We start from the raw sequence: 111,347 nt of genomic DNA on the forward strand, positions 1-111,347 counted from the left end.
GCTACAAATGCAGACTAGTACAGTATATAATATTAGAGTCTGAAATACCATGCACATCTTAAAACAATGCAGTAAATACTTTGTGTTATATACAAAATATTATTAGTTTTTAGGCTGACATAATTTTTTAAAAAACAGGATTTGCACTTATACAAATGTCTGATGGGACATTTCAGAGCAATGAAGGACACAGGACAACACTTGATTGTATAAGGCTTTCTTAAAGTGTTGTAGCATGGACAGTATCCCTGGCCCCTATGCACTAAATGGCAGTAATGTTCCTCAATCACTGTAACATCAGAAAACACCCTGGCAATTTAAAAATGGCCTCTATGGGGGCATTGGTGACCCAAAGAGAACATGTGACCCAGGGCGCCTGAGTGGCTCAGTTGGTTAAGCCTTTGACTTCAGCTCAGGTCATGATCTCATGGTTTGTGGGTTCGAGCCTTGCATCAGGCTCCATGCTGGTGGCTCAGAGCCTGGAGCCTGCTTCGGATTCTGTCTCCCTCTCTCTTTCTTCCTCCCCTGCTCACACACTATCCTTCCCTCTGTTCTCTCTCTCTCTCTCAAAAATAAATAAAGATTTAAAAAAATGCATGGGCCCTGGAATCTGCCCTTTGCAGCCCTGCCCAGGACCCTCCCCCTCCCCCCTCCTCCCCCCTCCGCCCCCCCCCCCCCCCCCGCACTAAGTCCTGGCTTGTTCTGTTGTGCAAGCAGGTATGGTATTGATACCCACAGTTCTTTTCTCCAAGATTTGTTCCCAGGGACTCTTCTGATAGTGGAAAGTTAGGTAAAACTTGGACACAATGTCCCTTCAGAAAACAAAATTTACACTTTGCTCTTCGGCATCCCAAAGGCTGAGCCACCAAGACTGAGGTTACAGAGACTTGTCTGCCACTTGCTCTCTGTCAGGTGATGAGAGGCGTCAGACCCTTTGGGAACTTCTTTTTCACTTGGACCAATTCTTTTTCACTTTCTTGATTTAAGGTACCAGAGCTATGTCCTAATATTTGAGTTGAACAATCCTTTTGAGAATTTTCATAAAAACATCCTGCTGAGTTATCATACAGGTATGGATCTGGCAGATATATATTTGTGAAATATGAAGAGAAAAATGATTACCAGTGAACTATTGCCTCATTCAGAAGCCTTCCTATCTACATTAAGAAGCCTTTGAAGTGAGAGCTGAAATTAGTTGATATTTAATAGCTGTATGTGTGGGAAAATTTTTATATTTCAAAGTAAGTGTTCAGTAACTCATCAGAAAAGGACGTCTGATAATTTAAGCTTTTCTATCAAGCTACTGGAGTTGAGGGTGATGAAGGAGGTGGGCAAAATTGTGTGAAATAAAAATGAGGACATTCACTTAAAAATAAACAATACATAATTTTCTCAATAATAATAAGGAAGGGTATGTTAGAATTCTCTGGAAAGAGCAAAAATGCCATGGAATGCCCTCAGGTGAACCTACTTCCACCTAATTTAAAATGATTAATGATTTTGCAGACTAGCCTGCAAAAGTGATACGCCCATGCTAAAGCAACAGCAATTTAAGTTAAGAACAAATGTTATAAGTACAGCATCTAAAGGTACTAGTGACACTCTAACAGGCACTATTAGTTAGGAAGTTAAAATAAAACATGATATAAAATAACAAAAGAAAAGAAATTATATATTTTCTAAATGTAAATGGCTATACTAAAAATTGATTCAAAAGTTTTTGAGATGTAAAGTCTCTTGGAATCTTTTTTATTTTATTGATTTTTATTTTTCACAGCACTTTTAGGTTCACAGCAAAACTCAGCAGAACGTACAGAGGCTTCCCTTATCCCTTCCACCCCACGCAAGTGCACAGTATCCCCCACTATCAATATTCCTCATCAGAGTGGTACATTTGTTACAATCAAACCTACATTGATGCATTATTGTCACTTAAATTCCTTCATTTACTTTGGAATTCACTCTTGGTGCTGTATAATCTATAGATCTTGACGAATGTATGATTGTGCCCGAAATCCAAGTTTGGCTTCCTGTCACTCGAAAAGCCAACACTCAAGAGACAAGATTCCAACACTCAAGATTCCTTTGATCGGAAACGAATATGAGATTTATTCAGGAGGCTGGCCACCTGGGGAGAAGGCAGACTCTTGTCCAAAGGCCAACTCTGAGGTTTCTGCCTGACTCAGGAGTTTTTAAAGGAGTTTAGGGCAGTTAACATTTCTTGATTACATACAGACTAGATGGTACAGGCTACAGACATTATGTCAGTGTTCGGAGATTGTATTGATGAAGTTTTGGGGTGATGGGGGGGTGGTTCAGAGCCGACAGCCAAGAAAGAATTCTTGAAGATGTCTTTGGTGCAAAAAAGTGATTTTATTAAAACATGGGGACAGGACCCACGGTTAGGAACAGCTGCACTGGGGTTGTGATGGGTAACTCATTATATACCCTCAGGTTGGGAGGGTGTCAGGGATACAGTAAATCTCTAAGGAATTTTGGAAGCAAGGTTTCCAGGACCTTGAGGGGCTAGCTGTTGCTAGGAAACACCATTTATTACCATTTAATAACACGTCAGTCATGAGATCCTTTAGATGTATATTGAGGGGCCATAAGCTTGGAGTATGATTGCCAGCATATGTCTTAGGGCAGTTGAGATAAAGGAAGTTGACTTACCTGATCCTCGAGTTTGGGATAATGTTAAGCTAAGGTTCTCTTTTGCCCCCAGCAAAGTGTTACCCTTGAGGCAGCTGAGCTCCTAGAGGGAGGTCAGTCTGCTGGTCTCAAGGACTCGTCATTGCGCTATAGGCAGTTAAGAGAATTTAATTTTTCATTTGTCTTAGTTTCCCACATTACCATGGCAAGCACTTAAACTCCTTTTCTTTGTTCTTGGGTAGCCATGAGTGTCTGAGGAATAGCGCACAAAGTCCAACTGCTGGGGGGGTAGGGAGTGGGGAGGGGGGGGTGTGCCAGCCTGTATTTTGCCATCAGCTTGCCCCAAGATCCCTCCTCAGTATAAGAAAGTCTGTTCCTTAGTGCCTGGAGGTCTGGTTTCTGTTTCCTGATGTGCAGAGGTGTTCTGTTTTTTCTAGGAACATATGAATGATCATAGATACACAAAGAAAAGTTAATCAGTCACGCAGGTTAAGGTTGTTTGCTAAGGCTTGAAGACTACTAGGTTGGCTGGAGGGCCGAGTTGGCTTCATAATGACATGTATCCATCATTATGGAATCACATAGAGCAGTTTCACTGCCTTAAAAATCCTCTGTGCTCTACCGGTTCATCCTTCCCTCCAACCCCAACCTCTGGCAACCACTGATCCTTTTATTGTCTTCACAGTTTTGTCTTTTCCAGAATTCATACGGTTGGAATCATATAGTATGTAGCCTTTTACGGTTGGTTTCTTTTACTTAGTAACATGCATTTAAAGTTTCTGCATGTCTCTTCATGGCTTGATAGCTCATTTCCTTTTTGGCACTGTCCTGATGGGCCACAGTTTATTTACCTATTACCTATTGAAGGACATATTGGTTGCTTCCCAGTTTGGGCAATTATGAATAAAGCTGCTATAAACATCCATCTGTAGGTTTTCATGTGGACATAAGTTTTCAGTTCATTTGATAAATACCAAGCAACATGACTACTGACACGTATAGTAAGACTATGTTCAGTTTTGTAAGAAACCGCCAAATTGTCTTCCAACGTAGCTGTAGCATTTTCTGTTCTTAATAGCAATTAATGAGATTTCCTGTTGCTCCACATCCTGGAAGCAGTTGGTGTTGTCAGTGTTTCCAATGTCAGCTATTCTGAGATCGTGGTATCTCATTGTGGATTTAATTTGTATTTCCCCAATGACTAACGATGTAGAGTATCTTTTCATATGCAAATTTCCATTGCATATCTTCTACAGTGATGTGTCTCTTTGGGGCTTTTCCCTATTTTTCATTTGGTTATTTGTTTTCTCATTTTGAGTTTTGAGTTTTTCGGGTATATTTTGGATACGATTCTTATTAGATACGTGTTTTGTAAAAATTTTCTGCCAATCTGCTTAAGATTTCAACTAAAATTCTTTTTTAAAAAAAATGATGAATTAAGCAGAAATTTTTATTTCCAAGCTCATCAAAGATCATGACAAACACAAATAAAGTATCCTTTTAAAAGTGTCCCAGATTAAATCAAAGGCACATCATCAAAGTAAAACCTACCTGTGACATTAAAAATTCATTTAGGCTGTAGTATTTTCACATTATTTTGTTTTTAATCATTTGCAAAATGTTGCGAAGATCACATTTAAACATCTTTTTAAAGACATAATGTAGGGTTTTTTTTTTCCTTTTTAAAAAAATTTTTTAAGTACAACCACAACAGAGGAACTTAAGAAGACAAAGACCAACTCTGCTTCACACACAGGATGGGGCAATCTAATACACAACCCAACATGAATCTTTCCATAACAAGTTTGCTAAGAAATAGCTCCTATGTTTAGTGTTACAAATAAAATAGTCCTCTCATTTAGAAAAATCAGACCATGGGGCGCCTGAGTGGCTCAGTCAGTTAAGCGTCTGACTTTGGCTCAGGTCATGATCTCACAGCTTGTGAGTTCTAGCCCTGAGTTGAGCTCTGTGCTGACAGCTCAGAGCCTGGAGCCTGCTTGGGATTCTGTGTCTCCCTCGCTCTCTGCCCCTCCCCCACTCACACTCTGTCTCTCCTTCAAAAATAAACATTTAAAAAAAATAGAAAAATCAGACGTCATTTGATTGATAAAGCCTATTCTTCCCCCTCTTCTATACTTGTTTGTCTTCATGTAGAAACTGTAAATTCACAAGAAATGAACCAGTTTTGATATGCTATAAAAATCTTAAGAACAACAAATTATAAATATTCAATTTTTTAACAAACAAAAGTGTTTTCCTTCCCAAAATGTAAACATCTAGTAAATAAAATGAACATAATATTCCAGGCATATAGAAACACCAGTAATTCGCTTATGAAAGAGGTGTGTTTGGTGGTAACATTTTTGTTTGTCTTACATATAAAAGAACTTTATTTTATAGAATAAAATGGCCTGAGAAGAACTCAGGCCATTATTACTTAAAGTCTACTCCTTCACCCAGTCTCCTTACCTGAGTGGAAAAATTCATCAATTTTTATAGAATTTTGGCTATAGCACCAGGCCACAGGAAAAGGTCTGAAATATCTAAAGTCATTTGGCTGGAGAAAAGTGTTTTCTTGTGACTTGGAGGCAGCTATTCATCACTTTGTGCTTAAAAGCATTCCCTAGTGAACTTCTTCCCTACAGCCTTTAGGATAAAGCACAGGATCTGGGCTCCTGGAAGGCGTTGCTTCCAGCTGGAACACGTACACTTACACCTTAAACTTCCAGGGCATCCTCGCAGGCATTCGGCGCACAGTTAACTGTTGAAGCTCTGCAGCTGCCTGTGAGCCCTTGACCCTCTCCACCAGCTTGAGCTGCTCCACCCAGTGTGGAAGTCTGTTCACGCAGGCCTCTGAAGACATGACGGCCGCGCCGGGCTCCGAGGGCCTAAAGTTCTCTTGTAATATCATTTCATTTGGCTTTTAGAGTTGAAGTCATTACATATTTTTTTTCCCTTAGTAATACAAGTAACTTAGTTTAAATACTTGATAAGTAACAGTTCATGGAATATTTTCACAATATTTTGAATGAAATTAGATAGGTAGTAAAGTGGGGGTCGGTCTTCAATTAGTCTGAATTTCTCCTAACAAATTTTGTTTTGCAAAAAGAGGAAAATTAAGATGAGAATTAAATTCAGCTAGGAGAACCAGAAAACAGAAACAAAAAAAGAATATTGGTGGTTTAAGGAAGATATTTGTCTCTCATGTAGAAGTCCAGGGATATGTATTCTAGAGCTAATATGGTAGCTCTGCTCCACAAAGTCCTGTGGGGTACAAACAAGCTCCTTTCAGTTCACAGCTCCATTCCTCAAAGGTGTGACCCTTATCTTCATGGACAAGGGAGCATCCAAGTTCTAAGTAACAGAATGCAAGAAATGATGAAGAGGAAAAGGTAAAGGATGATCTACCTGCCTCCTTATTTTCCCCACCCTAGCTTTATTGAGCTATAATTGACATATAACATCGTGTAAGTTTAAGCTGTCTAGTGTGATGATTTGATACGTGTATATTGCATATATATATATATATATATATATATATATACACACATGTGTATATTGCAAAATGATTACCAAAATAAGCTTAGTTAATAGCTTCATCTCCTGACATAATTACCTTTTTTTGTAAGTGTGTGTGGTACAAACATTTAAGATCTCTTGCTATTCTCTTAGCAGTTTTCAAGTATATAATGATTATTAAGTATAGTCATCATACTGTACGTTACATCCCTAGAACTTATGATTTGTACCTTTTGACTACCATCTCCCTATTTCCTCCACCTGCTAGTCTCTGGCAGCTACATTCTACTCTTCCTGAGTTTGCTCTACCTCCTTTTTAAAAATATTGCTCATATAAATGAGATCATGAAGTATTTGTCTCTGCCTGGCTTATTTCACTTAGCATAATGCCTTCAAGGTCCATCCATGTTGCCACAAATTTCAGGATTCCCTTCTTTCTCATGACTGAATAATATTGTTATGTATATATGTACACCACATTTTACTGAAGAATGTTCCTAGATATCCCACTGGTGGACTTTAGTTACATGCTCATACCTATTGTAAGGGAAGCTGGAAAGTACAGTTCTTATTTGGAAAAGTAAAAAATTATTTTGTTATAAAAGAAGGGGAGTACTGATGTTGGAGGACTATTAGCCTCTATCACCCACAAACTTATTCAATCACTTTGCAGTATTTCTATTTTGTTCTTTTACCCATTTTTATTTTTATTTATTTGTTTTGTTTTTGAGAGGGAGTGCAAGGGGGGAGGGGTAGAGGGAGAAAGAATATTAAGCAGGCTCCTTGCTCAGCATAGAGCCCAACATGGGACTCCGTCTCATGACCATGAGATCATAACCTGAGCGGAAATCAAGAGTCTGTTGCTTAACTGACTGAGCCACCCAAGCGCCCCTCTTTTACTCACTGTTAAAATTGTTTATTTTCTTATTTTTAAGAGTTCTTTGTGTGTGTGTGTGTGTATGTATTAAACCACTTTTTACAAAATTTATTTATTTATTTATTTATTTATTTATTTATTTATTTAGAGAGCATGTGTAGGGGAGGGACAGAGAGAGAGAGAGAGAGAGAGCATGTGTAGGGGAGGGACAGAGAGAGAGAGAGAGAGAGAGCATGTGTAGGGGAGGGACAGAGAGAGAGAGAGAGAGAGAGCATGTGTAGGGGAGGGACAGAGAGAGAGAGAGAGAGAGAGAGAGCATGTGTAGGGGAGGGACAGAGAGAGAGAGAGAGAGACAGAGAGAGAGAGAGACAGAGAGAGAGAGAGAGACAGAGAGAGAGAGAGAGAGAATCCCAAGCAGGCTCCACACTGTCAGCGCAGAGCCCAATGCAGGGCTTGAACTCACCAACCATGAGATAATGACCTGAGCTGAAACCAAGAGTCGGATGCTTAACATACTGAGCCACCCAGGGGCCCCTGTCATATTTTGATTGGCTCGCAAGCACGAGCAATGGCAACTGGTACATTTTTAAACCTGTTTATTTACCTGTTATAGGTAAGGATAATAATGAATTTGAGAGACATATGCTGCTTTTACAAAACATCACACATAAATGACTACTCCACAATTCCAAAATTCTTTTATTTCCCATTAGGATAATTCAGCATTTCAGAAAATGACAACTCTATCCAAGTTAGATTTTGTATTACACTTACCAATGCTAAAAGCAAAAACAGAACTGGGATCACTATCTCATTTTTCTCTAGCTCCAACTCCTATCTCTAGCACAGTTTCACAGCTGTGGAAAATACTGTTTTTGTACCATCTTTAACGAAAGTCTTTCACTTTAGTTGTCAGCCTTCTTAGGGATGGCCTTAGCTGCTTCGCCCATGCCATACCCTTTCCAGGGAAGCCCATATCCAATTACTGGAGTATAAAGGCCCAGTGATTTTGGTTCTATTCTGACAACTCTAACTGGAGCCACTTAAGCTCCAGAATATTCTGTGGGGTTTATAATCTTATTCTGAGAATCTATAGACCATTAGAAAATAGCTCACAATTTTGTCTCAGTGGGGTTTGTCTTGTTGAAACATCTGAACTTCAAAAGTTAATAGAACAATGAAGCTTTTTTTTCTACATGAGGAAACAATAAAATTATACAGCCACTGTGATGTATGCACAAGAAAAGAAACTCCCCGCCCCGACCTTTTACGGGAGAATCCGCCCTACAGATTGGCTTAAGGAAGCTGACACATTACAAAGCCACCACTGTTGACAAAAACATTTTATGATCTACAATCTAAGTAGAGAATCTAAATGGTTATTAACAATATCTTCTAGAGATCCTTTCTGGAAATTGGGTAGACCAGTCTTGTAATTTTAACTGTCCTGAAATAATTTGTGATATTGAAAGAACTCAGGTGCTCAGAAGCAAAGAATGTGAACTCAGTTCACAGTTGCAGTAGAAATATGTAGAATTCCCACAGACCTTTCCAAGGAAGTTGGACTGTTTGGAAAGAAATTGACATTTGTGGCAGACTGAAGTTTGTCCTCCATTATTCATTTTTCCCTTCGTCTGTAGTAGTATGGCTCCTACTTTGTATCCAGGCCTCTGATGACCCAGAAAAAAGGCTCCTAGTTTATAGTTAGTTGTGGCCCGTAGACTAAGTGCTGCTCAATGCAAAGCAAGTAAAAGTAGTTATATAGTTTCTGGGATGTGTTCTTAGGGGAAGGGGCACACCCTTCTTTTTGTTTTTGTTTTTTTTCCTCCTTTCTTACTAGGTGAAATGAAGATGTGATGGCTGGAGCTGTAGTAGTCATTTTAAACTATTAGGGTGACCTTAGCAATGGAAATCAAACACAGAAGAGCAACGAAATAGAAGTAATTTGGCTCTCTAATATGGGAGAGCTCTGTTTCACCTACCTCCAGACATTTATGTTGATCAAAATCCTGACCACCATCTAGATACAAGTATTATTCTCTCTCTATAAAGTTACATGATAGCTATAGAGCCATCTTGGTAACATTTCTGCCTACAGAATTTTGTAAGTAAAGGTTTGTTTCAGCCAATTTTTAAAAAAATCTTGTCTATCTTGTTAACATTGAGAACCAGGGATGTACTTGTAGCTATAGAACAGAGGAAAAAAAAAAAACTAGTTTAGACTGGAATCAGATCCATAATCATGACTTAATCAATGTAACTTAATTAACAATCTGTGCAAAGATGTTTGTCTTGTAAGAGGTATGATTTTAAGTTAGAATTATATTTTTCATGAATTTATGTATTCATTGAACACAGGAACAGTTCACTTAGAAGCCAATTTTTATTACAGTGCTTTAAGAGATGATTTTAAAAATGCCTTCTCTTTTCATTAAAACCATTTCACTTAGTTTTCGCAAAGATCTTAAATGCATTTTTTTGCCTCTTTCTGTAAAATTGCTACTCTTTTTGCTTTCACTTTTAACTGAATAACAGATATTTAACATTGTTTTAATTTCTAATGAAAAACCTTTTTTACTGCTTTCTTCTGGATTCTCTCTTTGATATGTGAGAATTGAACTTTATATTGACAAGGAGGACATTGATGATCTTAAGAAGGTGGAGGAAGCTCATCTGAATTGAGATGGGGAAAGAATGTGGAGATACTACTTAGCAACAACTGTTTTCACAAGTTTTTCTGGAAAGTGAATAACTAGAATTTCATATGCTAATAGAAAAATTTGGTAAAAAAGGACTTCCAGGAGCAATTTACCCCCACGACAAAGGAGCCATTATTTTATGCAGGGCATGCTGCCACAACCAGCAAGGATACTAAATCTTAATTCCTAAGTGTTTAGCACATTAACAATCCAGTGGGTTGGTCAGGGTGAGATATGTTTACAAAGACCTGGGTACAGTACCAAGTGCCACTGTAGAAGTGAAAATATGAGAAAAAGAAAGGCTAAATCACCTTTAGTTTGGTTAAATAGGAAAGGCTTCATGGAGGAGATAGCATTGATGATACAAACATCTTTGCACAGAAGTTAATGTTTTTTTTTTTTGCTCTAGAAGTCAGTGTCAAGGTCAAATCTTCACAAGGAGGTCTGATCATTCTTACGATGTTTTTGTGTGTGTGATGCTTGTCTCCTACATTGGACAGGATCTAGAGCAGCGCCTGGCACATAATTATCACTCAATATATCATTATAATAAAGATAATATTATGACAGTAAATATTGACTGGATTGGTGAAGGCACGAACGAATATACACATTAATAAGTGACCATGAGCTCCTCAGGGGTGGTGGATGTTGTCTTGTTTACCTTTGAACCCTGACCTCACTGCTCATACAACAGTGTCCCTTACTGCAATTTGCTGGGCACTCCCATTTCTCCCGTTTCTCCAACCAGAGATTGGCTGGGGTGGGGGATCCAGATCCAGACCCGGGGCCAGAGTGTTGACTCCGGCCAGTAGGGGACGCCGGCGCGAGGCTCTGCCAGGACCCCAGCACCGCCCAGCGCAGAGCCGGACCGCCGTCTACGCCATGCGCGTGCTGCTGCCGCTCCTGCGCACGGGTTGGGGCTGGCGCGCGTGGGCCCCAGCTGCTGCCCGCTTGCCCCCGGGAACGAGTACGGGGCCCGGGCCGCACCGCGCCATGGCCCTCTACCGAACGGAGGAGCGCGGCCAGCCCTACACCCCCGATTACCGCCTTTTCTTCAGTAAGTAGCTCGCGGGGACTCCCGCGGACGGCGCGCCTAGAGGCGGCTCGGGCTGGAGCCTGTATGGTCCGCGCGGCCTCCTCCCTCCTTCCTTTGGGTGGCCGAGCGGCCCAGGCCGCCTGCCCGCACGCGGGGGCCCGCGCAGAGCCACGGAGCAGCCAGCGAAGGGGACGACGAACCCAACCCCCAAATGCGGAGCGCAGAGACGCAAGGCAGCCGGCGGCGCCGCGCCGAGTCGCCCTGGGCGCTGCCAACCGCCCTCTCCGAGCCGGGCGCGGAGCGCGCAGGGGCGCCCGCGGTACCCCGCTGCGGCCGCGCAGCCTTAGGCGAGTCCCTGCCGCCATTCCGGGCTCAACGTAATTTAGTCGTGGGAGGGAAGCGCAGAATCCGCCCTCTGGACGGCTTTCTCGGGCGCGTAATCAAGCTCCTCCTCCCGGGGAGGGCCGCCTGCAGTTGGAGAGGCAGGCAGAACTTTGGAGGTGCCTCGTCCCGTGGGTCTTTTTCTGGGGCGACTCTGGCCAAGGATCTTGTCTCAGAAGCATGAATTTATACTCACAGGTTGGCACTTTGAATGCTGTGCTGCGTCAAGAGCCTAGTGGGTCTCAGGGTAGCCAGTGTCCTCCTCACATTGAACAAGCCCCAGAGGGCGACACGAATTGCAGGGCGCCGATCTGGCCGGCCAAGTCGGAAAATGACCCGGGTTCCCGTTATTCTCATTTTTCTTTGCAGCCCCATGTTGCACCGTGTAGGTTAGCAATAACGCGAAAATAGCGAGGTTGGTCGAGTTGCTTTCATGCCTCATTGATTTCAGAGCCCTAAGGGGAGGAGTACTCTTTCTGTGAAGTCGGCCTTGCCTGATCGCCCATCTCGTAGGAGCACCAGCTTTGGAGGCTTTCAGATTTAAGCCCGAATCCTGGATTTTTCAGCTCTTGGCTCTGTGACCTCTGATGAGTTTCTGACTTTGCTACGCCTTGTTTTTTGTCTTATCTGTGAAACAGGGCTGTAAAGATTACATAGTGAAGTGGTGAATATTATATAGTAATTAAGGAAAATATAAAGACACTGAAAAATATTTTACTTGCATGTTGGCTGAGAAAAAATATCTTGAGGAGCCTGGAGTATATGACATAGTTGACTGAGCACTGGCTTTGGAATGGAGAGTCAGTCCTTAATCCTGACTTTGCGGTATGAGCTCTCACTTCCTGTTATTTGGGCAGGTGATTGCTTCATTTCATACAGGGCCAGTGTCTTTAGTTGTAAAATAATGCAGTTGACCCAGCATTTGATCTTCAAGGTCCTTGTTGGTGCTGCCATTCATTGATTGAAGGTGTTGGATCAATATTAGATATTCTGACATTCTCTTTTGGACAGGGCCTCTATTAGGCCATCTCCAGGGGGGAATTGGCCACTCACCATGGTTGGTTTCTCTAGCTACAAGTGTATTTCAGACTCATGAGTTGTCCCTAACTAGAACGCCAGAGATATCTTTTTTACCCAGTTAGGATAAATGACAGAAAACAAGAAAAAAAGGTTTCCTGAGGTAAATGTGCAAGAATTGGAAGGAAGGGTGGTTTGGGGGAGGGGCCAGGTGGTGAGGTTGTAATTGGAAGGCTATGTGGGGTTAAACAGTTCCTGAACCAAAACACCAGATGGCATCCTTGGCCCAGGACTGTGTACTGCTTGCAGGCAGGGGTAGGACAAAGTGAAAGGAAGCCCCTTCAGTGTGAGGGAGTACGAGGAAAACAGTGAACACATTGCTCCTTTTAAGGATGGTCTCAGATTGGGTATTTTGAACTCTGGCAGTGTCTACATGCAGCAGTAGAGTGTAGTTGTACGTGACTTCAAAGAAAAATATGAGGGGCGCCTGGGTGGCTCATTCTGTTAAGCCTCTGACTTCGGCTCAGGTCATGATCTCGTGGTTCGTGGGTTCAAGCCCCGTGTCAGACTATGTGCTGACAGCTCAGAACCTGGAGCCTGCTTGGGATTCTGTGTCTTCTGCTCTCTCTCTGCGCCTCCCCAACTCATGCTCTGTCTCTCTCTCTCAAAAAAAAATAAACAAGCATTAAAAAAAATATACGAGTGTAGCACCACTTGGCTGAAAAGTGTTATTCAGCATTATTAGAGTGGAATCATTTCCCACATTTCCAAATATATCCCAGTTCCCTGAAATACTACTGCATTGGGAGGTAGACCATTTTTGAGCTTCATATCTGCAAACGCGTTCTCTTTACTGCTATTCAGAAGAATCAGAATAAATGATAACTTTAATACTTTCTTTGTTTTTTCCTTTTTAATTAGTGTGGACTTTTTAGAAACAGTAGTGAAGTGAGACAGAATGATGCAGAGGAAAAGGGATCTTGCAGGGAATCACCAGGCCCCTTTGGTGCCAGCCCTGTCCCTGTATTAACTTTCTGTGTGGCCTTGAGTGAGTCATTTAACTTATCTGTAACTCATTTTTTTAAACCATAGAAAGAGGAAATTGGACTAGATGATCATTTCCCAAACTGTGCCGGGTTGAGCACAGATGTACCATAGTTTATTATTAGGTTTCTTTAAACAGAGGGCTTCATGGTTTAATAAATGAGCAGAACACTTCCCATTTTATCACCATCTTGGAGAGTCACAGTGTGCGTATTAAACTTCTGGGAAATTCTGATGTGAAGTAACTTGTCCTAAAATTTTGACTCCTAGAGCCCTTATTTCTCATCACATTTGTTAATATCATAGTGACTCCAGAGTTTTGTGGAATTAAGTTGGGGAAGCACACATGGCATACGATAAATATTTAACTTAGGTTATTTCCTTTTTTTTTGAGTTCAAGATATAAGACCAAAATTCTTGTCATAATCTATGAAGGGTGAAAACAACAAGTTGCGGATAAAATTAAATCTTTTGAATATGTCTCGATGTATTAATTCCTAGGCCTCAGTTTTAATGGATACTGCCCTGCAGTCTTTTGAATTAATTGTGAAATCATGATGAAGTTAGACTTGTTTATATGGGACCAAAGATAAGCACTGCATGTCAATGTTCCTTTGATAGTCTGTATGTTTTTGTTTTGCTAATAACTTGAAAATTCATTATTTCAGGTTTTTTACATTTTCTCAAAAGATGAATAGAAGCTATGCTTTTCATAGTTTGCACTTTTGTTACTATGGGATAGTAGGGAGCAAGTGACTGGTTTATTTAGAGAAACAATGCTGTAGGTAATTCACATTGCTTTTATTTAGCATGAGAATGAATCATGCAGTTCTTTAACAATGAATTTGTTTTATCATTTATAGTAACTATGTGCTTAAGTTAAAATTACTATTGGTTTTCTTTTAAGTACATCATTTGAGTGGTAGGTGATAGAATCTGCAGTTGAATGTACCATACATTTGAAATTTTCTGTGAATAATCCACACAATGTGTGTTTGAGTCTCAAATATATGAGTTTTGTAACCTTTTTTTTTAAGTTGGCTCATACCATGGAATTTGAATTCTGTGTAGAACGTATAGAACATTATGGTTATTGTGTGAATATTGAAGAATTATTTGTACTTGGTATTCTTCATTGTTAAAGCTTCCAGTAAGTCTCTAGAAATGCTTTTAGTAATAATATGTAATAGTTTGTTGGTACTTGGCATTCATGTAGCTATTTTGTATATATACATATAACCAAATACCAGTTTTGCATTCCATTCCATTTTCTCACTTACTAATACCATTAATAAACTTACTAATGCCATTAATAAACTTTGATCCTGATACAACTTGGTGTTATGAGAGAAAAACGTAGGTAATTTACAAAATAATAGAATAAAATCTCAATTCAGTCTAGTTGAAGGGAAAGTTTTGACATTGGCCATGTCAAGTGTATGTATATTGATGGGCCTGAAAGAATTCATTAGTTTATGCTCAGGGATGCAGTCTGATTTCTGACAAAGTGAAATATCAAGACAGGATGGTAGGGTGACTACAGTTGTTTGTTGGATTTTCCCTCTAATAAATTTCCTATTGAATTGATAGTAAGTGAATAAAAAAGGATAACCCTAAAACAACAAATAAGAAGGACTCATCAGAGCGGGAGATTTCAAAATATTTATGGAACATGAAAAATAGATGTAACTGTGGTTACTGATGAAACAGCATGTATGAAATCCCAGCTTAAGTATATGTGTCAAGGGTCTGTAGTTTAAGAAGAAGCCAGACTCCTTGCAGAACCGCAGAGTTGTTATGGGTGGGATGTGGCACTTATCGAGGGGTTGATATAAGTTTTATTATGGAATAGCACACAGATGCTTACCATGCAGGTTTAGGACTTGTGGGATTGGCTGACTTCCTCTACAGAAATTGAAGAAAGTGTTTGGAGGGAAGTAGAACAACCTGATGGTATTGCCCCAGCAGAGACTTCTACATTCTAGCACTTAGGCTCCTACCGACCTCAACCCCCACCCAGTGCAATAGCCAGCTTCTTAGGCATTAGGTGCCTCTCCTGGTTACACATCCGTTTTTCTAATCTCTTATTTTTATTATTTTTTTAAAAAAAAATTTTTAACGTTTATTCATTTTTGACAGAGACAGAGCATGAGTGGGGGAGGGGCAGGGAGAGAGGGAGACACAGAATCTAAAGCAGGCTTCAGGCTCTGAGCTGTCAGCACAGAGCCCCAGATAGGGCCCGAACCCATCAACTGTGAGTCATGACCTGAGCCAAAGTTGGACACTTAGCCAACTGAGCCACCTAGGCACCCCTCTAGTCTCTTCCTCTTAAATGTCAACGAAATTGTTAAGGATCACCCTCAGGCAGGCTTTCATCACTACTATTCTACCAAACTGCTTTTGTCAAAATGTGACTTCCATGTGGCAAATATAATGACCAGGTTTTGTTTTTTTTTTTTTTTAATGTTTATTTATTTTTGAGAGAGTAAGTGAGTACAAGTTAGGGAGGGGCCGAGAGAGAGGGAGAGAGAATCCCAAGCAGGTTCCGTATTGTCAGTGCAGAGCCCAGCTCAGGACTCGATCTCACAAACCACGAGATCATGACCTGAGCTAAAACTGAGTTGGATGCTGAACTGACTGAGCCACCCAGGTGCTCTTATAATGTTGTTTTAAGTTCTCATCTCACATGAATTATCAATAGAACTTTTCAGTTGATTACTTTGTCTTCCGTGAAACATTTTTTTTCTTTTATCTCTAGGATAACATTCTCTTTTATTTTGATGTCTTCTCCAGCAGTCTTCTTTTCTGGATCCTCATATTTCTGAACTCTAACTTTTGAAATGCTCCAGGATTCAGTACTTAGCTCACATCTCTCTCTCTAGCACAAGGGTTGGCAAATATTCTGTAAAGGGCTGTGATAGTAAATAGTAGCCTATGCAGGCCATAAGGTCTCTGCCACAACTACTTAACCCTGCCTGTAGCACAGGAGCAGCCAGAGACAGTAAAAGTCTGAACATGGTTTTGTGTTCCAACGAACCTTTATTTATACAGACTGAAACAGGCCATGGGCCAAAGGTTGCTGACTATAACCATTGCTCTCTGTGATCCCTTTTGGTCCCTTAGCTTTAGATACCATCTGTGTTTCCCAGATGTGTAACAGCCTGAATTTCTCTTGAACTTGTTTTTACACATCCAGTAAGTGCAGTCTGTATTTCCATTTCATTGTCTCAGAGACATCTCAAGGTTCATGTGTACAGGACTCCTGATCCCAGTCTCCACTCAGTTGGTTGTTTCTGTCCTCATATGTGTAACCAGCAATTTAGGAACCATTCTTGTTGCCTTTCTTACTCTTACCTCTCTTCTAGGTCAGTAGTTTCTCCCTTCATCTGTGCTTTTGAGATGTATCCAGGTGATGTTTACTTCTCTCCACTTGCACCCTTGCCACTCTATCCATCTTTCCCTTGACCGACTGCAGTCACCTTATTCTTTCCCTGCTGTCTCCTGTGTCCTCCTGTAGCTGCTTTCCATATAGAAGCCCCCTTGATCCTTTTGAAGTGGAAGTCACCTCATGTCCAGGCTCTGCTCAAAACCCCAGTGACTTTTCATTTCACTCTAAATAAATTTTAAATATTCACCACTGTCTACAAGGTCCTGTATGACCTACTGCTGGGGCTCCTTCCTGAATTCGTCATTTACCACTCTTCCTTTGGATCATTCTGCTCTGGCCATTTTGGCCTCCTTGCTGTTCCCGTAGCATTCCTCCATGGATGTCTGTTTGACCTGCTTCCTTACTTTATTTCTGTCTGTGCTGAAATGTTACCTACCGGTGAGATCTCCATTCTTTCAGTTTAGATTTTATCACTTCCCTTACTCCTTTCTTGCCCTTGTTTGTTTTCCTTTGTGGTACTTATTGTACCCTGTATAGTTAGAACATACCTTTTCATTGCTTCCGTACCTACGCCCCTACTTGAATATAAATTTCATAAGAACAAGGAATTTGTACACCTATGACCTAATAAAACTGCTTGGTATAGTATATGTGTTTGGTAAATATCCAATGAATGCATTTAAGGAAATCTTATGAATTAAATAGGAAAAAGAGAAAGTAGAAAGAAGAGAATTCGAATTTTAAGTAGTCCAAGGGGTATCCTCTGAGATTTTAGAAACCTACATCCTTTAAAAAGGAAGAGGAAGCTATGAAGAAAAGATAATCACGGATGTATTAAAATGCTGTGATTGTAGAAACAAAGGACTCTGTAGAAGGTGTAGTGGGACAAATGGTGTTGTTTTAAGCCACCAACTTTGTGATCATTTGTTATGGCAGTCCTGGAAAACTAATACAGAAAAGTTAGAATATAAGGTAAAGAAATCTATGAGAAAGTAGAACAAAATGTCAGACAGAAAAATGAGGTAGAAAGAGGAGACATAGAGATTTAATCTAGGTAGCCCCAACATTTGACTAATACAAGTGTCAGAAGGAATGGAGAGGTAATTACAAAGGGATAGATAACAGAAGAGATCTAAGAATTTAAGGACCTAAGCATTCCTAGTCCCAGATGCATTATAAAATCTCAGAAAACTGAGGCTTTTATAAAGAAGATTCTGCAAGTCCTGGGGCTGGGGACAGAGGAGGGAGGGAGAACAGGTCACCTGCAAAGGAATGATAATCAAACTGGTATGTGACTTACCAGCATAAATGAATGCTTAAAGACTGGAGTAGTGCCTTAAAAATTCTGAGAGAAAAGAATTTTCCCCCTACAATTTATCCAGACAACATTAATCTAGACTGAAGACCAAATAAAGATATTTCAGACATTTAAGGACTTGGGAAATTTACCTTGTATGCATCCTTTCTTACAGAACACAAATTAGGGATATGCTCCAGCAAAACAAGTAAGTAAACCAAAAAAGATGGATGAGTGCATGGGGTCCAGAAAACAGAGCTGAGCTGGAGACCAAAGAAGCAAAATCTTAGGGTGCCAAAAAAGCATTCAGTCCGTGTTGCACCAAGAGGATAGCGATTTCAAAGGGAACTGTATAAAGAGAGAATTCCATAGTCTCTGTGGAATCTGTGAGGCATTTGAATAATTTATAGATATGATTGTGACTGACAATGGAAGAAACATAATTAGAAGCACAAGTCAAAATAGAAGCCAAACAGGAAAGGAAATTTAACTGTAACACTAGGCCAAAAATCAGCACATAGACAATGCTTCTCAAACTTATTTCAGTGTAAGAATTATTTGCGGGTGCTTGCTAAAAATCTAGATATCCAGATCTCTTCTTAAGATTCTGATTCCCGGGGTCTTGGAGGAAGATGGCGGCGTAGGAGGACGCTGGGCTCACCGCGCGTCCTGCTGATCACTTAGATTCCACCTACACCTGCCTAAATAACCCAGAAAACCACCAGAGGATTACCAGAACGGAGTCGCCGGAGCCAAGCGCAGACGAGAGGCCCACGGAAGAGGGTAGGAAGGGCGGCGAGGCGGTGCGCGCTCCACGGACTGGCGGGAGGGAGCCGGGGCGGAGGGGCGGCTCGCCGGCCAAGCAGAGCCCCCGAGTCTGGCTTGCAAAAAGCGGAGGGGCCTGACGGACTGTGTTCCGACAGCAAGCGCGACTTAGCGTCTGGGAGGTCATAAGTTAACAGCTCTGCTCAGAAAGCAGGAAGGCTGGAAGACAAAGGGAAGGAGAGCTGCTGAGCCCCCGGACGACAGAGCTCAGTTTGGTGGGGAACAAAGGCGCTCGCCAGCGCCATCTTCCCCGCCCATCCCCCAGCCAAAATCCCAAAGAGAACCAGTTCCTGCCAGGGAACTTGCTCGCTCCGCGCAAACACCCAACTCTGCGCTTCTGCGGAGCCAAACCTCCGGCAGCGGATCTGACTCCCTCCTGCTGCCACAGGGCCCCTCCTGAAGTGGATCACCTAAGGAGAAGCAAGCTAAGCCTGCCCCTCCTGCCCCTGTGCACCTTGCCTACCCACCCCAGCTAAGACGCCAGATCCCCAGCATCACAAGCCTGGCAGTGTGCAAGTAGCCCAGACAGACCACCCCACCCCACAGTGAATCCCGCCCCTAGGAGAGGGGAAGAGAAGGCACGCACCAGTCTGACTGTGGCCCCAGCGGTGGGCTGGGAGCAGACATCAGGTCTGACTGCGGCTCCGCCCACCAACTCCAGTTATACACCACAGCACAGGGGAAGTGCCCTGCAGGTCCTCACCACGCCAGGGACTATCCAAAATGACCAAGCGGAAGAATTCCCCTCAGAAGAATCTCCAGGAAATAACAACAGCTAATGAGCTGATCAAAAAGGACTTAAATAATATAACAGAAAGTGAATTTAGAATAATAGTCATAAAATTAATCGCTGGGCTTGAAAACAGTATAGCGGACAGCAGAGAATCTCTTGCTACAGAGATCAAGGGACTAAGGAACAGTCACGAGGAGCTGAAAAACGCTTTAAACGAAATGCATAACAAAATGGAAACCACCACGGCTCGGATTGAAGAGGCAGAGGAGAGAATAGGTGAACTAGAAGATAAAGTTATGGAAAAAGAGGAAGCTGAGAAAAAGAGGGATAAAAAAATCCAGGAATATGAGGGGAAAATTAGAGAACTAAGTGATACACTAAAAAGAAATAATATACGCATCATTGGTATCCCAGAGGAGGAAGAGAGAGGGAAAGGTGCTGAAGGGGTACTTGAAGAAATAATAGCTGAGAACTTCCCTGAACTAGGGAAGGAAAAAGGCATTGAAATCCAAGAGGCACAGAGAACTCCCTTCAGACGTAACTTGAATCGATCTTCTGCACGACATATCATAGTGAAACTGGCAAAATACAAGGATAAAGAGAAAATTCTGAAAGCAGCAAGGGGTAAACGTGCCCTCACATATAAAGGGAGACCTATAAGACTGGTGACTGATCTGTCTTTTGAAACTTGGCAGGCCAGAAAGAATTGGCACGAGATTTTCAGTGTGCTAGACAGAAAAAATATGCAGCCGAGAATCCTTTATCCAGCAAGTCTGTCATTTAGAATCGAAGGAGAGATAAAGGTCTTCCCAAACAAACAAAAACTGAAGGAATTTGTCACCACTAAACCAGCCCTCCAAGAGATCCTAAGGGGGACCCTGTGAGACAAAGTACCAGAGACATCACTACAAGCATAAAACATACAGACATCACAATGACTCTAAACCCATATCTTTCTATAATAACACTGAATGTAAATGGACTAAATGCGCCAACCAAAAGACATAGGGTATCAGAATGGATAAAAAAACAAGACCCATCTATTTGCTGTCTACAAGAGACTCATTTTAGACCTGAGGACACCTTTAGATTGAGAGTGAGGGGATGGAGAACTATTTATCATGCTACTGGAAGCCAAAAGAAAGCTGGAGTAGCCATACTTATATCAGACAAACTAGACTTTAAATTAAAGGCTGTAACAAGAGATGAAGAAGGACATTATATAATAGTGACAGGGTCTATCCATCAGGAAGAGCTAACAATTATAAATGTCTATGCGCCGAATACCGGAGCGCCCAAATATATAAAACAATTACTCATAAACACAAGCAACCTTATTGATAAGAATGTGGTAATTGCAGGGGACTTTAACACCCCACTTACAGAAATGGATAGATCATCTAGACACACGATCAATAAAGAAACAAGGGTCCTGAATGAGACATTGGATCAGATGGACTTGACAGATATATTTAGAACTCTGCATCCCAAAGCAACAGAATATACTTTCTTCTCGAGTGCACATGGAACATTCTCCAAGATAGATCATATACTGGGTCACAAAACAGCCCTTCATAAGTTTACAAGAATTGAAATCATACCATGCATACTTTCAGACCACAACGCTATGAAGCTTGAAATCAACCACAGAAAAAAGTCTGGAAAACCTCCAAAAGCATGGAGGTTAAAGAACACCCTACTCACGAATGAGTGGGTCAACCAGGCAATTAGAGAAGAAATTAAAAAATATATGGAAACAAACGAAAATGAAAATACAACAATCCAAACGCTTTGGGACGCAGCAAAGGCAGTCCTGAGAGGAAAATACATTGCAATCCAGGCCTATCTCCAGAAACAAGAAAAATCCCAAATACAAAATCTAACAGCACACCTAAAGGAAATAGAAGCAGAACAGCAAAGGCAGCCTAAACCCAGCAGAAGAAGAGAAATAATAAAGATCAGAGCAGAAATAAACAATATAGAATCTAAAAAAACTGTAGAGCAGATCAATGAAACCAAGAGTTGGTTTTTTGAAAAAATAAACAAAATTGACAAACCTCTAGCCAGGCTTCTCAAAAAGAAAAGGGAGATGACCCAAATAGATAAAATCATGAATGAAAATGGAATGATTACAACCAATCCCTCAGAGATACAAACAATTATCAGGGAATACTATGAAAAATTATATGCCAACAAATTGGACAACCTGGAAGAAATGGACAAATTCCTGAATACCCACACTCTTCCAAAACTCAATCAGGAGGAAATAGAAAGCTTGAACAGACCCATAACCAGCGAAGAAATTGAATCGGTTATCAAAAATCTCCCAACAAATAAGAGTCCAGGACCAGATGGCTTCCCAGGGGAGTTCTACCAGACATTTAAAGCAGAGATAATACCTATCCTTCTCAAGCTATTCCAAGAAATAGAAAGGGAAGGAAAACTTCCAGACTCATTCTATGAAGCCAGTATTACTTTGATTCCTAAACCAGACAGAGACCCAGTAAAAAAAGAGAACTACAGGCCAATATCCCTGATGAATATGGATGCCAAAATTCTCAATAAGATACTAGCAAATCGAATTCAACGGCATATAAAAAGAATTATTCACCATGATCAAGTGGGATTCATTCCTGGGATGCAGGGCTGGTTCAACATTCGCAAATCAATCAACGTGATACATCACATTAACAACAAAAAAGATAAGAACCATATGATCCTGTCAATCGATGCAGAAAAGGCCTTTGACAAAATCCAGCACCCTTTCTTAATAAAAACTCTTGAGAAAGTCGGGATAGAAGGAACATACTTAAAGATCATAAAAGCCATTTATGAAAAGCCCACAGCTAACATCATCCTCAACGGGGAAAAACTGAGAGCTTTTTCCCTGAGATCAGGAACACGACAGGGATGCCCACTCTCACCGCTGTTGTTTAACATAGTGCTGGAAGTTCTAGCATCAGCAATCAGACAACAGAAGGAAATCAAAGGCGTCAAAATTGGCAAAGATGAAGTCAAGCTTTCGCTCTTTGCAGATGACATGATATTATACATGGAAAATCCGATAGACTCCACCAAAAGTCTGCTAGAACTGATCCATGAATTCAGCAAAGTTGCAGGATACAAAATCAATGTACAGAAATCAGTTGCATTCTTATACACTAACAATGAAGCAACAGAAAGACAAATAAAGAAACTGATCCCATTCACAATTGCACCAAGAAGCATAAAATACCTAGGAATCAATCTAACCAAAGATGTAAAGGATCTGTATGCTGAAAACTATAGAAAGCTTATGAAGGTAATTGAAGAAGATTTAAAGAAATGGAAAGACATTCCCTGCTCATGGATTGGAAGAATAAATATTGTCAAAATGTCAATACTACCCAAAGCTATCTACACATTCAATGCAATCCCAATCAAAATTGCACCAGCATTCTTCTCGAAACTAGAACAAGCAATCCTAAAATTCATATGGAACCACAAAAGGCCCCGAATAGCCAAAGTAATTTTGAAGAAGAAGACCAAAGCAGGAGGCATCACAATCCCAGACTTTAGCCTCTACTACAAAGCTGTCATCATCAAGACAGCATGGTATTGGCACCAAAACAGACACATAGACCAATGGAATAGAATAGAAACCCCGGAACTAGACCCACAAACGTACGGCCAACTCATCTTTGACAAAGCAGGAAAGAACATCCAATGGAAAAAAGACAGTCTCTTCAACAAATGGTGCTGGGAGAACTGGACAGCAACATGCAGAAGGTTGAAACTAGACCACTTTCTCACACCATTCACAAAAATAAACTCAAAATGGATAAAGGACCTCAATGTGAGACAGGAAACCATCAAAACCTTAGAGGAGAAAGCAGGAAAAGACCTCTCTGACCTCAGCCGTAGCAATCTCTTCCTCGACACATCCCCAAAGGCAAGGGAATTAAAAGCAAAAGTGAATTCCTGGGACCTTATGAAGATAAAAAGCTTCTGCACAGCAAAGGAAACAACCAACAAAACTAAAAGGCAACCAACGGAATGGGAAAAGATATTTGCAAATGACATATCGGACAAAGGGCTAGTATCCAAAATCTATGAAGAGCTCACCAAACTCCACACCCGAAAAGCAAATAACCCAGTGAAGAAATGGGCAGAAAACATGAATAGACACTTCTCTAAAGAAGACATCCGGATGGCCAACAGGCACATGAAAAGATGTTCAGCATCGCTCCTTATCAGGGAAATACAAATCAAAACCACACTCAGATATCACCTCACGCCAGTCAGAGTGGCCAAAATGAACAAATCAGGAGACTATAGATGCTGGAGAGGATGTGGAGAAACGGGAACCCTCTTGCACTGTTGGTGGGAATGCAAATTGGTGCAGCCGCTCTGGAAAGCAGTGTGGAGGTTCCTCAGAAAATTAAAAATAGACCTACCCTATGACCCAGCAATAGCACTGCTAGGAATTTATCCAAGGGACACAGGAGTACTGATGCATAGGGGCACTTGTACCCCAATGTTCATAGCAGCACTCTCAACAATAGCCAAATTATGGAAAGAGCCTAAATGTCCATCAACTGATGAATGGATAAAGAAATTGTGGTTTATATACACAATGGAGTACTACGTGGCAATGAGAAAAAATGAAATATGGCCTTTTGTAGCAACGTGGATGGAACTGGAGAGTGTGATGCTAAGTGAAATAAGCCATACAGAGAAAGACAGATACCATATGGTTTCACTCTTATGTGGATCCTGAGAAACTTAAGAGAAACCCATGGGGGAGGGGAACAAAAAAAAAAAAAAAAAAAAAAAAAAAAAAAAAAGAGGTTAGAGTGGGAGAGAGCCAAAGCATAAGAGACTGTTGAGAACTGAGAACAAAGTAAGGGTTGATGGGGGGTGGGAGGGAGGAGAGGGTGGGTGATGGGTACTGAGGAGGGCACGTTTTGGGATGAGCACTGGGTGTTGTATGGAAACCAATTTGACAATAAATTTCATATATAAATAAAAAAAAAAAAAAAAAAAAAAAAAAAAAAAAAAAAAAAAAAAGATTCTGATTCCCCGGGGCCACCTGGTTGGCTCAGTCGGTTAAGCGTTCGACTTCAGCTCAGGTCATGATCTAACGGTCTATGAGTTCCATCCCCGCGTCAGGCTCTGTGCTGTCAGTTCAGAGCCTGGAGCCTTCTTTAGATTTTGTCTCCCTCTCTCTCTCTGCCCCTCCCCCACTCACGCGCTGTCTCTCAAAATATGAATAAACGTTAAAAAAAAAAAAAAAAAAAAAAGATTCTGATTCCCGGGTCTCCTGGGTGGCTCAGTCAGTTAAGCCTCTGACTTCAGCTCAGGTCATGATCTCACAGTATGTGGATTCAAGCTGCTCCGCATCTGGCACTGTGTTGACGTCTCAGAGCCTGGAGCCTGCTTTGGATTCTGTGTCTCCCTCTCTCTCTGCCCCCCCTTACTTGCTCTCTGTCTTTCTCTCTCTCAAAAGAAATAAATAAAACATTAAAAATTTTTTTTGAAAAAAGATTCTGGTTCCCTACGTATGGGGGTCTAAAGACTTTTCTTTTTTTTTGACAAGCACTCCCAAGTTTTTCCTATGATTAGAAAAATTTTGGAAATACACTAATAGGAAAAGCACAGAAAAATTCAGTGTGATTGTAGAACATTTATCAACCTTGAAATGAAAAAAAAAATGAAAATGCAGAAGATAGAAATTAGGAGAGAGAAAGAAGAATGAGGAGAATGAGGTAAAAAGCCAGTTAGTAGGGTCAAGAAATACTGTGTTTGGTGGAACATTGGAATCAAGCTATAGTGTGTTAAGATTGGTCAGTAGAGAATTTAAGAGGAATACGTTGGGGTCAAATGAAACAAAATTATATCTTAGCATTGGAAACAGTAGATAATCTCTAAAATTGGTAAAGTAAAAAATTATCATACAAATATATTATTTAGGGAGATGTAGATAATCACTAGACCTAAGGTAAGTTAAAGAGGTGAAAGTAGGTTGTTCTAAAAGTGGATCTGAATTAGAGAGAGGTGGGTACTGATGTCATTTTTTTAAAATTTTAATTTGTTTATGTTTATTCATTTTTTGAAAGACAGAGACAGAGCACAAGCAGGGGTGGGGTGGAGAGAGAGGGGGGACACAGAATCGGAAGCAGGCTCCAGGTTCTGAGCTGTCAGCACAGAGCCTGACGCGGGGCTCGAACTCACGAACTGCGAGATCATGACCCGAGCTGAAGTCCGGTGCTCAACCGACTGAGCCATCCGGCGCCCCCTGATGTCATTTTTTTAACCGTGTACATGCATTGCTTTGTTTAAACAACAAAATAGGTATTTAAAAAGCAAACTGATAGCAACAACTTGGTTTTAAATCTAAAGAAACAACCAGTCTGAACTTCATATAGTGAAGTTCTCACTCAAGATTTATTACTAGTTTATTATTCTGAGGCTCTGAGAAAGGGCTGTCTGTACTGTGCCTTAGTTCTGTTACCTTTACAAAGTGCCATACATTGCCACAGTGCTTGCTGCATATACCACATCTGTCTGTCTATGGCTCGTATGTATAATATAGATTACCCTTTTTGTTGTATAGAGAGGATCAGGATAGATTCTACCTATCTTTAAGTCTACTTTTAGGGGCTCCTGGGTGGCTCAGTCAGTTGAGCTTCTGACTTCGGCTCAGGTCATTGTCTCATGGTTCATGGCTTTGAGCCTTGCATCAGGCTCTGTGCTGACAGCTCAGAACCTGGAACCTGCTTTAGGTGTCTCCCTCTCTCTCTCTGCCTCTTCTCCACTTTGCTCTCTTGCCCTCTCAAAATAAATAAATAAACTTAAAAAAATAAATCTACCTTTAGAGATTCTTCATACTCTTTATATGGAGCATACTAACACCTCATAGCACTGACCTTAGAAAACTTTTAATGGGTTCTTGTTCCTTCCTTTGTGCATTAGGTCAGTGATTAGCTTTCTGATAATGATGCCAAGAGGACCTTTGTCTTTGCACTTACTGGATAATGCTTATGTAGATGATTTAATGCATTCCCTTTCTTGGCTGTGGATATAGCTCACTTTTAGCACGTTTGTATTCCAGCATCTAGTACGTTACCTTTTACGTACAAATTGTACATTGGTCAATTGAAAAAATTGAGAAAATTAAGTTTCAGAGAAATTGAGTGGCTTTATCAAGCTCAGTAACTAGAAGTCAGGCTCTTGATCTCTGTATTCATTGCTCTGTGTGAATTTACTGGTGTATTGCTCATCAAAGCATTATCATTAGCTGACATTTAAAGCCATATTTTATTTTTATTTTAGTATGTGTAATTCTTTTATTCTTTTTTCTTCATTAGTACATTTTTATTTTATTTATTTATTTATTTATTTATTTATTTTTTAATTTTTTTTTTTTTCAATGTTTATTTATTTTTGGGACAGAGAGAGACAGAGCATGAACAGGGGAGGGGCAGAGAGAGAGAGGGAGACACAGAATCGGAAACAGGCTCCAGGCTCTGAGCCATCAGCCCAGAGCCCGACGCGGGGCTCGAACTCACAGACCACGAGATCGTGACCTGGCTGAAGTCGGACGCTTAACCGACTGTGCCACCCAGGCGCCCCTAGTACATTTTTATTTATACTGTTTCGTGATCCAGATGGCTTCCAGTAGGTATGGTTATCTGAGACCACTCATTCACTAATAACTCTTTTTACCTTCCAAGATGCCAATTAGATACCACTTAAACATATGTATTGGCATTACCATAGTGTTTGAATATGATGTTTGTTTTTAAAAGTTTATTTTTTTTTTTATTTTTAATGCTTATTTTTGAGAGAGAGAGAGGGAGAGAGAGAGAGACAGAGAGAGACAGAGACAGAGAATGAGTGGGAGAGGGGTAAAGAGAGAGGGAGATAGAATCCAAAGCAGGCTCTAGGCTCTGAGCTGTCAGCACAGAGCCTGATGCGAGGCTTGAACTCACAAGCTGTGAGATCATGACCTGAGCTGAAGTCGGATGCTTAACCAACTGACCCATCCAGGCATCCGTATTTTTTTATTTTTTGACAGCACACACGTGTGCTTGTGCAGGAGAGGGACAGAGAGAGAAGGAGAGAGAAAATCCCAACCAGGCTCTGTGCTCATAGTGCAGGACTTGATCTCTCGAACTGTGAGATCATGCATGACCTGAGCGGAATCCAGAGTTGGATGCTTAACCGACTGAGCCACTCAGGCACCCCCGAATATAACATTTAGATTGCAATTTAAAGAGATAGGTACCTAAGCACACTTCACAAATCTTTAGCTTTTAGCAATCACAGCTTAGGCTAGTCCCATTTTTCACTCAGACTTGAGTAACATGCATTCATCTTAAATCTTAGTTTGTTGGGGCTTGTCCCCAGTTAACAAGAGCATTGGAGCTCTAGAGAAATTTAACACCAAATCAGTGTACTAGAGGTATTTTTCACTCTTAATTACAAAGGCAGCCCAGCTATTTTGTCAAATTTCCTATACTTCCTTAATTTTAATAATGAAGTTCCCTGGTCTGTGCAACATCCTGAATTCTTAGAGCTGGGATTATTGTTAATTCCCTTCACAGTGATAGGTCTCAAATGTAATTATTGATATAATCTGCTAAAGGATTGCATTTTTCTCAAAACTGCCTTACCTTTGTGACTTAAAGTGAAGAATTACAGACTGATTGCTCATTGGAACAAGAGCTTCCATTTATACTTTTTTTAAATTAAAAAAAATAATTTTTTTAATATTTGTTTATTTTTGAGAGAGAGAGACCGCGCGCACGTGAGCAGGAGAGGGGCAGAGAGAGAGGGAGACACAGAATCTGAAGCAGGCTCCAGGCTCTGAGCTGTCAGCACAGATGCGGGGCTCAAACTCACGAATGGTGGGATCAGACCTGAGCTGAAATTGGATGCTTAACTGACTGAGCCACCCAGGCGTGCCTTTTATTTATACTTTAATACATACTTTCCTTAACTGATTTTTTTTTGCTCCGTATTTATTTTTTAAATTGCATACATTAGTTCACTTTTTTTGTGTGAACAGTTCTGAGTTTTGATAAAATACAGATTCATTTAAATACTGTCATAGTCAAGGCATAGAACAGTTCGTTACCCTGAAATAGTTTCCTTGTGGTCTCTCTTTAGCCCCCTTACCCTGCACCCTCAAGCCCTGGCAGCCACTGATCTGCTCTTTATCCCTATAGTTTTGCCTTTTCCAGAATGTCATGTAAATGGAATGGTTTGAGTCTAGCTTCTTTCACTTGGCAATAGTTCATTCTTTTTTATTTGGGACTAATATATCATTGAGTAAAACACCCATTAGATGGGTATAGCAGAATTTATCTGTTTACTATTTGTACATTTAGTTTGCTTCCAGTTTTGATTTTGAATAAAGCCACCTATAAACATTCACTTATAGGTTTTCATGTGAACATAAGTTTTCATTTCTCTCGGTCAAGTGCTTAACAGTAGGATTTCTGGGTCAAATATTTAACTTTATAAGAAATTGCCACACTGTTTTCCAAAGTGTCTGTATCATTTTCAGTTTTCACTGCCATAATTTATTTTAATAGAAAATAAAGGTGACCCATTTAAGTATCTGTGTTACTTATAGAAAAGTAAATAATCATGCAACAAACTGATAATTTCGTTTCTTGTGTTACTCATAGAGGATTTTAAATTCAGGCAGAGAATTTGACGTTTGATCTGGTATGGAAAAGCATTTTTTTAAGATGCATCTTTTTTAACTAATGAAAAGAGCTTTATAGGTCATGGCAAGATTTTTATATACTTTGTCACTTATGTACTCTTAGTCATCTTTATCCTACCTTGTACATGATCTTTCATGCACAACTCCCTTGTTCCTAGAGTGGAAAAAGAAAAATTACATGAACTTTTTGGACGGAAAAATGAAATTGTAATAGAGATGTATTTATTGAATGCCTACTAAGTGCTGGGTACTTTCTGGATGCCTGGGACTGAGGAGAGAGCATAACAGAACAAATGAAAACAAACAACAGAAACTCCTTCCTGCAAGAACTTTAGTAATAAGTGCTAAGGAAAGCCTGTGAAGCATGAGAAGAAGAAATGCAGTTTTGGTGGAGTGAGGGCCATTGTTAAATTCTATGCTTCTCACTTTAGTGGGCTGACGCCACAGCTTATTTTTGTTTATTTGAATTTTATTGTGAAATAATTTCAGATTTGGCAGAGTTGCAAAGATGGTACAGAATTCCAGTATATCTCTTACCAACTTTCCTCAAATGTTAATATCTTTCATTAACAGTGTACATTTTTTAAAACTAAGAAACCAACATTGGTACCAACTGTGAACTCCAGATTTTATTTGGATATGACTAGTTTTCCCACTAATGTCATTTTTTTCCCTACAGAATCCAGTTCAGGGTACCACATTATACTTAGTTATTGTATTTCCTTACATTCCCCCCAATCTAACAATTTCTCAGTATTTCCTTATTTGTTTTATGAGTTTGAGACTCTTAAACAGTATTGGTTAATATTGTGTAAAACGTCCCTCAGTTTGGATGTATCTGCTGTCATTCTTGTGATGAGACTGGGGTTATGGGTTTGGGGGAAAAATACAAGTGAAGTACATACCCTTCTCATCACAGCATATCAGGAGGTACATGTTATTAACATGACTTTTCGCTGGTGATGTCAACTTTGATCACTTGGTTAAGGGTACTTCTTGCCAGAGTTCTCTACTGTAATGTTATTGTTTTTCCCTTTCTATGTTGAAGTGAGTCAGTCATTAAGTTTAGTCTGCACTCTGGGAGAGCAGGGTAAGCTTTCCTTCTTGGAGGGGCGACATCTATATGTATATATTTCTTGGAATTTTTTGTAAGAAATGTTTGTCTCTTCTCCCTCATTTATTTATGTAAACAATCATTTATTTGCATTAGTGGGTCTCTTGTATTATTTATTTAATAATTTGGTTTGTGATCGAATACTCTGTTATTTGTTCCTCAGTTTGTTCCACCTTTGACCTTTGGGAGCTCTTGTAGATTGGCTCCATTTCCTTTCGACATACCGCCAACCTTTTGTTTCTTTGAGCACTTGGTTGATTTCTGGTCCTACAGGATCCATTGGGTTCATCTTGTATACTTTTTGTCCCAGCCTTAGAATCTGCCTCTTCTTTAAGAAGTCCTAGTTCTTTTTACTGGAGAATAGTATTTGGAAACCCAAGATTTGGGAGCTGAGTATACTCATTGCTATTAGGGTGTCAGCCAGTTCATGTTTTATTTTGTTAATTTTTTTTTTTAAAGTCTAAATTTGAAAATTATGCCAAAGAGGTAGCAGGCCAGAAATAAAACATACCCTGACTTAGGTAATTATAAACTGAAAAATTTTTATGGCTGTATTAAGCCCAGCTTTTAAAATATGCATTTTTATATGCAGTGAAGATAAGACAGTTTTTATTATTAAAGTTTGTTTTTGTTTTAAGCTTACCTTAATATAAACATTCTTATCACTGAGTGGAAACAAATGATTTGTTCTTTTCTTTTAATTGGGTAGGATCTTTACATCCTGTTCATAGGATTGTAGACAGAAATTGGGAATTCTGTTGTTAGATTACTCCTCGGAAAAGTGACATTAGTTTTAATCCAGTCACTTATTAATGAGTATCTGTTCACAAGTGAGATATTTCATATTTGGGGCTTTAGTCAATTTTAGACATTTTCTGCTTTGGATGTGTTAAGCTAGAGAGAGAAGTACAGTTGATCCTTGAACAATGCAGGGTTAGGGGCATCTGCCCACTTCACAGTTGAAAATCCATGTATAACTTTTGACTCTTCAAAAACTTAACTTCTTTTTTTTTTTTTTTTTAACGTTGATTTATTTTTGAGACAGAGACCAGAGCATGAACGGGGGAGGGGCAGAGAGAGAGGGAGACACAGAATTGGAAGCAGGCTCCAGACTCTGAGCCATCAGCCCAGAGCCCGACGCGGGGCTCGGGCCCACGGACCGCGAGATCATGACCTGAGCCAAAGTCGTACGCTCAACCGACTGAACTACCCAGGCACCCCTCCAAAACTTAACTTCTAATAGCTTATATTGACTGGCAGCCTTACTCATTACATAAGTAGTAGATTAACACACATTTTGTATGTTACATGTATCATATACTGTATTCTTACAATAAAGTAAGCTAGAGAAAAGAAAATGTTACTAAGAAAATCATAAAGGAGAGAAAATATATTTACAGTATTATATAAAAAAAAATCTGTACCTAAGCAGTTCAAACTTATGTTGTTCAAGGGTCAACTGTAAATTATTTCAGTAAACCAAATGTGGATTATTTGGTATGTATTCTCTGTGGTCATCATATTGGGGCAAGTTTTAAAAGGTGAATTAAACTTTAAATTGGGAGTTAAAGTTAATTTCAAAAAAACTTTAAAAACTCCTTTTAGGTTTAAAAGTGGATAAGGATATAATTGCTCTGAAGAACAGGATAGTCCATTGCTTTAATTCTGTATTTTTATTTTTGTTTTTTGTTTTTCCTTTGCAGAGAATGTAGCTGGTGACTACATTTCCCCCTTTCATGATATTCCTCTGAGGGTGGACTCTACAGAGGTATAGTTTTTAACTTGTTTTGGGGGTGACAACATGTACTTCTAGTATCACCACAAAATACTTTTTAGAAGCATTTTGAAAGGAAAGAATGTGGGTTGGAAGTCAAGAAGGATAACAGAGTTATCACAACAAGATTGTAAGCCTCCTTCATGAATTGGAATTAGTGTGAGAATAGGATCATTCCCGGAGGAAGGTTATGGAACACTGATGTGGGATTGGTGCTGCCTTCCAGCCCTTCAGAGGCCTGGACTGTCAATAAGATGGCTGCAGGGAGAATAATAGTGAAGATTTATTGAATGCTCATAGTGCTTATCCAAGCACTGTGCTCAGAGCTTGAGGTGCATTATCTGAGTACAGCTAGGGCTACTGTTATTACCCTTATTTTGCTAATGAGGTTCAGTACCTTGCCCCTGGTCACAAATCTATCGTCTGTTGTGGGAAGTGGGATATGAATTTAGGTGCTCTAACTCCAAAGGTTGTATTCTTAATTGCTCTTGTGCAATCATTCCAGCTCATTACTTCTAAGTAGTATTCAGCTGCAGGACAGGAGGTCATATAATCTGGAGAGAGAAAGAAGGCAAAGAGAGGGCAGAAAGAACTCCATTTTACTGTATGTGTGTCCATGTGTTTTGTTTTGGCCAGTGAACAGTCCAACCCAAATATCTCCTGTCTCCCAACACCACTGCTTGCTTTTGGCCAAAAGTGCATGCATTTATTTATTCACTTACTAATTTCTTCTTTCAGTAAACAGTTCTTGCAGGCTTATTATGAGCTAGACGGCATTCTAGGCACTAGGGTTGCAGCAGTGAGTAAGATAGATAGGACATACAGTTCCCACTCGATGGAAGGAGGTGGACAACCAGGAAACAAGTCAATCAGAGAATGTTAAATGCTGTAAAACTAGAACAGGATAATGAAAGGAGTGATTGGTGGGTGTTGCTTCATGTGTGGGTGTACCATGACAAAATCTGTTCACCTAACAAAATGATAATATTTTGTGGAATCAGGTAGTAGGTAGGGGTGGAGGTGGAACAAAGAGTGGACTAGAAACATTCCAGTGGGCATGATATTGTGCCTAAGGAGAATGGGTTTTGGGGAATATGAGAAAGTTGAGAATAGGGCAGGACTAACATAGGACAGGATATGCCTGTGAATTCTGGGCACGTGGGGATTGGTACACACAGTGGTTGTGTGCATAAGTTTCTCCCATCCTCAACTATAATGATTAGAACTGTTGCACCTTGTACTTTGGGAGGTGGTTATTTTAGGAACAGAAATAATGTTTCAGGGCCTACTTGGGATAGTCATTTTTCTGTTTTGTTTCCTTCTTTGGTGTTTTTTGTTTGTTTTTGTTGTTTTGGTGTGTAAAGGTTACATGTAAGTGTGAGCATTTGTGAATGGAGTAATTTTTCTTCCCAACCCATCATATAGTCTTTCTTAATTTAAAAGTGCTTGATGGAGGCGTAGTAATCACACCTTTGTGGAATTTACAGGCAGGAGGTGTAGCTGAGTACTTTCATGGCTTGTTAGTCATGCTCCCTAGAGTTTCATTTCAATAATGAAATGACTGTTTTAAGTGTAATCACGGGAGACTGACAGTCTTTCCTTTAAGACCGAACAGAGCCTTTGCTTATTTTTATAAAAACTAGGAAAATATACTTGAAAGAGATTTAGCTTTTCTAATAATTTATTTTATGAAACACCTTGATGCTCATGCACTGGGGATGCAAATGCTGAGAGAAAAGAAACTGGGCATTCGGTAGTTCTCTGTTGAACCCGGTGTCTGGACAGCTTCTGTAGTGGAATATTTCTGCAGTAGGCTTACTTGGATTGCTTTGCAGTGCAGTTGTATTCTTTGATGAGATATTACAATCACAAATACCATCTTTTCTTTTATAGGAAAATGGCATTCCTACAAAGAGAGCACGAAATGATGAATATGAGGTATATCTAAAGGTTTTTATTTTTGTGAATCACTTCTGTTGTCCATTAAAGACCTCGATGATTGTTTGCATTTGTAAAGTGCTTCTAAAGTTTTCCCCTCTATGAAGATTTTTGTGTGCGTTCTGATGTTTTTATTCTTCCAATATGTGTGTATGGCAGCTAGGGATGATCTTACCATTTCATTTCTTTTTCTTGTTTATAAAATCAAATTTACCGTTTTCTTCATTGCACACTTTTTAAAGTGTACAGTTCAGTGTAATTAGGTACTTCCGCATGTGCAGCCATCACCACCGTTCATCTCCGGAATTTCTTCTCAAACTGAAACTCTGCCCACTGAACAGTGACTCTCCGTTCCCTCCTTCACCCAGCCCCTGGTAACTACTATTCCATTTTCTATTTATGAATCTGACTATTCTAGGAATCCCCTTAACATTTCATCTTATAATGAAAAACCAGAGAGAGTCAGGAACAGAACCCAGGTTTTAGTAGCAAGTTACTTATCATGGTAGATAGTCTAAAGTAAAGGTACTTTATGAAAATTGGTCACTTTGTCATTTTTTTATTATAAGGAAAAAGGTGGTTTGAGAGGCTGTTTTAGAATGCAGGGACAAATCTTTGTGGGGATAGAGGAGGAAAAAAGACCACCTATATGCTAGAATAAACATGTTCTAAATATATCTTTTAAATATGTGACTGTCAAACCTTCAATAGTTGTTGACTTAGGCCCAGAACGTCTGACTGATGTCTGTCATCTCATCTCATGTTATTGATGCCTTTTTATCTTACTGATGCCAGACAGCATTCCCTATCACCTTCCTCAGCCTTCTTTTCCCTTCAACTTTATTTCCATCTTTTTTTTTTCTCTATTTCAACTGAAACTCATGACCCCAGCCTTTGAATCTACTTCCACAAATAGCTCTGGGTGTTGTTTAGTCCCCACCACCATTGCCTGCCGTCCATCTTGTATTCTCTTAAACTGGTGTTTGTTAAAATGGTCCTTAAACCACATACATTGGAATAATGTAGAACACTTGTTAAAATTTCAGATCCAGGCCTTAATTACATATCTACTACCCCAGAATCTCTGCTTGATGGAGACTAGTTAGTCCACATATTTAACGAGTGTTTCAGGGCATTTTACACGTACTGAAGTTTGAGAACTACTGCCCTAGATGTTGGGTGAATGGACATTGAGCAGTTCGAGGCTTTATAGTTTCCTAGAGACTTTATAGTTTCCTAGAGACTTTATGTATCAACCTGGAAATAGTTTTCTCATTGGGGAAAATGTATTCTGAGAGCATATAGCCAACTTAAAATTAATTCTTAGAACATGGTTCATTTGTCAGAGACTGCCTGATTTGAGTCTGTTTGTGGTTTGTGTGTTTATTTATTTATAATTCTGAACGATTTTTCCCAACCCCAAGCCCTTGGCAGCCACTTTTCTACTCTCTGTTTCTATGAATTAGGCTGCCCCCCCCCTTTTTTTTTTTAAAGAATTCCATATATAAGGTTCCATATATAAGAATTCCATATAAGTGGTAAAATGCAGTATTTGTCTTTCTCTGTCTGGCTTATGTCAATGAGCATAATGCCCTAACAGTCTACCCATTGTTGTCGCAAATGGCAGGTTTCCTTCTTTCCCATGGCTGAATAATATTCCACTGTATATATTAAGCACATCTTCTTTGTTCATTCATTGATGGACACTTAGGTTGTTTCCTTATCTTGGCTGTTGTAAGTAATGCTGCAATGAATATGGGGGTGCAGGTATCTTTCTAATATCCTGTTTTCTTTTTTTTTTCTCAGATAAATACCCAGAAGTGGGATTGCTGGATCATACAATAGCTCTGTTTTAATTTTTTGGAAAACTGCCATACTGTTTTCTGTAGTGGCTGCAGCAATTTACATCCCACCAACAGTGCAGAGTGTTCCCCTTTTTCCACATTCTCGCCCACACTTGTTATTTCTTACCTTTTTGGTGACAGCCATTCCAGCAGGTGTGAGGTGATATCTCATTCTCTGATAATTGTGATGTTGAGCACCTTTTCATGTCCCTGTTGACTGTGTGTCTCTTGGAAAACTGTCCAATTCCTCTGCGCATCTTTTAATCAGATTGGTCTTTTCCTGTTGTGTTGCAGGAGTTCTTTATGTTTCAGATATTAATCCTTATCAGATACATGGTTTACAAATATGTATTTTCCCATTTCTAGATTGTCTTTTTATGTTGTTAATGGCTTTCTTTGCTATGAAGAAGTTTATTAGTCTGATGGTATCACTTGTTTATTTTTGCTTTTGTTGCCTTTGCTTTTAGTATCAAGACGAAAATTTATTTGATCTTTTAAGAGTTGGAAAGAGAAAAGAAGGGTGATTTCCTCCCATTTTTCCCAAAGGCATATAAAATTTACTGACTTTTTTTCGTATCTTATTAGTTATCTTTTTGGTTTTTGCAACAAAAATAGCAGGGAAAAATGGAGGAGATAACTGAAGGAGGTAAATGGTCCTAGCTCATACCCAACTTTCTCAGAAATGTGTCCCCTTGTGTCTTTGTGATTTTGTACTAGATGTCAGTAGACTGTTACTGGTTTATAATTAACAGTAGTCTTAGGATAACCCAACTAACACTGGCTTTGAAAAATTATAGATTATATGCATTTTATCTGGAAAGAAGAAAAGCAGACTGGAAATTTGTTCTTTAGAGATCAGAACAAATGATGAGGGGAGATGGTTTGCAGGCTTAAGATTCAAACCTTATCTTTTGTTCTTTTGGCCTAATTCAAGTCTCTGAGTGGTTTTGGTAGGTGTCATTGTGTAAAACAATTGCCACTAGCCTGGTCTTCTCTATCACCTCTGAGTATTCATCTGTATGCCTTTGTCCTCTTATAGCCAGGCTTTCAAGGATGAATAAATTATGTGAACATCTGCCATTTACTTAGGTTTTTCTTTTTAACAGCTACTTGAGACGTATTTAAACAGGTGCTGGGATACCTCATGAAAGAGCATAGAAAATGAAACATAACAGCAAGACTGTGTATGAGGTTGCTAAGATAGGTATGAGACATACTTCTAAGGAGCAATTGTTGAGAATTCATTCTTGGCTTTGTTCTTCATCTCATTATGGATATGCAGTTCTGTCATTGGTAAACTTTAGTCTTACCTAGAAAAATTGAACAACCATCATTATTTTTTGCGGCTCAATTTAAATTTATACTTAGTTGTGTAAATGGCATCCTTTGAATTAATAATAGCATTTGTGTTTCACTTGGAAAGCCCTCAGATATTGTTTAGCAATGCTGCAAACCAGAAGTTCTCCACTCTGACTACATATTAAAATTGCTTGGAGAGCTTTGAAAAATAAGCAGTGCCCTGCCTCAAAACCATTGAATTCAAATAAGTGGGTATGTGGGGGGTGGGGCTCTAGGAAGCTTTTTTTTTTTTAATTGATAAAATCTCTCCTGGTGATTTTGACGTGTGGCACAATTGAGAGTAAGTATATTTAATCACTGCTTTCTCAAATGATCTATACTAAAGGGTTAGTTTTTTGGTTTATTTCTAATCTGTTGTGAACTGATACTTCTAAAAAATACAATTATTATTAGAAAAGTGTAATTAAAGAAAAGTGTAATTCAGGGTTCAACAGACCTAAAAATTACTGCATCAGATTGCTGTAAATGTTTCTAAGTGAACCTATAACAGTCAGCTTGCAGTTAGCTCTGGTTCTCGGCCACAGTTGGTGTAACACTGTTTTAAACCATTACTGTGCTATGGTAAGCTGTTAGTTACTGATATCAAAATGGCATGCAAGGCAGCCTTACCCTTGAGACTTTCTCTTTATAAGGCCCAAACTGCAGGAAATTATAGCCTTGTATTCCTAAGTATTGTGGGAAATTATTTTTGCTAACCATTGACCTATAATCTGCTTTGCTTTAAACAGTGCAAAATTCAAACATGATAAAAAGAAGTAGTAGTCCTTTTGTAACTTTAGGGAACCAGAGATCACTAGATAAGCAAACTAAGTGTAGAAAGGCGTTAGTCTGTCTCTTTGTAAACTTGATACCTACCTATACAGATATCCTTAATTTCACATTATGATCATAGTAACTTGAATTTAAATAGTGCTTTGTGATTTTCAAAATATTTTATAATTTTTTTTGTATTTTCATTTAAATTACATAATTGATCTTTATAACAACTTTACGTAGGTGGTGAGTAGGACAGAGTATTTACACTTACTTTGCAGATTGGAAAAGTGAGACATTCAACTCACATGATGGACCCTGTCTATCACTCCTGTTTTAGTGGGAAAATAAAACTTGAAACTGGTTTCCTGACCCCATTCTAGTTGTGTCACTATACTGTGAAGGTATTTCCAGAAATATAGCAACTTCTGACACTGCAGCAGTGTTCAAGTGACATGATGGCTTAAATTCTGCTGTGTTTTAGACAGCTTCTCTAATTTTTCAGAAGAAATTTAAGGCATATGCAGATGTATGATACAGTCTGCACACATTTTTGTAGGGAAAGAAACTAAAGCATTGTCACACAAGAGGTGAGTGATAAAGGATAGGTAAAATTTAAAAAACGATCTCTCTTTGTTTTTTGTTGTTTTTTTTTTTAACTGCAGACTTTGTTTAATATGGTTGTAGAAGTACCTCGGTGGACAAATGCTAAAATGGAGGTATGAATATTTTCTATTAATATCAAATGGAAATTTTAAGTAATAATGATATAAAAACTTTGTTCCAAGTCGTTTGGCATAATATTTTTGAATTTCGCATGGTTGACAAACTGTGATACAAACAATTGAAAACACTTTTGTGAACTTTGAATCTCATTTCTAAAAGCAAAATAGAGCTGAATTTTTACTTTGAAGCACGTGTTTTCTATTTTTGCCGTTCTAGTTTGTTATACACATATTTATTTAATTTTCTTTGACTCTTCTGTCTTTGAAAATAACAAATCTTTTCAAGGTTTATTTAAACAGATTCTGAGATATATTTTTGTTCATAGATACAGTTGAAATATACTTATTTGGGAATCATGGCAAGTTTAGTTTTTAAGGACTTAATTGTCCTTTAGATTTTACTCTACCAGGAACGAAAACATTTTATTGGCCAACTCTTGATCAATGAGCACTAAGAGTGTCTGCTAATTCCCCTGGTTACCTTTTTTTTTTTTTTTTCTTTTCTATCTTTTCATGAGGCATGAACCTATCAAGAACTTCCCTTTTGCTTTTCAGAATTTTATTGTTCCATCTTCAGTTAGGTAAGATCCCTTAAAGTTCTGAGTGAAATTTAATTTGTGGCACTTAGTTTCTTTCATTATTTAAGTCTTTTCCTATAGCTTTGGATGCAATGGCAAATACTATTTAAAGTATTTTAATTAAAGATTATTATGTAGGTATGTATTTTTCAGAATTTAATTGTCACTAATTACTAGCATTGCTTTGGTTAATATTTTGATAGGGAAAAGTAAAAATAATAGGTTCTTTTTTTGGTCTTCCTTCAGAATGTTTCAGAATTCTGGCTACTGTCTACCTCAGGTATAGGATCAAGAATCTGAGAATCTACCTAATTTAAGCAGTGTTTATTCACTAAAAAATGGCTTCAGTTATTCTTTATAGGATAGATTTTTTTTTTTTTTTACAAGGCAGTTTGAGTATGTTTGATAGAAAGAAAACAAATGAAATTACTTGGTGAAAATTAAGTTAACCTTTTTATCATAAGATTGATGATAAGATGCCCAAAATTAGTATTTTCACTAATTAAAAAAACAAAAACGAAACAGCAAGTAGGTTAATCTTTATCCTCTTGCCATTTCAGTCATTCTGTTATTTGTATTAGAAATGAATGCATAAATAATAGAATACCTAAATCTATAATGGGATGTTTCCTTTCCAGATGTTTTTTCTTACACAACACTGTAAATTAGAAATAAGAGCTGGCTTAGCTTATTTTACAGTGTCTTTGACCAGTAAGTTAGAATATAAATATTTAACCTGATAATACCAGATTTAAAACATACAATTTGAATATAGGATTAATCATTTCTCATTCTCCTTCCCCCTTTTTTCCATGATCTGTGTAGATTGCCACGAAGGAGCCATTGAATCCCATTAAACAAGATACAAAGGATGGCAAGCTACGCTATGTGGCGAATGTCTTCCCTCACAAGGGTTATATATGGAATTATGGTGCCCTCCCTCAGGTAACGTTCTTGTAATAATGGTAAAACTTCTCTGTCTTCTGAAAAAATTTTCTTGTAAATCCTGCGGACTACTTGAAGTTAAATTGGTTCTGAGGACGTGTCAGGTTGACAGATTTGTAAATTTAAAATTTTTTAATGGGGAGTTTCATTGTATCTATAAATTTTTTTCAAACTATATATATGTCTATACTCAAGTTCTTGGAGTTAGGGATATAGAACACTCATATTTGGCATTTTGAACATATTTCCTTTTCTGGGCTTGGCTATTAACAGTCAGTGAAAAATGTTTTATCTGCTTTATCTTCAGTCATTTCTTTGAATGTGACAAATTATGCTTTTATATACCTTCATATATGATAGGATCCTTTCTTATCCCATTTTGTTTTCTTTTCATGTTTCCTCACTCCTGGAAAATGATATCTCCTTCCAAATTATTTAGTGAGTGAAACTCAGAGTATATAGAATGAAAATTTTGTCTAGGCTTAGTGGATATAGAGAAGTATTTGTCTGTATGATTATAAGAGCCATCTATATTAGACCATCTATCTGGATATTTAAGCTTTCTATTTTTATTTTATCTATTAATTTTAATATTTGACATGAAATTCCAAAATTATTTTGGAGAAATATCTGAAAAAAGGGAGACTTGCTTTATCCAACTCAAAAAACCAGCTGCCCTTGTAGAATAAATATTTACAGGGGAAGAAAAAAGAAAATTGTTTTCTAAAGAGTCAGCCTGCCTTTGATGCATTTAGACCACCCACATGGATATGTTCTTGGTTAAAACAAGCCTTTCTAAAATGATGTACTAAGAAAAAGAACGTCTGGCCTGTTGAAACCATGAAGGCAGGTGTTCTGACTCCCCAGGTGCCTAAGTAGACATTCGGTTTGACCTAGCAGTAAAAGGGTAAAAAAAAAAAAAAAATTGTTAAGCTTAGGGGATACTGTCTGTAGGAGAGGATGTATGGATGAGGGGAAGGCCAAAGAAGCATTTGAATTAGAGAAAGACAAAAACAGAGACAAAGTAGGCAGGGGATAAACTAAAGTTGATGTATTTGTTTATTTCATTAAACATTTATTAAGTATTTATGTGCTAAGCAGTGTATGGGTGTTGGGTATACAAAGAAAAATGATATATTAATATAAGGCAGCAAATATATATTAATGAAGGCAGCAAAATACGTGACTGAGAATGTGGGTTTTGGAGCCATACTGCCATGTAATAGTAATGTGATTTTGGGTAACTTACTGTGTCGTTCTGTGGCTCACTTTCTTTACCTGTTAAATAGAGATGATAAAATACCTATTGCATATGGTAATGTTGAGGTTAAGTGAGTTATCGCACATTCATCTTAGAAGAGTGCCAGATGGATAGGGATCACATTATTACATCTACTGGTACTTTTATTATATGATCTTTCTTCTAAAGGAATTCAATCTCATGGGGGTAATCAGCAACTGAACCACTGGTTCCCATAGAGCATAATAACTGCTACTAATCATCTACTAATTATGAGCTTTTGTAGTTTATCTAAAGTCCTGACAAATTTTTTTACTCCTCCAGATATGTTTGAATTTTCAAGATGCTCCTACCTTCGATTATGTTAGTCTGTTAGGTACAGTAGCTCTACTTTAATTATAACAGAATTAGACTGTGGCAGTCTCTTAATGCATCCTGAACTATTGCCTACTGAAATTTAATACTCCATCCAGCATCCAAGATAACATTTTAAAACTTAAATCTGCTAATGTTTTCCTCCTCTAAGAACCTTTTTGGTGGTTTCATATTGCCAAAAGGATAAAACGTGATATTCTTAACATGGCTCTTCCACCCTGCCTAATCAGTCTGGCCTCTGCTTTGTGCTCCAGCCTCGTTTTGCAACAGTTGTCTTTTCTTGCTTCCATTTTACCACAGCGACTCCTTCAGTGTTTCCAATTTCTCTTGTTTCTACGCCAAGCCTTCACAGAGCTGTTCATTCATTCAGTACATGTTTTTTGAGCGCCTGATGTTGTGAGGCAGGGTTGTCAGTACTGGAGTTAAAGTAGTAATCAGAATGACAGAGATCCTTCTGGGTCTTTTATTCTGGACAGAGTGACAAGGCAAAAAAAAGTAATAAAATGTACAGTGTGTCAGATGGTGATAAGTGTGTTGGAGAATGATAAAGCAGGGAATGGGGCTATAATATATTGGGATTGTTGCAGTGTTAGATAGGGGGAAGGCCTCAGTGAGTAGGTGTTGAGTGAAGACCTCAAGGAAGTAAGGGGACAAGTAGCATAGACCCCTAGGGGAATCCAGCAAGAAGCAGCAAGTTGTAAAGGTCCCAAGGTAGGAGTAGGCCTACTGTGTTGAATAACAGGAAAAAAGGCCAGTGTGGCTAGAATGGAAGTGAGGAAGAATAGACCTGTGTTACACTCTCTGCCATTTTTAACCAGAAATTTTTACTATGTTTTTAAACCCAAATCCAAAAGAGTGTGTTAGTCTTTAGCAAAAGAATATACTGTCTATCGCATTGAAGTTACTTACCAAACAAAAATAACTAAGTTGATTAATGTTTTTTTTTTTTTAAGTTTATTTTTCAGAGAGAGTGTGAGCGGGAGAGGGGCAGACGGGTGGGGGGGGGGGGGGAGAGAGAATCCCAAGCAGGCTCCACATTGTCAGTACAGAGACCATTGGAGGGCTCGAACTCACTAACTGTGGGATCTTGACCTGAGCTGAAATGAAGAGCGAGACACTTAATTGACTGAGCCACGCAGGCACCCCTAAATTGATTATTGTTTATAGAAAATTGAAATTAGACCAAGTGTTGATGGGACGGGATAATTGTATCTAATATCTTTTTGCTTCATTGTCAGTGTCAAGACAGAATTAATCTTTTAAAATGATAGCCAGCCCCTGATCCCATTTACGTTTTTTATTTCATCTCCAGCTTCCCATCCTTCTCCTCCAGCTCCCTCACTCTTACACTGGCCTTTGCACAATTCCTCTTGTTCCCCAGGCACACTTGTGCCTCAGTCCTTCACATTTATTGTGTCCTCCGGCTTGGAACACTCTTTCTCAGGTACACACATGGCTTACCTCCTTTTTTTTTTTTTTTTTTTTTATGTTTATTTTTTTGAGAGAGAGATTGACAGACAGTGTGAGCAGGGGAGAGGCAGAGACAGAGAGAGAGGAAGACACAGAATCTGAAGCAGGCTCCAGGCTCCAAGCTGTCGGCACAGAGCCCGACGTGGGGCTCGAACCCATGAACTGTGAGATCATGACCTGAGCTGAAGTCAGACGCTCAACTGACTGAGCCACCCAGGCACCCCACATGGCTTACCTCCTTAAACGTTTGCTCATAAATGACCTTCATGATGTCTGCTCTGATGATCCTCTAGAATTTTAACCCTGCCTCCTGAATTTTTGTTCTGCTTCATACTTTATTTTTTCCCTTTTCTATAGAATCTACCAACTTCTTACACGTTCCATACTTCAGTTATTTATTATATTTGTTGTTAATTTCTTCCAGCTAGAATGCAGACTCCAGGAGGATAGGGATTCTTTCTGTGTTGTACATTGACATTTTCCAACTAACTGCTTAGCTTAGTGCCTGGCACAGAGTAGGTGATTAATAAATATTTGAGAAAGGGTAATGAATTCATTGTGTGTGTTGCATTTGTTTCATAAGCTTGTATGGTATTGGATTTTGCTGTTTTCTTATGCTTTGTCTTGTAACAGCAGGATATGTGTTAAGAGCAGTTACCAAGCCAACCGTGCTTGGAAGAACATTAAGCTGTAGAGTATTGTTTAAGTAGGAGTCTCTCTCACTTACTGGTGATTCATCAGTGTGCTGTGTTTAGTTCAGATCTGTTGAACCTTGATAACTTCTCCCTCGCTGGCAGTAGTGCCGTCCCCAAAGGTTGAGTTTGGCCTGAGCAGAAGCTTGCTTTGTTTTCTCCCAGTTATATTTCCATGTATAATGGATTATTCCAATGTTATATCTTCTGAGTGAATATTTAGAAGACCTGTTAATGTTAGTGGACTGGGTAATGTTAAAGGACTAGAATCATGAAATTTTAGCTTTCTGTAATTTTTTTTAATAAACAACAATATTTTTTAGTTGAAGTATAGTTGATACACACTATTACGTTACTTTCCGCTGTACAGCACAGTGATTGGACAACTCTGTAAGTTATGCTGTGCTCACCACAAGTGCAGCTACCGTCTGTCACCATATAATGCAGTTACAATACCACTGATCTATCCCTATGCTCTACCTTTCATCTCTGTGACTTACTCATTGCATAACTGGAAGCCTGTACCTCCCATTCCCCTTCACCCGTTTTGCCCACCCCTTCCCTCATCCCCAAGATTTCTTCAGTATTAATGTAATGCTGTTGTGTTTATTATTCATATTTCATTATGAGTGTGGTTTATTGACCCCAAGTATCGATTAGTACCACCTATTAGTTTTATAACCTGGAACCAGTGACTCAATCTCTTTAGGCCTATTTGTACATCTCTGTCATCATACCACCCACCCCAGAAGGTTATTGTCAATATCGAATGGGATAATCAAAGCAAATGTTTTAGTTCCATAGTTAGTTTTCAAGAATATTATTTCAATGTTGACACTGTTGCTGCTGATAGTAGCTGCTAATAGTAAAACATCTCATAGAGGCTTTTGCTATTAAAATAGATAGTGGCTAGGTAGATCCTACTTCCTTTGATCTGGTTATAGGAATCCTGATTAATCAGGAAGTAGCTCTCAAGAAGCACCTGTATATACAGCTCTGTACAAGTCAGTTATGTTTCGACCTAAGGCCCAGAGCATGGTGACTACAGATGTATTGATTAATATTTATAGATTGTAAGTAATGATACCAAACACCTGCACAAGGTTGAGAAAGATTTGTTTTAGGCTAGATCAATAATCTTTGTATTTTGATTTATTTATTTTCATAGCTTATAGTCATCTTTTTTATGAGATTAACATTATTTATATTTCTGCTGATAGTTCCTCATTTTTTTAATGTTTTTCTTGGGTCCATGCTAAAATTTTTCTATATAGGTGGTATACATACGTATGTACTGGTAGGTATATACCTATAAGTCAGATTGCCTACTATGCGTTGCACACTTATTTTACTACGTATTGTCAACTGTTTACAAAAGACATTGTTACAGTGTACGCACCCGTTAGCAATATATGGGGTTCCAGGTGCCTTACATTCTTACCAGTACAATTGACCCTTAAACAACATGAGTTTGAACTGCATGGGTTTGAATCCACTTATATACAGAGTTTTTATAGTACAGTATTATAAATGTATTTTCTCTTTATTATGATTTTCTTGATAACACTTTCTTTTCTCTAGCTTACTTTAAGAATATGGTATATAATTCATATAAAATATAAAATGTATTAATTGTTTATGTAATTGGTACGGTTTCTGATCAACAGTAGATTGTTAGTAGTTAAGTTTTGGGGAAGACAAAGGTTACAGTCAGATTTCCAGCTGTGCAGGGGTTTAGCATCCCTAACCCCTACGTTGTTCAAGGGTCAACTATATTTTGCATTATTAGATTTTTAGGTTTTTGACACAGTGTCATGTTAATGGTTTTAATTTTTATTTTTCTGATCAGACTAGGTATCTTTTCATATATTTATAAGTCATTCATGTTTTCTCTTTAAATTACCTATTCTTGTCTTTAGCCCATTTTGTATTGAGTTGCCCTTTTTCTTATTTAGTTGTGGAAGTTATTTCTATGTTCTGAATGCTAATCTTAACTTTTGGGAAGCAAATACTAAGATTTGGAATTTCCTCTTGTGGATATTGAGGGTTTTTTTAGTTGTTTCTCTGCCTAGTTATACAGTTAGGACTCCACAAGAGGGCGTCATCAAAGTTTTAAATTTGTCAAGATTTCTTCTCCTGGTGATTACTTAAAATTATACTATATATTAAAGTTAAGTTAGAAACCATTTAGTGTGAATCTCTTTTTGTAATAAAAACTGAGGCCTGTGCATATAAAGCATTAAAGACAGGACTGGAAATAGAATGAACCAGTCTAGTGTTTTGCTGTAAAGGAAATCACGAAGAACTTGCCTTAGAAGTGACAAGATTGTAGAGCTTGCACTTACGTACTTATTTCCTCAACAGGAGGAATAAATTGGTAGATAATATGGAAAGTTGAGTTCTGAGAGGAATATAGACCAACCAAGTAACAAATGGAAAGACTTACTAAACCATATAGAGTACAGACTTATGTGACGACTATTTTTGTCTCAGTTCACGGAGAGAATTTCTTAAAATTAAAGCTGATCAAAATGAGCTAAGTTATCTCATGAATTTGTGAACTTCCTATTCACTGGTAGTATTCATGTAGATTATGAATGACCACTAAACTAAGAATCATAGAACTCAGGACTGAGATGTATCTAGCAGTTGTCTCTACCCATTTTTTTAATAGGTGAGGAAACAGGTCTGGATGTTCTGGCCAAGGTAGTTTGTGACTGAAGTAGGACTAGAATCTAGGTCAGAGTGACTTTAGCTTATCACATTTGTTGCCTGAGAGTGGAAGTGAAGTTAAAGGAGGTTCAAGAGAGGATTCCTGCATTAGGAAGGAAGAACCTTTCAGATATTTTTCTGCTTCTGCTTCTGGCTTTTCTGATTTCAGTTGTAGTTCAGTCCCATCTTGGTTTCTCCAGCACATTAAGATTAATTTTATAGCATTTATGACAAATGCTGTACCATTTATTAACATGACATTCTTCAGGGTATTGACTGTGTCCTATTCATCTCTGTTCCTAACTCCTGGCCCAGAGTAGGTACTCAGTAAATATTGACTGTGTGAATGGATGCCTACTTGGGAGATTCTGAGAGTAAGAACAGGTATTTAAAAGAAGAGAACCATGAAATAGAATAAGGTTTTATCTGAAAGTAATTGCCGATCAGTTGCCATTGAAACTTGGGCATCATAGCCTAATAATTAATACCTTGAGTCTCATCCCATTGCCACCATTTAGAAAATGTGAGCTTGGGAAACTTAAATTCTTTATGCTTCAGTTTACTTATCTGTAAAATGAAGTTAACGTGTGTGTGTGGGGGGGGGGTGGTTGTGTGTATCATGCAGAAAGTGCCTCTCACCTAGAACCAGTGTGTTTATGTCAGTTCTTCTTATTTTTTGCTAGTAATATTAGTATTTGGGGTAGTGACATCTTGGTTTACTGATTTTTTTTTTTTTTTTTGGTAAGGGTGGGTTCATTTTATTCCTAAATATAATTAGCACCAGAAGGAAAATATTGGAGTTTATCTAGGGTTTAGCTATAAATAAGGGTATATTTTTAAAATTATCTTTATAAAATTAGAAGAACCAAGCTTGGATAATCTGAAATTACCTCTAGATAACAGTCCTGAGGTAACACAGTCTCTGCATATCTTGTAATGTAAATCTGAGGAAAATAATTTTGGGGAGCTTCCACATTTCCATTTAGAATTAGGTAATTATGAGGCTTTTGGGGAAGGATTGTGCCTAGGAGATACTTAAATTTGGTAACATTTCTGTTAGTGGTGTGCATTTATAAAAATGCCCACGTGTATATTTTGTAACCAACAAGGTGTATCTTTTAAGTAAACTATAGAGTTGACAATTTTTTGTGTTTTTGTCAAGGTCTTGAGATTTGATGGCAAAATAGAGGATTTTTTTTAACTGAAATGAAATGAGACAAAAATAGATTTTTCTTTTATTTGGTGTAGATACTATCTTGTTCTTTATGAAGGCAAAGCTGTTTTTTGTTTTTTGTTTTTTTCCTAGTAGAAGTCATTTAAAGAATAGGAAGTGTATTTTCAAACACGGAAAGCTAGACTCAGTGCTGTTACCATGTCAAAGGAAGCAGTGAATGATGGAAGCAACAGTTTAGGCAGCCAGTGGAAATGGCATAGACAGTGGAAATCTCTGAACTGAAACTTGAAAAGTGAGCATGAATTTACATGCTGACTCAACTTGGAAGAAGAGTATGTTTGTATTTTCAGATGTGATTACACAGAAAAATGAGAGGCAGGAGGGAGGAAATACTGTAAATTTGTCTTAATATGATGGTTAAGGTTTTACTGGCATGTTGGCATGGAGCTTGTGTAGTTTCTGAAAATGTTTCCTTTGGATTACGACTGCAAAACTTTGATCATGTGGAAAAATTGAGATACATTTTAATGAGTATTAACCTATATTTTTGCCTCACTTCTCCCTTTTTTTTTAGACTTGGGAAGATCCCTGTCGAAAGGATAATAGTACAGACTGCTGTGGAGATAATGACCCTATTGATGTTTGTGAAATAGGCTCAAAGGTTTGTTTTCTAGACAATGCTGTTCTAATATATGTTCTAGTTTATTCATGCTATAGAATTTCAGTTCTCTTTAGTTCGTCAGCTCTTCTAAGTTCTAGCCTATTGATCCCTCTGATACGAGTCCCTTTTTGTATCTTTATTTCTTTCTCTTACACTAGGGGTTGGTCAACTGCAGCCATGGCAAGTCAAATATAGGGCACCACCTGTTTTTATTAGTAACACATTATGCCCATTCACTTACGTATTGTGTGTGGCTGCTTTTGCACCAAAGTTGGGGAGTGGTAGCAGAGATCGTGCCATCCACAGAGTCTAAAAATAACGACTATCTGAGTTTTTACAGAAAATGTTTGCTGAGTCTTGTCTTTAGTTTCCTTACCATTATCCAGACAGGAAATGTATTACTGAGTAAAGCCAGCTGGTACTCTTGTTTTTGTGTCTGCTTCCAGGTTGCCAAGACCTACTGAAGGAGAATAAAACCTACAGTTTCATAGGTTGCTGCTACTTCTAGAATTCTGTGCGTTTTGGGTCTATTCTTCTATCACATTTCTTGCTAATATTTGTTGTTCTCTGCAGACATTCAACGGCTTGCACTTCGTTCTCACTTAAAGGCAGAACATTTTGTCTTTAAATTTTGTAGAGCCCCTAGAAACCAGCAGATAAGAGCTCCCTTACCCTTCTTAGACAGCCAAACTACCTGGGTCCACACACATTATTTCTTCCCTTTCTTCTCTTACTGTGAGAACTGTCTTTCTTATGTGAGACCTGGGCTTCTACCTGTGCTCTAGATCCTGCCCCTTCCTGCCTCTTGAGTGACAGTTTTCTTATCGCTTCTCTGTTCTGTATTCACAACTTCTCTTTCTTTGTTGGCTTCTTCCCCCTCACATGAAGACTCACAAAAAGAGTTTTCAACACTCATCTTCATCTGCTACTTTCCACTTAATCTTTAGCCTGCTTCAGAATTGTTTCCATCCCCCATTATTTCTGTGAAACTACTCTCACAAAGGTCCCTGCTAACTTTCTTTTAGCCAAATCTAGCAGGCCTGTTTCATAGGTTTTGTCTATCTTGAATTTCCCTTAGCATTTTATACTGTTAACTTTGTCTTTCTTCTTGAAACAGCCTCCTCACTGGACTTTGTGTCATAACATCTTGGTTGTGCTCTAATTCTGTTTTCTTCTTGATTTCTTTTTCAAGCTCCTTAATTCTTAGGTATTGGTTGGCCTGAGGGTCATGCCTTTGTCCAGCTCTTTTCCTTTAATTGGATCTACCTTTATTTTCCTTCCAAGGGAACAGAATCTTTGTTTTTGCCTGGTTTTGTTTTTATCTTTGACCCAAATTCCTTCAACATTTAGGACTTTGTTTTTCCTTTGGTAATATTTATTGTTCAAGAAAATTGTAGTTATGTTAATGGAAATGAAATCAAGCATAAACCTTCCCTCACAATCCTGCTGTCCCAATAATTCATTTTGTTTTTTATCTTTTCCATGTTTTCTTCCTCTTGGGATAAACATATAAACATTTTGATTTTGTTAGACATTTTTTCCAGTTTATTTTCTGTTATACAGTTAATAAAGTTAAAGGCTTTCCTGAATATAGCTTTTCCTTTTTTCATTTCTTTTGGGACAACTGGATATGGGGGGCAGGGTTTTTAGACTGGCCTCTCAAAGCTGTCTGCCCTAATCCCTAGAATCTGTGAATATGGTAATATAGCACTCCCCTGATAATATTATTTTATATAGCACAGTTTACTTTCAAGTAGGATTATCCTGGATTTCCCGTGCAGACCCAGTGTAATTAAATGAGCCCTTAAAAATAAGGAGCTTTCTCTTACTGGTGGGAGAAGAACTCAGAGGTTCAAAGTGTGAGAAGTACTGATGTGCCATTGCTGGTTTGAACATGGAGAAGGGGGCACATGAAAAAGAATGCAGTTGGCTTCTAGTTGCAGTGAGTGGTCCCTAGTTGACATCCAACAAGTTAATGGGGTCCTCATTTGTACAACTACAAGGAACCAACTTTATGTGGATTCAGTTTTAGAACCTTCAGATCAGAGCTCAGCCTGTGCAGCACCTTGATTTCGTCTTTGTCAGTCAGTAAGCAGAGAATCTAGCCATGTTGTGCTTGGACTTCTAACTCATGAATACTGTGAGATAATACATTTAAACTGTTTTAAACCTTTAGGTTTGTCGTAATTCATTATACTACAGTAGAAACACAGGATAACAGGCTTTAAGCCGTTTTACTTGCCATGGTTTTCTTGTATTGATTGGGTCCAGCTGAAGTTTTACCTCCTTCAAATTTGGAATCAGCACAGAACTTTTGTGGTAGACCACTGTTATATCCTGCTCATACCAGGCCCTTGAGAAGTTAGCAGTTGACAAGTGTGAGCTGATAAATACAGGTAGAGCCCAGAGAGAAAAAATATTATCTGTAGAAGACTCTTACATTCTAGTTCATGAATGTGTTATATCTTTTGCTCTTTACTTCAAGGAATAAGTGATAGGATCTCCATTTCACTGTTGAGAAACCAAGTCCTAAAACATTATGGGAAGTAATTTGCCAAACACTTTTACGAATGATGGAGAAGGAATTCAGCTTCATAGTATTTATGACTTAAAAATCCTATGTTTTGAAATCTTTCCATAAGAGCTAGAAAGGTTGATAATAATTCCCATCTGATTCTTCCTAAAAGCTTTGTGGCACACCTACATTGTTTGAGAATCTCAACTCATTTTTCAAGAATGAACTACAAGAACTGCAAGAATTAGTAACAGGCTCTTCTGGAGCCATTGATTTCCTTGGAAGGGTAGACTGATAGTTTTATAATGGAACTGGGAAAATAGGTTTTATCTTACAGCCGGTGCAGTGTATTCCTTTAGTTAATGAGACCTGAAACAATAGTAAATATGAAGTAAGTGTTAATCACCATCTAAAGAATAGGTCTTGGGGCATCTGGGTGGCTCAGTCAGTTACACATCTGACTCTTGATTTTGGCTCAGGTCCTGATCTCATGGTTTGTGAGTTCAAACCCTGCATCAGGCTCTGCACTGACAGCATGCAGCCTGCTTAGAATTCTCTCTATCCCTCTCTTTCTGCCCCTCCCCACTCATGCTGTTTCTCCCTCTCTCAAAATAAATAAATAAACACTTACAAAAAATGAAGACTAAGTCTATGTTGGTATGGTGCTCCTTTCTTTTGTGTCTGGGTATGCAAAGAGTCCTTAAATCATCTGTAAGGAACATCATAGTGGAAAGCATATTTGAACACCACACTGTAAATGGACAAAAGGGAAGGGAGCAGAGTCCTGGAAGTTGATAATAGAGTTAGAGCCACAGGATACAGAAAATTTTAAGGCTGTTGCAGTTCCTTGAGAGATCATGTATTATTCATTTGGTGTCTAACACTACTGCATAAATTTGTTGAATTGATTTAGAATGAATTGAGTTATGGAGGATTCATAAGAGTTTTACCATTTGTTCTTAAATATCTTATTCTCAGTTTTTGGTTTGATTGACAGTTTCCTTTCTAGTCTTTAAAGGTATTATAGCAAGGCAGTGGTTTGTCCAATCCCTTTCTGTTGCTTATGAGATTAGAGAGCATGTATCATTCTGATGAAACTTGATAATCCCAAGACATGTTTCCTGTTTGCTGGTGTAATCAGAAACATCTCAGATCTGCTCTTACATTATATGAAATTTCAAAGTAGATTAATTTTTGTGAATAAAAATAAAACCGTTTACAATGTGCTATCTTTAAATTTTTTTCCTAATCAATCAAGCTTATTTTCTTTCTTTCTTTCTTTCTTTCTTTCTTTCTTTCTTTCTTTCTTTCTTTCTTTCTTTCTTCTTCTTCTTCTTCTTCTTCTTCTTCTTCTTCTTCTTCTTCTTTTTCTTTCCTTCCTTCCTTCCTTCCTTCCTTCCTTCCTTCCTTCCTTCCTTCCTTCCTCTCTTTCTTTCTCTCTTTCTTTCTCTCTTTCTTTCTCTCTTTCTTTCTTAGAATTTATTGCCAAGTTAGCTAACATACAGTGTATACACTGTGCTCTTGGTTTTGGGGGTAGATTCCTGTGATTCATCATTTATATACAACACCCAGTGCTCATCCCAACAAGTGCCCTTCTCAATGTCCATCACCCATTTTCCCCTTCCCCCTTACACATCCCCCATCAACCCTCAGTTTGTTCTCTGTATTTAAGAGTCATTTATGGTTTGCCTTCCTCTCTGTTTGAAATTATTTTTTCCCCTTCCCTTCCCCCATGGTTTTCTGTTAAGTTTCTCAAATCCCACATAAGAGTGAAAACATACGCTATCTGTCTTTTCTCTGATTGACTTATTTCACTTAACATAATACCCTCCAGTTCCATCCACATTGTTGTGAATGGCAAGATTTCATTCTTTCTCATTGCCGAGTAGTATTCCATTGTATATATAAAACCACATCTTCATTATCCATTCATCAGTCAATGGACATTTGGGCTCTTTCCATAATTTGGCTATTGTTGATGGCGCTGCTATAAACATTTGGGGTACATGTGCCCCTATGAATCAGCATTCCTGTATCCTTTGGGTAAATTCGAAGTAGTGCTGTTACTGCGTCGTAGGGTAATTCTATTTTTTATTTTTTGAGGAACATCCACACTTTTCCAAAGTGGCTGTACCAGTTTCCATTCCCACCAACAATGCAAGAGGGTTCCCATTTCTCCACATCCTCGCCAACATCTGTTGTTTCCTGAGTTGTTACTTTTAACCATTCTGACCTGTGTGGGGTGGTATCTCAGTGTGGTTTTGATTTGTATTTCCCTGATGATGAGTGATGTTGAGCATTTTTTCATGTGTCTGTTGGCCATCTGGATGTCTTCTTTGGAAAAGCGTCTATTCAGGTCTTCTGCCCATTTCTTTACTAGATTATTGGTTTTTCCGGTGTTGAGTTTGGTAAATTCTTTATAGATTTTGGATACTAACCCTTTATCTGATATGTCATTTGTAAATATCTTTTCCTATTCCATTGGTTACCTTTTAGTTTTGTTGATTGTTTCCTTTGCAGTGCAGAAGTTTTTTATCTTGCTGAAGTCCTAATAGTTTGTGTTGCTTTTATTTCCTTTGCCTTCGGAGACATGTCAAGTAAGAAGTTGCTGCAGGTGAGGTCAAAGAGGTTGTTGCCTTTTTTCTCTTCCAGGATTTTGATGGTTTCCTGTCTCACATTTAGGTCTTTCATCCATTTTGAGTTTGTTTTTGTGTATGGCATAAGAAAGTGGTTTAGGTTCATTCTTCTGCATGTTGCTGTCCAGCTATCTCAGCACCATTTACTAAAGAGACTGTCTTTTTTCCATTGGATACTCTTTCCTACTTTGTCGAAGATTAGTTATCCATACATTTATGGGTCCAATTCTGGGTTCTCTATTCTATTACATTGCTCTATGTGTCTGTCTTGATACCACACTGTCTTGATGATTACGCTTTGTAGTAGAGGCTAAAGTCTCGGATTGTGATGCCTCCATCTTTGGTTTTGTTTTTCAACATTACTTTAGCTATTCATGTGGTCTTTTTGGTTCCATACAAATTTTAGGATTGTTTGTTTTAGCTCTGAGAAGAATGCTGGTGCTATTCTGATTGGGATTGCATTGAATGTATAGATTGCTTTGGGTGGTATCGACATTTTAACAGTATTTGTTATTCTAGTCCATGAGCATGGAATGCTTTTCCATTTCTTTGTGTCATCTTCAATTTCTTCACTAAGCTGTCTATAGTTTTCAGCGTGCAGATCTTTTATCTCTTTGGTTAGGTTTATTCCTAAGTATTTTATGGTTCTTTGTGCAATTGTATATGTGACTTTGCTGAATTCAGGTATCAGTTCTAGCAGTTTTTGGTGGAGCCTTTTGGGTTTTCCATATAGGGTATTATGTCATCTATGAAAAGTGAAAGTTTGACTTCTTTGCCAGTTTGGATGCCTTTTATTTCATTTTGTTGTCTGATTGCTGATGCTAGAACTTCCAACACTATGTTAAACAACAGTGGTGAGAGTGGATATCCCTGTTGTGTTCCTGATCTCAGAGGGAAAGCTCTCAGTTTTTCCCCATTGAGGATGATATTCGCTGTGGGCCTTTTCATATATGGCTTTTATGGTAGTGAGGTATGTTCCTTCTATCTCAAATTTCTTGAGCGTTTTATTAAGAAAGGATGCTGTATTTTGTCAAATGCTTTTCTGCATCTGTTGACAGGATCATATGGTTCTTATCCTTTCTTCTGTTAATGTGATGTATCACATTGATTGATTTGTGAATATTGAACCAGCCATGCAGCCCAGGAATGAATACCACTTGATCATAGTGAATAATTCTTTTAATATAGTGTTGAATTTGATTTTCTAGTATCTTGTTGAGGATTTTCATATTCATGTTCATCAGAGATATTGGCCTGTAATTCTCCTTTTTAGTGGGGTCTTTGTGCAGTTTGGGAATCAGGGTAATGCTGGCTTCGTAGAATGAGTCTGGAAGTGTTCCTTCTGTTTCTATTTTTGGAACAGCTTGCGAGAACTTAACTCTGCTTTAAATGTCTGGTAGAATTCCCCTGGAAAGCCATCTGGTGCAGGACCCTTATTTTGTTGGGAAATTTTTGATAATGGATTCGATTTCTTTACCGGTTATGGGTCTGTTCAAGTTTTCTGTTTCTTCCCATTTAAGTTGTGGTAGTGTGTGGGTATCTAGGAGTTTGTCCATTTCTTCCAGATTGTCCAGTTTGTTGGCATATAATTTTTCATAGTATTCTCTAATAATTGTTTGTTTTTCTGTGGTATTGGTTGTGATCTCTCCTCTTTCATTTGTGAGTTTATCTATTTGGGTCCTCTCTCTTTTCTTTTTGAGAAGTCTGCCCAGGGGTTTATCAGTTTTGTTTATTCTTTCAGAAAACCAGCTTTTAGATTCATTGATGTGTTGTACTGTTTTTTTGGATTCTGTGTTGTTTATTTCTGCTCTAATCATTATTTCTCTTCTTCTGCTGGCTTTGGGGTTTCTTTGCTGCTCTGTTTCTAGTTCCTTTAGGTGTGAGGTTAGATTCTGTATTGGGGATTTTTCTTGCTTCTTGAGATGGGCCTGGATTGCGATGTATTTTCCTCTTAGGACCTCTTTTGCTGCATCCCAAAGGGTTTGGACTGTTGTGTTTTCATTTTCATTTGCTTCCATATATTTTTTAAGTTCTTCTTAAATTCCTGGTTGACCCATTCATTATTTAGTAGGATGCTCTTTAACCTCTGTGTATTTGGAGGCTTTCCAAATTTTGTGTTTTGTTGATTTCAAGTTTCATAGCATTGTGATTGGAAAATATGCATAGTATGATCTCAGTCCTTTTATATTTGTTGAGGGCTGTTCTGTGACCCAGTATGTGATCTGTTTTGGAGAATGTTCCATGTGCACTTGAGAAGAATGTGTATTCTGCTGCTTTTGGATGAATAGATCTGAATATATCTGCTAAGTCTATCTGTTCCAGTGTGTCATTCAGAGCCATTGTTTTTTAACATTTTCTGCCTGGATGATCTATCCATTGACGTAAATAGAGCAAATATAGTAAATAGTCCCCAATAATCACAGTATTGTTATCTGTAAATTTATTTATGTTTGTGAGTAGTGGATTCATATATTTGGGTGCTTTCACATTGGGGGCATAAACATTTATAATTGATCCTCTTCTTTATGGATAGACACCTTAATTATGATATAATTATATATTTAATATATAATTAAATATAATTAATATAATTCTTCATCTCTTGTTACAGTCTTTGTTTTGAAATCTAGTTTGTCTAATATAAGTATGGCTACTCTGGCTTTCTTTTGACATCCCGTAACATGATAGATGGTTTTCCATCCCTTCACTTTCAATCTGCAGGTGTCCTCAGGTCTAAAATGAGTCTTTTAGGTCTAAAATGAGTCTTTTATAGGCAGCATATAGATGGATCTTGGTTTTTTATCCATTCTGATACCCTGTGTCTTTTGATTTAGTATTTAGTCCATTTACATTCAGAGTGATTATTGAAAGATACGGATTTAGTGTCACTATTCTATTTGTAGGTTTCATGCTTGTGATTATGTTTCTGCTGCTTTGTAGTCTTTGTTGCTTTGCTGCTTTCCACTTGCAGAGCACCCCTTCGGATCACTTTCAGGGCTGGCTTAGTGGTCATGAACTCCTTTAGTTTTTGTTTGTATGGGAAAGCCTTTATCTCTCCTTCTATTCTGAATGACAACCTTGCTTGATAAAGGATTCTTTTTTTAAACATTTTAAAAAATGTTTTTATTTATTTTTGAGGGAGAATGAGACAGTGTGTGAGTGGGGAAGAGCAGAAAGAGAGAGAGGGAGACACAGAGTCCGAAGCAAGCTCCAGGCTCTGAGCTGTCAGCACAGAGCCCGATGCGGGGCTTGAACCATGAGCTGTGAGATCATGACCTAAGCTGAGGTCAGATGCTTAACCGAGTGAGCCACCGAGGCGCCCCTGGATGAAGGATTCTTGGCTGCATATTTTTCCTGTTTAGCTCATTGAACATTCCCTGCCTTTCCTTTCTGGCCTGTCAAGTTTCATTGGACAGATCTGCTACTACCCTTATGTGTCTACGCTTGTAGGTTAAGGCCCATTTGTCCTTAACTGCTTTCAGAATTCTCTCTTTATCCTTGTTTTGCCAGTTTCACTATGATATGTCATGGTGTTGACCTGTTTTTATTGTTTTTAAAGGGAGCTCTCTGTGCCTCCTGGACTTGGATGCCTGTTTCCTTCCCCAGATTAGGGAAGTTCTCAGCTACAGTTTGTTCATTTTTGTTTTTTTTATTTTTTAACGTTTATTTATTTTTGAGACAGAGACAGAGCATGAACGGGGGAGGGGCAGAGAGAGAGGGAGGCACAGAATCTGAAGCAGGCTCCGGGCTCTGAGCCATCAGCCCAGAGCCCAATGCAGGGCTCGAACTCACGGACCGTGAGATCGTGACCTGAGTTAAAGTCAGACGCTTAACCGACCGAGCCACCCAGGCGCCCCATCAGCTATAATTTGTTCAAATAAACCTTCTGTCCCTTTCTCTTTCTTCTTCTTCTTCTTCTGGAACTCCTGTAATACGGATATTATTTCATTGCATTGAATCTCTTAGGTCTCTAATTCTCTTCTCGTGGTCTAGTAATTTCCTTCCTTTCCTTTTGTCAGCTTCCCCATTTTCCATAATTTTATCTTCTGTTTCACCTATTCTTTCCTCTGCTTGTCCCATCCTTGCTGTCCCTGTGTCTAGTTTATCTCGCACCTCATTACAGCATTTCTTAATTAATCGTGACTATTTCTTAGGTCCTTGATCCCCGCAGCAATAGATTCTCTGCTGTCTCTTGTGCTTTTTTCATGCCCGGCTATTAGTTTTACGACTATTATTCTAAATTCTTGATCAGATATATTGTATCTGTTTTGAGCAATTCTCTGGCTGTCAGTTCTTCCTGGAATTTCTTTTGATAATTCTTTCATTTTGTCATTTTAGCTAGTTTTCTGTCCTTTACATGTTTTAATAGCTTGTTATGTGTCCTGTACCTGTGAGTACTACTGTATTAAAAAGGGGTCATACACTGTTCAGGGCCTGGCAGTTCAGAAGGGGTTTTTGGAGTGTGTTACGTGCACTCTGTTCCTGTGTCTTGGCTGCTTTGTCTCACTCCTTGTAGTGGTGGATTGGATCATCCACCAGGTGTGCTTTGATTGGTTTGTTGAAGTAAACTTCAAAATGAGAAGGATGGGGGGAAGAGAAACCATATCCCAAACAGAGAGAGATGATAGGAGTGGAGAAAAAAACCAGGCAGAGAATCAAAGAAACTATAGGGTTTAATCCACAAAGAGAAAGAGGAAAATAAAGAAGAAGGAGATACAGAAAAGGTGTAAAAAGAACAGAGTAAAAATGCCTGATTAAACAAACAACCAGAACAGAGAAAAAAAGAAAAAGAATATATATATATAATTAAGAATTGACCAAAAATCAAATCAGAAACTATAAGGCTCTGTCCCGCCAAGCTGTCTCCGTATACCCCTGGACATGCCTCTGTCAGTTTGTAGCCTGGATTCCTGGAATTCCAAGTATTCTGACCTCAATACTACTGCCTTTGAGGGATGAGAGAAATTCTGGTATCCCTACTCCTCCACCATCTTGACTTCTCCCCTACAAGGTGCTTTTTAAAACTATATGATTCCTCGGAATTCCCCCTGCCACCAACGGCTTCTGCAGGGTCCTCTATTGGCACCATTGACATTTTGGATGGATAATTCTGTTACAGTGGACTGTCCTGTTCAGTATCCCTGGCTTCTTCCCATTAGATGCTAGTAATACCTCCCTGTTTTTGACAACGAAAATTGTCTCCAGACAATGTCAGATAGTCTCGAGAGGGCAGTTGGTTGAGATTCTCTGGTTGAGAATCAATAATCTAATTTATAACTGAGCTAACCAGTGTGGCCAGCCTTACACTAGTAATTATGTGATAACTTCAAATTTGAACATTTTTGTTTTATAAAGATCTCCTGGCATGAGGTGTGTAAGTCCCCCCAGCAAGATCGGAAACCTTTGAGAACAGGGATTTTGTTAGATACATAGTGTTTAACATAGTGATGGGTACTTAATAGAGCTTAGACATATGAGAGTCTGGTTAATATAATTGTGCATATTGCCCTACAAGTGAGATTTCAGTTTACTTTATAAAATCGTGCTAATCTGTTGTGTGTAATTAGATTGTAACTAATTATAAATTCCTGTAGATTTATATTAAGATTTTAGATTCATTTTGCAAATGTTCTGAAAGGACTTATTTGACTTTATGGTTTCAGATCTGGGTTTTTTCCTTCTCAAATTTCAAAACACAAAAGTGACTTTCTTTTGCGTACCTTGCTTTCCAAATGTAAAGCTGCATTTTGAATCATGAAGGAATTTGTTCTGAAGCATGTGTTCAAATTTTAGCTTGCAGTGAAATTCTGTAGGGCCAACAGGATATAGGAAGGATGCATGCGTATAAACTTGGCATTGGCAACTTTGAAGGAACCACTGAAATAACTTTCTTTAATGCATGGAACATCTGCTTCAACATCATGCAATTTCTTGGTTTCCTTTAAAATCTTGTTAAGGCATTTTATGAAACCTGTTTTATCGTATTTTTAACATGTTAATTCTTCCAGTGTCATTCATTGTCTTAAGGCTGTATTCTAATATGTTAAAAATTTACTTTTCACTTGTAACTGATAAATGTGGTTTGCAAAACAGCATTTTAAGAGGATTCTCAGCTCTCTATTTTATCCCCAAGCAGCAAAATCCAGGTTTATACTATGTAATGATATGCATGGGTTTATTTTCTATTTAGTAGGAGTTTCTAGGCCTAGTACATTAAATTTCAAGATCTATAAGTAACTTTAGTTTCTAAAAAGGAATCAAGATACTTAATTTTAAAAGGGATATCATAATAGGCTTTATAGACTATTTTTACATTATCTTTAATTATTAAAGCTTTATTAAATTTCATTCTGTAATGCTTTTAACCTTTCATATGTATTTTCTGATAGATGAGTAAATTTCTCCAGAGCCTTGAAAATGCTGAATTTCTTTTCTCTTTAAAGGTTCTTTCTTGTGGAGAGGTTATTCGTGTGAAGATCCTTGGAATTTTGGCTCTTATTGACCAGGGTGAAACAGACTGGAAAATAATTGCTATCAATGTGAATGACCCTGAAGCCTCAAAGTTTCATGGTAAGTCTGTAACTTTCCAGAAACAGAAGTAAATCAGTATGTCATTCGAATTCTTAGCATCTAAAGGGGGGGCTCATGTAAAACAGAATATGTATATTTGATTTTTTTATTCTCTTCATCCACAGATTACAAAGGAGAATCTATTATGATTGTCTCTGAGTTGTGTCATATTGCTAGGAAGAACAAGAAAGAGAAAAGGCTAGATAGACAGGTGGTACCTCAGACTAAGAAAATACAGTCTGTAGGTTCCCTCCCTCCTTCCTTCCTTTTTTTTGCTTAAATTTCTCTTGTTCATCTGAGTAAGTTGAAAACTAAGGAAGGCATGTTCATCAAGGACATACGCTGTTTCTGTATCTAGTTTTTGTCCTGTGTTGCAAAAATGGAGGGAAAGATAACTGTCCTTTGACAAAATTTTGATGTCCTAGAAATTTAAGTTCTAGAAATAGCTTGGTATGATAAAGAGTGGACTTTCTTCGGAGTCACACACACCTCAGTTTGAGTTCTGGCTGTGCTACTTTCTGAGTGATTTTGGGTAGATCATCTAACATTTGTGAATTTCAGTTTGGTCACCCATTAAGGGAGATAATTATATCTACTTGTGAGCTTGTCCACAGTAAGAGATGATTCACTTAAAGCATCTGGCTGTCATATCAAGTGTTGAATATATGGCCACTGTTATTATTCTCTATTTTTCCCCCCTATTTTTCTAGCGTTTTTTCTTTCAGTTTCATTCTTTTCGCGTTCCTGGTTTCTTCTAGGCCTCAGTTAGAAAATATGCCATTTCTGAATGGATGGGAACTCATTAACACTTAAGTGTTAACCTCTCTTATTTTATGTGCATTTAAAACCTTTTCTTGCACATGGAACAGCAAGAGATTTTATGCCATTCTTGAGTGTAATTGAGAAAGGAAAGGATCTGATAAGGTGAAGTACAAATAACCTCAGGGACAAAACTAAAACATAAAACTACAATTAAAATATGAGGCTTTAGTTCATAACCATATATATTTCTTGTCTGTCTTTTATTTTATCCTGGGTTTCTTTAGTATATTTCTCATATATATGTATGTAAGAGAAGCAAAATACACTGTTAAACATTCTTTAATGCATTAACTGCTCCTCAAATGAGAACTGATAAAATAATGGTGCAACAGCCAGTCAAAACAAATCACGTAACTAACTGATTGGTGATATGACACACTGAAGTTATGAAACTCTGCTAAGGGATGCCCCCTCTACACTGGAGAGGCTGAGTGCCTGAATGAAACTATGTGTTAGGTGGAATAAACTATTCTTTAGCCCAGTTCTGTTCCAGATGTGATTTAACTTTGTGAACTCTCATTATATGCCAAGCACTTGTACCTGTTCTAGTACATATTATTATTCTTAATTTAAAAGGTGCTCTAAGGATTTAAATAATTGGCTCAAGTTTGCACATCCATTACATAGTAGAACTATGATTTGAACTCATTTCTGTCTGATTATAAAGTCCACTGTCTATCTATAATATTGTACTAAGCAGTTAATACTTGATTGTAGTAATTCGTGGTTTTTGTAACTAGCAGTATTATTGAAACAAGATTACATAAGGCTAATAACTACCTCATGTTTCTCTTGAGTTTGCTAAGGGTTAGAATGAAAAGTTCTCTTTCTTTACTTTAATTCTATTTGTTTCCTGAATGGAGATGACTTTGCACTTTGGCATCTTCTAAATTCTTTTTGTGTATGTTTGTACAAAAAGACACACCGGAAGGAATACTGAAGCTTATTTAGGTTGAGGTGACATCAGACCAGAATAATTACAAGAACTTGTTGAGTACTATTGACATATTTTGCTCTGAAATGATGTGCTGACATTGTGTTTTGTATTTATTTCCTGAATGAGTAAGGAATATGGGGGGAAATGGATATTATTTACTTTAAGGATATTTGCCTATTGTTCACTCTGGGTAGTACCTTAAGTAATCATATATGTAGATTTTGTAGAGTAAGTTATTCTATAGTTTTAAGAGTTTGAAATGTTTTATTCTTAATTCCTTTTGCCTTCACCTTATTGTGATATATTCTACGTATCTGTATTGAATTTTTTCTCTCTTTTTATAGTGACCCAAGAAAAAAATAGATACAGGCACAAAGGCTGAAGAAATCATAGTAGAAATTTTTTAAATTATAAATCATGGAATACTAGATGACTCTATGTGGCAGAGTCATAATAATTATTAATTATTTTTAATTTAAGCTCAAGTTTTTATTTATACTTGTTGTATCTCTCAAACATGATCCAGCTGTTCTCTCAACTATTTCAGACAAAAGACAGATTTTGTTGTCCTGCTGCTTGAGCAAATGTTAATTGACAGAAATCATTCTTTTTTTTTTTTTAAAGTTTTATTTATTTATTAGAGAGAAAGAGAAGTGGGGGGAAGGGACATAGAGAATCCCAAGTAGGCTCCACATGGTCAGCATGGAGCCCAATGTGGTGCTTGAACCCACGAACTAGAAATCATGACCTGATCCAAAACCAAGAGTTGGATGCTGAACCAACTGAGCCACTCAGGTGCCCCTGACAGAAGTCATTCTTAATTTTACTTTTTTTTCTTCATTATTTAGCCTGGTGTGTTGTTTGTGTTTTCATTACCACCTACTAAAGTGGGGCATTAGAGGGGATGAGAACTGAGAGATGCTCCGTAATTGCAGGGGTGGAAACCTTCCTAAATTTGTGAAGAAATTAAAAAAAAAAAAAAACAAAAAACAGTTCATATGATTTGATTATGATATTTAATAGTCTTCTATTATAATAATTTATCTTCTCAAGGTACCTACCGTGTAGTTCAGTAAGAGCCTAAGTATTGTAAGCATGTGGCTTATTTTATATGTTCCAGATTAAAAATTGACCTTTGGCAGGAGAGAGGAGACCTTACAAACAAATAAAGGAATCAATTTCTTGATTTCTAGATTAGATGAAATACCTATTATAACAACTTGTGATTTTATTGCAGTAAGATAAAAATGTATATTTGGACCCATATGATTAAATAAATATTAGCTAACAGATAATCAAGTTTGTTGCTGTTCTCTCTCTACATCTTTGAAAATTAACAATATTTAATCATAAATTAAGCAACATTTAAACATTTTATTATGTGTCCATTCCACATCTAACCTTCCAGAATCACAAACACAGTGTTTTGGATGGCATTTTTAATTATAAAAATAATCATATGCTTGGAAATAAAAACTCAGAAGTGTAAAAATACAAAATAAAAAGTACAATTCTCCTTCCCACTTCTCACGCCAGTCTGACTTCTCCAGTCTGTATCTTCTTCCTTGTATGTTTTTAGTTCCCCTGCACAGTTGTTTCTCTACTCAAGCATTGTATTTCTTAATTTATGTCTTTCCTTTTGACTCAAGTTGCTGCTCCAAAAACTTAGGAATTTAATTTTCTTATACATTTTTAAATTATGTTACTGTATTTCTTCTTCGATTATGTTAATAGCTCTAATTATTATACTTTGGGCATTATTTATCACTTGATTACTTTTGAACAATAAATTGTGGTTGCCCAGTACAAAACCAGGGCATGGAGGTTTCTGCACTACTTCTCTGTCCTTTTCAGACCAGTTTCTCTGACCTGTACAGTAGCTCCACAGTGGCTAATTTTATCATATTTAAATTCTGTTCTTTAACTGTTTTTCATATTTTGTCTCTTGAGTCTGAAAATTGAAAAATAACAAATAACATTTATAGTGTTTATGTGAATAATACTATTATTCACCTCCTTTATCATATTAATTATGGACACAAGAGAATAGCTTGCTGCACAGCGATCATCACAGGGTTTCTTTTCATTGCCCTGGGTTAATAGTTCTGTTTTTCTTAGATTCTTTCATGTCCTCTTTTTCATTTTCATTGTTGGCTGGTGTAAATTTTCCAAAAATTTTTACATGACATGGTTGGGAGATTGATTCTGAGTCCATACATGTCAGAAATGTCTTTTTTGGGGTCACTTTCTACTTAAATAGCTTTAAAATACCTAATGCAATAACTTAAAAAAATTACTGTGTATAATTTGGGATTTTATCACAAAGGAGTGATTTTATAACAGTGTAAATATTTGTTGTCTTTACTTCTTGGAATTTTTATTAGATCAATAGGAAGAAAGGTTAAAATCATGTAGGGGAAGGGATAGCTATCTATAATTTTTTTTTAATTCGGTAGTTTTCTGAGGATGTGTGTAATACAGAAATTTATAAAGAAATTTTTGTTCATTTTCATTGTTGTTTAGACATTTAAAAAATAAATCCCTCATTAATTTCCACTATCTTAAGAAAAAACAAGCTGTTTTTTGACATGATCAGTACCTATGTTTTCTTTTTTGAAAAAAAGAAGTCTGTTTTAATTTACTGACAGTATGTCCTTCTTTATTTCCATAATATTTTTAAAATTTTTTGGAGAATTATTACAATTCTACAAGGAAGTTTTAGGGTTGTTGTATTATGAAATCACTTCTTTGATCCAGATCATATATGTGCAGACTGTGGTAGGCTGTAATGACCTGTTCTAATATTTGTAGTTTTTAACTTTGACATGGCTGAACTAAAACTAGCCATTGCATCAGAGAACGTATTTCAGTTAGAAACTGTGATTGCTGGCTGTATTTCTGTAATTTTAATCTTATTATTTAAATCTTCCAGGTTTTTCTTCTGAAGCAGAAATAGCCATGGTGAAACTCCAAAAAGAAAAGTCTAAATAACATTTAAAAACAAATTTCTTGTGTTCCCTGGTAGAAAATCAGTCACTTTGGCTGGCTCATTAACACCTGGAGAGCACTAAGACCTTTTAATACCCTGTAATTAGGTTCCAGGCTCTAATGCTCTTAATGGTACCTTAATGGCCTGAAAGAGTTAATAAGACTCCCAGGGCTCCTAAATTGTTACTAGAGAATGCCTTTGGCCATTAGGGATAATAGTGCTTGGTTATGAAATAACCAAGTTCAGAGCTTTTTAAGAAAATTGAAATGCGAGGGCATGTGTAATTTCTCCTTGGGTTAAATTAACCACCTTCTATAATGTAGAGCTTCACATACTCACCAGACAGATGTTTGAACCTCTTCAGAATGCCAGTGATGCCTGAGGACCTTATGTCAGGTGAAGTAACCTCATAGGAGGTGATTTAGGCCTACAAGCTACTTCAACTTGCAGACTGTTAAAGATTTTTTTTGTTTGATTTTTAAATAAATGAAAACAATCGTCTGTTCTATTGCTTGTGCAGTGATTTTGCAGTTTTTAAAAACAAAAATTAGAAAACAGAAATTGAAATCAGAACAATTATATTGGTTTAGATACATTCTGGGATGAATAAATTACATGAGTAAAAAGGGAATTATTGAAAATGAGGACTTTTGGGGACTTTTTCAAAGGCCAGCACTGTACTGATCTTAGAAGTATCAGAATTTATCTGTATTTCATATATGTAGAATTTCAGCTTACTTTTAGAGAAATTTTTTTTTTAATTTTTTTTTTCAACGTTTATTTATTTTTGGGACAGAGAGGGACAGAGAGAGACAGAGCATGAACAGGGGAAGGGCAGAGAGAGAGGGAGACACAGAATCGGAAACAGGCTCCAGGCTCCGAGCCATCAGCCCAGAGCCTGATGCGGGGCTCGAACTCACGGACCGCGAGATCGTGACCTGGCTGAAGTCGGACGCTTAACCGACTGCGCCACCCAGGCGCCCCTAGAGAAATTTAAAAGTCATGTAAAACTGTATAGTTCTTCAATGTCTTTCAAGGCAGTTATAAACCTGTGAAAACCAACTCTCTTTGACTCAAATTTTCATTAGCTGAATGAACACCTAGTGTCCATACAATTATGATCTTAAAAATAAGGAAATTTACATGGTGTTTGATTTCCTTACTTTTTAAAACACAATTTAATACTGTTATTTAGGGAGAAAAAAATAGAGAATAGCATAGAAATCTTAAAGGAAAATATTTGTGTTATCCTTTAGAACCAGCAAGAATAGAGTTCAGTTTGCTTTTCTGTGCATGGACTCATTGGCCCAGAAGGGGGCTGGTATATCACCACTGTCATCCTAAATGCTCTCACATTTCTGTAACAACTACTGCATGTTTAGTTATTATGCTGAGTGTTTCTTCTGGAATATCTGTTTAGCTTATTTACATAAGCTCAGGCAAAATGTGATAGTGTCTCCCCTACCTTTTTTTCAGATTAAGGAACTGAGGCACTGGGGAGGGGGGATTCTTGGTTAGTAACTTGTCTAAAGTCATACATGGAGCTACTGGAATCCAGTTGGTCTCCAGAGCCTGTGCTGTTCACTGCATCCCACCACTCCTCTGAAAAATACTGGGGTAGTTGAATGTATCTGTAGCCTTGGACAGTGTTACTTTCTGGGAGTGCTGACCCTTTGCTCTTAAATAATGTAGGCATCAGTGAGTTAATTATGATTAGAGGTCCCAGTAAAAGGATGGTTTTTTTGATCTTCATTCCTTTGATTTCACTAATAGGTACTTCAATAGGCATGGGTGTGTAGGGATGGGGTGTGGGAAGAGGTAGTTTGAGGAACAGGGACAAATTGAGTAAAATGTACTATAATTAAGAATAGAATTACATCAATGGGAATATTTTGCTTCTTTTTTAAACCTTGACCTCTCCCAGTGTTTTTTAGGTTTCAGTCATACTCTTGTGGTATGGTGAAGGGTAGAGGAGGCCTAAATTCTAAAATCCTCTCTTGTGTTTGTTAGTTAGCTGGCCTTGAGAAAGTCTTATAAGCTCTGGAAGCTTTACTGTCCCCAACTCTAAAGGTGCAGAATTTATCCTCTAATCGGTAAATAATCCCTAGCATTTTTTCCATCTCGTAAATTTTGGTTGTTCTAGGAAATATTTTTATTTTTGCTTTAAATGTTTATTTATTTATTTTTTTAATTTTTTTTTTTTCAACGTTTATTTATTTTTGGGACAGAGAGAGACAGAGCATGAACAGGGGAGGGGCAGAGAGAGAGGGAGACACAGAATCGGAAGCAGGCTCCAGGCTCCGAGCCATCAGCCCAGAGCCTGACGCGGGGCTCGAACTCACGGACCGCGAGATCGTGACCTGGCTGAAGTCGGACGCTTAACCGACTGCGCCACCCAGGCGCCCCTAAATGTTTGTTTATTTTGAGAGAGAATGAGAGGAAGGAGCAAAGAGAGAGATGGAGAGAGAATTCCAAGCAGGCTCCACACTGTCAGTGCAGAGCCTGATGCGGGGTTTAACCTTACAAATCTGAGATCATGTCGTGTGATCACGTCCTGAGCAGAAACCGGGTCAGACTCTTAACCGACCGAGCCACCCAGGTGCCCCGGAAATATTTTTAATTCATTATTTTCAGCTTTCCTTTAAAATGGAAAGACCTAAATAAATTGTCTTCAAAGATAGTGCTGAAGGAAACACAGTTTAAATTAAAGGATTACGAAATAGATTTCTTGGGGACATGGCACATTTTTAAGTTTTCTAGGGTAGCTCTTAGATGATGGAGCTGGAACTTCATTGGAGGTCTGTCTGTCTGACCCCAAACCTGAGTTTTTAGCCATTCTGTTAAATGCTTCCAGTTAAAATCAGGTTAGAAAAATTATTTGAATTTCTGCTGTGTTTAAGGCACCAGAATGATTTTCACTTTACTGGTCATAAAGTTTCTTGTGAAATGGCAATGAATATTTGTATTTTGGGGGAAGAAAATCTACCAAGGTCTTTTCCAGGAGGTTTTTCTGATACAATACAAATAGGCCTCTGTGTAGAATTACCTTGTTTGGTATTTCTTATTTTGTTGTGTGTTAATTTCCATTATTTTTCATGATATTAATGTATATTTTTAGTACAGGTGTTGATAAGAGTAGAATTAGTAGAAAAGGGTAATGGAAAAGGAAAGGTCAATAAAATGAGGGTTACTAAGTTCATCAGACTGTACTCTGAAGCATGGATGTGCAGACCAGTGTGGAAAACAAAATCTTTTAGAGATCTGAGTAAACTGAAAGTATTCAAACTATTAATTCTGAGCTAGAGCCTCTATTTGTGATGCAGAAAATATAATGAGTGTTGTGGAATGGAGCTGTTGTTTCTTGTGAATGCTTGTAAGATATCGTTAAAAACATTATGTTCTTGCTTCCCACAGATTTTGTTTGAGGCCTGTTGTGCACATATTTAGCTCTGTGAGAGCAGCAGCTATAGTGCTGGAGTGAGAGCTTTGTGCATTATTTCCTTTGGTTAAATCCCATAGAATTGGAAACTTTTTTTTTTACCTTTTCCTTTTTCTTTTTGCCGCCTTTGGACAAAATTTCAAGCGTGTGGCCATTTCTTCTTCCCTTTAAATAATATGAGCAAAGAGATACGGCATTACATTTATGTTACTGGTTTTTATCTAAAAATAAAAACAAAAAATCCACAGCTGATGATATGCTTCCCTCCCTTTGTGTTGTAGCTTGGTGGAAATAATCCAGATAACAACAGCATTTTAATTTTTTTCTACAGATTACTAAGAAGATCTTGTTATATTCTATGTTAGGTTCGTGTCTAAGTTTTTAATACTAATTTTTCCATTACAATAGCTTATTTTAGAGGGAGAAAATATTTATACTTAAAATTCTGGAGTTTTTCAACAACTGCTATTCTGTTTCTTTAGAGTCGTGTGTACATTTCTGTTATGTGTACATATCTATTCTTTGCATAATGCTTTGGAGATTCCTGCATATTGTGTGTAATCAGTATGCTTTGTTTCATTTGATTGCTGAATAGTGTTCCGTTGTATAGATAACACCACAGTTTATTGATGTATGAATGAAAATTTGGGTTTCCTTCCAGTCGGGCTGATACAAATAAAGTTGCTGTGAACAGTTATATACAAGTTCTTGTGTGAACATAGGTTTTCATTTCTCTTAGGGATATATCTAGGAATAGGGCTACTGGGTCAGATGATAATTGTATGCTTAATATCATGAGAACCTGTGACACTGTTTACCAAAGTGGCTGTGTCACTTTGCACTTCCACCGGCAGTTGTAGGAGAGAGCCAGTTGCTCCCAGAACCTCCATCCATTCTTTGTGCTTTTGTTTCGTATTGTCTTAAATAATAAAATGTCTTCTAAAGAAATTACGAGAAGTGGGGCACCTGGGTGGCTCAGTCGGTTAAGCATCCGACTTCAGCTCAGGTCATGATCTCACAATCCGTGAGTTTGAGTCCCGCGTGGGGCTCTGTGCTGACAGCTCAGAGCCTGGAGCCTGCTTGGGATTCTGTGTTTCCCTCGCTCTCTGCTCCTCCCCCGCTCATGCGCTCTCTCTCTCTCTCTCTCTCTCTCTCTTTCTGTCAAAAATAAATAAAAACATTAAAAAAAAATTTTTTTAAGAAGTCAGGAGAGGCGTGCGCGCACACACACGTATTCATTTACATTTACCCACATATTTGCCTTGTCCATACCCATAGATTTTATTACAGAAAACAGAAACAGAAGATCTGTAGTTGCCATTTGGTGTCCTTTACCTTCAACTTGAATGCTTTAGCATTTTTTTATAGCTTATTATTTTTTAAAAATTTTTAGAGAGAGAGACAGAGGGAGAGAATTTTAAGGAGGCTCTGTGCTGACCCCCAATGCGGGGCTCAGTCCCACAACCCTGGGATCATGACCTGAGCCAAAATCAAGAGTCAGGCGCTCAACCAGCTAAGCCACCCAGGCTCCCCGACTTCAGCATTTTTTGTAGTGTAGTTCTGCTGGTGATGAATTCTCTCCATTTCATTGATCTGATATTGTCTTTTCTGACCTGTTTTTTGGAAGTGTAGTTTCACTGGATATAGAATTTTGAGTTGAAGGGATCTTTACAAAGATGTTCCATTTTCTTTTGGTCTCCACTGTTTCTGAAGAGAAGTCAGCAGTTAATGTGTTGTTACCCAGAGTATATGTTGTTTTTCTGAGACTATTTTAAAGATTTTCTCATTTTTGATATTCAGCAATTTTTCTCTGATATACTAAGTAGTATCCTTTCTTTTATATTTATCCTGCTTAGAATATACTGAACTTTGTAGACCTGTACGTTCATGTTTTTACACATTTGCGTAATTATTTGCCATTATTTTTTTCCTTCATTCTGAGACTCCTAATACATATTTTTAACCACTTTTTATTGTCTCACAGTTCACTAAAGCTCTCTTTATGTCTTTTCAGTCTTTATTCCTTATTGTTCTTCAGACAGGATAATTTCTGTTGTTTTATTTTCTACTTCTGTGATTTTTTTTTTTTTTTTTTTTTGCCATATCCAAATGCTGCTATTAAACCCATCTGACTTTTCATTTACTTCCTCATTTGGTTCTTTTTTTCTGATAGTTTTTTAGGCTTTTTTTTTCTTCCTTAACTGAGATTTCCACATGTTCATCAATCATAACCATAGTTTTTAAAAGTCCTTGAACATATTTGTAACAACTACTTTAAAATCCTCATTTGCATGGGTTGTCTCAGGATTGATTTCTGTTGGCTGTTTTTCCTCTTGATTAGGAGTCTCAGAAATATTCTAGTATGTGCAATAAATCATATGGCCATCTTGCTTTTGCCTAACAGGCATTTTTGTCCCATATTGAGTCTACAGGGTGCTTATCTTGTTTTTGAGTATTTTTGGTTTTCTCTTTTTATGTTCTTTATCTTGGTGTTGGTTAACCTGTATGTTGAAACATGAAATCAGTGCTTATCTTTGACAGAGGTTTCTGTTTTCTGTGAAGAGAAATGCTTCATAAAGTTGGGCATTGTTTTTAATTATTGATAATTTGGTCAATATACTTGAATTGAGTCTCATCTCAGAAATAAAGGAATTTTATTTATGTATTTGCTTCCTTTCTGTTCCAATTGTTTTTAAAAAGTGGTTATTTAAGTTTAATTTAAACACAATAGAAATGAAAACACTTTATGAGAACTAGAAAGGTAAATGCATTTGTCATAAGAAATTAATTACAAATGCATTTGAGGCCCCATCTTTACCGTAAGAATAGATGTGTTTATAGAAAACTGTTAGGATTAAGTATGCATGTGTATGTGTGTTTATGTATATCCACATCCCTTTCATGTTATTTTTAGTGCATATTTATATTGTGTATATCTGTGCCTGGCTGCATTGATTTCTCAGTAGAGTCATACACATTAAACATAAAATAACTGTCAGTATTAATGTAAGAATGTTCAGTAATTTTCTAAATTATTAATTCATGTTTATTTATATATTTTTGAGAGATGAAAGCATGTAAGGCCCTAGGTTTGCCTGTGAATATAACTTTGTCTACATTCCATGGAAAAGGTTTTAGGGGATTGGAGGGATGACAATTAATATTTCTTAAGAATGATCCCTTATTTTTATTAAATGATTTTTAATATATTGCTTTATTTAATCCTTACAACAGCTTAGATTTTCTACATTTTATGGAAGAAAATATACAAAATAATGTCCTTTCCCAAGGTGATGCAGTATATGAATTCCAAAACTGGAATTTGAACTTAGTGCTGATTCCAAATGGGATGTTTTTCCTTATTTACCTAATTTCTTCTTATAAATTTTGAGTGTTCTTATTTTCATTGTTCTCTGAATATTCTTAGAGTTTTTATTTTCTTTTGGACCAAAAAGTTTTTTGTTAAATAAATAACAAAAGAGTATATTTTTCTTTTTTTTTTTTCAATATTCTATTTTTAATTATACAAAAAGTTGAAGGGACTGGGTATGGTTGTTTCTTGGAAGGCAAGAGAGTTATTTAAAATGTTTTATTGTTAATCTGTAGATTTATTGTATTTGCTTACCAAGTGTGTTGTCATAATTTTCTCATGCTTAAAATTTCTTGATGTTTTGTTTGTTTTTAATTCACAATCATTTTTTAGGCCCATTAGTGCTTTAATGTATCTCTAGATTAAAAAGATCTCATACCTTAGTTATTTCTTTTTCATTCTTGATGGGCGGTATGTATAAAATGAACCTTACCAGTTTGAGTGTTCGCCTCTTTTATATCATTTATTTCTGGGGGCGTCTGGGTGGCGCAGTCGGTTAAGCGTCCAACTTCAGCCAGGTCAAGATCTCGTGGTCCGGGAGTTCGAGCCCCGCGTCAGGCTCTGGGCTGATGGCTCGGAGCCTGGAGCCTGTTTCCGATTCTGTGTCTCCCTTTCTCTCTGCCCCTTCCCCGTTCATGCTCTGTCTCTCTCTGTCCCAAAAATAAATAAACGTTGAAAAAAAAAAATTAAAAAAAAAAAAATATATCATTTATTTCTGAAGTCTGGGTAAAATAGAAGTGACTAGAATCTCCCCCTGCTGTAAGAGTGTATCTTTAATTAAAAAAGAACAGGAGAAACTTTAATTCACAAACCACTTTCTTTTTCTTTTTTGCTTAATAGATCACAATTTGTGACATTCTTTTAGGTTTTAAAAACAAATGAATTGGTTTATATGGAGAAGAAACCTAATTACATGGAAGGTATACCACTGTCTCTGATGAAGGAAAAGCTAAGTCACAAAGATTGCTTTTAAAAAATGTAAAGTGTTATTATGATCCTCTAATGTTTACAGAGATGGAATGATAGGCTTTGACTAAGATATTTTTAGATTAATTTCTTTGCTTTTGTAAATTCCTAAATCAAAATTAGTCAAGGAAAACTAAATTAAACTGGAGAGTACTAGATTTGGAGAAGCCAAATTGAACTTTAAAATTTGTCATTATATTTTATCATTATTCTCTGTTTTTCCTTAAAGCTAATATTTAATAAAGAAATTATAAATTTTCTAGTGAATTTATATAGAACTATGTTTATAAATTTTAAATCTCCAGTTTTAACATAAAAATTCTCTTAAGTAAACTCATTTAATCTTTTCTAATTAAATTTTCAAGTTTGGAAACCACTTTGTTATAAAGTAAATAATGGCTATACACTATTTGTCGGCCATTTGACACCTTTTTATGAAACTTAAAAAAAAAAACTACAGTGATAAATATTTAGGTGACTGCTTAATTGATTGTACTATAATTTAAATTGTTACTTAATGTTGCCAGCTATTCCTTTTTCATTCTTTGATACTTTAAATTTTATATAGGTCTGATCTTTACTGGGTTTTGTTTTTAACTTTTTTTCTTTGGTAATTCCTTTTAGTTCTGCTTTCTAAAAATATCCAAAATTGACCATTTGTCACCACCTCCATACAGCTACCATTTATCTCGGCCCTCATTGTATTTCATCTACAGAGACTGGATTTCCTGACTCCACTTCTTCCTTTATGATCTTTTCCCTACACAGCAGAAAGAGCAATCTTCCTAATCTGTAGTGTTTGGCCCAGAACCCTCTAATGGCTTCTTATCTCAAAGTAAAAGGATGGCCTTTAGAGTCCCTTGTGACTGGCCGGTGGCTGCTTGCTTCTCTAATCTCATCTCCTAACATTCTTTCTTCACTCTGCTCTAAACACAGGGCTTTCTTACTGTCTTCCTTAACCATTTTAAGCACAATCATACCTCAGAATATTGGCACTTCTATCTTCTTCCCAGGACTTCTCCTCTTCTAGATATTTGAATGAGTTGCTCCCACACTTCATCCCAGAATTTACTAAAACTTGGGGTGCCTGGGTGGCTCAGTTGGTTAAGCATCCTTCTCTTGATTTGCACTCAGGTCATGATCTCACAGTTGTGAGATTGAGCCCTGCATTGGGCTCCACAATGAGCATGGAACCTGGTTGGGATTTTCTCTCCCTCTCTCTCTGCCTCTGTCCCTGCTTGTGTTCTTTCTCTCTCTCTCTCTCTCTCTCAAAATAAGTAAACAAACATTAAAAAAATAACAATTTACTAAAGTTTTATCAGAGGCTGTCCCTGACCTTTCATATCTAAAATCCTCTTTCTTCACTATGCAGAGCAATCTACATGCATAATTGTAGATTTGTATGTTTTTTTCCCTCATCTTTAACTATTTTTTTACTCAGGCCTAATTTGACAGCAGATATTTTTAGCAAACTGTTTTATTGAATTCTTTCAAAACATTGAAGTCAATTTTATAGAAATAATTTTTTATACTGGTAAAATCATTGCCTTATATAATATTTTATAAATCTCATAATTACAACCACCGATACGGTTGGCATAAGTGCTTTGGGAATAAACATACCTGATGCATGATAAAACTAAAACTTAACTGGTAGAAGCAAAGTGTGGACTTCTTTCCAGAGTTTTCTGCCAGACTCAACATACAGACCACTATGGACAGCAGTTAAAATATTTTACGGAAGTGGAAAGTCTTTGTTAATCATTCAGGGAGTTGATACGGTAGATCTCAGTTTTTTAAAAGAGCTTGATTTGTAGTTAAAAACAAACTGAAATAAGTTGATTGACTATATAATAGAACTCTTTTAGATTATTCTGATTTTATTGTTGGGTTAGTTCATCTTGAAAATACACTGTGGGGCACCTGGGTGGCTCTGTTGGTTAAGTGTTTGACTCTTCTTGATTTTGACTTACGTCATGAACTCAGGTTCCTGACTTCAGGCTGGTGTAGGGCTTCTCGCTATCAGGGATTCTCGCTCTCTGCCCCTCCCCCACTCACGTGCACCTGCGTGCATGTGCTCTCTCGCTCAAATAAATAAATATTAAAAGAAAATGCATTGTATAATTATAGTAGAAATTTCCATAAGAAGTTAATTCCAAGAATGGGTATAAATCATTACTAGAGAATTCCTTTTCTTAATATATATTCTAAAAAAATGTATCTAATGAAAATGGAATCTGGAAATGGAGAATAGTAATGGTTACACAATATTGTGGATGTACTTAATGCCACTGAATTGTACATTAAACAGCAAGTTTTACCTTATGTATATTTTACCACAATAAAGGAAAACTAAAGGGGCACCTGGGTGGCTCAGTCAGTTGAGCCTCCGACTTTGGCTCAGGTCATGATCTCATGGTTTGTGGGTTGGAGACCTGCATAGGGCTCTGTGCAACAGCTCAGAGCCTGGAGCTTGCTTCCAATTCTGTGTCTCCATCTCTCTCTGTCCTTCCCTCCCCCCTCCCCGCCGTCTCTCTCTCAAAAATAAATAAACATTAAAAAAATTAAAAAAAAAGAAAACTAAAAAATACATCTACACTTTCATTCATTCATTCATTCATTCATTCATTTACTTATTTAATACATTTCAAATTTTTATTTAGATTCTAGTTAACATATATGGTAAAATTGGTTTCAGGAATTGAATTTAGTGATTCATCACTTACATATAACACGAAGTACTCATCACAAGTGTCCCCCTTAATATCCATCACCCAGGGGTGCCTGGGTGGCTCAGTCGGTTAGGCTTCCGACTTCCGCTCAGGTCATGATCTCGTGGTTTGTGCGTTTGAGCCCCGCATCGGGCTCTGTGCTGACAGCTTGGAGCCTGGAGCCTGCTTCAGATTCTGTGTCTCCCTCTCTCTCCGACCCTCTTCTGTTTGCACTTTGTCTCTCAAAAATGAATAAATGTTAAAAAATTAAAAAAAAAAAATATCCATCACCCATTTAGCCCATCTCCCACTCATCTCCCCTCCAACAGCCCTCAGTTTGTTTTCTGTTGTTAAGTTTCTCAGGGTTTGCTTCCTTTTCTTTTAATATAAATAAAACCAGTGACAATATAGCTGTACAGTATAGAAGAAAAGAATTCATGGAAGACTTATATTTATAATACTAATTCTACCATGAATGTGTTGGATAAATTTTGGCAAATCTTGTACATTCTCTTAGTTGTAGTTTTCTTATGTTTAATATGAATATACTTACTCTTCTTATTTTTATAAAGAACAACTGAGTTTTTTATAGACTAAATCAGTTTCTAGATTATAGGTGTAATTTTTCATATTTTCAGAAGAGTAATTGAATTGACTATTGGTATTGATATAAGATTTTTGGCTTGAGGTATTTGCTGTTGATAGATTTTCTGAATGTTGCTTATTTTGATTTGTGTGTGTGTGTGTGTGTGAGAGAGAGAGAGAGAGAGAGAGAGAGAGAGAATACAGCTTTTATTCCAGGTTCTGATTGAGAATAGAAACATTTCACTTATGTCTGCAGAGTTTTATTGGGCATTATTAAATTGTTGGGGTTTTTGTTATTGGTGTCTTTACCAAGTTCACTTTATAATATCTGAAGAGAAAGCCGCCTAAGCCAGGATAGATACTGGCTTCTCCTTAAGCTTTTCCTTTAAAGTCACTGAGTTAAAAACATTTACCTTAAAAAAAAAACAAAAACAAAAAAGTCTATGCATTGGGACAGAGAACGGTAGATTTGGTAAGGTACAATGATAAAGTCATAAATCAAATTTAAGTAATAGAAAATGATTTATTTTGGACATTATTAAATTACATTTCTGGTTGTTCACCTTCAGTGAACTAAAAGATTTCCTTTCCCTTTAAGAAGACAATGCATTGGAAGAACTCAGTAGTAGTAGTTAATTTAGGAGAGATTTTGCAAAAATATAGAATGTAGGAAAATGATCAATAGAAAGCTCACTTTAGAAAGAAGCACTTTTAATTAGATAAGTAGAAAGTCAGAATTTAAAGAGGAATCCATGTGCGTTAGGTGAAATAAGTATCAAGTGTTCTATTTTGGGCATGACAAAGAACTCTATGACTCAGGATACAATGTATACTACTAAAAATATCTTCATCTTTAGACTTCGTTATCCTAAACATCTTACACCACTTAATAAATATGTATTTACTGTGATTAATAGAGCAGGTGTGCCCTGTGTTCAGTTTCAAGTGATTATTTGTTCCCTTAGTTATAATATTTCTGCTGTTTGTCCCAGAATTACCCTAGATAGATGTGTGGCCCATTGACGTATTATAAAATTTTAAATTTGAATGCCTTAGGCAATATACGCAGTCTTTTGTTTGCCATGGTTTCTGCCATTTTTACATGCCTTACCACACTTACGTCACTTAAGCAAAACATCTGGCTTCTGGAGGCATATGTAACTCTTACCAAACCTTTTCAGAACAGGCAAAAGGCAGGCATCCTGTCTACCTCATGCCTGCAAAATGCTTACTTTTCCCTATCATGCCTAGTGCTTGGGGATTCCCACAAGGTTGGATGAGCTAGTCTGAAACCAAGTGATCTTTAAATTATCCGAATGCATGGTGTCATCTTCTACTTTTAGTTATACCTTTCTAATTTCTCGAGTGCTACCATGTCATTTTATATTGTTTCCCGTAAGTCACAGTCTGGTGGTGAGTAAAGACTTCTTTCATTTAGTTATTTCCCATATTTTTTGAATTGGTATTTATTGGAACGGATACATTTCTTGGAGACCTGTTTTGGGGAGGAGTCTGTTATTAATATGGTACTGTTTCCAGTTATATTTAAATGAATATACTAAATATGCTCAGAATGTGATGGTTAAGTTTGTTTGTTTGTTTGTTTTTTAAATATAGAATGCTTCACGAATTTGTGTCACATCCTTGTGCAGGGCCCATGTTAATCTTTTCTTATCATTCCAATTTTTAAGCTGTTTTCAGTAGAACTAAAAATGAATTCTGAAAATCATTATAGAAAATGAATGTAAAAACTGAACCATTTAGATATCACTTTGTTTAAAATTGCCCTGTTTGCATTCTCTTTCATATTCTACTTTATTTTTCATCAGACTTTTCACCCCTTAACTTTGTATATTCTTTATTTGTTGTCTGTTTCTTCCTATTGTATAAACTGAGAGAAGGGGCTTATTTCTGTTTACTGATATATTTCACTGCTTAGAACAATGCCTGACACATAATGGGAAACTTACTGGAGCAGCTGGGGGCTCAGTTGGTTAAGGGTCTGCCTCTTTATTTTGGCTCAGGTTATGATCTCACTTTTGTGAGACTGAGCCCCACGTTGGGCTCCACTCTAAATGTGGAACCTACTTAAGATTCTCTCCTCCCTCTGCCCTTCTCCCCTGCTCGCGCTTTCTCAAAAAAACAAAACAAAACTCAGTATTTGGGGTGTGTGTGTGTGTGTGTGTGTGTGTGTGAAACGCTTCTCATGTGACTTTAGTATGTTTTCTTCTGGGGACTGCTCTCTCTTTATCTTCCGTATTCCTTTAACTTAATATTTCTAAAACACAGATCCTGATGTAACTTACCTTACTCTAAACTCTCCATTGCTCACAGAATGACATCAGTCCTTAAGTATATCTCACTTAATCTCACTTCATTGCTGTTTGTTGTCTGTTTCCTTTAATTGGAATCTCTGAGCTCCTTGAGGAAAATAACTTTGTTGTCTTCATCTGCTTATACCCTGTACCTAACATAGCATCTGGAGGTGCTTAAGAAATGTTTGTAGAATGAAGGAGTAGTGTTTTACATATGAAAGAAACCCTCAAGTCCAGAGGCAGTTTGATCCATGATGATTATGCTGCTAGCTAGCAACAAAGGTGGACTCCCTCAGTCCAGTGCTCTACCACTAATAGGAATGAATTTCAGTTTTTAACAAAGTATTTTGTTTCTTCACTTGCAGATATTGATGATGTTAAGAAGTACAAACCAGGTTACTTGGAAGCTACGCTTAATTGGCTCAGATTTTATAAGGTGCCAGAAGGAAAACCAGAAAACCAGTTTGCTTTTAATGGAGAATTCAAAAACAAGGTGAAGATGATAATCTTTATTTTAAAATATGCCTTGTGATACTTGTACAATACTTCTTTCACCTTTGGGGGTTTCTTATGTGAATATTTGTATATAACATGATAATGCTTTATACTGACTCGAATACTTAAGGACATTATTTTGTCAAATTTATTTTAAAGGATTTTTTTCAGGAGGTCTCTAAGTGAAGCAGTAAGTCTTGATAAATATCTGGATTCATCTCTTTATCTGTTGATATCTCCTTCATCTCAGAAAATGAAGGGTTTCCATGATCAGTCTCAGTCTGCATATTACGTATGACAAACCACCTTCCATTTACTATTGTGGAGAGGAGAAAGTTAACTTACCATTAATGTAAATCCCAAGAGGCTTCTCTTCTAAGTGTTCATTCTACCATGACTGACTTAAGCTGTTTAACAGTTAAGAAAGCACTTAAATTATCCTACTGTAATAGAATTTTTCTGTTGGAATACCACAAAGTTACCATGAAGTGTCTCTCATGTGATACAAATGGAGAAAATAGGCTAAGGATGTTAAGTCTAAGGCATGGAATATATTTTTTTTAAAGTTTTTACCACCACTGGGGCGCCTGGGTGGCTCAGTCGGTTGAGTGTCCGACTTCAGCTCCGGTAATGATCTCACACTCCGTGAGTTTGAGCCCCATGTCGGGCTTTGTGCTGACAGCTCAGAGCCTGGAGCCTGCTTCAGATTCTGTGACTCCCCCTCTCTCTGCTCCTCTGCTGCTCATGCTCTGTCTCTCTCTGTCTCAAAAATAAATAAAGAACATTAAAAAAATTTTTTTAAAAATAAAGTTTTTACCACCATATAAATTACACACAGTACACACCAACAGTTAAGTGGATACTAATAAGTAAAACATGTTTTGTAAGTAAGGTAAGCCATGTTAATGGAAACTTACAGATTATAATAAATATCTTGTTATATAAGAATTTATTGCTTAACCTAGTATTTTTTAAAAGGCACATCGAAAGAACCCTTAACATCTTGAGGGCTTTGTCTAAGACTTATTAAATGTAGATATAAAACTATTATTTTCAATTAAATACTCTTAAAAATAAATATTTAAGATTTATAAGATAAATTAATTTTTGTCTTTTTCCTCTAAAAATATGTTATAATATGTTATAATTTATGTTTGAACTTTTTATGGCTCCTTATTGCCTCAGAGTATGGTTTGGGTGGTTTTTTTGTTTGTTTGTTTTTGTTTTTTTGCTTGATTTTGATAAATGTTAATTCTTTTCTGAATGAAGACTAGATTATTTATAAACCTGGTTTCAGAAAATAATCATTTTTAGGCATTGCTTTTTACCACTTCTGTTTAAAATGTAGTGCCTAACTCAGGAAAATTAAGTTGTATCTCCTTAACATGTTTGAAAAGGTGACTCCTGTGCTATCTAGATTTTTCCTGCTGACTCCTTTAAGCAAGTGCTGGAAAAGTGATTCTAAATAATCATAATTACCCGAATGATTTGGTTAAAAATCTTTCCTTGTGTTATCCTGACAACAAATTGGCTTTTTTGTACCATATGTTAAGGGGAATTCCCCATATCACCTCATTTAGCCAGCCATTCTCCTTCATGTCACATGACAATAGACCTGAGAAAACTTTTTCTTTCTTTTTCAGAAGATTTCTCATTATTATTACATCTTGGTTCCAAAGATTCTTTAATTTCTTCATTTCTTACTGTAATATGTTTAGTTGTAATTGGAGAAAAGAGCTAGTAAAATTAGTTAATATCTAAGGACTCTCCTTAAGAAAAAATAGCAAGGAGAAAAAAATCAAAAGAATTTGCTGCTTTGGAATAACAGAACAAGTGTTCCTTTAGATGGTCTTGCTAGATAGATATCTAGCAAGAGGTGTGTGTGTTTCATTGGTTTTTTTGTTTTCGGACACCATATAAGTTTATACTAAGAAAAAAATAATTGAAAATGTTAAGGAGGTTTACCACCTCTAGACAGTGGATGTTCTTTAGAACATGTTTATGCAGTTAGACTATAGTTTTGATGATGATGAAGTTAATAGGTGTATGGTTACCTTATAAGCAAGGGACTAGACTAAGCACTTTGCATACAACTTATCCTTTCAACAGCTAGGCCTTTTGGATTAGGTGTGGCATCTTGACTTTGTAGGCCATATGGTCTTTGTCACAAGTTCTTAACCTTTGCCATTGTGGTACTAAGGCAGTCTTAAACCATGCACAGATGAATGCTTGTGTTCAATAAAACTTCATTTACAGGGGCGCCTGGGTGGCTCAGTCGGTTAAGCTTCCGACTTCAGCTCAGGTCATGATCTTGCTGTTCATGAGTTCAAGTCCCATGTCAGGCTCTGTGTAGACAGCTCAGAACCTGGAGCCTGCTTTGGATTCTGTGTCTTCCTCTCTTTCTGCCCCTCCCCGCACTCGCTCACTCGCGCATGCTCTCTCTCTCTCTCTCTCTTTCTCCCTCCCTCCTTCCCTCCCTCCTTCTCTGTCTCAGAAGTAAACATTAAAAACAAAAAACAAAAAATTCCTTCATTTATAAAAATGGTGTTTTGGTGAGCTAAATTTGGCCCATAGGCCCTAGTTTGCCAACCCTAAATTACAATATCTCTATTACCTTCCATTTATAAATGAAGACTTAGTGAGATTAAGTAACTTGCTCAAAAGTCACACAGCTGGTGAATAAGGATGCCAGTATTTATATTCAGGTTTGCTTGACTCCAGAGCTCATGTTCTTAGAAATTAGCTGTCATAGTGATAATAGTTCCATGTTAGTATGGTGATGTGATCTTTATATCTGTTTTTGGTTTGGAATTAGGCCTTTGCTCTTGAAGTTATTAAATCTACTCATGAATGTTGGAAAGCATTGCTTATGAAGAAGTGTGATGGAGGGGCTATAAACTGGTAAGGATTTGTCTCTTCTATGTAATGTTATTTTATTATTAATTGGTACTAAACAGCCATATAATACTATTCAATTTGATTTTTTTAAAAAGAGAATTACAATTTTTTTTTCATTTAAAGAATACTCATGAAATACCAATATGGAAAGCATTACCAAGTGCTGGGTGGACAGCATGAAACTGGGAATTGACATGGTCCCTTTTCCCAAAAGATTTATAGTTTAGTGGGGGATATTGTTGAGTAAACAGGCATTTAATTATAATACATTGTGATGTGTGCAAAGAGGGAATAAATAGCGATTTTTCAATGTGCAGACATGGTTGTTTATGTGTAAACACCACATCATTTCTTGATGAAATAGTACAAAGCCTTTTTATCCATCATGATCTGGGTCACTAGCTGATCGATTACAGGGAATCAAACAACAGTAACAGATGTAACTCAAACATTTTATTTTAAAACATTTAAATGTGTACTCACTCATCTTTGGATATAGGGCTAAGACCTTTTCTATATAAGTTCCATATAGATTATATATATAATCTAGTGTAATATAGAATAGAAAACCAAGATAAGATCCTCTAATTCTTAAACTCCTTACAGTTAAAAACCTTCATAGGTTTTTAAGGTTCTTTTTTCTAACCTTTTTACAGTTTTCTTACCCACATCTACTTTGACACCAAGTTATTATAGTGAGTCACCGTTATTGAGGCTTTTTAGCCTTACTAGTTTTTAGGGCCTGCATAGTATTCATAGAATCCGTTCTCTTTCCACATCCTCTTTTTCAATAAGCATAATTACTGCTTAAATTCTGAAATAGTAATAAAGACAGCTCTTATAAACAGGTTTAGAAACAAAAACAACTGACTTTTGGCAAGCCTAACTACAGAAAGCAAACACACGTGTCATTCTGTAGAGTACCCAACTCCACTGACCCCTTCTCCGAATCAGGAGAAATTGGGAAGCCATTCACTCAACAAACACTGATTTGAAGATCTGCGACCAGGGAATGTGCTGGTTCCAGGACTATTACTGTGACTACAATAAATAGAGTCTCTGCCCTTTTGGAGCATGAAGTCTGGGAATCAAGAGAGACATTAAAGAAATCATTAGAATACAGTAATCACATGGAGTAAAGAATTAGTCTCAAGATATATTTTATCTATGTCATCAAGAGACTCATCTTGCCTATGACACAAATGCTTAGGCATTAACCTTCAGGTTGTGTTTCTTTGTAAGCTCGAGTAACATTGTCAACTCCTTGATTTTCTCCTTTCTTTCTTCTTAACCACTTAGGCAGATCACTCCTTTTTTTTAGCAGAGTCTTAAAATCAAGTGATTATTTCTAATTTAAGTAGTACAGTTTATTAACAAAACTGGGTATAAGTGAATGTCTTCTAGTCCTGACTATCCTAGTAATTAGTAGACTGAGCTATTCTTTATGATATTCTAAGTCATTCATTCATGTGGTGAGCTCCTGTAAAAAGGGTCTCTCACTGTCCGAAGAAGTATTTGCTCACTGTTTGCTTTCATCTTCTTCCTCATGGTACTTTTGGAAAAGTTTTTGCAGCCCTTTAAGGGCCTGTGTGTTTTCCAGGTTCCTCAGCTACACAGGTAGAGATTACCTCTGGTTAGTTTTTCTGTAGCTTGATGTCATTCCTTCTGTGCTGAGACTAATTACCTTTTCTCTGAGGGTAATTTTATTTCTACTCTCTGGAGTCATTTTGCTGTAGCCTCCTAGGTGATGATAAGGATTACGTTAACGGGAGTCGACATTTATTGAACTTTGTACTATTTTGCAAGTTCGAAGTGTTTAGTATGTGTTACCTAATACAATGATCCTGTAAGATGTGTATCATTGTCTCCATTTTATACATGAGGAGATTGAAACCACATAGAGATTAAGTGATCTCAGGTCACGCTGAGTGGGAGAGCCACCATTTAAGCCAGATACCAGACTTAATGTTCTTGCCAGCTATATTCTACTTCTGTCTTTTCAGAGAATACAACAAAATAAATCTTTTTTTAGCTTAAAAATTTTCAGGGTATACATTTCTGGGTATAAATTTTATTCATGTAGGTAATTTAAAGTTAAAATCTTTAAATTTTAATTTATTTTGGCCATTTTTTTTCTTATTTTTATCACCACTTGATTGTAAAAATGTATTCATAGTAGCTTTTATGTCCTGTCTTAATGAGTTGCTTCTTCCTCTTAATTCCTTAAAATGTACACTGTTACTGATTAGCAAGCTCCCCCTGTCTTTTACAGTATATTTTCCCTACTCAGTTGAGTGTAGGCCCACATTTTGTTACCCCAGCATTTCTGTCACTATATAGTGCGTAATAATTACCTAGGAAAACTTGGAAAATTCAGATGCATTCGTCTCCTTTAAACCTGTGAATTAGGGTCTCTGAGGAGTAGTGTCTAGGAATCTGAATGTTTTAAAGCTTCCTACCTAGGTGCTTCTGATAAGCCTCTCTGCTTAAAAACCATAAAGTCTCAACTTCTCATAGAAGAGCAAACAAGGCCTAGTCTAGGATTTGGTCCCTGCTCTCTGTCTGGCCTCATTTTCTATCACTTCTTGCCTCTTATTTTCATGTTCCAACAATTTAGAACCACTTGTCACTCCACAGACACCATGCTCTGGTTGACCTCTAGGCCATTCCTCATGCTGTTACCTTTGCCATGATTATCTTCTCATTTCTTGAACTAGCTAACTTCCTCATCTTTTTAAGATTTAGTTTTGACTTCACTTTCTCTAGGAAGCTTTCCCTCGTAGCCAAGCTGCCATTATACTGTGCATTCCTTGCTTCCCTGTGTCCTTTTGTTATTACGCTTACTAGTTCTTAACTGTGTGGTTTATGAATTTGTCTCCTCCTCTAGCACATAGCTTCCTCAAAAGCACACGAAGAAGGATACCTTATTCATTTTTCTCTTCCTAATGCCTGACATGTGCTAGCCACTCAGTGAATATCTCTTGGAGCAAATTGTTGACTAATATTTTAAAACCAACAGATGTTTGTTGTTTTTCAAATCTAGTGCTACTCTTCTGCTTCCAAGATCCCTGCATTTATTAAATTCTATAATTGATACTCTGAGTAATCCTCTTCTTCACAAGAGGTTTGGTTGTTATTTTGGGGTTTTTTTCCCCATTGCTTAATATTTACTCTGAAAGCTACACATTCTTTTAACACAGAGAAGTTCATTATTTCTGTTCTTCCCTAAAGTCACTTTCCACTGTGTTGCAGGAGAAATAAAGTTTTTTGCCGTTTGAGTTTTACTCTTCAGCCCCTCTTGCTCTTTCTTCAGCCGTGGCTTATTTACCTTATTTTTAAGAAATCAGAAATGTACTGTTCATTTTGCCGGTTTATTTTATTTCATTAACCATTATCTATTCTGACCCATCTAAATTTTTCAAATTTTGACTGATTCTCAGATGCTCTTCTAGAGCATCTGGGTTTCTTTAATTTAGTTTTTAATTTAATAATTAATTCAGTTTTACTCACTTGATTCAGTTACTTGTCATTTATTTACTCAGTTGTTTTATATTGCAACTCCTTTCTTGTTTAATAAATCTTTGTGGTACTGTCAGAATTATATTTGAAAAATACAAATGTGATTGTCATTTTTTGCTTAAAAACTTCTCGTGGCTCCCTTTGATCATAGAATCCAATCCTACTCTTCTATGTATTAATATGTCTAGACCTACTTTTCCAGCCTCATGTTCTGTTTCCTCCTGTCTCCTGTTTTTCCTCCATGAATGTCTGCTCATTCTTCAAGGAGCAGTTTAGATGCTACCTCTACAAAGAGTTGTTATTTGTTTTGGGCAAGATTACCTGTACCCTCACATCACTGCTGTACACACCTCTGTGTAGAACCTGGAGTGTGTTATTATCTTTTTATGCTGTAAATTGAGTTTGTATCATGGCACTTAGTGTCAGGACTTGCCACTGGTGGTTTAAACATGCTTACTGAATGAATGAAAAAAAAAATATATATATATATATATAATTTATATAAATATATATAAGTATATAAAAATAATATATAAATCTATATTATATATATAATATTTATATAGATTTGTTCTTCCAAATTGTTTAGGTCTTAAAATTATTTCATTTTACTTTTCTAGAGGAAGGTGTACCTGATCTATATATGGGTAGCTATATATATAGCTTTGTATATAGATTTACTTCAATGTCAGTTTTCTTCTATAGACTCTGGAGGTTGTGGTTCAAAATCATTGTCATTCTTATCTCTTTAAATTAAATTTTCTCTTTTTTTTCTTGACTACTTTGCTTGAAAATGAAAGGCCTTGACAGATCTATATCCTGGACACTGTCTTTGGGGATTCTCATGAGTGTGTGCCTTTGTCTGCCTTGAAGAAAATCATTTTCTCTTTACTAAAAAGTTCCGTATCTCTGGCCTTGTAAATTTCATCTTTGTATGTCTGCTTATTATGTGCAGGTAATTTTCTGTTTCTGTATCTTTTTATGTAATCAGTTATTTTGCACGATTATGTATCAGTACACCTTTTTATTATTTTTAAATGCAGTTTGATTTGTCATCCACAGCATTTTTGGTATTGCTGATCTTTTCTTCTAATGTCATGTCTGCTTGTTTTGGTCAGCAAGATTGCGTATAGGCTATACAATTTGTGTAAATTTACAAAATACTTAGTATCTTACTGTAAAAAGGAAAGCAGCACATTTTTCTCAGTCATTATTTTAAATCTCATTTATAATAGATACCTCTAGCTTAGTCATCCTTCAGGTGATTACACTGCTTCTCTTGCAGGCCACATTCATAGTTTTAAGACTAAAAAGAACCCTTAATGTTCTAACCTCCATGGGAGCTCTTTGGTTCAATACTGTATCCCCAACATCTAGAAATGTCCCTAACACATAGTATAAAAAAATTCTTTGAATCAATCAATAAATATGAATCAGTGTTAACTCTTTTTATATAGGGGCCAATTTAGAGGACATAAAAATAAAAATGTTTCTTGATAACATGCCTTCAAACATTCAAAGTATTTTTTTTTTTTTTCAACGTTTATTTATTTTTGGGACAGAGAGAGACAGAGCATGAACGGGGGAGGGGCAGAGAGAGAGGGAGACACAGAATCGGAAACAGGCTCCAGGCTCCGAGCCATCAGCCCAGAGCCCGATGCGGGGCTCGGACTCACGGACCGCGAGATCGTGACCTGGCTGAAGTCGGACGCTTAACCGACTGCGCCACCCAGGCGCCCCTCAAAGTATTTTAAATCCTGGGGGAAATCTATTACAACCCAGATTATATACTTTTTTAAGAGAGTGTCGGTGAGGAAGTTGGCACTATTTTTAGCTAACCAAATGCTACTATAAGAGCCTGTTGGAGAAATAGTAACAAGAGGCTTTATGGTCTCTCATCTTTATGTTGTCTTGTACGAATCTCTCAAGTCTGTTTGTATACCTTCCATTTCATTATTGAGCAGTCATACTAATCATTTGCCCAAGGCGAAAATGGCAGAGCCTCTTGGCTTTCCTCAGCTCCGTTGGTTACTTGTCAAGGTACTGTATGAGAGATATTTAGAAAGTTATTCAAAATTTTAAAAACTTACAGAGTTGGCTTTAATATTGTCTGTTTTTGCCGTTTCTGTTGATGATTTGCTGTGTTGAGTGGAGGGTTACTTTATTTATTTTTGTATTTTTCTAGATTCAGTTTTATTTAAATCCAAGTCAGTTAACATATAGTGTAATCATGATTTCAGCAGTAGAATTTAGTGACTCATCACTTACAACACTCAGTGCTCATCCCAGCAAGTGCTCTCCTTAATGCCCATGACCCATCTAGCCCTTCCCTCCACTCATTACCCCTCCAGCAGCCTTCAGTTTGTTCTCTTTATTTAAGAGTTAGAGGGTTTCTTTAGAAGTAGGTTATCAAATTTAACATAAAATACCAGACACCCAGTTAAATCTAAATTTCAGAGCAATACATCTTTGTAATATAAATGTCTCATGCAATATTTGAGACATACTAAAAAATAGTTTGATGTTATCTGAAATTCAAATTTAATTGGGGATTCTGTATTTTATCTGGCAGCCCTATTTAGAGAAGTCTCCCCTGTTCTGTTACCATCATTTTTCAGAATTTCCAAAGGTATGTTTTACTTTGGCTTAGTGCCAACGTTAAAAACATCGTATATAGCATATTTAGAATACACCATGCTTCCTTCAGAGGACTAGCACTTAAGACTTCACAGTGTCTAATTTTTTGCCTTGTTCTTTTAAATTTAGTTTTGACATTCTTTAGGGAAATATCTGACTTATAACACCTTCCCTTTTTCATTTTTTAGCTTACTTAAATATGGGCTGTGGAGAACAGAAAAAAAAATAGCCTTAAAGATAATGCAAACTTGCATCAAATTTTATTCATGCCAAGAATGAAAATAAATCCCACATTTTGAGTCTGGATAGAAAAGAGAACAACCACTTACATGTAATTGCTATATACCCAATGTCTGATTACAGACATTATATAAATAAATAACTAGGCAGATCTTTTTATCATATATATCCCAATGTATTTTTCACAAAGCCATTATAAAAATGTATCCGATAATATATATCTCTTAGGTCCACTTGGGGGACAAGTGTGTGTATGTGTTTCCTCTTCTTTAGGGATCTGCTAATTACTTTTTCCTTTGGCTTTAACTCCCTTCTCTACTGCTTCTTTCTATATCCATTTTAATCTGATTTCTTTGATAAAATTTTAAACAATCAGTCTTAATATGTTTGAGAGGAATGATGCCTTTGCTTTCATCTAGGAAGTAGGAAATACACAATGGGCAGCATGCTTGTGGAGATAGCATGCATTCCCTGTTGTGTGGGAAGGCTTTGATTTCATAGAGCCTTTCCTGACCATGGAAGGGGCTCTTGTCTTATGCCCTGCTGATCTTCCCTCCCTGTACAAAAACCAAGTTTTCATATCATGTGCTTTCCTGTCACAACTCTTAGCTTAGCTTTCCTCACCTCTCTAAGAAAGAGATTCCATAGCATCGTTCAGTAGCCAGTAACAGTGTTTATCACCTCAAAGGAAAATTCTTCCTTATAGTCATCATTTCATGGGTCAAGTTTGGTGTTTCTTTTCCTCACAAAAGGTAAAGTGTAGTTGTGATGTATAGTCTTTTATATTCAAGGAGATTATTTAGATCTGTGTACTATTTAAACTAAAAACATATTCTGGAATATGCAGTGCTGGGAGCACTGTATTTATAACTCTGCCTGAAAGAATGTACAGACATCTCAGTTTATATTCATTCAGGTCCTTTATCACTGGCTGGAAATAAATAACTGGAGTTACACAGCCAGTGTGGGATATTTGGAGTTCGTTTTCTTGTCTGGTAATTGCTCATTTTTTATCCTGATTGATAATAACATTGTCTTTTCCTCACCAGCACAAACGTGCAGGTATGCGACAGCCCTTTCCATTGTACTCAAGAGGAAGCGAGATCAATAGTTGAACTGGTAAGGGGCAAAGCATCCTTTAATCTTACAAATGTCATGGGGAAGTCTAGCAGAAGTTCTGAAAACTCTAGCAATGAAGTGTATCAAGTCTTTTGGGAAATATGAAATTAAAAAATAACATTAGAATCCATCTTTTTTAATCCAGGGAATTTAAATAAAAAACCTGAAAATCTTTCAGCTTAGTTTTTAAATTGTTTTCTAAAGTACATTAACCACTTAGCCAATTTACTATGATGCTACTTTTCTTAATATCACCAATTTATTGCTTATATGTATTTGCTCTCCTTGTACCATTCTGTTCCCTTGAGTTACCCACCATCTAGTGTCTAAATTGCAACTGGCTGTTGGTACAGGTGCATTTTGGCTCAAGAAAGATGAAACAAGACTGTTTTTCCTTTACTTCCATTTAGTTAGGCCGTCTTACAAGCTTTCCTTCTAGCTAAGGTGATATCTTGGATTTTTACATGTCTGTCTCATTGATAAGGCTGCCTGGAGGCAACTGAATTTATTAGGAAAATAACGGCTTGATTTAGAGACCACTAAATAAGAAAATTCATACTCAGATAATTAAGTAATATTGCTGTATAAAGTGTGTTCAGGAGTGGTTTATAAACTAAGCTTTTCTTTTTTTAATCTTAAACTACTTATGAGCTAGAAACTAGTGAATTTAGATCTTTACTTCAGGAACATCAAAAAACGTTTACCTACTGTGGCTGCTTTGAATTTTTTTCCCCACTAATTCATCCTATTTAATTAGTACCTGCTATGTGCAGTGAGATCCTAGGTACTGGGGATTCAGCATTAAAGAAAAGATGTGAAAACGTCTGTCCTTGTGTAGCTAATATTCTAGTTGAGGAAATGGATAATAGATAAATGCACAAGTAAAATACTTGTGTATTGATCCTGAACAATGATCCTGAACAGTATGGGAGTATTGGGAGTGCTGACCCCCCTGCATACTTGAGAATTCATGTATAACTTTTGACTCCCCAAAAAGTTAACTACTAAGAGCCTACTTTTGACCAGAAGCCTTACTGATAACATGATTAGTCTGTTAACGCGTTTTGTATGTTATATGAATTGCATACCGTATTCTTAGAATAAAGTAAGCCAGAGAAAAGAAAATATTACTAAGAAAATCATAAGGAAAATACATATGCATTTACAGTATTGTACTGAATTTATTGAAAAAAAAATCTGTGTGTAAGTGGACTTGAGCAGTTCAAACCCCTAATTGTTCAAGGATCAACTGTAGTGTGTCTGAATGTAGTAAATGCTATTATGAAAATGAGCAGGTCAGAGGGGATGAAGTTCCAGGAGCAGATTGGAGTTGGAGTTATTAAAAAGAGACAGGGACAGCCTCACTAGGAGAAGCCAGACATGAGTCAAGATTTGTAGAAGGTAAGAGAATGTGCCGAGTTACCATCCGAAGGAAAAGCGTCACAGTCCATAGGCCCAAAGGTCATGAGACAAGAGGATGCCTGATAGGTTTAAGAACTACTCAAGGAACCACAGTGACTAGTGGAATAGAGTGCGTTCAGGGGAGATAGGAGGTGAGATCAGAAATGTTTACATCTGGGGGTGAAAGTGGTGGTAAATTATTATGAAAGACCCTGTAAAATAGTCTGTAAAGAGTATCTTAAGAAATTTGTTTCTTATTCTGAATGACATACGGAACCACTAGCTAGTTTTAAGCAGAGGAATAATGGGATCTGACTTAGATTTTGACCAGATCACTTGGGCTGCATGGGTGAGAATAGATTGGAGTGAGGGAAGGGAAGATGAGGGAAGCCATTGTAGTAATGCAGAACACAATATCAATTTATTTTCTCCAAGTTTTCAATTTTGTATATAAGCAGATTGCATTCTGAACTTAGTTCTCATCAGTATACTTCTTTAATGAGAAAAATAAAGGAAAACAAGAAACTTTATCTTTGTCCATGGAGTCTCCCTCACTCATCTCAGATTTTAGGGCACCTGTGTGGCTCAGTCGGAAGCATCTGACTTGATTTGGATCAGGTCTTGACCAACTGAGGTCAGTTAGGAGCCTGCTTGGGATTCTGTCTCTCCCTTGCTCTTTGCCTCTGTCCTGCTCACACTCAAGTGCACACTCTCTCTCAAAATAAATAAATGAACATTAAAACAAAGTCAATTGCATTTTAGTTTGGGATTTATAAATAATAGATATAACAGATTCTTATCTTAAAATTAGCTGCAAGATTAAAGTTTCTATCTTACATCCTGTTTTTTAATTGTTTCCTATATTAGTAGGAAAACAGTCCTTTTGGGAAAAAAAATTGGAGGATATGGATGTGATCTAGATAGTTAGGTCTGAGGAACAAGATTAGAATTCAGAAACATTAACATCCAGCTTTAATTACATGGTCTGGTAACTTTGTTGTGCTTCATAATAATGAAGAAAGAGAGTGCTATACTGATTTTTCACTGAGATCACCACAGTAGACAACCAAAATGCAAGAAATCAGTCTCTCTTCACTACCTCTAATGGAACGTATCATATATGGGATTTCACCATTAAAAACATGGAAGTCAGGGGGTGCCTGGGTGGCTCAGTTGGTTGAGTGTCCAACTTTGGCTCAGGTCATGATCTCGCGGTCTGTGAGTTCAAGCCCCGCATCGGGCTCTGTGCTGACAGCTCAGAGCCTGGATCCTGCTTCGGATTCTGTGTCTTCATTTCTCTCTGCCCCTCCCCCACTCATGCTCTGTCTCTCTCTCTCTCTCTCTCTCTCTGTCAAAAATAAGTAAACATTAAAATTTTTTTTTTTTTTAATGTGGAAGTCAAAGAATTGCTCTATTAGCAGCATCTAGTGATTCAGGAGATTAGATAGTACTTTCTTGTGAAGATTTTATTAATTTGTAATAATGAAATTCTTTGTAGTCAAAGCATTTTGACTTGGCATTTCATCTCTTCAGAACCACACTGAGATGTTTGAATCATAATTATTCCGGTATATATTCCAAGATCTCTCTATTTTGCTATATACTGAACATTGCACTGATGTCAAACCAAGTGTTTCTTTGGTTGCTCAGAAAAATTAAGATGTTCGAGTTACCCATCAAACTTCATCATATTCTGACCACAGCAGTCCTGGAATTGTGTGGAATCAAATTGTAACTCCAGAGTTTATCGGCGGGCTCAGAATGAGTGAACTCATTCTAACAAGCTTAATCAACAAGATCTATATTGATAGACTGTTCAGGATCAGTTGATTAGGTGAGATTTTAGGATAAATTAACTGCTTTGGTGAATGGATAGTTTTAAAATACAAAAAAAGAAAAAAATGGATTAAACTTTTGAGTGATTAACAGAACTGTTGCAGTAAGTATATACTTGTGAATATGTATTGAGCACAATTTAATGTAGTAGCATTGAGACCAAAAAAGAAAAAAAAAAAAAATGACCATTAAGTAGTCACCTGACAATATGTACAGATCAGTTAGAAAAAATATTGTCATTATTACCAAGAAAAAATAAAAGCCAACAACCTGATGAGTATTATGTGGGAGCATTTGAAAAACAAATTGGAAAATATCTACAGCAGTCGTTTGCCATGCTTAGGGCAGAGATCTTAAGGGTAGTGGCTCTGAGGAAGATGAGAATAGAAATGATCAAAAGAATTATGGGATGTTGTTTATGAATATAGATGTTTGAATGTATTATAATCATGAAAGGCCAAGCTGTGTCAGAATGAGGATGTTGTGCAGATCTCAGTGCACTGGGGATCTTCAGAGGCAGAGAGCACTGCCCTCTTACTGGGTGTCCAGGCCACAACGTGGGTCTCTGACAACAGGACTAACGTCCTGTCACAGTTCAACCACAAGACCATCCAGTTGTGTGTTTTGGAATATTGTGTCAAGCGTTTTTTAACATTTATGTGAGTTTACAGCAAAAAAATACGGGATTCCTTCCCAATTCTTGAGGACCATGTGACTAGCAATTGGAGCTTCATTTCCAGGAGTAAGGTGCAGAACATTTATAGGGAACAGATGTGTGTTTGTATATGTATATGCATACATGATGTAATTTGTCTTTCATATCTAATATTAGTTGCTATTAATGACAGCTTATTTGACTACTGGGATTTAAGATACTGTTTTTAGGATCCTTTATGTAAATATTTTTTGAAAATATGTTGAGAAGATTGAAACAAAGTTTACAAGCTTAACCTAACAGACATATGTTATTACTCAGTCCATATATATAGTACATGTGGACACTTTTTTTTTTTTAATTTTTTTTTCAACATTTATTTATTTTTGGGACAGAGAGAGACAGAGCATGAACAGGCGAGGGGCAGAGAGAGAGGGAGACACAGAATCGGAAACAGGCTCCAGGCTCTGAGCCATCAGCCCAGAGCCCGACGCGGGGCTCGAACTCACAGACCGCGGGATCGTGACCTGGCTGAAGTCGGACGCTTAACCGACTGCGCCACCCAGGCGCCCCAAGACACTTTTAAAAATTGAGTATTAGCCCACAAAGCAAGTTGCAAAAAATGACAACATTCTCTGTCTACAGTAAAGTTACCAATCAGATATGAAAATATTAAAAGAAAAGAAATCCAAATCCATATGTTTGGAAACTAAAACCACTTCTGAATAAGTCATGCCTCAAAGAAATGAATTATAAGAAATTATAAAATACTTAAAGTTGAATGACAAATGGGTCAGTATATGTCAAAGCTTGTGCAATGCAGCAAAAATAGTTTTTGAGAGCAATAAAATGATATAGCAGAAATGAAGAAAATTGAGAGACTAAACATTGAACTCAACAGTTACTCTGTTCTTTTTTTTTATCTTTTAATATTATAAGAAAGGAAATTACAGAGTAGAGCAAATATTTAATGAAAGAAAACAGATAATGGCAAGGATCAGTTAAAAGCTGGGTTTCTTTCTTTAAGAATAATAATATAGGGGCACCTGGGTGGCTCAGTTGGTTGAGCATCTGACTTTGGCTCATGTCATGATTTCATGGTTCATGAGTTCAAGCCCCACATTGGCTCGCTGCCGTTGGCGAGGAGCCCGCTTCAGATCCTCTGCCTCTCCCACCTCAGCCCCTCCCTTGCTTGCACTCTCTCAAAAATAAACATTTTTAAAAGAATAATAATATAAACAAAACTATTATAGGAAGAATGATGAAAGAGAAGCACAAATAAATATATCAAGAATTACAGACAGAATTATGGACATAGGAGATACATAAATAATCAGATGGGAATACTGTCAGATGCTTTTGGCAATACCTTTCTAAACAGATGAATTGACAGTTTTGTTGAAGATATAAATTACCGATATTAAATCAAGATTCAATGGAAAAGTGCAAATAGAAAAGTATATGTAACGAGTTAAAAACTAGAAAACGAATATACTTATAACAGTTATAAAGAATAGTTAATTATGAAAATGGCAATTTCTCCCATATTAGTTAATGAAGTCAGTTTATTTTCAATCAGAATCCTAATTGGGTTTTTAATTGAATTTGACAGGATGATACTGAAATTTATATGGAATAGTAAAGGGCCAGCAATAACGTGGAAGGGATTGATAAATTTAAATGAAGTAAAAAAAAAAAAAAAACAAAACCCTGTACACAGTTATAAGAGACCATAAAATAAGTTAAAACATAAGCCATTGATTGGGAGAAGATATTTGCATATAAATGACAGAAGATTTAACAACTTGTTCAGTTCAACAAGAAAAAGATAACCTAGTCAGATAAAAATGGGCAAACAATATTAATGGACAGGTCACAAAAGAGGATTCTTAAATGGCCAGTAAACCTGTGAAAATTTGCTGTATCTCACCAATAATCAATGAGATGACGCTAAGACACAATACAATTTCATGGTTATCAGGTTTGCAAACGTTTAGAAGTCTTATTTTCCAAGTGTTTTTAAGCAAGTGAGGAAAGGAGACCTCTCATACTTGTTGATATGTTTGATGGGAATATAAATTGGTACAGCCACTTTGAAGAGCACTTAAGTCATTGTAAGTCAAGTTGAAGATACTTATAATCCACCATCAGAAATTACCCTTCTGTGTACACATTCTTTAGAGACACTAATATGATCAGATGTGGGAAAATTGGAAACTGAATAAATGCCTATGGATAAAAGCTGGGTAAATAAACTATAGTTTATTTCTGTGGTACAATACCATGCCATAGGTGAAATAGGTAAATTAGAACCATGTGACTACACGGATAAAACCTGAAAGTGCAGTGTTGGGCAGAAAAGCTTTTGCAGCAAGGCATACATAGTTCATAGTATGCAAAACACCCAAGGCAGTACCGTATGTTTTTAATGAATACAGACAGATATGGTCTTCACATTTTAGAAACATAAATAAGAATAGTAAACACCAGTGTTAGCATGGTGGTTAGAAGTTATTTCTGAGAAGGAAAATAAATATCTTTATTTCTGATGAGTATGGAGAAAAAGACTTCAGTTGTAAAGTTTCTGAAATAATGTTACTATTTTAAAAGTGTAGGGAGTAGATATGTGTTATGTCTTCATCTTTTGCATGTTTGAGGTATTCATAGCTTTAAAAATTTGTATGCCTAAGAAAACAATAGAAAACATTAATAAAACTAAAAGCTATTTTTTTTTAAATGATCAGTAAAATTGATACATCTTTGGCCAGAATGATCAGGAAAGAAAAGAGAGAAGACAAGTCTTCATTGTCAGAAATGAGCCAAGTGACATCACTGCTGATTGTGACAGTCATTAGGAGAATAAAAGGAAAATACTGTGAAAAACTTTACACCAGTAAATTTGACAACTTTGATGAAATGGACAGATTCCTCAAAATACACTGACTACCAAAATTCCCTGAAGAAGAAATAGGCATAAACAAATTAAATGGGTACTTAAGAAACCTTTCCATAAACGTAACACTTGGCCTAGTTAGCTCCCACTACTTTTATTCAGCATTATAGGTTCTAGCCAGTGCATTAAAAAGAAGGAAAAGGCATCCAACTTGTAAAGGAAGATGAGGTGAATGTCTTTGTATAATGTTCAATAAAATCTACCTGAAAGCTACTAGAATAAGTGACTTTAGCAAGTTTGTTACGGGATACAAGATCACTATACAACAAACTATTATATTTGTATATGCTAGCAATACACAATTGGAAACAAAATAAATACATTATTTATAATGGCATCAAAAATATGAAACACTTCGGGAAAACACTGGAAAAAATATGTGAAGAACCTGTGACCTATAAAGCATTGCCAACAGAAATCGGAGAACTAAATAAATGGAAAGATATATTTATAGGTTGGAAGATGCAACATTGTTGTGTCAGTTCTCCTCAAATTTTGATCTATAAATTCAGTGCAACATCAATCAAATTCTAATACACTTTTTTTTTTTTACAAATTAATAAACTCATACATATATATATATACACCAGAGACCTTGAATAAACAACCTTATGAAGAAGAAAGTTGGAATAGTAATTTCCTTTTTTCAAGATATTTTATAAAACTACAATAATCAAGAGAGCTGAGTAATGGGGTAAAACTAGACAAAGAAATGAATGGAATTAAATACAGAAATAGACCTACATGTATGTGCACAACTGATTTTCAAAATGATAATCTTTTAAATAAGTAGGACTTGAACAGTTGGTTATTCCATAGGGTACCAAAGAAACCTCACTTCAGTCCATACCTTGCACTTTATATGATAATTGTCTAAAATGTATCCTAGACCAAAATTTAAAACCTAAAACTATAAACCTATTTTGATCTTGGGTAGTTAGGCAAAGTTTTTTAGATATGGCACTAAAAGCATAACCTGTTTTTTAAAATGGTAAATTAGATTTCACCAAAATTAAAGTTTTCTGTTCTGTAAAAAATACTCTTAAGAGAATGAAAAGAAGCCACATACTATAAGAAAATATTTGAAAATCATATACCTGATAAAGGGACTTATATTAGAATAAAGAACTCTCACAATTCATTAATAAGAAAATAAACCATCCCCTCACCTCCAAAGGAAATGTGCAAATGGTCACTTTACCAAAGAAGACATACTGAAAACACATGAGATGATGCTTAACTTGACTAATCATTAAGAAAATGCAAATTAAAAACCACAGTGACATGCTTATGCACACTTTTTAGAATAGCTAAAAATTTAAGAGACTGGCCATCCCAGTTGTTGGCATGAATGTGGAGGTACTTCCATAGTCTGCTGGTTGGAATGAAAAATGATACAACCACTGTGAAAACAGTTTGGCATTTTCTTGAGAAGTTAAATATCTACCTACCATATGATCTAGCCATTCCACTTTTAGATATTTACCCAAAAGAAATGGAAGTATATGTCCATACAGAAACACTTCTACACAAATGTTTATATCAGCTTTATTTGTAATAGACAAAAACTGGAAACAGCCCAAATGTCCATCAACAGATGAATGGATGGATGAATTGTGGTATATTCAGAGTGTATGTTAAGCATGGGAATACTGCTCAGCAATAAAAAGAAATGAATATTTGACCTGTGCTATAACATGGCTGAGTTTCAAAAAAAATGTTGAGTGAAAAAAGGCAGACATACATATATATATTATATCATACCATTTATATACAATTTTAGGAAATGTAAATGCTAATGTATGATGACACAAAACATCATTGGTTGGAGAGTTTGGGAGAGAGCCAGGAAGGAAAGATTTTACAGTTTCTCTTACAGGAAGAAATTGGGGATGATGGTGAATATATTTATTATCTTGATTGTGATAATGACTTTATGAGTGTGTACATGTGTCAGAACTACATGCTATAAATATAGTATGCACAGTTTGTTTCATGTCAGAGTTAGTCCAAGGAAATTTTTAACAGGAAAAAAAAAAGGTTTGTTCTGGAGTCAGGCTGTCTAGGTCCAAATCCCAGGTCTTTCACTTCTAACTTAAAGCAAATTATTTAACTTGTTTATGCCTGGTTTCTTTATTTATAAAATGGAGCTGGGGCGCCTGGGTGGCGCAGTCGGTTAAGCGTCCGACTTCAGCCAGGTCACGATCTCGCGGTCCGTGAGTTCGAGCCCGCGTCGGGCTCTGGGCTGATGGCTCGGAGCCTGGAGCCTGTTTCCGATTCTGTGTCTCCCTCTCTCTCTGCCCCTCCCCCGTTCATGCTCTGTCTCTCTCTGTCCCAAAAATAAATAAACGTTGAAAAAAAAATGGAGCTAATAATAATATCTTTCTTACAAGAGTTAGTGTAGAGAACTGAATGAGATAATCCAGGTAAAATGTGAAACAAAGTATTCAATAAACGTTGATTTTACTGTTACTTGGCATTAATGTTGTTGAGTTAAATTGACCACATAGAGAAAAATCCCTTCTATTCCAGCCTCTTGAGTATTTCCAGTGTTATACTCCCTCATGGGATAGCCCATTCCATTGTTGGGTATTGTAAAAGTAATTGTGACTAATATAAATTATTCAGTGAGAATTAGTCTTACATTCAGAGACTTAAACAGGAAGAAGAGGAGGGGGAAAGAGAAGAAATTAGTTTCCACAATATAACAACTTATTCTAATACTTAACTACTTTTCCCATCTGGGAATTTTTACCCAGAATTCTCCCACATGCTTTTATTTAAGCACTTTCCTTGTAATCTGCTCTCTGAGGAAATGGATTGGGGAATGTCTGAATTGGGTAATTTGCAAGGTTTTTAAATATTTGGTGACAGTAGTCATTTTACTGGGGGAATAAAAGAACTTTGTGAGGTGGCACACACAAACTCAGTACATGTAGGGCGACAAAGAACCACACTCATTGTTAAAGAAATTCCTAGACCTGCCTCAGACCCTCTACACCCTGGTAGCCATGGGGATTAAAATTCTTAGAATCTAGGATTCAGGGCAAGGAGAATAAGCACACTCCTGCTCAGTTGCAGGGGCCCAATCTCATGAGACTGTGAATCTTTAGCTCATAGGAGTGATGGAAAGCACTAGAAACTTCTGGAACTGGGATGAGAGAGTGCCTCTCAGAGAAGTCTTAGCAGCTGCAGTGTTTGTTTTTGCTTTCACATGGCCAGGTTTCCCCTAAGAGCAGTCTCAGGTAAAGCTGGAGCACACAAAGCTTAGAGATGGCAGTGGTGATGGTTCATGGATGCACAATGAGTAGTACTTGAAAGGAGAAGGAAAAAGGGGATTTTTCTATTTTACTTAAAAATATATTCTCTCTAAAAAATAAAAGTGGGGCACTTGGATGGCTCAGTCAGTTGAGTGTTCAACTCTTGATTCCGGCTCAGGTCATAATCCCAAGGTTGGATGCTCAACTGACTGAGCCACCTAGGTGCTCCTGGACAAGAGAAATTAAAATAAAATCAGCCATTTTGTTAGATTCTAGCCAATTACATACATTATTGAAAGGGAGAGACAGTAGATTAAACTTACACGACTTAAAATACTTCTACATTTTTGTCTCTGGATAACTAAGAATTGGTCATATTTTGCTGGATTTCTAAAGCAAAAATCAGAAAAGGAATATAAAAGTAAAATTAATGTAGAGCAACTGCCCTATGAACTTTGGAAACATAATTCAACCAAAAACCCGGTTATACCTGAATGAAAAACCAGGAACTTTTTTTGCCTTTAATTTTGAACCCTTATAATATTAAAGTGAAAGAATATCAACTCATACAGTAAAAGCACAATTTTATATTGTTTCAATCAGTGTATCTTGTTAGTCAGTTTGAACAAATGTAACCTGGAATGAAAGATGCTCGTAGGGACCTAGTGGGCTTTTTAGAAGGAGAAACACTAAGTACAGAGCAGTTTTATTAATGGTTCGTATCAACTCAAAATATAGTTTATGCATGAATAGGGATAGAGGCTAGAGTAAGCTTTCTTTGATGGGTCAAAGAAAAAGACATACTTTGGTAATGCAAACTATAGATTAGTTTGAAAGAAATCAAAGATGCTAATATTCATGAGGAAGTATTTTTGGGGTGGGAAAAGGGGAGAAGATAGTATTTTGAAATAAGAGTATAAAATAATACTCTTTTGTGGAGAATTTGTATTGGATTATTAGAGGGTGCCCACATTTTTCCAGTAAGTAACTGAAAATCCTTTGTATGTTTCTAACCATGAAAATGTAGTGATGGGGACACCTGACAGAATTGGGATTGGGTCAGTTTTAGGTGCTTCTCTTAGTTACTCCACTTCCTGTAAGAAGGTGTAGTTTGTTGTCATGTTTATGAATCAGGAGGCCATTGACTAGGTGAAGAATTAAATAGTAGTGGCTGTGTATCATGCACCCCTTGTTGTTTTCAAATTTAAATATCCATCTCTCTTTTGGCATGAGTTAACATGGAAAAAGGTTAAAAAAATGACCTTGAAACTATAATAGTTCTTATCTCTGAGTTCTAGACTTGGGATGTTTGTTTTCTTTTATACAAAGCTTTGTGCACACTGAATATTTTTACGGACCAAGAAATATATTTTAAGAATGAAGAAATAAGAGGGCACCTGGCTGGCTCAGTCGGTAGAGCATGCGGCTCTTGATCTTGGGTTTGTGATTTCGAGCCCCATGTTGGGTGTGGAGATTACTTAAAAGTAGAAATGATCTTTAAAAAAGAATTAAGTTATAAGAACATTCCAGAAATTATTTTTAAAATAAAATGGGATGATGTTTCTGCTACAGTAGTTTGTCCATTTCTTTCCTGAGGCTGGCTAATGAGGAGTTGCCCACGTGTTCTATTTTGTACAGGCATACCTCCTTTTATTGCAGTTCACTTTATTGTGCTTCACAGATACTACATCGTACTCGTTGAGGTTTGTGGTAACTGTGTTGAGCAAGTGTATTGGTGCCGTTTTTCTAAAAGCATTTGCTCACTTTGTGTCTGTGTCATATTTTGGTAATTCTCACAATATTTCAGACTTTTTTTTATTATTACATTTGTTGTGGTGATCTGTGATTAGTGAACTCTGATATTACTCTTGTAATTGTTTTGGGGTGCCACAAACCACACTCATATGAAATGGTGAACTTAATGGATAAATGTTATATGCGTTCTGACTGTTCCACTGTCTGGCTGTTCCCATCTGGCCCATAGAGAGGCTTTTCTATTGCCTGAAACACAATATTGAAATTAGGCCAATTAATAACCCTACAGTGGCCTCCAGGTGTTCCAGTGAAAGGAAGAGTCGCACATCTTCCATTTTAAATCAGAAGTTAAAAACGATAAAGCTTCATGGAGAATGCACATGTTGAAAGCCAAGACAGGCCGAAAGGTAGGCCTCTCGCTTCATAAAATTAACCTAATTGCGAGCACAAAGGAAAAGTTCTTGAAGGCTACTCCCGTGAACAACCAAATGGTAAAGCAAAACAGCCTTATTGATGAAACAGAAAGTTTGAGGGGTCTGGATAGAAGATCACACCAGCCACAACATTCCCTTAAGCTAAAGCGTGATCCAGGGCAAGGCCCTAACTTTTCTGAATTTTGTAAATTCAGAGCTGAGGAAGCTTCAGAAAAAAAGTTGGAAGCTAGCAGAGGTGGCTTCATGAGGTTTTAGGAAAGAAGCCTCTCCATAACACAGAAGTTAAAGGTAAAGGCAGCTGCAACATGTTACCCAGAAAGTGTAGCTAAAATATGAGAGTGGCTACACTAAACAACGGATTTTCAGTGTGGATTAAACAGCCTTCTTTTGGAAGATGCTGCCATCTAAAACTGTCATAGCCAAAGAGGAGAAGTAAGTGCCTGGCTTTCAGAGTTTCAAAGAATAGGCTAATGGAGCTGGTGACTTTATTGCCATCCCCCACATCCTTCGGCCCTTAAGAATTAGGCTAAATCTACTCTGTCTGTGTTCTGTAAATGGGACAACAAAGCCTGAATGACAGCACGTCTGTGTACAATATGGTTTGCCGAATATTTTAAGCCCACTGTTGAGACCTACTGTTTAGAAAAAGACTTTTCAAAATATTATCACTCATTGACAATGCACCTGGTCCCCCAAGAGTACCAACAGCTATACAGTGAGATTCATGTTGTTTTCGTGTCTGCTGACACAACATGCACTCTGCAGTGCATGGATCAAAGGAGTAATTTCGACTTTCAAGTCTTAATGTTTAAGAAATACATTTCACGGGACCTGGCTGGCTCAGTCAGTTAAGTGTCCGACTCTTCGTTTCGGCTTGGGTCATGATTTCACAGTTTCATGAGTTTGAGCCCCACATCTGGCTCTGCACTGGCAGCCCGGGACCTGCTTGGGATTCTGTCTTTCTGCCCCTCCTCCACTCAGGCTGTCTCTCTCTCAAAATAAAAACTTAAAAAAAAAATTTCATAAGGCTGTAGCTGCCATAGATAAGTGGTTCCTCTGACAGATCTGGGCAAAGTAAATTGAAAACCTGGAAAGGATTCACCATTCTAGACATCATTAAATACATTATGATTCATAGGAAGAAGTCATAATTTGGAAGAAGTCGATTCCAACCCTCATGGGTGACTTTGAGGGCTCAAGACTTCAGTGGAGGAAGTAACTACAGATGTGGTAGAAATAGCAAGAGAGCTAGAATTATAAGTGGAGTTTGAAGATGTGACTGAATTGCTACAATCTCATGATAAAAGTTGAATGGATGAGTTGCTTTTTATGGATGAGCCAAGAAAGTGTTTTCTTGAAATGGAATCTGTTCCTGCTGAAGATGTTTAAAGATGGTTGAAATGACAATAAAGGATTTAGAATATTACATATATTCAGTTGGTAAAGCCAGGGGCAGGGTTTGAGAATACTGACTCCTGTTTTGAAAGAAGTTCTACTGTAGGTAATATGCTATCAAACAGCATCACATGCTACAGAGAACTTATTCATGAACGGAGGAGTCAATCAATGTGGCAAACTTCGTTGTTGTCTTAGTTTTAAAAATTGCTACAGCCACCCAAACCTGCAGCAACCACCACCATGATCAGTCAGCAGCCAGCAATGTGAGGGCAGGTCCTTCCACCAACAAAAAGACTGACTCGCTGAAAACCTAGGTGATAGTTAGCATTTTTTCTCAGTAATTTTTAAATTAAGGTATGTACATTGTTATTTTAGATATGCTATTGCACACTGTATTTTAATAGACTATAGTGCAAACATACTTTCTTACGTACTAGGAAATCAAAAAATTCATTTGACTCACTTCACTGCAGTATTTGCTTTATTGCAGTGGTTTGGAACCAAACTCTCCATGTCTCTGATGTACATATGTATACCATACGTTTTCTTCCCCTGAAATGTTTGGCAGCTCCAGCAAGAAACAGCTGCCCATTCTAAACAGGAAATCTAAACAGCTAACTTTCCAACAAACTTTGTGATAGATGTCCTGCACTGTTGATTGAGCATACCAATTTCCAAGAAATAAACAGGTTACTCTGTTTTATAATCTGTGTAGTAAAACAGAGCCATCAAATCCCAAGGGCCTACTCTCAGTATAATTTTTATACTGTGGTGGTGCTTTCATACCCAGTTTTTACATAAGTTCTATCATCCTCAAAACCAACCATGATTAAGCATTTTCTCTGTGCGAGGAAGGTGAATAGAATTTTTGTTTTTTTGAAGTACTTGGGAATCTCAAGGAGGTTTTACATGACATTATACAGAGGTCTTCTTTATTTATTTACATTGTTACCTGACTTTTCTGTGACCGAAAATAAAGCATATTTGGCCTTTTTCGTAAAGAGTAGAGGGAAAAATAACTTGAAACCATTTATGATTCAGGAGAATATATTAAGGTTCTCCAAAGAAACAATAGGATATGTAGATATATGTAAAAAGTGAGTATGGAGGCTTAACAAGTCCAAAATCTGAGTAGGCCAGCAAGCTGGAGACAAGAGGGGAGCCAGTGATGCAGGGGAAGTCCAAAGGCAGTTCGCTGGAAAATTTCCTCTTGCTTGGGAGGTTGGTCTTTTTGTTCTCTTCACACCTTCAACTGATTAGTTGAGGCCCACCCACATTACAGAGGGCAGTCTGCTTCACTGAGAGTTTACCAATTTAAATGGTAATCTCAGCTAAAAACACCCTCCAAGGTAACACATTAATCATTACAGGGACTATTTTAATATTGCTGAAATTTAAGTTTTTCTTCCTTACTGACTTGATCTTAGTAGTACCCTTATACCTAAGCAAGGAGAGCCCTACTTTGCATTCTGCTTTGTAGAGGGTCCTGCTTTGGCCTTCATCCAGTTACATCCCTTCCCACAAGACCAGGGGACCATAGTTGTGCATTCACCAGGAGCCAAGCGCCCCCGTTCCATACCACCGTCTAGCTACTCAAGACCCTGGAATTCTTTGCCCAGGTTGCTACAAGCCTGTTCCTACAGCCTCTGTGGGCATTTCCCCAGGTCTGTGCTCATTCCTGTGTGAATCATTTGCTTGCATCATTTCTGCAGGGGCCAGTGGGTGGCTGTTTGGAGGAAGGGAGTGTGTAGGTTTGTGGCCTGGAGTTTCTGCCCTTGCACAAATGAGGCCCTCAATACAGACTGGAGCCTGAGGAAAGAAGAGAAGTGGGGTAGGTTGAGGGCCCTGTGCCTCTCTTCCTTACTCGGCTATGTTCAGGCAGTCTCTGAGGTGTCTAGAATGCCAAGCAAGGCTTCCAAGTCATCACAAAAGTATATTTATCAAGATAATAGAATGGAACATACTTTATGTTCAATTTATCATTTTGTTAGCTTGATTTAGAACTTTAAGTATTACCATGTGTGGTATGTGGTCTTCCATTTGTACCTTTGCCCCAGACCTCAAGTGTTAGAGGCAGATCTTTCCTACTTAGGATGAGCAAATTCAGAGAATTAGAATTAGAAGTTGATTGTTAAATTTGAAATCTGAAATGTGTTACAAAATTTGGGTAGTGATTATCCCTAGGGGAAAAGAGGTTATGACTGGGGAAGGGCCTGGCCTATTCCATTTCTCGACTTGGGTGGTGACTGCATAGATGTTTATCCTTGGGCTTTGTGCATTCCTCTGTGTGGATGAGGGAATCTCTCAATAAAACAAGATGAAAGAAAAAAAAGAACTAAAAAATGTATTGTTCTTAATTATGAAAAAAATCTGGTATCTCAGAAAAGCTTTTCTTTTAAACTTGTCTATCACAGATTATACTGCATCTGTTCTAAAAATCTTGGCCCAGTCATGGAAATGAACAGAAAAATTAATTTAAATGCTCTGGAAGACAGCTAAATAAATTCCACAATGTGTGTTTGTGTGCCTGACGTATCCATGAATGTGTGTGTTGGGTTTGCGTCCCCTAGTCCTTGGCCAAAGAAACAACTGAAAGGAAACCTCTCTCTCTTCTCTTCACATTCTCAGTAGTTCCCATGGGTTAATGAGAAAAATATTTTCGAGCATGCTTTTTCTGTTTGACTCTGAGTCTGTGGTTTGTTTATCCAAAAGAAGAAGCAGTGATAATTAAAGGCAAAGAGAAGTACTTCCTTTTTTCAGGTTAGAGAACCGTTGCTTGTAAACTTTGTTGTATAGTTCCATAAAAATACAAAACAAAACAAACGTTCTGGGCGTAGTTTCCACATCTAAATATTCATAACAGGGATTCATCTCTGTCTTTATCTTCCAGGTGTCCTCGTCACTGAATAAGGAAAGTAATGAAGAAGGTATGGTATATTTTGGTTCTTGAGCTAGATGTGTTTATAGTGGTGGAAACCAGACAAAAAAGCACAATAGATTAATTAAAGTTATATAAACCAAGTAAAATAACTTTTTTAAATAGTCACTAAAATTTTCAAATGAAATCATTTATTTTGTAATTTAAAAAAATGAAAAGGAGCACATTTACTGCTTTTAGGCTAGACAATAGTTTGATTATGTTAGCGACTTTTGGTGAAGTACTGAAAGTTTTCAGGTAATTCTGATAAATTTAATGAGACTCCAGGTAATCTGAATTTGGAAGATTCTTTTAATTATCTTGTCACTTTAATGAATCATTCATTTTAAATAAATATCTTAAAATCACAGTTTATCGTAGGATGGAAAATAACTTTATTTTTTGTTGCCATTATCTGAAGCTATTTTGAGAAATAAGTAAAAATGTTCTGTAGTAAAAATTTCAAAATACAAGCATAGACACATATCATTTGTCTTTGGAACTTTGCAAAATTTTTGGCCCTTTGTTTTAATATAAAACATTAGAAGAGCATTCAGCTCGCAAAATTGGAGGAAAAATGAGAACTGTTTACTCTGTCAAGTTCTACGGTGTTTAGAAAAGAACAAATCCATAGACATTTCATGGGAAAGCAAGCTATATTCCTTATATGGGAAACTAACAGATTGCTTCTCTGCAATACTATTCCATTTTTTGGATATTTGACAAGCAGTCAAATTTTACCATACAGGGTTTTTTCCCTAGACCTTTCATGCTGACGCTAGGGCACTAACTTCTGTGTTATTCAGTAGAGACTAAAATGATCCAGAAAAATGTAGGGAATAAAATGGGAAGGCTCCGGAGTGTTTAGCCCAGTTTTATTTAAGGTTTGAGCCAAATGAGAGAACTTGGGATTTAAAGGGGAGTAACTTTAAATAGGGAAGTGTGTCATAGCAAGCTCATGATTGTTTTTATCTGCCTAAATACTTCCTCAAGGTGTCACTGAAATTTCTCTTCCCTCCATCTCTTCCTCTCTCCCTTGCTGTTTACCCCTTCCCTGACACCCCCTTCCACCATTTCAGACACAGAGCAAGTATGGCACTTCCTTGGCAAGTGACTGGAACATTTGAAGTTCTGTCATCAAGATTCCAATCTCTGAGGACTCCACGACTCCCTCTCCCCAAATGCTAGAGACCAGCAGAGCTATGAGAATTCACTGACTTCCTGTTAAAACTTCATTTTTTTTCCCAACTTCTTTTGAGATATACAATATGTAAATAAACTGAAATTTTTGAATTCTTTGGGATATGTATTGGTATGAAAAGAAGATTTTGTTTAATTTCATAGCAGAAATTTAGAAGCAGTGAGTTTTGACTATACTAATTTCTGGGTTCCAAAGGAACCCAACCATTTTATTAGCTTTATTTCTATGGGTTAATGTAGAATTTATAAATTTAGTAAGTTAATAGATTTGTATAGATATTATTCTCATTTTCACACCATATTATCTTTTTGCAAGTTGCTGGTGGAACCTTTCTTTAGCCAACCTGTGTCCTCTTACTAGTCCTGTGTACGTGTTTACATTTATGAAAGCTCTTTCCTGTAACTTAATATTTTGGAGGGCCTAAACTCTCTGAATCTCAGGCCCCTTAGTTTCAATTCTCATCCCTCTGGTGATGACACACCCAAATCTACAAAAGAAGCCCAGGTCTGTCGTCTGGGGTCTCTGTTGGATGTCTCCTCAAATTCCTTCAACCCCTCTGGTCCAGAACTGTACTCTTATCTTCCCGGGGCCTTCAACAGTGGAATTAACATTCTCCTAGCCCCCCACTCAAACCCTTGGAATCATATTGAACCTCCCTTCTCCTGTCTTTGTTGATGAAGATCATCTAAATGTTGCTTTTCCCTCTCCATTCCTTTGTACCCACACTGTGCTGGATTTCCCATCAGGTCACTTGGCTCCATTTACCAGCTTCCCGGCTCTTCTCCATGCATCCCAGACCAAGCCCTCTGCCTCGGCCTCACTGGCCTAGCTCCACTTCGTGCCCTGTTGTCTCCTCAACATGTTGTTCTGCCTCTGGCTTTTCTCCTTTTCATACCATCCTCCACATTTCCAGTTATTTTCCTAAAGCATAGGTCTTGCCCAGTTATATTTTTCTCAGAATGCCTTCAATGGGGTTTCCATGTTCTGGAGAATAAAAACCAGACTGACTTCCTCAGGAGTCCCACCCTCCAACCACGCCATGCCACTCACTCCTCCCCAAGCACATCTACTGTGTTCACACACTCCCTGTTCTGTACTTCCCTTGCTGATCCTGTTCACATCTTTTCTCCCCCTTCCTTTCTGTTTCAGTATGAGCATGCTGTATTTGCACAAGGTGCTTTGAGGTTTACAAAGCACTGTTCTAATAGCTACCATTTCTTGAGCGTCTGTTGTGTATCAGGTGCTGTTTTAGGGGCCCTGTGTGCATATGCCCTTGTATGGTGGAGAGTGCTCACTTCATACTGAGGCTCTGAGAAGTTCTATAACTTGCTTGAGGTCACACAGTAAGGTTCACAGCCAGAATTAGAACTCTTGACTACATGGCTCTAAATCCTGTGTTTTCCCGGGGCACCTGGGTGGCTCAGTCGGTTAAGCTGCCGACTTCGGCTCAGGTCATGGTCTCGGGGTCTGTGAGTTCGAGCCCCACGTCGGGCTCTGTGCTAACAGCTCAGAGCCTGGAGCCTGCTTCGGATTCTGTGGCTCCCTCTTTCTCTCTGCTCCCCCGCTCATGCTCTCTCTCTTCTCAAAAATAAATAAACGTTAAAAAATTAAATCCTGTTTTCCCACCCTGCTGTGCATGCTGCTTCTCACATACAGCCACCGTGGGATGTAGGCGAAGCCCAGAGTACGCCTGTCACAGATGAGGAAACAGGTGTGGACAGTTTAAGTGATTAGCCCAGGTGACATAGTAATGTTCACCTGAGACATCTTTGGGAATGTGTAAACTTCTTCGAAGGACATCAAAAAATGTGAGGGAATCTGTTGTTTTTAATTTTATTTATTGACACATTGATTTTTTATGTTGTGGAAATAATAAAACACCAAAAGGGAAAATAAGGAACAACTATTACTGCAGTAGTTGTAAACAATAAGCCAAATTATCAAAGGATAAATTAGTGGGCTCTTGGCATACGGCATATTAATCTCCCAAGAGTTGGAAGAGAGAGGCCATGTCTGGTGGGGTAGCTCACACCTGCTTTACTCCTCTCCTCCTGGAAGTCCATGATTCTTAGATGATGCCTGATTAGTGAGCCTGGCTCACTGCAGTATGGTTGATCAAAATTGTCTTCATAGTGTATGATTTTGCATAGTTATGGTCTTAAAAAATACATAATGTTAGGGGCACTTGGGTGACTCAGTCAGTTGGGCGTCTGACTTCGGCTCAGGTCGTGATCTCACGATCCGTGAGTTCGAGCCCCGCGTCGGGCTCTGTGCTGACGGCTCAGAGCCTGGAGCCTGCTTCTGATTCTGTGTCTCCCTCTCTCTGCCCCTCCTTCATGTTCTCTCTCTCTTTCTCACTCAAAAATAAATAAACGTTAAAAAACTTAAAAAAAAATACATAATGTTAAATTTTAATTTTTCTTATAAATGTCTGCATTGCTACATGGTCATCATTATAATGGTGACAGTTATATTTAATTGAGTGGCTATTTCATAGTGTCTCCCAAATGAGCTAATCTGATCTTCGCCAGCCGTTTCCCAGAGAACAACTAAATTGAATAGATGTTATACTGTATAGTTACAAAGGAAAACTCCTGGGAAAAAATAGAGTGAATCATTGTTAAAATTGCCTAAAACTAATTAGGAAACCAAAAGTGATCCATGGATAGGTTAGGTAACACCCACAACCAGTTCCCGTGGCTATGAAAAAGTGGGTAGACTATCGATTCATTGTTCTCAAACTTACTGTTACTACAAATGTCTAAAATTGAAATTTTTATGAGGTTTTTTTAAATACAGAATTATTTTATACATGGTATATTTAATATCACACCACTGTTCTACAGAAGGAGTGCATTGAATTTCATAAAATCCATTTCTCCATCAAGAACTACATTTAGGGGCGCCTGGGTGGCTCAGTCGGTTGAGCGTCCGACTTCAGCTCAGGTCACGATCTCATGGTCCATGAGTTCGAGCCCCGCGTCGGGCTCTGGGCTGATGGCTCAGAGCCTGGAGCCTGCTTCTGATTCTGTGTCTCCCTCTCTCTCTGTTCATTCTCTGTCTCTCTCTGTCTCAAAAATAAATAAAAACGGGGGCGCCTGGGTGGCGCAGTCGGTTAAGCCTCCGACTTCAGCCAGGTCACGATCTCGCGGTCTGTGAGTTTGAGCCCCGCGTTGGGCTCTGGGCTGATGGCTCAGAGCCTGGAGCCTGTTTCCGGTTCTGTGTCTCCCTCTCTCTCTGCCCTTCCCCCGTTCATGCTCTGTCTCTCTCTGTCCCAAAAATAAATAAAAACGTTGAAAAAAAAAATTAAAAAAAAAATAAAATAAATAAATAAATAAAAACGTCAAAAAAAAATTAAAAAAAAAAAAAAAAAAAAAGAACTACATGTATATTTAGCAGTTTGTGTACTCATTAATAGCCCCCGGAAGAGGGCTCATTGCATTGTCATAGGTAAAGATATGTCTTTTTTTAATGTTTATTTATTTTTGAGAGAGAGAGAGTGCAAGTGGAAGAGGGGCAGAGAGACAGGGAGACACAAAATCTGAAGCGGGCTCCAGGCTCTCAGCTGTCAGAACAGAGCCCAACATGGGGCTTGAACCCACAAACTGAGATCATGACCTGAGCTGAAGTCAGATGCTTAACCGACTGAGCTACCCAGGCATCCTGATAAAGGTATGTCTTGTGACTGCTCATTTATCTTTATTACTTATTACTATCTTATACAGTGGATCACACCTATAATTTCTGAGTAGAATCTTTTTTCATCATCTTTGTACTTTTTTTTTTAACGTTTGTTTATTTTTTAGTGAGAGTGAGTGTGAACAGGGGAGGGGCAGAAAAAGGGGGAACAGAGGATCCAAGCAGCCTCTGTGCTGACAGCAGAGAGCCCGATGCCCTAAGACTTGGACACCCCACCAGCCCCACACTTGCCGTCTGTCTTCCTGAGGCACAGTGAGAGATGAGCCACTGCTTCTGATGGGACGGCCTCTGAGGAGTTGAAACCGTCAACAGGTGGCTGTGCTCTGACAGGAGCAGCAGAAGACCATGGTGGCATCAAGACACAAGAGCTTTATAAAACGTGTGAGCCCCAGCCGAGGTCAGGGCTGCTGCAGCTGACCTGACATTTACCCTATTTGGATGACCTGTTGAGAACAGACTCCACTTCTCAGGTTATTCCCCAACCTAAAAGGAGCTAGCAGCCCAGGGCAGCTAGAGAAGAAGGCCTAACTGT

The 111,347-nt window shown here is 37.4% G+C and overlaps 1 protein-coding gene, 1 non-coding gene and 1 pseudogene across 3 annotated transcripts; 1 reads left to right on the forward strand and 2 right to left on the reverse strand.

The window, feature by feature from the left end:
* Positions 1-5,186: 5,186 nt before the first annotated feature.
* LOC147581839 (guanine nucleotide-binding protein G(I)/G(S)/G(O) subunit gamma-10 pseudogene) lies at positions 5,187-5,515 on the reverse strand (annotated as a pseudogene).
* Positions 5,516-10,574: 5,059 nt separating this feature from the next.
* PPA2 (inorganic pyrophosphatase 2) lies at positions 10,575-107,210 on the forward strand. Of its 2 annotated transcripts, XM_025921739.2 has the most exons (12): positions 10,575-10,807; positions 32,007-32,071; positions 33,971-34,015; positions 38,637-38,690; positions 40,100-40,219; positions 48,457-48,543; positions 60,138-60,264; positions 78,764-78,891; positions 81,709-81,794; positions 89,237-89,306; positions 105,889-105,925; positions 106,995-107,210. In XM_025921739.2, exons 1-12 carry the CDS (start codon positions 10,633-10,635, stop codon positions 107,027-107,029), a joined length of 1,029 nt encoding a protein of 342 aa, XP_025777524.1. In that variant the 5' UTR covers positions 10,575-10,632; the 3' UTR covers positions 107,030-107,210. The 2 variants fall into 2 exon arrangements, with proteins under 2 accessions (XP_025777524.1, XP_086560598.1); XM_086704472.1 differs by lacking the exon at positions 33,971-34,015 and having other exon boundaries at positions 10,580-10,807.
* LOC112859151 (U6 spliceosomal RNA) lies at positions 77,691-77,796 on the reverse strand. The gene has a single exon (XR_003223467.2). It is a non-coding gene; the product is annotated as a U6 spliceosomal RNA (small nuclear RNA).
* Positions 107,211-111,347: the final 4,137 nt, after the last annotated feature.

The sequence above is a fragment of the Puma concolor genome, chromosome B1 (assembly GCF_028749965.1).
Source record: "Puma concolor isolate L17-30 chromosome B1, mPumCon1.1.hap2, whole genome shotgun sequence".
Taxonomy (NCBI): Eukaryota; Metazoa; Chordata; class Mammalia; order Carnivora; family Felidae; genus Puma; species Puma concolor.

Coding starts and splice junctions, on each gene's coding strand:
- PPA2 (XM_025921739.2), top strand. CDS start 10,633: ATGCGCGTGCTGCTGCCGCTCCTGCGCACGGGTTGGGGCTGGCGCGCG. Junction 78,892..81,708: donor ATGGAGAATTCAAAAACAAG/GTGAAGATGATA, acceptor GTTTGGAATTAG/GCCTTTGCTCTTGAAGTTAT. Junction 81,795..89,236: donor GATGGAGGGGCTATAAACTG/GTAAGGATTTGT, acceptor TTTCCTCACCAG/CACAAACGTGCAGGTATGCG.